This window comes from Telmatherina bonti (assembly GCF_933228915.1).
Source record: "Telmatherina bonti genome assembly, chromosome: 3".
Lineage (NCBI taxonomy): Eukaryota > Metazoa > Chordata > Actinopteri > Atheriniformes > Telmatherinidae > Telmatherina > Telmatherina bonti.
In genome coordinates this window covers 19,848,453-19,992,631 of record NC_136621.1, presented here as the reverse complement: position 1 = coordinate 19,992,631, position 144,179 = coordinate 19,848,453, and the positions used below count along the sequence as shown (strand labels likewise).

Genomic DNA, 144,179 nt, shown 5'->3' with positions numbered 1-144,179 from the left:
AGTGAGATGGATCTCACTGCACCATCATTCAGAGTATTGGAAATAAAACAACTCTGACAAAAAAGTGTGTACTTTTATAATCAAATGTCTGCATTAAACTGGTTGGAAACAAAGTTTTTTCTCTGCCTTCAAATAAAAACAACACATCTTGCTTCTGTCTGATAATTAGGCAGCATTCTCAGCCTGAGAATGTGTGAGATCTTTCTTCTTCTAAAGTAAACCTTTGAAAACAGATAAGACAGCAAGAGAAAAATCAGAAAGAGAGAAAAGTAAGCAATATGAACTAATTAGGTGGAAATTGGCAGAAGGAAAGAAAGTATAGAGAAGATTTCAGTTAGGCAGATTTATTTTTCTGTTCTGACACACGTGTTTGGACATGGCTGTCTAACTTTTGAATCCTTTACAAACTCAGGCGAGCAATTCATTCCCAAGCTGAGTAATCACTGGCCCATGTTCAGTCATCATGACTGCAGTGCCTTCAACCGTAAACAAGTTGTTTGATTCCCATCTCCAACTATGCCAAAACCAGTTTAATGGAGAGCAGATATGAAGAGTAAAGGACTGTAGGACACCAAAAAGTATTACTTTAATAAAAAAAAAATATATATATATATTTTTTTTCTACTGACAGTTCAAAGAAGAGATGCAAAGATAAAACATTTATCCATCACATGTAGATGTAAGAATGTATGCACACTTTATGTGTTCATGCATAATGTATGGATGTATGCACGCACACACACCTCACTGTGTGGGAAATAAACAGGTCATGAATAATTCTTCTTCTAGATTAAGTTATTTTTAAAGCTATGGTTATAATTTCTCATACTGACCTTGTGTAGAGTTTTTGTTTGGTCTGCAAATAAAGAAATATTTCATTTTTTATTTCCCAATGAGGGTAAAGATTCACCAGTCAATGAAGAAAAATGATTGCAGCTTTAAATATATAAAATATGGATGAAATATTTTGCAATCTCCTCATGTACTGCTGATCTGTTGCATAGTTATTTTCATATTATGACACACGGCATATTCAAACTAACAATCATAATGTTGAAACTCACTAGGTAAAATTCTGACTGCATGTGTGGGAAGAAAGTCTCTGTCTACAAAGATTCTACCCTGAAACCTACAGGGCTCAGAAGCTCTATTGCTAACATCCTGGCAGACACTACAGAACACCCTCACATGTGTTTAGTTGCCTTTTTCCCTCACAGCAGGACATCACAAACACTGGCTACACTACAGGGCCAATAACACTGCTCAAGACTGCCTTAACCAATGCATCCCACTCCTGTCCTGTGGGAGGTGCTGTAGGTTAATGACAATTTAAAACACCAGACCCAGACCCACCAGATCCCAAAGGTCTTCCATAATCTGTGTCAGCACATATCCTCCTGACTACCAGGGGAAAAAAATGTGTAACTACAAATGTCCACTACGGAGGACATTGCTTAAACTTTTAAATATTGTGGTAAAATATAGTTATATTTATCTAAGAAACGATTTAATGTGTCTATAAGATATTCAATGAAAATATAACTACAAAATTTCAAGTAAAAATCAGCACAAAGAAAAGTATTATGCACTTTTGCTCTTCCCATAAAACATGCTTGTTGCAATGGAGGCCATTTTTCTTGAAGAGAGAAAGAAAGTTCACAAAGCCCCACCCCCACAAATGAGGTACCATTTAAAAGCACTAAATGTCCTCTTTAAAGACAAAAAGGTGTTAGTTCAGTAGCATTCAGGGAGATGAAAATATTTAGGTTTACAAAGGTCCTCCACAGAGGACAAATTGAACTACTTGTAGTCAGGAGGTTAAAATGACACTCTCCAGCTGCTGGAGAGTTTTCAGGAGTGTGATTCAATCAGAAAAGGGTTTTGTAATTATTATCATGAACCCAAATGCAGTAATGTCTACAAAAATGTTTTAATTGCATTTCAATTCAAAAGAGTAGAAAAAGAAATTAAAGAAAAATATCTCTGGCAAAAAGTCAAACTGAAACTGAACAGACCTAAAGTTGAAAAGCCATTTTAAGTATTTTAAAGAACAGTTCTGGGTGTAAATAAGAGTCTAAATTAAATGAAAATGAAATTAAATGAATGAAAGTAAAATGAAAAATGCTTTATTAATCCCCAAAGGCAAATTCAGTATTGTAGTAGATAATTAATTTGAGGAGGTCTTGTTCCGGAGGCTGATGGCTGCTGGCAGGAATGATCTTCTGTATCTTTCAGTCTTACATCGGACCTGAAGAAGCCTCTCACTGAAAACACTTTGTTGTTTCATCACTGTGTTGTGGAGAGGGTGTGAAGAATCCTCCATCATCTTCACTAGCTTGTGCAGCATTCTTCTTTGGAAAACCAGCTCCAGCGGCTCCAGAGTTACTCCAAGCACAGAACCAGCTTTCTTGATTAGTTTGTTGATTCTCTTCAAGTTTCTGGTTCTGATGCTACTACCCCAGAAGTTGCTGCAAAGCTGACTGCACTCTCCACAACAGACTTATAGAAGATATGCAAACATTAAACAATAGCAGCCTCCTTAAGAAGCACAGTCTGCTCTGACCTTTACAGATGTAATCAGTGTTGCATTTCCAGTCCAGTTTGTTGTCCAGCTGAACTCCAAGATACTTGTATTCCTCCACCACCTCCACCTCCTCTCCCAGGATGGAAACAGTGCTTTGTTTATTCTTGTTCTTCCTGAAATCAACAATAATCTCTTTTGTTTTGCTGATATTTAATGAGATCATTGTTACTGCACCATTTTACAGACTGACTGCCCAGTTCTCTGTACTCTGCTTCTTGTCCATCACTGATACACCCCATAACTGCAGAGTCATCAGAGTATTTCTGCAGATGACAGGACTCAGAGTTGTACTGGAAGCCTTAGGTGTACAGAGTGAAGAGGAATGGCCAGAGTACAGTTCCTTGTGGTGCACCAGTGCTGCTGACCTCCATCTCAGACACACAACCTTTCAGTCTCACAAACTGGAGTCTGTTTGTGAGGTAGTCATAGATCCAGGTGGTTGTGGATGAATCCACCGGGAATTTATGGAGCTTCTCACATAACAAAGCAGGATGAATGGTATTAAAAGCACTTGAGAAATCAAATAACATGACTCTCAGAGTGCTGCCTGAATGGTCCAGATGAGAGTGTGCTCTCTGGAGCAGGTATGTGATGGTGTCTTCAACCCCAAGTCCATTACAATATGCAAACTGTAATGGGTCCTGAAATGTGTTTACTTGCTTGTTGAGGTGAACCAGTAAGAGTCTTTCCAGGACTTTCATTATGTGAGATGTCAGGGCAACGGGTCTGTAGTAACTTGGTTCAGTTGGTTGTGCATTTTAGGCACTGGAACAGGACAGGAGGTTTTCCACAGCACTGGGACTCTGTTTTGCCTCAGACTGGTGTTGAAAAGGTGCTGGAGAATCGGGCATAGTTGTTTTGAGCAGGTCTTGAGAACTCTGGGACTGACACCATCTGGACCTGCAGCCTTGTTCTGGTTCAGTTTCTCAAGTTGCTTCATAACCTGATTGCAGGACACAAACAAGGTGGAGGTCTCAGGATATCCTGATGTGGAGGGAGATGAAGCTGTATTCTGGTCCATGACTGAGCTGCAGGGTGACAGATTGGAGGCGTGACAGGAAAGCAGTGGGTTTGTGGAGGGTGTGTGGTCTGTTGGGCTGGAGGTAGGGGGTGAACTGAACCTGTTGAAGAATATGTTCAGCTCATTCGCTCTGTCCAGACCTCCATCAGGCTGATCCCCCTTTAACTTGAAGCGAGGAATTTTCTTCATTCCAGACCACACATCTCTCATGTTATTCTGCTGGAGCTGACTTTCTAACTTCTTCCTGTAGTCCTCCTTGCACTTCTTAGTTTGTGTTTTAAGTTGTTTTTGTGTTACCCTCAATAACTCCCTGTCTCCATCCCTGAAGGCTTTCTTTTTTATGTTCAGCAGCGTTTTCAGGTCACTGATGATCCAGGGTTTGTTACTGGGGAAGCACCTCACTGTTCTTGTTGGGACGATGCTGTCCACACAGAAGTTTATGTAATCTGTCACACACTCAGTCATGGCGTCATCTCCATGAGGTTCACAGAGGATGTTCCAGTCTGTAGCCTCAAAGCCTCCTCTAAGAGCATCTTCAGCTTCAGCAGACCAGATTTGGATAGTCTTTGTGATGACTGGTTTCTGCTAAACGATGGGCTTGTAGGTGGAGGTGAGAAGAACCAGATTATGGTCAGATCTTCCTAAAGGAGGCAGGGCAGAACAACTGTATCCATTATTCATATTTGCATAAAATAAGTCCAACATCTTATTTTCTCTGGTTGAGCAGCTGACAAACTGACATCACAGGCTGTGTCTGGTGCGGTACCAGGTATTATATAAACCGCTACCAGAATAAAATTCTCTGGGTAAATAATATGGACAGAAGCTCACAGCTAACAGTTTAATGTCCCTTGTACATATTTTTTCCTTGACAGTAACATGTCAAGGATGACACCAACGCTGGTTAACCAGCACTGCAATTCCACCACCCTTTAGCTTTCCAGTGTGTTGCGTACTGCGGTCTGCACGGACCGGTTTAAAGTCCGATACAGACACATCACAGTTGGGGATGTGGTCATACAGCCATGTCTTGGTGAAGCACATAATACTGCACTATCTGTATTCTTTCTGAGACCATGCTAGTATCTCGAGCTCATTCGCTTTGTTAGCTAGCAATCTCAAGTTACCCAACACAACAGTTTGAAGAAATGGTTTAAATCTCCATCGCTTTCTCCTCTGCCTCACTCCCGCTCTGCATTCTCTTCTCTTTCTTTTCAACTCCATTGGGATTCAATGTGTTGTTTCACTGATAATTTTGATTTGGGAGAGTTTAATTAGTTGATCCCAATGGTAAACAAGTGTTTTGTTGCCATGGAGACTCATTATAACAACGAGAAAGAGAGAGACAAAAATATGCAGAAAAACCTCCCTTGCAGCACACCCTCTGAACCGGCCTGAAATCCTCAGAAAAAAAAGACCTAATTTGAGCTAATTTCCATTTGAGAAGAGTTTGTACATTAAAAAAAAAATCAAGACAGCAAGTCAGAGCTACTACAATTTGCTGCCATCAGATGGCACAGTTTAGAATGGAATTTAAAACATTTAATTTAAAATGACAAATCTAAAACATGTTACAATAACTTGAACATTATATGTTTTGGTCCAAAACTTCCATCAATAGGCATGAATATCTGACAGTAAGCCAGGGTTGGATCAGCCACTGGAAACTTTGTTCATTTCCAGTTTGGTCATGAAGCTCTGCATGCATGCAGCTTGGCCCTGGGTGCTGGTGCTCGGACTGAGGCTGTACTGAGCACTTCTGGATGGGGGAGGGGCCTTTGCAGCACCCACAACTTATTGAGAAAAGTAAACAATATTTGCGTTTACATTTACATTACATTACATTTTCATTTAATGACTGCAATAAAAATTGTTTTTGCACTATTATTGAACATAAACAATAATTGTGTTTGTGAAGCAGCTCCTGCCTGTTACAGATTAGTTTTCGAAAGCCCTAATTAGGCCAACTGTATACTGTAGAGATGAGGTCTGTTTACAGATCATCAAGTCTGGAACATTGCATTCCTTCACAGCCTTCTGCAATGAGCAGCAGTAATGATTTAGCCACACTTTAAGGACACAATAACAGTGTCAGTATTGCTCAAACAAATTCCTCCATCCAGCAGTGATGTGAGTTTAGACTGCTGACTGCAATGTCCAAAGCTGTATGTCTCTGCAACACGCTTTCTTGATTTACATACAGTCCTTTATGAGATGTAAAGGATTTGCTTAGCAGAGTTGGCCCTCAGTATAGATCTTTGCTTTTTTATCTGTGTCACAGACATTAATTATCAATGACTGTTTTATTGCTGAATAATTTTTGCAAGGGCGAACTGTTAACTCAGTGCTGTTATTTAGATATACACACCAAAACAAATACTTCATTCTCACTATGATAAAGCTTTATCTGTAAATCTGAGCCCACTTCAGCCACTTCCCTTTTATTTCCTCCTCTTAAATGGAGCCAAATGATGTCTTGCATTGTCGCCATTAAGGGAAATAAACTGAGGTACTGACTTTCAAATGTGCCACAGTAAAATTACCTCTAAACCAACATCACTGAAGGCGGCTGGAGAGAAATGGGTTCCTGAGCCTTTTTAACACACGTCAATCTCACATCTGTCCTTTAACAAGCTTCAAAGTCATTTCAACGATATGTTCGTCCTACAAGTCACCTGAGTCAGATTATTGAACTTCCTCATCAGGTCCTTTGCACTCTGTTAACAAGCCATTTATTTCAGTCAGGTGTGTTAAGGTAGGGTTGCCTCTAAAACATACAGGACCGGGGGTCCGGAGGACTGGAATTGAGAAATACGGGGTAAGTCACATAAAAAGAGTGAAAAGGACTAAATTACATTGATTGTATCATATCATTTTGTTGGTTACCGTGGTTACAACTAATCACGTTATGTTTAGGTTTCGGCATTAGCATCACTCATGTAGTGTTCAAGGTCAAAACTACTTGGATGGGGTTAAAAAATGTTGAAGTTAATGCGTGAGATCCATGTCGGTACACGATAGAGAGGGTTTACATTTATTTTGACATGAACCTGCACAATATACACTGCGATGAATAGTGGTTCTTATAAGAGCATATTTTAAGGAAATGATAAGTTCCAAATGATGCTGTGGATTCATGCCGTGTCAATGATGAATCAAGGAATTCGTACTGTCCAGGATGTCTGCTCTAAATAGTAGCTAAGAGCTGCTATAACCGAGCACAGGGAGTGAGCGTTGTGTTGGTGGAAAGTAAGGAGAGGAACGACAAAAATGTGGATGTAGAAGAACTAAAGATGAAAAACAGCATGTCCACTTTTCAGAACTGTTTTGGTTGTAAGAAAGATAATAGGCCACAAACACAGGGACTTTGCAAGACATGACAAAAAATTGTGCAAACTCCCAAAGGAAACATAGCAATCTTCTGCTGTCTACAAGACTAAGTATACTACATGTAAGAGGGGCTATTGACCAATCCAGCAGCCATTTTGTGCATTGTGGCATCTTGCAGTGCCACTATTATTGTGAGGGCAAGTCCTAATTGTATCTGTTACGACCTTACACTTGGACAGCAGCATGGATGACTAGAATAAAGATTTTAGACAGTGACTCGTAAGAATTGAAAAGTGTACATCTGACTTTTCCAAAGTTATTCTGATTTTCATCTGAGTTAGAGAATAGTGCATTCATGCAAGCATATCTCCAGATTTACTTAATTGTAAAAAAAAAAAAAAAATTGTACAATAATCTGCTCTGACTAGGACATGCAACCCTGAACTTGTCAACAGGAAGCATTAGATATGCTACTGATTCTAAATGACTATTCTACAGTCACTTGGTAGACATATTTATCCAAAATGACTTACATGTGTTGGACTCGCGACCTGTCCGGGGTATACCCTGCCTCTCGTCCAATGATTGTTGGGATACGCTTCAGCTTCCTGCGACCCTGAAATAGAAGAAAATGGATGAGTGATTGGACTTATATGTGAATAGTGATCAATTACCAATAGGAATTAACTTACAAATGTCTTGTGAGTGGGAGAAAGCTTGGTTACCCTGAGAGAACACATGCACACAAGGGAAGAACATGCAAACTCCACATAGAAAGGCCACTTTTCAAACCTCCCCTCAGCTGAGGCTCGGACTCGAGACATTCTTGTTGTCAGGTCACAATGCAAACCACTAAACAACAACCATAAAGTTTATCAAATGTCCGCACAGGAGATAGTTTCAATTTCAGTTCAGCATGACAACACATCAAAGCTGAGTCAATTTGAATTTATCACAATTTTAAACACCGTTATCTGCACTAAAGTGAATATTTTATGTGTCACTGTGGATGTTTCGGTTGTCACAGGCCATTTTTGAGACACTACTCCCACCCCTTTAACAGCTTTGACTTTCCAGTTTGTGTCATAAAGGTGAAAACATCCTACATCCTGTCCACTGATGTACCTAAAATCAACTGAGAATAGATGTTCTGTACCTGTGTAATTAATTCATTAGACACAAAAAGGTTGAGGTGGATTTACCGGCCTCTGTCATCCCCCTCTGGATTTGTGAAACACCTTCTAATCAGGCGATAAGAGCCTCTGCTGAGAGGGTAAGGTAATGCATATAACTATGATAGCTGTGGCACTCGTGTAATAATTTATTTTGTCTGGTATTCTTTGTCACAGCTGCAGCAAGAAACCTGATAGTCGGAACATTTTGACTCCCAGGCTAATCAGTCAGTCAGAATTTAATTAATTTTGGTTTCAGAATGTTAACTAAAATGATTTAGCTCTAAAAGATATAAAGCTGTTGAAAAGGTGACCCAAAAAAAAGGAGAAATTTAAGTAGATCTATCATAAACAGCAGAAAAACATTAAATCTTGAAGTTTCATTGAAAAAAACAGGCTGAAAAGCACTTTTGCACTTTAGTTTTGAAAAATTCAAATGGAAATAAGATTCTGAAATGCTGTTTTGGAGTAATGGGGACATAATTTGCACTGGGCAGTTTATGTCCTTTCTGACTAGAAAGCATAAAAAAAATTCTGTCTTTTGGTCAACATTAGAAAGGGACTTTTTGATCATCTATATTCCACTAAAGTAAAACATGTTTATCGGTAAAAATGTGCAGTGACTGAATTAAAGCTATGTGTTTCTTATTTCTTTAAAAACTAAAACAATAGGGAAAAAAACAATTCATTAATGGTAAAAAGCCTGTTGCCTGTATTTGTGAGGACTTCAACAGATTGTAAAAACCCATGCCTGTAAAATTCAAGCGATATGAAAAAGAAAAAGATTTTTCTCGTGTTTTGTAAAAACCTTCAAGTAAACAATATCAGTTACACACGATGAACAATCCAGCTTTTTACAAAGTTCTCTTAAGCTGCAGTATTCTTTAAAGAGGTTATGCTGACCTATTTAGTGAGTCCAAATATGTAAAGTCAGAGCTTTCTATGGATCTATACTTATTGTCTTATTATTTACAATTTTGATGTATAATTTTTGTATATTAGCTTTTCTTGTGGATGTGTCCTTTTAGCCTGTCTTTTCTGTGCATTTAGTTTTTCATTTCTATCCTAAATATGCACAGCTGAGACATGCAAGTCCACAAGTTGAATATGTCTTCGGACAACTTTCAGTAAATTGCAAGCCCCTAAAGAGAGGAGGGGGGAAATGCACCTAAGGGGAACATGTCAGCATGAATGTTATGCAACTTCTTTTGACTGTACTCAGAATGACACTTCAAGACCAACACATGACATCTACTTTTCAGTTTTGAGTTACATTCAGTAATGCTTCAATAAAAGGGTTTTGTCACTTCCTGGTTGGTTGGAAACCCTATAAATGTCATCTTGCCCATTAAATTTCTCAAATTTCACACCTATTTGGGGGATAGTTTCAAACCAGGAGAAATGATACAGGCTTTAAGCATAGAATATACAGGGGTTGGTTAGTGTGGGAGACATACAATTATTTCCTTTCCATATTTGACTGAAAAATATAATATTCAGAAGATTTTTTTTTTCAAAATATGCAAATTAGCCATTTGTATGAGAGAGGTTAGTTCTCTGATCTTTATAATATTTGTTTAGCAGGTTTAAAAGAAAATTCCGGTAATAATCTGACTGTAGATATCACATAAAAAAAATTACTGCTACATCCATTTCACAGTAAACACTAATCTTGTATCAGGGATTGGGAAGAATGAAAGTTGGAAGGTGGATGAGAGAAAGGGTGGATGATTATACCTGGTTTCTTTATTTAATATGTTTTTGATTACATAAAGTATTTATAGTTACAATTTTACAAATTCTATTCTTATTTCTTTATCTGCCTTCTGAAGAATTCCTACCTATTATTAAACTAAACCCTGGATGTACACTGCAAATAACATACATAACTGTGTATATAAATTTGTATTGTTTGTCTTTTCTCTTTTCATATATTTGTTTTTTTGTATGGTTGCATAAATAAGTATAAATATATAATTGTTTGTAAGACTATATTGTTCATTTTTAAAGTAATTTTGAAATAATTTTCTGACCTGCTAAGATTTCAGTGTGTTATGGAGCAGAGGGGTTCTTGAAATGTTTAGGCTTATAGGTAGCAACAATCAAGAAGCAAATTGTTGAAAATGTCACTTTGCTGATGGACAAACAGCATATTTTATGTTTGATCACTTCCTGGTTGGGTTGAACATAAAATCTTTATTTTGCGAAGCAATAAATTGGCAAACTTGTGAGGCAAGGCAAAGTAAGTTTATGAGAATAGCACCTTTGTGTACAAGACAATTCAAAGTGCTTTACATGAAACAATAAAAGCATGACAGATGGTGTATGAAAAAAAAGCATAACAGACAGCACAAATAGCAAAAACACAATAAAATCATAAATTATATTAAAATATTTAATTGCGAAAGATTTCATGGATAGGCACATGATAAAAGAAATGTTTTCAACCTGGATTTAAAAGTGTCTACATTTGGTGAGAGTTTAATCTCTACTGGCAGTTTGTTCCACTTGTTCACAGCTAACAGCTAAAGCTGTTTCTCCATGTACCCTAAATCTTACCTGGGATATCAAAAGGATTGCATCTTTCCCTAAAAACTCTTTCTGTCTTCAGCACTCCTCCCCAGTCCATGCACCAACATTGCTGGGATGTTCTAAAAAAGGGAAGTGAAATAATTGATCAGGGGGTGATGCTTTTATACTGGATTTCTTACCTAGAACACATTAGCTCCTACCTGCTACAAAATAAGTTAACTATTCAGTTCAAGTCACCATGGTGATTTACTCTGGCAAGAAGTGAACTAGCATGATAGGATGGAAAACCCAGAAAGTTACCTTCATAAAAGAAATACAGCTATGTAGTGCAGACCTCTGGAAGACTTTAGGTAGTTTGTGTGTGCTTACAAATAATGATGCTTAAAATAAACTACAATTAATAAGCATGGAAGAACAATGACTTTCCTTTATGAAATCAGCCTTTTTTTTCTTGGACCAACTAACTCTAAAGTTGTTTTATTCTGACTGCTGTTGACTTCTCAAATAAAACCTACAAGGTTCTCTGCCTTTCTACCTCTAATGCCTGTAAAAGGCCATTGATTAACTCAGAGTTGCATTTTTGATGGCTTTTTTTTATAATGCTTTGTGTGCAACAAATTACTCCATGAGGATAAAGTATTGATGGCATGGTGTGAATTAACACATCTAAGTCACTGCCAGCAAAACATCAAAGGCTTCATTGGTACAGGAAATGTGCTGTGTTTATTGGTTTTGTTGCATTGCATTAAAACCATGATTGCATGGGGTGTATTCACCTTTCTGTATCAGAAGCTTGCAATGTATAATTATTGTATTAATATCCATCAATATGGGGAAGAAAATCTAATTTTACATAAATTGAAACAATCAGCATCACTCCCTCTATCCAGCAGAAGCTTTTTATTTATTTCAGTTCTGCTTTCTTCTTAGCCAGTTGTAATCATCCAGAAGGCGGAGAGATCTGAATATAATGATGCTTATTATAAACTCTTACATTTGAGCAAACAATAATAAGGTGTTAATAACTCATGCTAGAGGTAGTTATAAACATGCTCAGTTGTACTTTTACTATGATTAGATGATCTGCTCAGCACTGTTCAAATAAACTTGAGAGTTCCAATGTCCAGTCCACTTCTCCAAAGTTTAGGATGTTTTTTGTGTGAATTATATGCAGGAATGACAGTCAGAGTTTGCCCAGTAGATGGTGCTGGAGACCAGCGCTGAAACAACTGCTGATGTTGCAGCACTCAGACCTGTGGAAGGAGAAGAGGATGAGTCATTCCAAAGATACAGACCTTCACGGAGACTTAAGAATATTGAGGTTATGTAATAGGCTCTGTCATGGGCGCAATAACAAATTAAAGTCTCCAGGAACTTAGATTAGTTAGTTTAAATAGATCAACACATAATACAACAAATACACTGTTATATACACACTGAACGGTGAGACTGTCCCTCATAGCGATTCCCCCTCTGAGACTGAAATTGCACGAACACACCAGATAAAGACAAGATGGCCTTCATACAAAAACAGCTCTGCTGGGAAATGTTGCCTGAGTCACATTTAATGTGAGTAAGCCGAATTTAGAATGAGCACTTCTGAGAGGTGACGTACTGGAGGAGAAAGACAAAATGTTCCCTTTTTCTGAATTAAATCATTCATATTTGCTTGGACAGTGTTGTGTCGGATGTTAAGGTTTGTTGTTTCTAAAAGGAACGTCAATGTCAAAGTAAGGCAGATAAAGTCTGCATCTTATCTTCAATGTTGAGCTAAAAAATAAAAGATGAAGATAGATTTAGAAAACTGCTCACAAGGCACTCAAAGAAAAATTATTTTAAAAAGGATGAACTTAACCTGATGGACATCAGTGGATGTTTGTTTCAATACGTTTATTTTTTTACTTTGGAAAATTAACATGCTTGCTGTAAACGTGTGTGAAAAACACATTTTAGGAAGCTGTCAAAATCTTCCAAAGCCACATGATATGCTGACTGCCAGGAAGCCTGCAAAGAAAACTGGCCTCGCAAAACAGGACTTAATAACCTTACTTGATATGTACCATGTCCTTCAAGTAAACTCCTTCCCACACCATGAAACACGACTTCATGATTCCTGAGGTTGTGAGTCACAGAGCAAAACTGCTACTTACTGCAAAACTTTTCTTCCCTGGATGAAAATGTCTGTGTGTGTGTGTGTGTGTGTGTGTGTGTGTGTGTGTGTGTGTGTGTGTGTGTGTGTGTGTGTGTGTGTGTGTGTGTGTGTGTGTGTGTGTGTGAAAATTTTAAAGAAATCATTAAATCATCAAATCACTTTGAATCCAGCACATAATATGAGTTAATGTATCTGCAAAAATGTATTTAATTGTTTTCTGAAGATAAACAGAAAATTCAAACATATGCACATGTGTCTTCGGCGGAAACCAGATAATCTGAATAAATGTTTGTTATATTAACAGTTCTTCTGGTTTTTAAAAGGCTAGATTAGTAAATCATGATGAAATTTTGAAGTTAAATTCTCCATTTCCCAAAGTCATGGCAGTGCAGATTTATGTCCAGATTTAAAAGATCCCCAAACCAGCCTTTGAAGTTCTCATTGAAATCTTCTGCCAAGGACAAGTGTTTGAGTGTATATTTCTGTAAGCATGTGCATGTGTGTCTGTAGCCCTTTTTTAATTTCATGACAAAATATTGACCGACTCAAGCACAGTTTACTTTATGTGTATGCTAAGTCCATTACACAATATACAACATATAAGAAAATAAAGGAAAAGCTCTATGTTTAATCAGATTTTCCAGTTTTCTGTTATCCCTTATTAATGTCTGGTTAAATGTATTATTGTCCTCGTGCATGTAAATCTTCAATTAGTCCATGTTTCAAACTAGAAGTTCAGCAAATCTTCAACTTAGCATACAGTAATACATTTTTGGGATGAAGCAGGCTTGCCATGCAGCTGTGTTCAGTCGTCCCCCGCCCAGCTCCTCTGCCTCCTCCCTCTATCCCCTCCATCCCTTCCTCTCACGTGGATGCAGCAGGAGCAGCATGAGGGGGATCGTAAAAAAAAAAAAAAAGGCTCATCACTTCTTTACTGGGGCAGATGTGCCTGTTTATACCCTGTTTCTGCTCTATCTGCACATCCCTTCTTTCATCTCACATATTGATGTTAAATCCCTGTGACAGCATTTCCTGAAGTATGTCAATTTGCTTTTTAGATTTGTTTTGTTTTTATTTTTGTTTCTCTTGTTGGTTCAGTCAGGGTCTTCACCTCCTTTCCCCTACATAGTTTTTTTTTTCATCTTCTTCAGACCTGCCATCACACAGAAGACTCAAACACTTTTGCCTTTCTGCGAGTGAATGCCTACCTAAGCATAGACTGTCAGAGCTTTCCTTCATCCCTGAGGTAAATTGTGTCTCATCCATATTTCCTTTTGTCTAGTGGAGCATACATTTAGACAAAACTGAAGATTTATTCATATTATTGAATCGGTAGTTGCCCCAAAACACTGTTTTACATGAGCAATTTTGTGGTTTAAAGGGCTGGACATGGTCTCTTAAACCAATTTGAATCTATTCCCGAATGGGACAAATTCTGCAGACTATAGCTATCTCAAAGGAATCCTTTATTGTATTTCCACATGGATTCCCATTTTTAAATACTCTTTTGTTCCGTGAATTTGTGTGATTTTTAAACACATAAAATAAAGTACTGTATATTTGTTTGCACTAAGAAAAATTTTTTTTTTTGGTGAAAAACAATACATAATTCCCAACACATAAAAGTACTATCTCAATTGATATGTCATCCCAATGAATATAACAGCAACAGCTCTGGATCCCTTCAGTCTGGAGAGGATTGCTGGTGTTATTCAATCCCATTCCTCTCGCTTCCCTTTCTCACTCAGTATTAAGTCCTGCACACTGCCCAAAATAGCCATGGGCTCTCCTTTGGGACCTACAACAGAGCTTTTCTGTAATAATCTGTGTGTGAGAGAGATGGAGATTGTGTGAATGCCCTTGCAAAACTCTCAGCAGAGTGAGTCCCTGGCTATCGATAGGTAAAGCTATTTGATTCATGTTTTAAACGCTTTAATGAAACATTAAATCATGGATATTCATCAGATTTGGTTTCTTTCAAGGGCCTTGGATTTCATTTCATTATCCAAAAATATTTTTAACTATTTGGCATATCTTTAAGGTAATAAAAACGAAAAACATCAACTGTCATCCGCTTTTTAGCAGCTGCTTGAGAAACATTAGACCTGCAGCTGTAACCTGTTGGGGAAACAATTCACTTTTTTCTATTTACATTGAAATGCTCTGGGGGATTTAGGGACACTATGGGTATATTAATGAGGCCCCCAGTGCTGCTGTTTTGTGTGCATGAATTAGTTGCATGACATAAAATGTTACCATATCAGCAGAGGCAGACAGAGGCCCTGACAGGAGAAAACAACAATGACAGCGGAAAAGAGAAGAAGAAAAATGTTGGACAACAATACCAGATGGTGGAGTGGAGGCCAAAAAGTAAGAAAACCATACAGTCACATATCACATATACATACATATAAACAGCATATAAATATATATATATATATATACATATATATATATATATATATATATATATATATATATATATATATATATATATATATATATATATATATATATATATATATATATATATATATATATATATATATATATATATTACATCATAGGGAATATGTAAGAACACTTTTGCACTTTGAATTTGTGTGGTTTTTAAACACATAAAATAAAGTACTGCATATGTGTGTTTTCATAATTATGGCAAAGTCAGTACTAGAGATGGCCTGTGAAGAACTGGTGACTTGTCCAGGGTGTTCCCTGTATCTCACTCAATGATTGCTGGGTTAGGCTCCATTTTCCCTGTGACCTTGAACTGGATTAAGCAATATTAAAAAAAAAAGAATGAATGAATGAATGAATGAATGAAAAGTAAATATATCAGAACTTTTAAGATTATGTGTGAACTGCCTTTAAGCATAAAAGTGCTGTATGTAAAATGTTTCCTCAAGTCCACTTTGTCTGCAGTTTGGCTAATGAAACTTTTCACATTGGAATCTGCACAAAAGTGATGACTTTGACTTCAGCAATATGGCAGGGTTTCCCCAGGCATGGGGCAACAGGACAGTCAGAGTGAGAAACGAACTGCAGACAGAAAGACAGTTAGATAGAGAATGGATAGAGGTCAGTGTGGCCACCAGCTGGTGGGGATGAATAGACTATTATACTGAACAGAGAGCAGCAGATGGTTGGTCAGCACACTGATGTATTTGCACACAGACAAAATTTAGACATGCACATGACCACAACAGAAAATAATCTGCTGGCTGAGACAAAATATTTACTAAATACAGCACTGTTTACAAAGAAATTGGAACAATAAGAGAAACTACAACTGAAGTAGAATCAGAACCATTTTAACAATAATTTACTTATCAAAATTATGCAATTGCAAAATATGAAGTGTTTTTATTTATTTATTTATTTATTTATTTATTTATTTATTTAAAGCTATTTCCAGTTTGGTGCCAGTCAAAGAACAGAGGAGAACAACACAATCTAAATAAACAAAGAATAAATAAATAATGGAAATAATTATTTATATTTAATTGAGTGAAAAGAAGAGCCACTACTTCTGTGTGGTGGTCTTAAAAACAGTGCATCACATTGAGGGGCATTAAATACTGAGATCAGGTCAGCATTTAATAAACAAATCTGTGAGTTGTTTAGCATTTGAACGTTATGTTGTAAAGAGTTTGGTGATGTAATTAGTGCAGTACCACACATAAACCTCAGACAAACCACATCTTTATGGACAAGGCCCAAAAACAATAGATTGAAGCTGTAATGTCAGTGCAGTCATTCAATAAGAGTAGATGTGATTCTGGAGTTGATATATATATATATATATATATATATATATATATATATATATATATATATATATATATATATATATACATATAATGTATAATGTATATTTATAATGTATATTGCATATTACATTCTATCTTAATAAGAAACATAGTTCATGAAAAATTTGTCTCATCTTTTAACTTGTTTGTAGAGATATTCCCAGAATGAAATTAAGCAAAGAACATTTTAGGTTCCACTTAACCATCAATGCACTTCAAGTGTTTGCCTTTGTTGATGTAGCAAACCTGTAAATTAATTTACTTAGAATTAACAGTTAGAAATACAAAATATAATACATTCAATATTCCAAAACATCACCCAACAAAACAAGATACACCCTTTGCCCTCTTTCACAAACACGTACACACACGAACACGCAGTGACCCATTTGGTAAGAAGCTTACAATGGCCACCCACTGACAGCATGGTATCCACACATTATGCAACGATGCAATATTCAATACATAACATTCACCTACACTAAGTTTCTGTTGTATGGAACTCTTCTCTGTGAGCCCTTCATATTGATTGAGTTTGCCTTTTGGGTTTCATACACAAAAACATTTAAATGTTTTTTGTCATATTATATTATATTATATTATATTATATTATATTATATTATATTATATTATATTATATTATATTATATTATATTATATTATATTATATTATATTATATTATATTATATTATATTATATTATATTATATTATATCCTATTCTATTCTATATCTCTACAAGCAAGAAATCAAACAATAGGGGACATCATGGATAAGTTTAACTGTTGCGAGTCCAGTTGGATGCAGGTGTTGCCATGCAGTGCTGAAGCAAAGCTATTTTTTCAGCAATCTCATGTTGATCTATATAAGCCAACTCTCAGGTTTCTCTCAGGTTTTTATGCAGTTATAGTTCCTTTTAATCTTTTGAATAAGGGAAAAGGTTTTACTGACCATGTTATGTCCCTTTAGCGAGCAACTTTTTTCTAACACTGACTGTTCTGTCAACTGTGGTCAGCATTTCTCTGTAGCGGAAATTAACTACATGCATCTAATCAAGTTCATTGCTTAAATACAATTTACATATGATATGTCATCATTTCAGTGTTGTCCTTTCAGAATTGTCCTTTTTTACTCCATTTAGTGATTTGTTACTTAAAATATTACAGATTTTAAACAATCAATTATGCATATAATAAGCTTTTATTTAAAGGACAGAGTAAAAAAAAAAAAAAAAAAAAAGCAAGTGATGAAGTAAAAGACAGCCCCAAGAATTATGAGGTCACAGTGCACAATTTCCTGCATAAACTAGAAAAGCACTCAGAGCACAAACCTCCACCAAGGCCTTTAAAAAGTTCCCGGATCCAAACTGTGACCTGGATTACCACCAAAATCAAATCAGTTCTTCCTTTTTACATTTCCAACAACTCCATAAAATCATGAAAATCCATCCACAACTATTTGAGTTATCTTGAACACAAACAGAAAAACAGATAAACGAACAGATTAATGTCTGTAAAAAAAAAGTAAAAAAAAGTTCTTCATTTTTTATTCCCAGAGTGAAATTGATATTTGTAATATCAGCAAGCTTATGTGTGGAGTTAAAAAAAATCAACAAGGACTGAATATCTTCCTTTTAGAACATTTTAATATGTTTCAATAATCCTTTTGTTTTGTTTTTGTTTGTTTGTTTGTATGTTTTGTTTTTGTTTTGTTTTGTTTTAGTTTGTTTTGTTTTTTTTTGTTTTTTTACAAACTCCACATTTGAGCTTTGTAATATAAGGTTATCAAAACTTGAACATTACCTAATTCAGAAGGAACAATAGAAAGTGTTGGTAGCTTGTGTTACCTTTGCCACATTTTCTAAGGAGAGATGTAACCACATCATGTGGTCATCATTCTCTAAAACTTAAGATGAGCACAAAATGTGCTGACACAAACTCATAAACAGCATCCGTGCATGAGTCATGTCTGTTGCTAGATGAAAGGTGAAAAAAAAAAAATTGATTCACTATGGCCTCACAGCAAGATGGTTGTTGGTTCAATCCTTGGATGGGGCAAGGTGTGGTCAGTGGCCTTTCTGTGTGGAGTTTGCATGTTCTCCCTGTGTACACATGGGTTTGCTCCAGGTACTCTGGCTTCCTCCCACATGTTAGGTTGATCAGGTACTCTAAATTTCTCCACAGGAGTGAGTGTGAGCATGAGTCATTGTTCATCTCTGTGTAGCCCTGTGATGGACTAGTGAGTTGTCCAGGGTGTACCCTGCCTTTCATCCTAAGACTGCTGGGATAGGTTTCAGCTTCCCTGTGACCCTGAATTGGATTAAGCTTTTAGGAAAATAAATTAGTGTTTCAGATTTAATTTAATATCAAGATATACTGTATATATATATATATATATATATATATATATATATCTTGCTTAACAGTTAACATGTGGTAAATATTGCTGCGACTTTTAGTCACATTCAACTGTGTTCTGGTTTATATTTTGCTGATTTGAACTGTGAAATGCTGAAATTAGTTCAGAGAACAATGTGATCCATAAAGATGGTGTCACTGACAGCAAGATTGGACCTGCTCCAATTATAAAGAAACCGACAACAGAATTCTATTAAAAATTTTAGCTAATTTTTTTTTTTTGAATAGTTTTCTGAAACCTAAAATAAAACTAAGTGTCTTACACATTTTTAAATTGTTTTTGCATTTGTCATATTGACTACAAGCTTGATACTTCCACAAACAAATGCCGAAGTCAGAGGGTGATAAATACATTTGTCCTTGCCAGGAAGATCTGATGTTGACTCCTATGTGAGACCCTTATTGTTAATCTTGAACTCTCACTCTGTTTGAGACAAACTGATTACAGGCACTTCTTGGTGGCATTTATTTCTTAGAAATCAGCTGCCTGTAATTGACTGGTGTCATGGAATCAGATGGTATAAATACTTTTCCTTGATGAGATATATTCTTAAAGGATAAAAGGTCATAAAAACTGGCCACTGCAGCAGAAATGCTTTATGTTATATATTTACTGTGTAAATGACCTCTATAAAGCACATATAGACACCATGGCGCTTACAATGAAAAGCAGAAATAATATCAAACACCTTTTTTTATTCCAGACTTTGTTCTTCTGACCAAATCTGTATGTAATTTTTTATTAATGAGTCTTGCAGTTGAGTCAAAGATTGTCGTTTGCAAGTAAGGAACTTCCACCATAAAGCAAGATAATATAAATGCAGAAAAATGGATATTTATTAGTTTGTTTGTCTTCTATTACAAATATTTTCACAAAACCATAAAAAGTTATTCAACAAACACCACACTGAGTAAAATTTGTGGTTACCCTTAAGTCTAACTACACAGAAAGCATACTTGATATCACTCAGTAATACACTACCAGGAATCAATGAACAGCCTTTCAAGCAGGGATCGTTCATCCTGGTCCCAGAGGCCCGGTGTCCTGTGGGTTTTAGAACTTTCCACTCCACAACACATCTGACTCAATTCAGTGGGTCATTAGCAATCTTGTGCAGAGCTCAAAATCTAATTCTGCCCAGGTCTGAGTCTGAACCAGGTGTGTTGTAGCAAGAAAACTTCTATTACCTGCACGACACCTGTCCTCGGGAACCAGATTGAGGATCTCTGGTCTAAAGCCTTCCTCAAGGCAACAAAAGCAAATGTTTTCCCCAGAGAGGGGAGTCCATTAAAAGCTCTGGAAATACTTGACATAAGTTAATGCTGTATATGTTTGTTTCTAGGGTCAAAAGACTGCTCTTAAAAGAAAATACCATGACCCCTCATGAAGATCAGGAAAAAGCACATCTGAAGCCAATACAATCAGTTTAATAAAATCAAGATTATATAGAACATAGAAAATAGTTATATATGAATAGTTCTTGAAAGAAATGTCTGAAACCCAGTACTGCAACAACAATGGCCTCATTCAACTACTTTGACTAAGTAGGTCACTTCTGGACGGAAGAGGGGGTCATTATCACTCCATGATAAATTATTATTCACTGTGAGCTATTGCTCATACAAATGATGTTAGCAACACTCTTTACAGAACAACATGTATGTGTGGAGCGTGTAGGGCAAACTACACCCATCCATCCAATTCATTTCTCACCTCTTCCTGTTCAGGGTTGCAAGAGTGCTGGAGCCGGTTCCAGCAGATTCAGGCATGAATTGAGGTGTACCATGGACAGGTCCTCAGTCCTTAATAAGACAGCCAGATACAAATAAGACTACCGTCATTTCTGGTTAGAAGCACTGTTTACAATTCCATTCATGTTTTTGGCCTTCAGGAGGTCAGAGCACCTGGAAAAAAAACCTTGCAAGGACAAGAGGAATGTGTGAACACACAGAGAGGACAAAACAATCTCATTTCAAACAGTCATACTGCCCAAATGAAAAACCCTGACACGAGTCTTTGTTTTTTCCTAAACTAGACAAAACATTTTAAAGGTAAAATCATTTTAACTACTTTGATAAGTGTGGTACCTCTAGGACCAGATGCAACAACCAAACAACATAACACAAGCTCCATCATGTTTTCCATGCAGAAGAAGAAAATCTCCAATAGATGAATACATCTTATCCCCAGGTTGCTCTAACCAGCATTCCATGTCATGGAAAAATGGCCATAGAACATCTCTGAGGGGCTGTGGCTCATCTCTGAGCATTTTTAAAGAACAGAAATCTTCTGTCATTGTGTCATTGTTTGTTGTTCTCCTCAGCTTTTATGTTTACTGTGGTCTCCTGTCAACCGGGTGTGTTTTTTCTATTTTCTTGTTCTTTTTCTTTCTTTCTTTCTTTTATTGTGTTTTGCTCCAACCAGCATATATATATATATATATATATATATATATATATATATATATATATATATATATATATATATATATATATATATATATATATATATATATATGAGGTTCAAATTGTGTAAGTATATATTAAATCAATATGTCACTGAGAGAAAATGGGGTGGATATTACCATATGGGTGGAAATGAGCTGTGCTCTCACAGTGCTTTTCTAGTTTCTTATTAGGTAACTCCAGCTTTAGATTTTTATTCTTTATATTCATTCATTTTAAATTGTCAAGTCGAAAATCCACAGATTTGGTCAAATACGTGGATCATAGTTACAAATTATTTAAAAATGTACATCAGCATTTCAAGCACCGTGTGCAACCTTTCTGTCACTGTTCAGACATGAAACATCCTATCTACTTCCCTTTCTGCCCAGTAACCATTTCCAGTCGGAGCAGCGTGTCCTCAGCCAGGCAGTGACATCATTCCCCTTTCACCCAGTTCTCTGAAGGCTGCAGCGCGAGGTAACTCGCGGTCAAACCGTGATGCCTTCAAGTTCTCATCCAAACTTCCTACAATCAAAGTACCAATGCAAGAGCTCCATCCAATAGAAACTTATAGTAAGTGATGTAAACGTAAATCTGTTTTTAATTTTTATTTTTGCGTGGGGTTTGTTTTACATGAATCAAATCAGTCCATCCGTATCCATCCGTATGGTATTTAATCCACTTATAATTTGATTGGATGATGAAGTTAATACTTTTTGATTAGTTAAACATCATTTTGATCATATAAAAAGGCGATGCACTACAGTTTGGCTTTGTAGCCTAATGTGTACCACACATTTGTATTTTTACTACACATTTGTATTTTTACTACCTTGCTCAGTTGAAATGTTATCAGTCATCATAAAAAGCTAAGACAGTCTGCAAGAGTGGCTGAGGCCTCAAAACAACCGCATCATAACCTACAACCCCAAAATGTATTCGAGTTTAGCACAATTATTTTAACTTTATTTTTTCTTCACATAGACATATTTCTCTAATGTGTTGGTTATGCATCGTGTCCACATTTCCGGCAACACGCGAATGACCCACAAGTCGCGACGTTGCAAGAAAGAGGCTGATGATGTATTTACCACTCATCAAGCTGTCTTCTGCCAGATTTTAGAAGAAAAGCTTTGATGATTGATTAAATTCCTGTTGCATTAACCGTTTTATAAGAATAAATAAAGAAAATGCAATAATACGCGCGAGTTTTGCTTCAGTTCATATCGCTTTTTCAAAAGGAGGGCATCAAAACAGTTGAAGTGAGATACACACTAACAGCTTTTTTCCTTTTTTTTTTTTTTTAGGTTCTCGTTTTGTTTACCGAACAGATGTGGCACATTTTTGCAGCAGAGTTAAATATAGGTAATGTGTCCACCATCCCCCTCCATCAGCGCTGGGGTTACTATCGGACAAATCTCTCCTCCTCCTTCATTTTCGATGGCGAGGTTACTATCGGTCAAAATCTTCCATTCTCCCCCTCTTCCTTTCATTATTCCTGCTTGTCTACCATATCTTATGGCAGGAGGATGGTTTTCTGGACTGCAGGCTACAGTAAGAATGTGAAACATGCTGCTTAATTCCTGTTGTATTGCTTCCCACTGGGTTACACTCGGTCAAAGGGAAAACGAGGAGGCTCACACAGCTTTCACCCTATATGAAGGAAACAGGCAGATATTTTTTTGCATTGTGAGTAAAGTCCCCTTTTCAGAATTGTTGTCAGTCAAACAAGTACCTTTCCAGGATAAACTGTGAAGTCTTATTTCTCTAAAGAGATTACAGATTCTCATCAGATTACAGGTCCTTATTGTTTATCCTTTTACGAGTCAAATCTCAGATTTTCTTACTGTAAAAAGACAGGTCTACAGAAAAAGCTATTAGTCACTTATTTGGTGGGATCGCCTGCCTCGACATTGGCTACTGAATTCATACAGACTGCATGGCTGGGTTTGTGGGTTTTATAAGGAATTCCTATTCGCTGCATAAGTGGCCTACTTTAACTTGTAGGCCACTTATGACTGTCAAACTTGTCAGTTTAACAATCAGAAATTTAATTTGTCATATAAGAGATGGTCTCCATGAGATTAAATGAGAAACCAGAAATGGAACACAGATTAAGCACCTCCATCTTGCAGCTGCAGAGTTGCCTGTAATTTAGTGGAGCAACTGCAATGTGTTTGTGCAACCAGGATTTATGGCATCTAGTTTTGTTTGGAAGCCGGTCTGAGACCAGCAGCAGTGTGCTGAAGGAACCTGGAGTTCACATTTCACAAAACACTGAAAGCATAACAGTTCAGGAGAAGATTCATTCATTCATTCATTTTCCGAACCGCTTATTCCAATTCAGGGTTGCAGGGAAGCTGGAGCCTATCCCAGCTGGCTTTGGGCGACAGGCAGGGTACACCCTGGACAGCTCGCCAGTCCATCGCAGGGCCACACAGAGAGACGAACAACCACACTCATGCTCACACTCACACTCACTCCTAGGGGCAATTTAGAGTAACCAATTAACCTATCATGCATGTCTTTGGATGGTGGGAGGAAGCCGGAGTACCCGGAGAGAACCCACGCATACACGGGGAGAACATGCAAACTCCACACAGAAAGGCCACTGACCAAACCAGCCAAGGATCAAACCAGTGACCTTCTTGCTATGAGGCCACAGTGCTAACCACTGCGCCACCGTGCAGCCCCGTCAGGAGAAGATATTAAAGATAAAACTTTCTTTCTTTCTTTCTTTCTTTCTTTCTTTCTTTCACACACAGATCTTCTTTATTCAAGATAACTTCACTCAACTTCATTTTTAAAGCCCTTTAAAACAGCCACTATTGGAACAAAGAGCTGTACATAGTGGACAAAGCAACACAACGTGGGAATCAATAGTGGAAAAAAAAAAACAACACAGTCAAAAACAAAATTACCTATCTTTTTGTTTTTAAATTATTTGTTGGACATAAACTCCATTAGAAAGTCATATTCTTAATCTGGAGGAGGCATTGTTTTGTTTTTTTTTGTCAGCATTGTGGTTAGGGGTAGTCATAGCTGACATGGTTTTCCACAAGTTGCTGACATTTGTTTGTTGAAATGTATACTGGTCTTTAGTACAGAATTCCTTCACTTAGTTACAAGATACTTGAGGATTATCCTTGCATGCTTTCAGTCACTGATGGAGTGGGTAATGACAGTCATGTAAAAACATCTTTAACTTCCTAAAAAACCTATCTTTTAAACCTCTCTGTATTTATATACTGTAGCTTTGTTTCAGCTGTTACATGCTCCTAAGTTATTGAAGTTAAATTTTCAATCTAATTATGATACCAAAAGATTATAGCAGATACTTTATTGACATCTTTAGCTTCTTATAGGCTTCTTTTCCCTTGTGGCTGGATTCAGGGTCAGACCTGGCCAGTTTGTGGCCAGGAGACCACCTGGGAATACCAGGTGCTCTGAGCTTCGGGGAGCACGGTGGCATACTAGATAGCACTGTAGCCTCCCAGCCAAAAGGTCTATGGTTTGGGCCTTGGCTGGGGGAGGCTTGAACAGTGGTCTTTCTGTGCTGAATGTGCATGTTCTTCCTGTGAGTGCAATGATTTTCACTGGGTTCTCTGGCTTCCTCTCTCCATGGAAAGACATACATGTTTGGTCACTTGATCACTCTAAATTCTCTCCAGGAATGAATGTGAGTGTGAGTGGTTTTTTGTCCATTTGATGGCTCTGCATTGGACTAGCGACCTGTCTCTCCCTGCCTCTTGCCTCCATACTTCTGAATGCTACAGACACCCCATCCAAAACCCACTAGTGGCATCAAAAATAAATGGATACTGATGATAATAATAAACCCTCTGACCAAAGGTTTTAAGCAGGTTTCTCCTGTCATATCTGAGAAAGATTTCAAATCTGGCTCCATAGTTCTTGGTAACTCTGAGTGATTATTTTTGTTCTTCTTTATACATAAATGACAAAAGTATCAGAGTACATACAATTTTGGGCAGTGCTATGTCAGAAGCAATGGTAACAAACTGTAAGAAAGAATTGTAGCAAAGAATAGACTGGCCATTCTTACCTCCACGACGCATATCTAATTATTTCTATATTTTACCCCAGTTTGTGCCTATAAATCCTTGTCATTTAGAAGGTACAAATCTGTTTTCTCACTTGTGCAAATTATTGATAGATGTCTAGGAGAGTTACAGATCTTTACAGTATGCTGGCGAGTTGACGGTACTGGCAAACTAGTTTGTAGCTGTGACTGGCAGCTCAGTGAACAGACATAATTCATACAATTAAGACAGAGAAATTAAACAGAGAGATCAACACAGCTATTGGGCACCGTTTGAAATTTTTAACCTCAATTTTTTGTTGGTTTCATTTAACAACGGAAAATGGTATTTTCAACTTTGTATTAACATGTCAAAGCAAAGAAAAAGTACTTTGAAAAGTACTAATAACTCTTTCCACATGGATATAGAAGTGTCATTTCTCTCAACAGCTTCGTCCAATTAAGGGTTGGAGCTGAAGACTATCCCAGCAATCATTGGACAAGGGGCCGAGTTTACCCCAGACAGGTCACAAGTCCATCACAGGGGTAACACAAAGAGACAAACAACCATCCACACTCACTTCTAGGGAAGATTTAGAGTAACCAATTAACCTAACATGCATGTCTTTGGATGGTGGGAGGAAGCCGGAGAACCTAGAGAGAACCCACGCATACACATGGAGAACATGCAAACTCCACACAGGAATGGCCACAGTTCGAGCCTCCACCCAGCTGATGCCTGAACCAGCAACCTTCTTGCTGTGAGGCCACAGTGGCAACCTTTACGCTACCTTGCAGGAGGTGTTTATAATTTTTCTTCAATGCAAAAGTAAAACAAAAAATTTCCATTTTGTCTAAAATGGTTATATGAATATTTGCAACATGTTGTTACTTAACAGCATCTTTATTACTGTCATTGACGCTGCTTCTGGCCTCTGAGGCTGGTTCTCCTTGCGAGTTTTTTACTGTAAAAAGGATGTTTTTCCTCCAGTTTTACTGACTGCTCCCTGAATGTTCAGCACAGACACTGTATTCAAGAGATGAGACAAAGCAATCTATTATTTTCTTGCACTGTTTCACTTTTTACAAATAGACTTTTTAAACATCCAACAAATAGAAAATCTAACCTTTATTTGATCTTTGTTCAAATATACTACTTTCAGCCAGAAGTGTTTCATCTAGCTGTGTGTGCAAAAAAAAAAGTGGTGGAAGTGTAAGTGATGTTTGAGCAAAGCTCCAAATTGTACCAGTGCAAATGCCAATTTCTGGAGTATCCAAAGCAAACCTTGGTCTTTATGTTGTCGCATTATTGCTTCCGCAATTCCAAGAGAATCAAAAGAGCTTTAAGATCTTGAGAGGCTTTTTATTTAATGATCCCAACAGCCTCGAGTGCGTAAGCCAGCTCATGCTGTGCCAGCCATAACAAACCATTGTTCTTCAGCCAGTGGGAATAATGGATCCTGACACTCCACACATAACCACAATGAATGAGTCCTGTAGAACCCTTTACTGGAACAAGACATTTTTGTCAGTTTTCATACAGCTGACTGTTAAACTATATATTTTTTTTCCATTTCAGTGTATTTAAAAGTTGCACATTTTAGGGGTCTAGATTGATTTTTATTTTTCCATAATCAAATGTCCAGGATCAAGACATTTATGGCCTCTAGACAACCCACAAAAGATTATGCTTTTTGCTTTTCTTGTAAACGTTCTTACAAATGCTGTTGTTTATGTAGTTTGTGTATCCTTTTCACTCAGAAAACATGCGGATGAAATATAATATGCTCTCCTTACTCAGCAGTGTGAAACATTTTAACAGTAGAGTACGAGAACTACTCGCTATATCCATAAAGTTACATGTATGAATGCAACTCAGTCACTATGTCATGATTAAATGAGAAGTCACTCGCTACAGTGTGTTGCTGGTAACAGTACCGATGTTACAGCTACTAAACTTTGGCCCACTTCTTCATGAGAAAACTAACAAAAGAAAGAAAAAAGTTGTAGAATACTTTCAGTGTGGGTGATTATCATCCATTTTTATTGATGTTGGCAGTTATGGGGATTCTTTGATGGATTAAGTAACTAATCTCTCTGAATGAGGATCTTGTTTTAGTTTAAGCCCATGCTGTGAGACCTTACTGTACCCCATCCACACAGGGGGGAGAGCACTTACAATTGACCCACTCTGATTATCCTTTCATATATCTTGTTTGAGCTGTCAGTACCTAGATCTTAAAATGCTGTAGAAATAAAAAAGAGGAAGAAATTAAAATGAAAATGCCATGTTTTTGTTTTAATTTTTGTTTTGTTTATTTTTTCTAAAGTCAAGTCATTTGAAATCGACAGGATTGTGATGGGCGTGGACAGATTCTGAGGTTTAGTCAGTCAAGACTAATTAGAGTACACAAGGCCATACACTTTGTGTAAAAGTCGGACTTTGTTTAATTGAAGTAGTGTTTTTTGATTACACACAATAATAATGATAATAATATTTATATTTGCTCTTCCAGTTACAATGCCTGGCATTTTACTGCATAAAAAAGAGAAGGAACCCTGTGGAATCTTATCCAACAGTACATGCAGTCTGAAATGAACAATAATCAAACCGTTAAGCCATCCAACATCCACTGTTTTAAATTCAAACTAATTACAGTCTTCACCAAAGACAGCAGAATGAAAGACAGTAGAGACAGACACCTCTAAATATAAGTGCTGAATGGCCCTTGTGTATTTTGAATATAAAAGCAAGTGACCTGGATCAAGCATCAGTTCTTTTTCTCAAACATTAATAAAGACTGATCATTAAACAAATATGGAGGTGAAACGCCAGCAGGTGAGGCTCAAACAGGCTCATGTTGTGAAGCAGTGTTTGTGATGTGATTCCCAGCTCCTGTCGCCCACATGCCTAAATGTGCAATGGCTCTGACACCGAGGCGAGTGAATGAACAGCTCAGATGTTGTGTGTGTGTATGGTAGAAAATAAGCCAAAAATGTTGAATCACATTAATTGCAACTTGCATTTCTCAGTTCTACGTTTCTACTTGCAAAATAAGCATAACATGCAGCCAGCAAGCAGCACAACCAGCATTGTTCCATTAAATGCATATGTGACCTGTTTTGAATGGCCAGACACTGTTAAAGTATAACACTAGGAGCACTTCTTTGACTTTGTACTCTTTTTCACTCCCTTAACCTTGTTTTTATTGGAACTGAAAACATCCCTTAAAATTTTGCTGACATGCTCCATTTTTATACGATTTAACATTTAGCTCTACTGTGGTTTAATTTACAAGCAGCCTAACACAGAACCCAAACATTAGCTTCAAACAAAAAAATGAAGTCGTCAGAGTTGCTCCTGGCAAGTGAATTGTTGAACCGTAACATGTTCTAGTTACCCAGTAAAAGCAGTTGGTCTTTATTTAATCATAATCAGTGAGCTGAAGTAGGAAATACGTCTCAGCTGAGTGCAACTTGGACTTACATCGGCTAACAGGCAGGCTTTTTCTACCATAGCAAATATTGATTTTTGTGTTATGATTATTTATTGATATTCATGCGTTTTAATTAGAGCGCTAAAGTACTCCAACGTAATAAATAGTTGTCAAATACCCCAGTTGTTAATTCACTTTGTATTGTCCTCAAATTGGTTCTATTTGATTATACGAGGATATACTATACTAGGAGTGGACTGACCTTTCCAGAATGTAGAGATGGACAAAAATGGGGAAAAAAATGGTGATGGATTACAGGAAATGGATGGATGGATGGATCCATCAATCATTACAGGGACATAAGCAAGCTATAATAAAAGACAACATATTATCAGATTTATATGCCATAACGACATGAAAATTTTGCCTTTTGTATATATATATATATATATATACAAAAGGCTAAACAACATTTTCATGTCGTTATGGCATATAAATCTGATAATATGTTGTCTTTTATTATAGCTAGCTTGTCCTCAGCCATATATATACACACATATGTGTGTGTGTATATATATATATATATATATATATATATATATATATATATATATATATATATATATATATATATACACACACGCACTCAAAAGGTATGTATCAATTCCATAATAACACTAGCGGATTATTAAGATTAAGATTATCAAATAAAATCATTCTTTGTAATAAAGGGCATAATGGCCATACTTCAATGTATGCAAACACACATTCTCATTTCAATCAATTACTTTACAGACCCCCACAGCTTGACTCCTCCACTTGCCAAATGCTTGTCAGTTAGGAAAATAATATTTCCAGCTGCACATAGAGAAAATGTGGGGTTGCTTAATTGACATACAGACAAAAATAGGGAAATGTCTTTTATTTATTTATGTTTTGTATGTAAAATATCAAATTGGAGCTCTTAAATAAGAAAACGAAATGAAAATTATTGGTCATATATCAGTGGCATGAAGGAAACAACAGTTCTTGTTAAGAACAAAGATGGCTACCTTTTAATGTTTGGGAATAAAAATATTTTTAAATTTATGTTGTAAAATAAATGAATAATTCTAAATAAATAAATGTTTTAAATAATGTCTCCGATTGAAATGTCCAATCACTTGAAGTAATTCATTATTTCCCTGTAAGATGCGGGGAACTATTATGTTAGTATTAATGAAGCTACGCCAGCTAACTATTTAAACTTTCACATTCCTAGAACTACAGGCAGAGAAGGAGGTGTTGCAGCTATTTTTAAGTCAGAATTTTTAATTAATCCTAAGCACAAAACTAACTATAAATCCTTTGAATTCCTGACATTAAATTTATCTCATCCAAAATGGAATTCAGAGAAACCGCTCCTTTTGGCATTAGTGTATCGCCCACCTGGACCTTACTCCGAGTTTCTGACCGAATTCTCTGATCTCTTGTCTGAGTTAGTGCTGACTACTGATAAGGTCATTGTACTAGGTGATTTTAATATTCATGTTGACGTTGAAAATGATAGTTTAAACATTTCCTTTAGCTCTATTCTAAACTCAATTGGGTTTTCACAAAATGTCAATGGAGCTACTCACTCTCATGGTCACACTCTTGATCTTGTTCTAACATATGGTATTGAGACTGATAAGCTCAAAGTATTTCCTCAAAACCCTGTCTTGTCCGATCACTTCTTGTTAACCTTTGAATTCACTTTATTTGATTACTCACTGACCAAAAATAAATTCTACTATAGTAGATGTTTATCAGACAATAATATTACAAAATTTAAACAATCAATTGAATAAATTTTTTCACATCTACCATGTGTTAGCATGACTGAGAGTCCCCCTTTAAGCCTTACTCCTGCTCAGATTGATCAACATGCTGATACTATAACAGCTTCAATGCGTACAACCTTGGATAATGTTGCTCCCCTAAAGAAGAAGAAATTAGGTAAGATTATGAAGGCTCCCTGGTTTAATTCCCAGCTTCGAGCTCTAAAACAGGCATCAAGGCGTTTGGAAAAAAGATGGCGTTCATCAGGACTAGAGGAGTCTCACTTAACCTGGAAAGAAAGTTTAAGCGTATACAAAAAAGCCTTACGTACGGCAAGAACAGCTTATTATTCATCATTGATAGAGGAAAACAAAAACAACCCTCGGTTTCTTTTCAGCACTGTAGCTAGGCTTACTAGGAGCCGGAGCGCTGTGGAGCCATGTATTCCTTTCTCACTTAGCTGTGATGATTTCATGTATTTTTTCAGGAATAAAATTGACACTATTAGAGATCAAATTCACAATACTCTTCCTTCTACCTATAATGTTGAGCCTGTTGTGGCCTCCGAAGCATCCTTAGAACCAGGATCTGACTTGTGTCTAAATAGTTTCTGTCCTGTCCAACCCTCTGAATTAACTAAAATAATAGCTTCATCTAAACCATCCACCTGTATCTTAGACCCTCTCCCAACGAGCCTCTTTAAGGACATTTTCCCTTTAATTAATACATCACTACTAAATCTTATCAATATGTCTTTAGTGACAGGATATGTACCACAATCATTTAAAACTGCTGTAATCAAGCCTTTACTTAAAAAGCAGTCTCTGGATCCAGAGGTGATAGCAAATTATAGACCTATATCTAACCTCCCGTTTATGTCCAAAATTCTGGAGAAAATAGTTTCAGCTCAGCTACATGCCCACCTGAGCAGAAATAATGTATGCGAGGAGTTTCAGTCAGGATTTAGAGCTCATCATAGTACTGAGACAGCATTGGTGAAAGTTACTAATGACCTTCTTATGGCCTCAGACAAAGGACTTGTGTCCGTACTTATCTTGCTTGATCTTAGTGCTGCATTTGATACAGTCGATCATAACATTCTGTTACAAAGACTAGAACAGGTGATTGGAATTACAGGTACAGCGTTAAGCTGGTTTAAATCATATTTATCTGATAGACTTCAGTTTGTTCATGTAAATGACAAGTCCTCCTCCCAAACTACAGTAAGTCATGGAGTTCCTCAAGGTTCTGTACTTGGACCAATACTCTTCACGCTATATATGCTCCCTTTAGGCAAAATTATTAGACAGCATGGAATAAACTTTCATTGTTATGCAGATGATACTCAACTATACTTATCCTTTAAACCAGATGAAACAAATCAGCCCAATAGGCTACAAAATTGTCTCATAGACATAAAGACTTGGATGTCTAGAAATTTTCTCCTCTTAAACTCAGATAAGACTGAAGTAATTCTCGTTGGATCTGAAAAACTCAGAGCAAATTTTTCCGGTTTTGTAATGAACCTGGATGGCATTACTTTAGCTTCCAGTGCTACAGTGAGAAACCTTGGAGTAATATTTGACCCTGACCTGTCCTTTGGCCCACATATTAAGCAGGTTACTAAAACAGCCTTCTTTCATTTACGTAATATAGCCAAAATTAGGGACATTCTGTCTCGGAGTGATGCAGAAAAACTGGTTCACGCTTTTGTTACTTCGAGACTAGATTACTGTAACTCTCTATTACTGGGCTGTCCTAAATATGCCCTGAAAAGCCTTCAGCTGATCCAGAATTCTGCAGCCAGAGTCCTGACCAGAACCAGCATGAGAGATCATATTTCTCCAGTTTTAGCCTCTCTTCATTGGCTGTCTGTTGAATCTAGAATAGAATTTAAAATCCTTCTCCTTACATATAAAGCCCTCCACAACCAGGCACCACTATATATCAAAGACCTCATTGTTCCTTATATACCAAGTAGAGTACTTCGTTCGCAGACTGCAGGCTTACTTGTGGTTCCTAGAGTCTCAAAGAGCCGAGCAGGAGGCAGAGCCTTTGGTTATCAGGCCCCTCTCTTATGGAATAAGCTCCCAGTTAGTGTTAGGGAAGCAGACACCCTCCCCACCTTTAAGACTAGGCTGAAGACTTATCTTTTTGATAAGTCCTATAGCTAGGGATGGTTAGCATCCCTTAGTTATGCTGCTATAGGTTTAGACTGCTGAGGGACATTTCCTGATACACTGAGCTTCTTTCTTTTTCTCTTTATCTCTTTCTTTTACCCCCCCCCCCCCCCCCCCCCCCCCCCCCCCCCCATAACAGTGTTGCATCATTAACATGTATGTCTCCTGTCTCAGCAGGTCTCCCTGGCCGGGAGTAGCAGTTCCTGTTGTCTGTTGTCTTTCTGTCCTCTTCCCCCCACACAGCAGAGGCAGATGGCTGCCTGTCCTGAGCCGGGTTCTGCCGGAGGTTTCCTTCCTGTTAAAAGGGAGTTTTTTCCTTCCCACTGTTGCCAGTGTGCTTGCTCAGGATGGGAGATTGAGTTGGACTCAACTCAATCTGTTGGTTTCCTTATATAGGCTGTTATGAATTGGCCTTCATTATGTTTTCCCTTCTGTCTGTAAAGCGTCTTGAGATGGCATTGCCGTGATTTGACGCTATATAAATAAAGTTGAATTGAATTGAATTATTAAATTGCAGGCTTCAACATTCTTGAACCTTCCAATAATTGCTAACCAGCACAGCGCTCTAATGGGGCGCTGAGGTGTAGCTGGCCCTTTAAGAAATGTTTTGCCTCCGCACGTGCTTGCCTTATATGGGAGCAGCAACAACCAGTGACCGCTAGTTACCTCTGGTGCTGCTCATCTCTGCTCCGCATTGAGCTGCTCTATAAAAGCCTGGTGGAGGAGAAAAAACAGTTTTGTCAGATACTGAGACAGAGAATCGCAGAGGAGCGCCACGTTAGAGGAGCGCAGTTTATTCACCACTTATAGTTTATTTAGGACAAGTGGATTCAATTTATGAGAAGAAGAGTGGATATACACAGCAGGATCAAGGTTGGTGACATATAAGTTCTCTTTTGACTTTTTGGGGGGATTTGTGAGTTTCTTTCTTGGACAAAGAGATGCCATTATTTTACTTTTTATTACAATAATGTCTTTATTACCCATCATCTGTAGCTGTTTTGTAGTTTAGTGTTATTTTGCTGTGGGAAAACTATTTAACCATTTTGTGTTGTAAGTGTACCGTTTTTTGTGTAATGTTATTGCTCGTTTTTCTTTGTTTCAACGTTGTAAACTTTTTCCAAAAATGCAATGCACCGAATTCATGTAATGTTTTTAAGCCTGTAGCTGTTTCAGTAGAATGACAAGTGACTTTAATGGATTTTTTTATTTTTATTTTGGCGTGTATGTTAATTTATACAGTCTGGATCGAACTAGTCTGAGAAACAGCGACAAGCTCAATATTTTAAGACGTAGCACTTCCGGTGACAAATTCAAATAATAAAAGCCCACTTGTTGCAGTATCTCTATTAATCTAAAATACAAACAGCGCGTGAACTACAAGGGTATCGTATGTTTTTCGCTGTATATTATATTTCCCCATTACCATTAGAGATAAAACCATTTGTAAGGTTTTTCATGCGATTTTGTTTTTTGCGGGTGGCGGAGGAAAGGCCTTTTTAAAGCGCACATAAGCTTATTTTGAAGAATCCTGCGTTAGACAAGTGGTGTTATTTTATCAAATTGACGCTTCCCTTGTTTAGCATCGCTTACTTGAACGACCGACAGTAACCCCAGTTCAAGAGAACAATGAAACATTAGGACAAAAAGTCACGCAATTAATTTTGACAGTCGATCACTGAACATTATTCTCAGTGCAAAACATATTCCTAATATATTTTTGAACGCACCCTTTTTTCATTTTATTTCACTGTTTAGTATTTTGCCCCATTCCTCGAGTAGTCTGCGACGAAAATTATTTTGTTTTTTTCACGTTTGTTTTTGTATGCTTGTTTTTTTTTCTTTTTCTTCTACTTGCTTTCACAGATGCTGCAACGTCAAAACAATGCTCACATTTTGTTTTTAGAAACAGATTAACGGGAAAAACCCATTAATGCAATAAACCAAAACCAAACAAAAAACCAAAACAAAACACATTTTATTGCATGCACGTTTTTTCATATTGGCAAAATTGATCTGCTTCCAATTTAGACCCGTTTTGCATTATTAATTGTCTTTCAAGTGCATGTTTTCCGAAAACAATTAAGACAATGAGGTCGCACGGGGGAAAAAAATCCTGTGTGATATAACACGTGAGCCAGGATTGATGGTAAACAAGTATAAATGAGATTTTTTTTTCTGAATGCGTTTCCCACTAGAGGCGCACTCGCTCTGCACCATTTGTACAGCTCGTCATCAGACCAGCAACCAGCTTTTCTCTGCTTGCGATCCATTTTACAAACGACGTTTGTTTCTTTTTCTTTTTCGTTTATATAATTTTACCAAACCTATCAAATTGATAAATCCCGGAGAGAAAGTCAAGGTATCAGATAGTATACCAGTATAAAGCATATATAGAATGACGATTGTTAAATTCATTGTAAATTAGCCTTTTTAAACACAAAGATCAAAGTAACAAGTTAATTTGGAAAGGAAGATCATAACGTTTTTGGTGGCTTAATGTTTTAAAATAATAATTAGGTGAGAAGAAAAGCAAGATCGTTTAAATGCATGGTAAATATGAAGGTGTGAGTTGCATACTGTAAACACTGCAGTGAGACATGGCAATATATCAGTCCTGTGGTCATTTCTGGCGTTTTGCACCTCCTGAGGTACAGGTATATTCTGTAGCTAGTTTTTAGAGAGAGAAATATGAAAACATGTTGACCACATTGTTACATCTTTTACTGTTGTTGCTAATTTTTTCGCCACTGGAAGACTGTTACAAAATAATCTCCCCGTAGGGAATAATAAAGTGTTTCTGAATCCGAAACATAATGTCCTTGCTGAATAATAAGATCTTCTTTGTAGAATAACTAAAAGGAGCAACTGCATTGTTTTAATGAGGGTCCTGCAACAAGTGCACAGCTGTTTTTCCTTGTCTTATAAAAAGCAGTTCAATGTCTACAGCTGTGCATGTTGCCATTAAATCTTGTGACTCATGGAGAAATGAGCCATACACATATACCGATGATATGCTTCGGTCACTGTCTAAATGTCTGTTGATCTCCTTTTTTTTTTTTTTTTTTTTTTTTTTTTTTTTAAATTATTATATTTGAGTGGATTTAGTTACATGTGGCCATGGAGGATTTGTGTGGTAAATCAAATTTTAAGGCAAATGTTGACAGACAAGGTGGATCAATCTTTGCAGGCCAAATATCAAAATTTTCAAGACAAAAAAAGTCCTTTCTGTGTAGCAGATCTGGATCTGCAGAGACAGGCATATCCATTAGCAAAAAAAAAGCAAAAAAAAAAAAAAAAGCAAGAATGATCAACAGAATTACAGATTTAAAAGAAGACTAAAAGACCAGTGATTCTACATATGAACATTAATCCAACAAAATTCTTCACACTCAATAGCATCAAAATATTTGAAAGTTGTGTTTAATCATAAAAAATCTGGATTAACGGCTTAATTTGGCCAGGATTTTTATGCCAGGTCAAATGATCAGGAGGTACGCTTAAACATTAGTCTGTCCTTGATGCTGCTGCTCTCATTGTGCAATCACTGTTTTTTTCTCTGAAAATTACATTCAGCATAATAAAGAGCGTGGCCTTAATTCTTCCACCGATGAAAACTAAGTTTTCCCTCTAAGCTAATCATCAAACTTGTCATCTTTTTTCTTATTTATTTGTTTTTTTTTATATTCACATGAGCATTCATGTTAGTTTTTTTTTTTTATTCATGTAAGAAGTTTATAATGAAAACATTCAAAGATGAATATTGTGCACAATATCACATCTGTACAGAGAACAGCATGCCTCATGCCAACATTCAGTCTCATTCTTGATTAGTTTAGCCTCATAACTGCTTCATGAATAAGTCTTTACTGTGTTTTTGAATGACCCGATGTCTGCAGTAGGATTACAAATTTAGCTGCTTTTCTCTTGATAACTCATGTTTGATCTGTGGGGTTTCCAGGTTTTGTACTTTTCAGATAACGGATGCCTTGCTGGTCTGATCGGGGCATGTTACATAATGGGACTTTTGAATCCGCAAATAGAATAAACAAATAAGTAGGAAAACCTCCGCAAGTCACTCATTAAGTAAAAGTCATAAAGTTGCTGACTAATCAGTGGGCTGTTTTGTCCCGATTAAACAAAGGCAAAACAAGGTACTACAGTTGGTTTTTTTTTCTTTTTACCATTTACATGAAAATGCCGTTTTGTGTGCTATTCTAAGGCAGCAACTGCGTTAAATTTGCAATGCAAACAGAATCAACAACAACGTTCACCACTTGACAGTTGCCCCCCAAGAGTAGCTTGACCTTTGGACAGATGAGTCAACGAGATGCGGACGTGAATATGTAGGCGTTAGCAGCCTTCTTCAGTCAGCATTTGGTGTCATTTGCTGAGTGTTGCTGTGACTTTAGCTGGTCTGCATTTGAGACACTTTTGTTGAACAGGTGAACTATGATAGTTTGTAATCAGTGGAAATTCTTTATTTCTTGTGATATTCATTGAACTTAGCCACTAATGATTTATTTCAGCATAACTTAGGCAGTCAGGTAATGATTGCTAGGTGTTTTTGTTGGTTTTTTCTTTTTCATGTTTTAGTTTACTTGAAGTTCTGAATCCTAAAAAAGAAGTCCTCTGACTCTACTTTGTGTTTTTTCATTTCCTACTGGGATAAGATCAGGTGATGCTATTGCCAAATTTGGTCCAGTTGCATGTCAGTGGTGGTTGGATGTGGCTTGATGCAGCCACTACCTGTTCTGCTTTCAAATCAACTCTGTTGATGAGAACTGCTATTTCGTCAGCTACAGGTTATTGTGGGTTTTTTTTCCCAGCTAGATGGTAGAGAGTTGGCTTGGTCAGTCTTCAGTTCATTTTTTTATACTAAAGCATATTGTAGACCAAAGCCTTATTTGGTGACTATGTCTCATGTATATGCATGGTGGTTGCTGTCACTGACCTGCTCTTTTTGGGTTTTCAGTGAGGAACGGGGGCTGGGAAGACGGGAACATGGCAGTCTCCACTCAGCTGGGTTTACTGCTGTGGAAGAACTTCACTTACCGAAGGAGACAGACTGTAAGTGAGAGTGCTTATTAAATATTTTTCATACTAAATCCTTATAAATGGTATATTTTATCAATGACATTGTTTTGCAGTATTTTGTGTTGGGTTTTTTTTATTTGTTTTTGTTTTGTTTATTTTTTTAATAAAATGCTGTCCTCAAACCATTCACTCTTTCCTTTTCATATGTAGCATTGATAACAATGCAATGTCCAATGAGCATCTTGAATTTAAAAGTTTTACAATTCATTTACTATGAGTCTATCAAAGATGTGATGTTGACTCATTTATATGTCAGATCTGCATCTTAGTCACTATCTTGTGTTGGTTGATGCCCACATACTCAAACATATGCAAATGAAATTCAGTCTGGAACTATGGGATAGTACTTCTTTATAAGTGGGGACACACTGCATACAATAAAGCCATTTGTCCATCAAGAAGCCACAGCTCTTCAGTGTGGCGGCTGTGGCTGCTTCACTCAGTCCATTTACTTCCAACAAAGGGATACAGTGCATTTTCTAAGGCATGAGCTTTGTTCTTTATCCCCCACACTGCTTGTCTGCCATGCTGTTTCAAGCTGAGACAGAGGCAGCCGAAGCTCAGAGGCCATATGGAGCAGATGGAAAAACCCATAGTCCTTTAAACCACCAGACCTCTTTCTCTCTGTCTCTCCGTATTAACCCATATACCTTACGGAGACTTTGTACAGGCTCATGGTGAAATTACGTTTTACTAAGGAAAACAACCACCAGCCCCGTTTATGCCTACGTCCATGCAAAACGACATTCCTCTTCTAATACACCACAGTTAGTCTGGAGTGAACTTTTTACATTAAAAAGTGAATGGTTAATAAATATATGACTTCTTTAGGATGAATAAGTTAAAGATTGTGTGTGCTCTTTGTCCTAAAAATGCTGGAGTACCTTCAGTAACAATGCCATCTGTTTTAGATCCAGCTGCTGATTGAGATCATCTGGCCCCTGTTCATCTTTTTCATCCTGATATCAGTCCGTATACATTATCCACCTTATGAACAACATGAATGTAAGTTGCTTTTTCTTTGTTACTTTTGACTGCAAATAGATTATTTGCTGTTATTTTTGGTAATTGTGTTGGTTTTCTGACTTTTACTGATGATCCTTAGATACAGAGATTGCTGGTTATTCTTTTGTCCTTATATCTAGTCTTGTTTTAGGTCAAGCATTTGATGTTTAGTTCTTAGAAAGTTCAACATATTAGTCATCCAAGGTTTGTGTTGTTGACACAGGGGGGTCTATTGGATTGGTCAATATTTGTTGGAACTATGTCAATTTGCAAAAGGACCTTCAGTTTCTAGAAATGGGCGTTACAGTGTCGTTCAACATTGCAGCTGGTTGCACAACGTTTGCCACATCACAACCCACTTAAATTGGCACTTGGAAATTCAAAGGGCACCAATCTTAACCAGATTTAAAATATTTAACCACCTGTGTTTTTTTTCTGATTTAGATGTCTTCTGATTTTGTAAGAGTAGAAAAATTATTAGTTTTATGCTCTTGAATGTACAACTTCTTTCTTGGAACAAATGAAATGTCATGAAATTATCTCAAGCTTGAATTGAGTGGATTTGATGAACACCAACACACTTTTCCAATCTCAAACAGAACCTAGTAAACTTAAAGAAGTGTGTTATCTCCCTGACACTCCATTTATCTTATCTTTTTAGTATAATTGCTGGTCATTCTCAGTAAACGGCAGCAGCAGTAATAAAATTCACTCATAACTGTTCAGCCAGTTGTAAAAATAACGTCAGTATTTTTAATGCGTTTGCTGTATTTTCCTGCTAATAATGTGATAAAAATGTCATTATAAACATAAATTTTCTGTTTTTCTGATCTCTACGCTCATCATGACCATTCTATGCTCATTTTTCAAGGTCACTTCCCCAACAAGGCCATGCCCTCAGCTGGTACACTGCCTTGGGTGCAAGGCATCATCTGTAATGCCAACAACCCCTGCTTCCGTAATCCTACCCCTGGAGAAAGCCCTGGTGTGGTGGGAAATTTTAATGATTCCATGTGAGTAAGATTTTCCTCTTATGGATTCATTTATTATTGAAAAGAAGATTCTTTACCAAAAATAAATAAATAAGGTTCGAGCAAAACAAAGTAATGAAAAAAGCGTCTTACTCTGTTTTTCTTATGTCGGCCAACATCATCAGAATTTCACGTTTGTTCAATGATGCTAAGAAGATCCTGCTGTACAGTCAGAACGATAGGAGCTACGAAGGCTACAAAGGACTGCTGAGGGCCCTCAGGAAGCTTCAGAAGAACACTGCTCGTAAGGACACACCTTAAGTTATCTCGCTCTATATTATTTTAAGGGTTCGACTTGACCTACATCCCGGCATACAGTAAATTTTGCATTTCTCCATCATTACGTGCAGCTAGCGGCGGATGGAACGGGTGGAAAACTGTACTCCACCCTGACAATTGTTGTAGACGTAGATTTGGTAATTTGTCTTCCAGGAATGTTGCTGTTTCCTATCCTGTTTAGACAATATAGCTGATAACATACATGCTTGTTAACGTCACCATGAACTTCACAAGCATATTTAAACTTACTTCAAATATTGTTAATATTTATGACCACTTTTTAATTGAAGACAAACAATTGAGAGACTCACTGTCATGACTGCAGATGCTGGGTAGTAGACATATACATTCTTCTATATCAACAACTTGTTGATGGGCTCTACTGTGTGCCGACAGAGAAGATGAGATGGGAGTAATCCTCCTTTTTGACATGACCAAATACGCAAGGACAAATAAGCCAAGAAGAAACAAATACATGTAATGATACTATGCAAACAGTTTGGTATATAAAAAAAATAGGTCAGTCATACAGAGGAAGGCATTTCAGGACAAAGTGCAGGACCATTAAACAGCAGTGATGTAATGATGGACTTTTGTTAATTGCTGTGGTGAAATGAGCGCATCTAAATAAACTGGTTGTTTTGTTTGCTCCATTAGCATCACGTTGTAACAACGTTTCTCAGCTCAGTTACACACTGACAGAAGGACAATGTTTCATTGCAGTTGCTGCAAAAAGTGAAGTAGCATGCTCGTGTCGAGCTGGTACTTCAAAATTAAAATGAAAATAGCGGCGAGACTTGTACTTATATTCTTTTACAAGTTACAACTGAAAAGACGAGAAGCAGGGAGTGAACTTTGTTTATTTCTGGTATATCTCATACATCACATGCACCCTCTGTCCAATCAGAACCCTTCCCAACCCGCCGCTCTAAAGAGGAATTAAGTGAGGACGTGTTTCATGTAAACCTCCTTTCGGAATTAATACTTTCATGTAGGAGAATATGTTAATTCCAAATTATTTAATTCCGAATCCATTTAATTTCATCTTGTAACCGTAGACATTATCAGCTTGATTTCACATATGAGTAGATCGTAACTGTATGCTGAACATCTTGAGTCTGCTGTCACAAATTATGCAACAATGCAGGACAATAAAAGACCTTGTTTTAGCTACCGTCTGCTCTGTTAGCCCAAAGGTACAAGTCATCATGCAATGAGTTCTTCAAAGCCAAGCAAGGTTTGAGAGTAAAGTGAGGGCACACATCAGAGACACTTTGGAAAAAGTCTTATTTTCATGGATCAGTTCTGTAGTGGGATGTGTTATGTCCACTTTGAGCTTGAGTCTTTCCTCATTATCACTAGATCCCAAACAAATTATCCTCCTCTTAACTGAACTGAGCACATCGTTTCTACATCTATTTTGCTTAGTTTCTTTACTTGTATTAACGCTGTTGATGTTAATCTCTGTTGATTTCTCTACGTAGGATGGTTTGATGTTGCTCACACTTCTATTCCTTTTTGTATTTGCCTTTAATCTACAAGAGATAGTTAATCTAAGCAAACAGAGCTGCTGCCACAGCAGGGCGAAGCTTTACAGATAACAGCTTGGATCAAAGAATTGAGGATGAAGCAGCTCACGTGTTGGTTAATAATTCAGTGATTGATGGATCAGTGAATGAGATTTAAAGCGATGAGAAAAGGAAGCTGTGAAGTGTTGGTGGGGAATTTGAGCATTTTGTCATTAGATAACTTAGTAAACTGCTGTTTTTTCATGAGCAGGTGTAATGGACATCTGACTTGTTCTGGCAGAACAAGGCAGGAACCTCACAATGCAGACTGATTAAAGGAAAAAAGAGAAATTTTAGTGTTTGGGAAACTGAGAACTATCTTTAAATTTTTTACAGTATCTTAGGACAGAAGTGCTTCATAAAAGAAAAAAATATAAGGTCCTTTTGCCATTTACTTTCCCCCATTTATCTGTTTGTCTCCATGAAGACTATCATCAGACTGTCAGAGTCTGACCTTTTTAACAAATGTTTGCACCAGTTTGCACAGACTCTGACAAACAGACAAAGATAACAAACATCCGTGACTATGATGATTTCTTATCATTTAAACTCAGCTGTCAGCTTTAAACTGCCTACTTCATCCCTCCGGGTGTAATGAGGAACAAGTGGAATTAATAAAACAGTCTCAAACAAATAGCTCACACACAGTTACACACGCTCAGATTCAAACGCCATTAATCAAAATAGCCTTGAAGTCTCATCATGGAGCGATTGAGTTGTTTTAACTGTGAGAAATCGGTGAAATTTTGTCATCTTTTGTGAAATTGCTTTTTATATTCAGGTATTCATGTTGTTGTCAGACAAGCTGCTGTAGATTTTGGAATTTGTTTTTTTCACAGAAAAGTTTGATCAGGAATCACTGGTTTATGTGACACTGCTACAGGCAGTGCCAGAGCATGTTCAGACTTGCAACTATTAATGAAAGGCTAAACTGGCTCTAACTTAAAAAACAAACAAACAAAAAAAAGCAAAGATAAAAAATTTCTTATATTTTCTTACTTAAAAATGTTTTTATCTTTAATTCACTGGCTGCAGCTGTTGTTATTTCACATCTTCAGCAGCCAGTGAGTTTATAACTCAAGGGAATTAGACCAAGTGTGCGGCTAAAAAGGAAGCACTTATTTAAAAGATAAAAACAGGAAATAAAATGCAAATGGTTCACATGAGCAAGAGGATATTTGGTGTCTAAACAAAAGTCTGCTATTCTTTTGATTTCTGCAAAGTTACACCATCCAGTTTGGTGTGTCCTCAAGGGGCAATGCTGGAGCAACGCTGGGACTTCCAACTGGGACACCGATTAGACATAATTAGTGCTCCCTGGTTGTCAACCATTGAGAATTGAGGTCATATACATCCACACAATGGTTGGCAGAAGCACACAGGTACATATGTGGAGGAGTGTTTGTAATAGTGTGTATCATGCACATTCACACCAGAAAATCTACCAACAGAGCGACATTCTTGTTCAGAGCCATGAAGACGTTAAATCACCGAACGGGGTTAAAAACACGTGTCTTCTGAGCTGACAGAAACACACTGTTCTTTTTCACTTCCTCCCAAGGGGTGTTCAGTTGTACCAGAAGTGTTTCCTGTGTGTGTGTGTGTGTGTGTGTGTGTGTGTGTGTGTGTGTGAGAAAGTTTGAAAGAAAGAGGGTACGTAAAGATTTACTGATGATGAAGTGTACAGCTGAACAACAGATGTGTGATTGTGATAGAGGATATTTCACAAGAAAAACCCAATATTTTGCTGAAGTTATAAGGAGATTAGATTAATATGGAGCAGAATATGACGGAAGGAACCAATTAGAGAACTTCTGTCTTTGCAAAACAGATTCATGTTCATCATAAAGAACAGTAAAAAGATGCATAAATCAGTCCCTTTGAAGGAAAGTTCCATCAGATATCTTCACGCGCTAAAATAAAGAATACATTTACACAAATGCTATGTGCTGCATGAGCTGTTTGATGAATCTCATAGTTTACCAAAGTTTAAGGGCAGGTTTCACAACCAGCCGTCAATGGACAATTTGAAAACTATATATAAATTAATTTAAGTTTGATGACAAATGAAGTGAAGCAGAAGTAGGAGGTAGTATTTGGAGCAAAGTTTAACAACCTGTAGTAAACTCCTTCTGACCATAAAACTCAGCTGATGAGAAGCAGGAACTGTGTGTGCCTGCGTGCGTATGTGTGTTAGTGTCTATAACCACACAGCTGACTGCAGCCAGTTTCAGAAATGCTTTGACTTCTTTGGAATGCTGCAACGTACAAAGAGCTTTCAGAGTGCATGGAAAGCTTTTTTGTGTACGTCCACTTATCAAATATTCAAGCAGCAGATGTGACTTTGGGTCACTTGTTCAGTTGAAGGACTCATGTCATTTGTTGTCGATGTTTCCGAATGAGTTTGACTGAACATTCGGAGTCATCAAGTTTGCTGACCCCCAAGTGTAGCGTTGGTGTTTCTGATTGAGAACGAGGCATAGAAAGCTGGTAACATTTGTTATATTCTCTATTCTGTCTTGGTGAATTTATTCCCCAAAGAGTCCCAAAATAAAAAAAATAAAAAAATCATTGTATATCATCCTGGGATGGAACTGTATTTCTTTTTTAATTTTTTGTCTTATTTGTTATCGTATGTTTTTCTTTTCCAGGTTTCAAGCTAAAAGACTTTTTGCGAGACAACGAGACGCTTTCCCACTTTCTGCACCATAATGCATCTCTTCCTCACCATGCGCTGAAGCACATTGTTGAGGCTGATGTCAATTTAGAGAAGGTAAGGTGCAGCATTACAGCCGTGCGACTTTTTATTACTATGCATTGCAGCAGTAGGGACAATAATAGCAGTATAAAATTACATGCAGCCTCTTTGTTTTGTACTTTTCACACATCCGATAGTCATTTTCACCCCCTGGCCACGTCCGCAGCACTTGTGCATAAATCTAATGACCTTGGCTTCAGAGTCTGTGTTGGACCACAGGATTCTGCTGTAGCACAGCTAAGCTTTTAATACCCAAGAGAAAAAAACACAGCGGATGAGGGGGTGGATGGGTTTAGAGACTACTGGTCAGTGGTCCTATTCCCATCTGTCTTTTTTATGATATATATTAGGTGGATGGGAATAATGTTGCTATTTTTCCTCTCTATTCAGTAGCAGTTTGTCTTTTCTTTCAATATATTTTCCTTTATCACTCATTTTGAATTCCATACATCAATTTCACAGCATTTGTCTTCTTTTATTTGACAAGATGACCTCTTTCCCAACAACCCTCAGCACATGCTAAGTCCCAAACATGCTATTTAACATGTGGAACTTGACCTCCTCTGTTCAAATTCACCATATTTGTATAACCTCATATTGCATGTGGTGGTTTGTTCGGCCAGGTCGACATCAACAACAGCACAGCCCCTCACGTCATCCCTGCTTTGCAGCTCTTAGGCTGGAGTCACATGACTGCTCTTCTCCCTTCCCCCACATTTCTCCTCACGTGCAGACACAGAGGCTCTAAGTCAAAAACACGTTACATCATGTGATTCGGCACAGCTTCCTCCCCCCCCTCCCGTTCTCCCAGACATCAATTGATCACAGAGGCGGGCACCTTGTAGACCATGAACATCATATAAAACATTATCACAGCAGAGGAGTGAAATCTATGGCAGTCTTAAGATCGCTGAGACCTTCAGTTGTATACACAGTGAAAAGTAATGCGGGATTATTTTACAGCCATGAGAAGCTAAAAAACAGCAAACACTTAAGGATGCCTAATTGTCTGACTGATGATAAGAGGTTCCTTAAGCTCCAAACTGACCTTTATAAGCCCTAATGGGTTTTCTGGCGAAAATTGTCAGTTGTTACTCTGTGTGTGTCAGTTTATATGTATGTGTGAGCGTTTGTGTATATATAGAGTGTACAGTTTAATAGAAATTATGTCATAACAAACAACGATCCAGGACATTTAGAGACACACAAGGGAGCTCCCCTGTCTGTCAAACACACACATAAATCTAGACCGTCACAGAATAAAAGCCTCAGTGCAGCCTGCAAATGCTCTCGTGACCCTGAAAAGGACACTTTGTTACAGCTGCTTTTTTTTCTTCCAAACAATGTGTTGCCCTTTTTTTTCATAAAAAATGGAGAATGTTTTAGATAATTGATAATAACCCTAAAAAAACTCAAAAAGCAATAAGCATTTGATTCACATTTGATTCAGGCCAAAAAGTCTCTTCTGAAGATGTGCTGTTGTTTCCTAACTCATTGTTGCTCAATGATGTCTTTCTGACATCATCATCTTCTTGTTTTTTTGGTCAAATGTTAGGAATTCGTCTTGTTTTGGACAGTACAATTCAAACCCAAGTCGAGATCGACCCCCAAGGGAGCGCTGTGTTGAAACATGTTTTGTATTACTCATCACATTTTAATCGCGTTTAGAAAAAAATATCACTTTTATTTTTTTCTTTTCTTTTCTTTTCTTTACTTCTGACTATCTTTTTGTTCTAATTTGTGCTTAGTATTGTTCATATTGCCATACTAACATTTCAACTAAACTTTTTAAAAAGGAGTCTTTTTCTCCTCTCTTTGCTCGTGTCTTTCATAATAATCAGAGTCCTACTTTTTTGCTTTATTTAGGTGCTCACTAAAGGTTTTGGATTCCATCTCAGAGACCTTTGCAACACCACACCACTGGAGGAGTTCGTCCACATCGCTGATCAAAATGTGTCCCATTTGACTCAAGAAATAATCTGCAAATCATCCAACGAATGGCTGGACAAGGCTCAAAGCCACTTCCTCTCCAACCTGGACTTTCTGAAACCCATTCGAGTGAGTCTGATGAGCGAAGTCTTATGATTGTTTGTATTCTTATTTTGAACCCAGTAGAAAACATAAATAAATGAAAAATAACAATCATTCTATCATTAACTGAGATATTTTATTTTGGCAGTCAGTGGATGAGTTGATAGGTAATTGTGATAAAACAATTAAAAAAAAGTCTTTGCTGTCTCAGCAGGGAATCACAGTCAAATCCTAAACTTCACACGTGTTTTTCCTCTCCCCTCTTTTCCGTGTTCAGGGTTGCGTGTCCTGTGCATGTACGTTGCCAAACATTCCTGCCCCTTCCTGTAAAACCTATGATCTAAATATGAGTCAGGTTGTGGAAGGATGGCAAAGGTGAAAAAAACAGCATCAGAGCAGTAAACAAAAGAAGAGATATAAAAACTCCACTCTTTAAATTATAGGAAATTTGAGAGCTATTCTTTTTTTTTTTTTTTTTTTGCTATTAGAGACCACAAATGGTGATGTCTTGTCCCTGAGATTATGATAAGTGGTCTACTGAGGACTTGATTCACCCAAAAGTATACATTGTCCTTAAAAAGAGACCAAATTTGGCAAGAAATTGATGCAATAATGGAAGTTTAGGGGTTTTCTTTTTCCAGTCGTAACTAAGTAGAATATATTGTGCTAATAAGACTTCTTGCATAATTCAGTTTTTTCCGATCTTTGCCCTGCGTGTGTGCATGTTTAACCGGGACAGAGATCATCAGGAACTAAAAAAAACCAAGAGAAAACCAATCAAACTAGGAGAGAAACAGAACTTTTTCTCATTTACTAGAAGGCTGTTTTCTCTTCAGCGACACCTGCGCTTTATCAAATGTCAGACATTCCAGCAGCTGACAACTTAGTGTGACAGATGAGAACACTTGAGTGCACACAGACACACACACACACACACACACACACACACACACACACACACTGCAGCAGTCAGACAGGCAGAAACATAGGTCAAAGGCACGCGGTCAGGACTTCAGGAACATGTTACTCTTTCGTGGCAACTTGTCTCCATCTTTGACCCCAAATTGTTTTCTTCCTTTTCAGCTTCAACTTTTTATTATTATCAGCATATTATCAGCTGATATCTACATGATAATTCATTATCAGAAAATATCTTTTTTACTTTTTCAATGACAAATTTTACACAACATGCACATATTACATGTCAAACTCTTCAGCTCAGTCTCCTCTAACTCAAAATGACAAAATATAGGAAATATCATTTATATTGTTCTAGATATTTTTGTTTGTCTGGCACAACTCGCTCTAAAAATATCTGTGTCGGTTGATATCGGTATCGGAAAGTAAGAGCTGGACAAAATTAATGTATCAGATATTAGCAATACAGCCAAAGTTGAACATTCCTAGTACTAAAACATTCCTAATACTAAAATTAATAGCAGAAAGTTTTTTTTTCTCTGTATTTCTATATCTGTGGTCTTCTAAATCCATCCATAAATTGAAAAGTCTGAAACTTTGATTTGACAGAAGGACGTGAGGTTGGATCCCAAAGTTGTCCAGGAGGTCTCAGCTGCAACTGATAATCTTTTGGAAAGACTGGGATCACTGGGTGTGGAGGTAGGTTAACCACACACACACACACACACACACACACACAAAAGGAAAACCACTTCAACACAATTTAGCAGGTAAAAACAGGATTGCTTAAGTATTTAACATCAAAGTTCAGTGGTCATGTTTGTGAATAAAATCGATCCTTACCAGGAATTAGAACTCAATGATATCACTGTATCTTTTGCACGCACGGGTCGAAGTTCAAACGTGGGCTCTGAAAGTTAGGGATCATATGCCGACAACATGAGCACATCTGTTAAGACACGAATTCTTAAGTTTTTTTTCAACATTCAAATTATGTATCGTTCCTTTGGTAAAAACTGGTTGTTCTAACAATGACAGGGTGTGCTGTAATTCTGTGCTGCTGTGTGTTCATTTATTTTGTCATATTTCTACATGTATCACATTAGTTCAGCAATACACACACACATACATACATACATATATATATATATATATATATATATGTAACGTGTATATATATATATATATATATATATATATATATAGGGCTAAGATAAGCAGATTGCTAAGGCTTTGTAGTTGGATGCATAATGGCTCAAACAACAACCAGGTGCACAGTCCTTAGTGTTTTGCAAACAAGCAAAAGTATAGAATCAAAACTGTGTGTATTCACACAAATGCCTGAGCTAAGCTAATGTAACTCAGTCTGAGAGGCTGGAATGCAGTGAGAAAGGAGAGAGGCAATAGTTGGTTGTGTGTGCTTGTTCAAAAACAACACAGCTCCCGTTCTCTCAGGCTCAAACTCTGCTGAGGTGGCAAAACATAAAGACCCAGCTGTGTGTGTGTGTGTGTGTGTGTGTGTGTGTGTGTGTGTGTGTGTGTGTGTGTGTGTGTGTGTGTGTGTGTGTGTGTGTGTGTGTGTGTTGAGTTTCCTGTCAAAGCAGCTGTTACTGTTCTGATGAAATGTTTTTCTCCCACTCAGAGAGGGGGTTGGGGTGGGGGGTCAGCTCAGAGGCTTATTACATTAATATCAAACCCATTTTTGCTGCATATAAATATTATATTAAATCAAAAGACACACACAAAGTCTGAATAAAAAAATCACTAACTAGCGTTGAATTGCTTATAGATTGTTTTTATTTATTTTTCAAAGTAAAGATCTGAAAACTTTTACTATTTCACCTGAACTTACTTTTTTCTTTCTTTATAAGTAGATTAATTGGTTTAGCTCCACAGGCTGGCAGTGCACAGATTTGGGCTTTAATAATGTGGGATCCTTTTCATTCTCAGCCTGTTAGCATTTATACCAAATCCTTCTCAACCTGAAAAGGAGGTCATGAGTTTCAATCCCTGACAAACCTGGCAAATAAACATTATTGGGAATAATACCATTTAAAAAAAATATTAATTATTAAGCTTACGTTTTTCCTTTTTTCTTTTTATTATTTTTTTACCTTGAGTTGATGATGAGTGTGTATTATTGCAGAGAAATTCTGATAGCAGAATGAAACTTTTATCCAAGATTTTGACATGAACTTATCAGAGATTTTAGTTCATGAACTCTGAAATGTAATATTAGAACCTCATTTACATGTCTATCATTCAAAGCTCAGGTTAATAAACATATAGCAAATACTGACACAGATGCTCATCAAAATAAAGTATGTTTGACAAAATTCTGTTTATACTTCATGATTATATTCTTGAGTCTGTTTCCTGCACTTCAACTGTTTAGGGCATTGTTTTATTGGTTTTACTTATTATAACAAACAAGCACAAACACTTGTAACCCTTGTTATTAAATCGTATTGAAATATTAAGGTCAGTCTGATAAACTCATGTTGAAAATCAATTTGATGTTGGCCTCTGAGCTGCTTTAGACTAAATACCTTCGAGTTTAAAAGGAAACTTGAACTATAGTAACCTCACACCAGCTCAGCAGTGAGGTTACTTTGGGGCAATCCTCTTCTCCTGCCTGTCTGTAAGTGTGTCACTGTGTGTGTGTGTGTGTGTGTGTGTGTGTGTGTGTGTGTAAAACTGCACAGACCTGCATATGTGCATGTGTGTGTATAACTCACCTAGTTACTCCAGTTAATATGGGTTTACTCAGTCTCACAAGCAAATAGTCACTAAGAGAGATCTACAAACAAAATTTTGGCTGGAAGTCACACACACACACACACACACACACACAAACACAGAACAGTCCAAAAATGTGGTAATAAAATGTATTTGAGAATTTGACACCAGTGAAATGTCAAGAGAAAGTTTTTTGCAGTCAGGAAATAAAGACACATTTGCACTCGATACATTAAGCACACGCTCACAGCCTCACATGCGAACCATCTTTTATAGTTTTATAGCAGACTTTTATAGTTCTACGCACAGAGAAGTTATCTTAGCCAGATCTTTGCACATGAAAGAGCAGGAGGGCATGTGACAGCTGATGTGGCTCAGCTGTAAGGTAACCAAAGAATACGGTGATCTCAGATGCAGTTGTGCTTTCAGTCTCACTTTCTCTTTGTTAACACTCATGTGGAATATTTGCATCGTACGCAAAGGGGAGAATAAGAATTGCTTTCTGTAAACTGGACAACAGTAGATGTTTATAAAAATGTTTTTTAAAAAAACAAACAAAGCACAGATGACTGAGAAAACAGTGTCCTTTGTTATGAAACAAGCAGGATCTGCTGGGTGTTTGTGAATCATCCTGTGTGTGTCCGTGTGTTTTTATGTCAACACTTTAATTGCACGGCTTCGCAAGATTTGCCCGATAGTAACCTTCCTTTGTTCTCGTTTCTTCTTCTGCTGTCAGAGCTCATTTCAGCTTCCTGCTTCACTTGCAACCTTTCACGCAGTTTTCTACTTTCTTTCCCTCTCTGGCCTCCTTACATTCCCACCTTAGTTTTAATAAGTATCCATTTGGTCTTTCTGACCTCCGCCCTTCTCCCACGTAATTAAAAGGTTATTTTAAGTCCAGATACCCTCCTCTTCTTCACCGTAAGAAAAGAATAGTCACCTCTTTTCTTTGCTTTGTTTGCAAGAATCATAATTATACCAGCCCAGTTACAAGTCCAGAAAATAACTCTGTTTATTCCACCAGTTTGGAAACATTAATGGGGAACTTGTGCAGACTTGTCCCTTGAACTAAAGTAACCTTAGAATAAATCAAAATGAATTTCCTACTGTGTGATGTAAGAAAGCATATGACTGCTCACAAAATATCGCAATACCTCCAGCTTTGCTGGAGGAAAGAGGAGCACAACAAGAACCAATATTGTTCTGTAATAGTGATGAACACAACTATGGACTTGTGCCAGCCTCAAACAAAGAAAACAATTCAAATTTAAGGTCTTGGTGGGCGTTAATAAGAAATCCTCAAACAAAGAGGGGAGTTGTTTGCAGTTTGGTTCTAACTGGCAGAATTATTCTTCCCTTTGAGAAAGCATTATTTTGCATGACATACAACCACAGTCCTCCATAGAAAATTGAATGTTTTGTTTAGTTAATAGCATAAAGGAAGAATTAATTTACAAATAGGCCTGTTTTTCTGACAAGTTGGAGATAACTAAACTCCTAAAGTCCTCCTAAGGATTCCTATTAGTAATTGAATAGTTCCAAGTTCCACATTGTGAAGTAAAACCGTAAACACATAACATTGTTGTTACATTTTATATAAAACACTGCACCTACGTGCATATGTAACATGTTGCATGTTATCTCCCCTCCGCCCTCAGACGCACGCACTTAGAGAGGGAAACGATAGGACTGTGCACAGCAGTTAAATTTATCTTTTTCTGGCAGACAGTTAAGTGCTAAGTGCCTCCACCCCAGAAAGCAGTGCTTTACTTCCATGTATAGAATACCACCCATTGTGTTGATGTTATATCTTCATACACGTGGCGTCACACGCTTGTGTGAGGCTATAACTTTTGTTGTAGCAGACATATAACTTTTTTCCCATGACATAATGTGATATTAAAGATTCTATAATAGTAGTTTTTGGTGCCTATGGTGAGTCTTGGATCAGATAAGATGGACTCCCCTGTAAGCATGGTATTAAATAGTACAGAGTATCCTCTTTCTGAGTCTGGTCGCTGATGACATTTTGTGTTTCTATCACAAAGTTCTCCTCTTCCTTTGGTTCCTAAAAACCACCTCAAAGTATCAAATGATTTAGAAACATATGGGCTGTTTAACTACCTGAATATTTTATTGTTTAATCGTAAAAACAGTATTTAATATCCAAAATGTTCTTCTTATAACACATAAAAATCCACTTCTTTAAAATAAAAAACAGTGATGTATTTTTTGTGTGCCTGAGTCCCAATCAAAGAATTCTGCCCTCGCTGTCTGTTTCCTTCACCGTGATAAAGATTTTATGTGTCTCTCAACAGCTTGCCAGCATGAAGAGTTGGACGGATATGCGAAAGGAGATCCTGTACCTAACTGCAAATGCCTCAGGGTCTCCAAATCAGATGTACCAGGCTGTGTCACGTATCGTCTGTGGGCACCCAGAGGGAGGTGGACTCAAAATTAAGTCTCTCAACTGGTATGAAGATAACAACTATAAAGCCTTATTTGGAAACCATGGCAATGACAGTGAGAGTGAACCTATCTCCACCTACGACAACTCTTCCAGTGAGTGTTCAGGTTTTGTTAATGTTACCCTTTTAAAGGAATCGAAATATGTTTCTCTTGACTCTCATTCACTCAAAATGGCTTTGTGTTTATTTTCTAGCTCCATATTGTAATAACATGATAAGGAAACTGGAGTCCAGCCCCATTTCCAGGATGATCTGGAGGGCTCTGAAACCTCTTCTCATGGGGAAGATCTTGTACACCCCAGACACTCCAGCAACTCAGAGGATCATCCACGAGGTACAAAAGGCCCCTCACAACACAAAACCATCATTAAAATGATGTTCAAAGCAAATGTGAGAACATGCGTTCTTGTATCTTCCAGGTCAATAAAACCTTCCAGGAACTGGGTGTCCTGAGGGACCTTGGGGGAATGTGGGAGGAGATAAGGCCCAAATTATGGAATTTCATGGAGAATAGCGAGGAGATGGACCTGGTTAGGGTGAGTAGGTGAACTGCGGTTATTTCACAAGACATGACAGAGCTGTGCTCCAAGTATTCTTCCTGTTTACATGGGGAGGTTTACATGAAAGCCGTAATTATGTATATATCTGATCTGACCCTGATGTGTTTCCACAAGCTGATGAAAGTACTTGGAACTGATGAAAAAGACTACAAGGGCTAATAAAAGTTGCATTTGTGCTATCTCAGCTAAACAGAGCAGAGATGAAGCAGAAAGATAATTAAGCTCGGTTGAAAGCAACCGTGGACATAATTATTCGTGTGTATTTTATGCAGTGGGGATTCTGCAGCTAACTAAAAACATGCAGCAAAACTAAGGCCTGCAATCGTTTTAGAAATAGTAGACATGCAGCAGGGTGCATAGAAAAAAATGGCTTTGCAGCACAAGATTAGAACTGATGACTGTTTTTGAAGACATGTAGCTCATGACATGGCTGTTGTTGACATGTGTTCCCAGTTTTAACCACAACTTCTCTTTTGCTTTTGCAACCTAAACAAATCACCATCTCCACCTAGTGGTGAAAGATGATGTTGTAAAATGACTTCACATTAAAGAAATACGGACCTTTTGGGCAAATGTTTCTGTTTTTCTGTTGTAAAAAGCATGGATCATCTTGGAATTAATGAAATGTCAAATATGCAGTAAAAGTTACATTAAATTTGAGAAGTCTTAAAAAAAGAATCTCAGATAAATGAAACTAGGTCAAAAGTTACATAAAGGGGTACACAGAGAAAATCACACTTAAGTTCACAACTCAAACAAGCCTAATAATTATTGTGTGATTATTCCAGACTTCTAGAGACTGATGAGTATTTTCATCATCTTAAGCCTCTTTCATGTGGAATAGTCATTTTTCTGTAATAAAAAAACTGAAAGGCCTCTGTTTTCCATTATAATTGTAGACGCTGCTCCAAAATAACGCCAGCGCTGCATTCCTGAATGCCCAGCTTAGTGAAACTGAGTGGCGTGTGGCAGACGTGGCGAACTTCCTGTCAAAGGCCTCTGAGGACCAGCGACCCGCAGGGTCAGCAACCACCTGGAGAGACATCTTCAATGAAACCGACCAGGCCATACAGACTATTTCACACTTCATGGAGGTTAGTGAGTTTCTTTGCTTGGCAGAACAAGGCAAAAATAAAGGCAACACAAAGTGATAGAGATCAAGTGAAGTGCCTGTAATTCTTTATTTCTAGAAAGAGAAAATAAAAAGAGATGTAGGGCATGTAAACATCTTCTCACATGCCCGACTGTCTGCAAACACAGGAGCATGAAATCACTGTAATGTGGAGCATGTTTTCAGGGACATGCCAATAACGTTGTAATCACGTGGATTTCCATTTGCTTATAAAATATAGTCTAATGGGGAAATAGGTTAAACGCTGATTGCCTATTGAGGTCACTATCTTATACAATCTTTACAAATTTTCCAGCAATTAAATGCAATTTGAGCTGCTTCAGATATCTGCATGGCTAATAAAACCTTAAAATTAAATGTTCAATATATTTTCATGCAATTAAAAAAATCGTTACCATGTCAACGTTGTGACAGATTCTTTTCTTTGATTCTAATGTTTTCCATCTAATGTGATAAAGTCCAACTTCAGCTACAAACTGCTTATATCTGCAACAAAGAATTTGGACATAACTCTTTTTCAGTCTTTTCAGTCAATTAAAAGGAATTTGAAGTCACTTATTGATCTATTTTGCGTAAACATTGAACTGAGTTAAACTTTTTTACTGATGTTTTACACTCCGGACAGCTGACCCACTGACTCTTTCACCCTTCCAGTCAAGTTAATCATATAATGTACTTTAACCCTTTACGGGGCAAATGACTATTTATGATAACTTCTTTTTCTTTAATATTCAGCATGAAACTATTTTTTTTTGTTAATGTAACAACATGGAGGTGTTGGTACATACCAGAAGGACAGTTTTAGGTTAAAATGTCTCATTTCAAGGTATTTCATTGACTGCCCTATCAAGTGTTAACCTGGTATTTCTTGCACTAAAAATGTGTCGAGGCTCGAGGACAAGCTAAGTGTCAATGCTACAAAGTTCCAGCATTAGAAGTGTATGGTATATTTTTGCAACGTAATCTATACTTTCTGAGCTCTGTTACTTATGATTCATAACAAGAGGATGTGGTAAAAGTCAGCTTTTACTGGCGAAACATGTGACAGCCTAATCTGTAGGAGGTCTCAACAAATTAGATAAACAATTCCAGAGTGGTTACTCAGTGTCCTTCCAAGACTGAGTTTGTTCAACAGGGTGAGAGTTCTTGGTCATTCTGTGTCTGAATAATATTTAAGAGAAACAGTGTTATTGTTTGAGCTGGATTTTTAAGTCTCTTTTGCAACAGTTAATACATTTTTGCTTAATAGTCAACTTTTAAGGATCCCTCCTTTAAAATTTAGGCCTTGCATTCGATAAAAGCTTTAAAAGAGTTACAAATACACTGAAGTAACTACTTGAGCACTGTTGGTATATCAAAAAGTCTTACTTTCAACTCCTGCAGTATTTATTGTATTCTGTTCCACTTTACATGTACATTTTCAATTTTCTCTTCAACTTGGAGACATCTGAAAACTGTTCATCTGAAAGCATATTTTCTTCCTGTTAGATTTAGATCAAAACTTGACCTTAACCCACTCCCTCTTCTTCAGTGTGTGAATCTAGACAAGCTGGAGCCAGTTGCTAATGAAGAACGTTTGGTTAACAAGTCCATGAGTCTCCTGGATCACCAGAAGTTCTGGGCCGGTATAGTGTTTCCTGACATTGCTCACACCAACAGCACCGACCTGCCGCCTAATGTCAACTATAAAATCCGCATGGATATCGATAATGTGGAAAGGACCAACAAAATTAAAGACGGGTAAGTAGCTGAGACAGCCAGGGTTTATTTTATTTACTTGGACATGCTAAGTTGACTTCTTTGATTTTAATTTTTCAATTGTCATGGTGGTTTGTTTGCTGGTTTACAGATATTGGGATCCTGGTCCCAGGGCAGACCCCTTTGAGGATCTTCGGTATGTCTGGGGCGGATTTTCTTACCTGCAGGATGTCATCGAGCAGGGAATCATCAGAGCTGTCACTGGCACCAAGGAAAAAACAGGCATTTACATTCAGCAGATGCCCTACCCCTGCTACGTAGATGATATGTAAGCGAATACCGTGCAACAACATCTAGATTTCTCCAGGCGATGTAGTGGACTGACAAACTCTCAATGCCTTTCTTTCACAGTTTCCTGAGAGTGATGAGTCGGTCAATGCCTCTGTTCATGACTTTGGCGTGGATGTACTCCGTTGCTATCATCATCAAGGGCGTGGTGTACGAGAAGGAGGCACGCCTGAAGGAGACCATGAGAATCATGGGACTGAACAACGGCATCCTGTGGCTGAGCTGGTTCATCAGCAGTTTAATCCCACTGCTGATCAGCGCTGGCTTGTTGGTGATGTTATTGAAGGTTGGTGTGATCAGAGACATGTGGGGGTCCATGTGTTTACCAAGTCTGTCATCATGTAGGAATGTCATCACGTTGTAGAGAACAATAAAACATGCAGACTCCAGTCATTGCTGATAGTTATATTCATCATTTAACCTAATCGGAAGTTTGTTTCGTCCATCGTGTCTAGAAATTGAATTTAACTGTGTAAAATTTCTTTGCTTGACTCCTTTTCAGATGGGCAACTTGCTGCCTTACAGTGACCCAGGTGTTGTGTTCCTTTTCCTGGGATCCTTTGGCGTTGTGACCATCATGCAGTGTTTTCTCATCAGCACCCTGTTTTCTCGTGCCAACCTGGCTGCAGCATGCGGTGGCATCATATACTTCACCCTCTACCTGCCCTACGTTCTGTGTGTTGCTTGGCAAGACTACATCGGCTTTGGAACAAAAATTGTCGTGGTATGTTGAAAAATTTGATAGCATACATATAAATGCACACATCAATACCTTTGAAATGAAAGTATTACAAAAATGATCCTAAATTATTGATCCAGTAGTCAAAAGCAACATTACTGCACGATCGCGAGCTCTTTGTACTAAAACGTGGCTCTCTGGTTGTTCTGTCAGAGTCTGCTGAGTCCAGTGGCTTTTGGCTTTGGATGTGAGTACTTTGCTCTGTTTGAAGAGCAAGGTGTGGGAATCCAGTGGTCAAACTTGCTGGCGAGCCCTCTGGAGGAGGACAGCTACAACCTGACCACCTCGATCAGCCTCATGTTGTTCGACGCTGTGTTGTACGGAATCATGACCTGGTATATTGAAGCAGTTTTTCCTGGTAAGTTTTACTAAAAGCCAATGATGGGAAAATGTTTGCTTACATTTGTGATTTCATGTTGTAGATAAATAGTGCATTAGCATGGAGAGTTATTTTACAAGCAACTAATTCTATTACAGGTCAGTATGGCATCCCCAGGCCTTGGTATTTCCCCTTCACTAAGACATATTGGTGTGGAGAGAAAGAAAATAAAAACCTCTCGACACCTCTCTCAAAGAAGGGCAATGCTGACGGTAAAAATCTCTTTCATTAATAATACCGCATCAATCGTTTTTGCTGTAATAAATTCAGATGATGTGTGTCATTACCTATTCATAAAAGGCCTTTGCTGTTTGTATGTTCAGCTGTGTGCATCGAGGAGGAGCCCAGCCACATTGACCCTGGTGTTTACATTGAAAACCTGGTGAAGGTCTACAGCCACGGAAACAAGGTGGCGGTGGACGGACTGTCCCTGAGATTCTACGAAGGACAGATCACCTCTTTCCTTGGCCACAACGGAGCTGGCAAGACCACAACTATGTACGATAATATGCTCATTTTCCACAGTTTTTATACAGACAACAAGCCAAACAGAAATGTAACAATCACCACGTTGTGTCGTCCTGCCCAGGTCAATCCTGACGGGGTTGTTTCCACCCACCTCTGGCACTGCCTACATCCTTGGCAAGGACATTTGCTCTGAACTCAGCACCATTCGACAGAATCTGGGCGTCTGTCCGCAACACAACGTGCTTTTCAGCATGTATGTATGGAACAAAGGCACCAAGAAGTGTCTGCATACTTTTACTTTGTTGTGATTCATGTTTGTGTAATTTGTCGGTTTCTCTTACGACAGGTTGACAGTGGAGGAGCACATCTGGTTCTACGCTCGCCTGAAGGGGCTTCCAGAGGAGAAGGTGAAAGCAGAAATGGAACAGATTGTGAATGATGTCGGGCTGCCACACAAACGTCAGTCCCACACAAGCACCCTGTCAGGTCAGCTTCGTGTTTTCACTTCCAGTAATCTAACAAATTACTTTGAGCATAAAAGATTTTACACATATGGTCGCTCTGCATTTGAAGTGGATAGATTTTTATTTAGTAATTGTTTTCTTAAAGGTGGGATGCAGAGGAAGCTGTCAGTGGCTCTGGCTTTTGTTGGAGGGTCAAAGGTTGTGATTCTCGATGAACCCACTGCTGGGGTTGATCCTTATGCACGAAGAGGCATCTGGGACCTCCTGCTTAAATACCGACAAGGTAAATAAAACTCATATTTACCTCTCGGGTATACTTTAGTATTTCATTTTTGTCATCATTTGACACACCAGTAGTTTGAAGTCAGATATAGGAAAGTAGGCCAAATGATTCTGCAGTGAATAAGGAGATAATGTGGCAAATTGAGTGTAATTGTTTCCCTCCTCTATCAGGCCGCACCATCATTCTGTCCACTCATCATATGGATGAAGCGGACATCCTTGGTGATCGAATTGCCATCATTTCCCATGGGAAGCTGTGCTGCGTGGGCTCCTCACTCTTCCTGAAGACCCACCTGGGCACAGGCTATTACCTGACTCTGGTCAAACGAGACTATGACTTGACTTTACAGTCCTGCAGGAATTCTGCAAGCACAGTTTCCTACAGCAAGAAAACAGAGAAGGTATGTAAACAGAAGCTATAAGAATGGTCTCATATTTTTTTCTGTACAGTTTTATTGAATTTTTTTTCTTTTATTCAGGAGGATAGCGTATCAGTAAGCAGTTCTGATGCCGGCCTGGGCAGTGAACCAGAAAGTGAAACCACTACGATCGGTAAGAACTGGCATATCACACAACCGTTCTCCAGACTTTTCTTCAATACAAAGACACATCAGTCAGGTAAAAATATCCAACATCTTTAACATTTTCTACTCATCCTTTCCTACAGATGTCTCGCTCATCTCCAATGTGATTTTCAAGCACGTCCCAGAAGCCCGCCTTGTGGAGGATCTCGGCCACGAACTCACTTATGTCTTGCCCTACCAGTCTGCCAAAGACGGAGCCTTTGTGGAGCTCTTCCATGAGCTTGATGACCGACTCACAGACTTGGGAATATCAAGTTATGGAATATCTGATACCACCCTGGAAGAGGTGAACATGATCATAAACAGAATGACTTGGATATTCACTGTTTTGCTTTTATCCTGCTGATCTGAAGCAACTAAGCATCTAGTCTAATAGAAGTCATTATTTTAATCTTGTCTGTTTTTTTATAATTCAGATTTTCCTGAAAGTAGCTGAAGACAGTGGAGTGGATTCTGTTGAACTTTCAGGTGAGAGTTTTGACACTTTGTATGCAGTAATGACTCACAAAGGGTCATAAAATATTTTCAATACTGTTACTTCATTTGTTGGTATGTAAAATAATAATACATGATGAAAAAATAAATAAATTCCACCTAAAAGTAACATGCTGACTGTCTTGTGGCGGCAGATGGAGTCGTACCAACCAGAACTCGACGACATCATGCATTTGGAGACCACCAGAGCTGCCTAAAGCCCTTCACTGAGGATGACTTTGACTTCAACGACTCTGAAGGTGATCCAGGTAGAACTGCACTACCCAGCTTGCAGTCCAATGATAGCAACGGTCCTGTTGCTGTCATTCTTAGTAGCTTCAAGTTTCTATGTGTTTACTATTAGAAAATTATCTGAAACATCAAATTTAAAGCTAGTAAACCCAAAGCTTAATTTGTAACTAATTCAGAAACTGCTGTTAATGGCTTCCTGTTGATTATAGCTTTTTGCATTTTAAGACACTAGCTCATCACGTTGAAAATCGGCTAATTTCATATTGTCACATCCAGAATCTCGTGAGACTGACTGGCTCAGCGGAACGGATGGCAAAGGCTCATACCAGGTCAAAGGCTGGAGTCTGAAGAGGCAGCAGTTTGTTGCACTGCTCTGGAAACGTTTCTTGTATGCGCGGCGCTCCAGAAAAGGCTTCTTTGCTCAGGTGTGCTGAAGCTTATTCTATATGTATGACCTGTATATGAAGTTCTTTTCACTGCAGGAGGGTTTCTAACTTATTATTTCTGTTGTGATGTTTTTCAGATTGTTCTTCCGGCTGTGTTTGTGTGCATTGCCCTCGTGTTCAGCCTGATTGTTCCTCCATTTGGAAAGTACCCTAGTCTGGCTCTGCATCCCAGCATGTACGGAGAACAATTTAGCTTCATCAGGTAATATTTTCTTTTATTTTGCCAAGAAAATTAGCACTTTTGTATACATCTTCCTCATTCCTGTACAAAAAGAGGCCTTTTCTAGCCTCCTAATGCCGCTTTAGGTAACTCGCTGTCAAAGCTGTTCTTAACCTCAAGCTAACCTGATGTAGACTCTTCCCTTCTCCTGCCTGGGGGAAAAAAGTGAACAAGCATATATTTTTAATAAAAGCGTGGGGTTTTGTTTATAAAGTTCACAGTGCATTAAAAATGTAAAGGATTACATAACTGTGGCAAGGTTTGCATGTTGCCTGAGTGTTTTAAATTTTGCTCTGCAGTGAGAAAAAATGTGATGTAATGTGCACAGCTGTTATTTTATCCGCTGTGAAGAAACAGAAGGCTCCAAAGAGTGCTCCGACTTAAATGAATGAACAGGCTTTCAGAAAGATCAATACTGAAGTAATTATAGATAGCAATTTGTTTGAATTGAATTTCCCATCCAGACAGTGCATTAAACTAAAGGCAATGTACTTTCTGCGTCTTTGTAGTAATGACATACCTGAAGACCCTCACACTAACAAACTACTGGGAGCTCTGATAGAAAAACCGGGCTTTGGCACGCGCTGCATGAAAGGAGAGCCTATACCGTAAGTGTTTAGAGGAAACGTTAACATCCCAAAAGGTAGATCAGGTAGCTATATATCTATAATTGAATTTGGAAATGTAAATGCTTTTCTTTGTGCGCTCCAGGGACACTCCCTGTACGGCTGTTGAGGGGGAGTGGTCAGTCCCGGAAGTCTCTCAGAGTGTGAGGGACATGTTTGTCAAAGGAAACTGGACCATGGAGAATCCTTCTCCCCTGTGTGAGTGCAGCTGCAAAGGACGCAAGAGAATGCTGCCAGAGTGTCCCGCCGGGGCGGGTGGACTTCCACCACCACAGGTTTGTGACTCCAAGATTAATTTTAACCTAAATGCATTGACAACATCGATTTATCAAGCATACGTTCAGCTGAACAAGCGTTGACTGTTTTGGCTGTTTTTGTATCCAGATGAAGATCAGTGACAAAGATACGCTGCAGAATCTGACCGGCAGAAACGTGTCTGACTATCTGGTGAAAACTTACGCTCAGATCATTGGCAAGAGGTAACAATCATATGACATAATATTTTTGGTGTGACTTCTTTTCATTCACTGCAGAATTAAGAATTAAAATTTCATATTTTCCTCTCTTTACAGTCTGAAGAACAAGATTTGGGTCAATGAGTTTAGGTAAATTTTAGATATGCAGATTGATTTTTTTTATTTCCTCAAAAATATACATTTGAGTACTCTGATTTGGCTTTCACTAATATTAAAACAACATTACTCTGTTACAGATATGGTGGATTCTCATTGGGAGCCAGGGGTTCTCAAGTTCTGACCCAGAAAGATGACATTGATGAGGCAATTGCTCAACTGAGGAGACGCTTCCATCTTGAAAGAGTAAGAAACTTTGTTATGATTTTTTACCACTCTATAATTTGCTCTTTTGCAAAAGGAAGCTGACGATGTTTGTTTGAATCATTCAGCTTAGAAACACACACACACACACTTTGCATGTCTATGGTGTGTGATTACAGCTACAGTAAATGTAGACTTCTGAGGAGAGTTAGCTTACCCCTGTACTAAAGAGGACTTTCTTCCACTCTCATCCTCCAGGGGACTGCAGCTGATCGTTTCTTCCACAGTCTCTCCAGTTTTATCCAGGGATTGGACACCAAGAATAACGTCAAGGTTAGCATGCACTTACACAGACATGGTCAACAGGACTTGTCTCTACCCAGCCAGCCATAGTCTAAATCCACTTATTCCAATAGAGATTTCTTTTTCACTAATTAAATGTACAGATCATGTGCAACAAGCAGTATAAATGCTGAAACTGCATTAAATTCTAAAAGTCTGAGTGCTTTTCAACTAAAATAACTTCTCAGCTCAACTTCGGCCACAGGGTTAGGTCTATCTTGCCCTGCTTGTCCTCCAATGTTACATCAAGCAAAACCTCACGTCTGCTTCTCTTGCCTCCAGATCTGGTTTAACAACAAGGGCTGGCACAGCATCGGTTCGTTTCTTAATGTGATGAACAATGGCATCCTGCGTGCAAGTCTACCTGCTGGAAAAGACCCTGCAAAGTTTGGTATCACTGCCTACAATCACCCTCTGAACCTCACCAAGGAGCAGCTGTCACAGGTTGCCCTGTAAGTACTGCGGTGACCGTGGAAGGTTATTCAGAATTTAAAGTATCATGGTTTTCGTGTCTCACTGTGGTTGTTTTCTTTTCAATGTCCACTTATTTCCAGGATGACAACATCTGTGGATGTGTTGGTGTCTATTTGCGTGATCTTCGCCATGTCCTTCGTCCCTGCCAGCTTTGTGGTTTTCCTCATCCAGGAGAGGGTGAACAAGGCCAAGCACATGCAGTTCATCAGTGGAGTGCAACCTTTCCTCTACTGGCTCGCAAACTTTGTCTGGGATATGGTAAGATAACATATAACACATAACTTTTTCTTAAACAAAAAGAAAATCCTTGTAATATTCTTGTTGACAAAAGTGAATGAATAAAACTTGCTAACAATTCTTTCTCCTTTCCTCCCTGTTTTGTAGTGCAACTACATCGTTCCAGCAACATTGGTGATCATAATATTTGTGTGTTTCCAACAAGACGCCTACGTGTCCTCCACCAATCTGCCTGTGCTGGCCTTGTTGCTGCTTCTCTATGGGTAATTTAGAAAAAAAAGTTAATGTTTTTTGTTCTTCTTGTGTTTATTTATGATCTCTACAGAAAATCTATGAATCTAAAATCATGTCTGGACTTTTTCCAGATGGTCAATCACACCTCTGATGTATCCAGCTTCCTTCTTCTTCAAGATCCCCAGCACTGCCTATGTGGTGCTAACCAGCGTCAACATACTAATTGGAATAAATGGCAGCGTATCCACCTTCGTTCTGGAGTTGTTTGGAAGCAATGTAAGCCATTATTAGAAGCAGTAGATATTGCTTCTGGTTAACTTGTTTTGGTAAGTTAGGAAATCTTTGATATAAGCTCCTTTAATGTTGGATTTATTGTTCTTTCAGGAGATTGGTGGTATTAATGACATTCTGAAGAATGTGTTCCTCATCTTCCCTCACTTCTGCTTGGGTAGAGGATTAATTGATATGGTTAAGAATCAGGCCATGGCTGATGCTCTGGAGAGGTTTGGTAAGTGGAGGAAGCATTTATTATCACCTGTTAAAAGATTTGGGCTGAATAGTTTTTTTGTCTTTTTCAAATTAAAAAAAAAAACAAAACTTAAAATTGCTGCAAATGTTGTGTTTTTAGGTGAAAACCGGTTCCGCTCTCCCCTGGCCTGGGATATGGTGGGAAAGAATCTGTTTGCAATGGCTGTGGAGGGTGTTGTCTTCTTCTGCATTACTGTCCTCATCCAGTATCGCTTCTGCATCAAGGCCAGGTTGGTGAAACGTGATTTTCTTTTCTTTTTTTTCAGCTATTAATTTATCTCATTATCACGTCACAGCCGTTTTAAGCGCTCATATTTCAGTTTCCATTTGTGAAACTTCCTGTAAATCCTGAAATTTGACTTCTTCCGACTCTCACCCTCCAGATCATCCACCAGCCATCTGAAACCTATTGGTGAGGAAGATGAGGATGTGGCCAGAGAGCGGCAGAGGATCATGAGCGGTGGGGGGCAGACAGACATCCTGGAGCTCAGACAGCTCACAAAAATTTACAAACGGAAACAGAAACCGGCAGTAGACAGGCTATGTGTTGGCATCCCTCCTGGAGAGGTACCTTTTCTAATGATCACACCTGCCAACTTTACAAAACACAATAACATAAACATGGAGATACGAACAAGGATGAGCAAGATTTAATTACATGTATTCTCTTGTTATCCTGTAGTGCTTTGGTTTACTGGGGGTGAATGGAGCAGGGAAGACCAGCACCTTCAAAATGCTAACCGGAGACTCTGTTGTCACCAGCGGCGAGGCCTACTTGGCTGGCAAGAGGTGAGAAACAAAAGAACAAGTCACTAACTGAATCACTAAAGATTCAAATTGACCACATTACGCAGAAGGCTCTGTTTTGTTAACCATTAATTCTGTAAAACTGTTAAACTAATGTTTATGTGCTGTTTCTCTATTCTAGCGTGACCACAGAGATAGATGAGGTGCATCAGAACATGGGCTACTGTCCTCAGTTTGATGCCATCAACGACCTGTTGACAGGCAGAGAACATCTCGAGTTCTACGCCATCCTGAGAGGCGTCCCTGAGAAGGAAGTTTGTGAGGTCAGTGGGTACATTTATACTGGTCTTTTACATATGAATTGGTCTCTTGGTATCCAGCAGAACCAAAGAAAACATAAATACAAAAATTTTGTTTTAAAGATTAAGAAAAAGAAGAAAATCACATTACATGCCAAAGAAATGTCTCTTCTGTGAACACGTTTCTGAAGGAAAAAGTCTGACACCTGTGAAACTCTTCCTCCACTAGGTGGCAGAATGGGGTATACGCAAACTGGGTTTAGTCAAATATGTGGACAAAGCTGCAGGGAGTTACAGCGGTGGAAACATGAGGAAACTGTCAACTGCCATCGCTCTCATTGGAGGACCGCCAGTTGTTTTCCTGGTGAGTGAGAATTTTTTTTTTTATGAGTTTCATTAAGCATGACAGAAGAGGAACTGGCTGGTCTGTTGAACTGGGTTTTCTAGCAGCTGCTGATTGTCCATCATTACTGTTAACAGGATGAACCAACAACAGGCATGGACCCAAAGGCTCGCCGTGCCCTCTGGAATGCCATATTAAGCATCATCAAGGAGGGAAGATCTGTAGTCCTGACCTCCCACAGGTTAGACAGGACAGTATTAATATATCCCTGTAGAATCATATGATTTGTTTTTTTTTAACAGCAAACTTAAACATCTAATATTATTGTTTGTAATTTCTTCTTTTACATCACTATGAATAATTTTCTCTTCATGTGCTTTTGCAGCATGGAGGAGTGTGAAGCACTGTGCACCAGAATGGCCATCATGGTCAACGGCAGGTTCCGCTGTCTGGGCAGTGTGCAGCACCTCAAAAACAGGTGGGAACACACTAAACAAACATGTCACAACTCACAAACTTGGACCTCTATCTCTGTCTTGTTAAATGTTCTGTGGTAAATTCATAAAGTATTGTGTTAAACTCTGATGGTCTAACTAATACGGAGTGTTCATATTTGTACTCAAATAAATTCATGCACCGCAAGTATACAGCATTAAACAATCTTAAGTGTAATTTGAAAACTATACATGTGAATGATTTTTGTGTGTGTGTGTGTGTTTCCTTATCAGGTTTGGTAATGGCTACACCATTATCCTGCGAGTGGCAGGGCCAGATCCAGACCTTCGACCGGTGATGGAGTTCATCGAACGTGAGCTGCCGGGCAGCACTCTGAAGGAGAAGCATCGCAACATGCTGCAGTACCAGCTTCCCTCATCCCTCACCTCCCTCGCCCGCATCTTCTCCCTCCTCTCTAAGAACAAGGAGGCACTCAGCATAGAAGACTATTCTGTGTCTCAGACCACTTTAGACCAAGTAAGTAAGCCCACCGAATGCTCTGATAGTAACTATACTGGGACACTAATTAAAGCAAAACTTACCTGTTTTTTTCCCTTTTCTTTTCCTTCCAAACAGGTATTTGTAAATTTTGCCAAAGACCAAAGTGATGAGGACCATTTGAAAGACGTCCATCTGAGCAAGCGGGACGCTGTTGTGGTGGACCTTTCCCAATTAAACACTTTCCTCATGGACAACAAATCCAGGGAGAGCTGTGTCTAATTCTGCAACACTCATCCGTGGGAAATGTTTTGCTTCTCCCCAATTTCCCTCCCACCACTTAGAAATATGGACCACAAACCTGTGGGAAGAAATGAACAAAGTTTAATGTTTGTTTTTTTCTCCAAATTTTAGTCTTTTTTTAATTGTTTTCATTTCTCAGTGATCCTGCACCTCAGCGCACAGCCTCTTTCAAAGGCAAAGACTGCAGGTATCATAACACACACGGAAATGAAACAAACTCAATGCAAATCAATGCAAGAAACATATATATATATATATATATATATAAATATATTTAAGACAAGACAATATTTCTGTGAGGTTTGGAGCCCGGAGCTTCTCCTTCACGAGGCGGACTGGAAGAAGGAAGACACTTGAAGTGAGGACATCATTTTATTTCTGTGTTTGACTGGAAAGTCTGGCAACACACTTGCAACACGTAAGGAGATGATCAAAGGAGATATCATGAACGAAGCATCCCCATTCCTCAAAGTAGTAAGCAGTAGTCCGTGCGACTGTATATACTACTCTGTAGAGTTCATGATGTGAAAAGTTTTTGTGAAAAGTTTTTTGGATCATTCACTGCCAGCTGTTGAAAGATTGACAGACTGCTTTTTTTTATTCAGGGTTAAACGTTTCTCGATTTTTCTTTGTTACCAAGCTCAGTTTTTTTATATATATAAATATATTACAAAGATGTTGGTTAAAAAAATGTAATCCAGTTTCAGTCACAAATGTGCAATCTTCAACTTCTTCATTTTTACTAATTTCATGCTAGATAAGTCTAACTTGTATAGTTCTGTCCTTGTTTTTGGTGTAACAGTTCAGACTGCTAACAAAGCTTTCTTCTTTCTTTTTTTTTTTAAAACTTGTTGTACTTGATGTCCTTAACATTGACCAGCACAGTGCCTATACTGTTGGAGAGACAAATTTGAACACTCCATTTGAAACAACAATGTTTGTAGGCTGCCAAGGAATGTATTAGACTGGTACCAATTATGCATCAAAGCACACAGCGTTTTTTTTTCTTCTTCTTCTCGTGTGTCATGGAAAAAAAAAGACTTGTTTTATATTTTGTACTTCACAGTCAAAGTAAAAAAAAAAAAAAGAAGTGGATCTTTGATGTCTGTTTGAGATGTGCAGTCTGCTGTATTGGCCTATTTTCACTTATTCTGCCCTCTTTTAATGGAACTGATGAGATCCACAGAAGCAGATTTAAGATTCATCAAGATTTAAGGCTTGTTTTTGAAAGTAACTTGGAAATATACTGTATACAGCATGCTTTCTATTGGGCCGCACACTCTGGACTATCAGCACTTGTGTGCAACCCGATGCATGCAAATAGATACAGCTGAAAGTGTGCATAGAACTGAACACTGCCTCGCTGCTCATGGAGTTGTAAAGAAAAAAAAAGAGATCAATCATAACATGGTTTTGCCCATAAGTCAGTCTGAGTGCACGATGGGAGCACTTCAGGCCTGAACCAGTACCAGTGTGGATATTATGTACAGTACCAACATTGTGATGTCAGCTGTTGAGTGAACTAACAGTATCTGTGCCAAATGGAGCTGAACGTGTATCTTACATCAACCAGCATAACCTTGAGGCAGATTTTCATGTAAAAATTGTACTTTGAGTCATCCATCAACTAAGTTCTAAATGCTCTTGTCATTTTTCAGCTGCTCATGATGAAAAACCACAAACTTTGAACAGATGTGTTGTTTCATAGTCCCAAATTGTCTTCTTGAGATGTTGCCAAACAGTAATCTTTTCCTTCTACATAGGTGAACTGCCAGACTGAAGACAGCTGTTAAGACTGACAAATTTCCATTTTCTAACAGCTACTGAATATTAGGACCACCTTAAATGCAATAGTGCTTGTAATGCTTTATAATCCAACAGAGAAATTCACATCCAGGGTTTAAATTGGCAACCAATCATCTTTACAGGTGCTCTGTCTTGAACAAATCTTGGAAAGGGGGTTTCCATTTCTCTGAGATCTACTAACTTCTACCAACTAAGGATCTGATCCTTGTCCCTTAAAACATTCTCTTTTTTTCTCGTTTTTTAAAAAAAAAATTAAAAAAATTACAAATGAAAGATTTTGAGCACTTTATGGGCTTAGCAGCCTTTTGTTTCCAATGTGTTAAAGATGTGCAAATGAACATGAAAACAAATCTCTGCACTGGAACCGAGACACCATTGAGATAAAACAGAACAGTATACAATTTGTTTCGAACTTGAAATGGAGCGCAGAGGCTTCATGTGAAGTGATGAAAAGCAGAGACAGTAGAAATGCAAGACAATTCTGAGGTGGTCATTTTTCTCTCCTCTTGCTCAATATTATTTGTTTATATTTTTAAGTATTATAGCTGTTTGTGTCTGTTACTCACTGTGCATAGTGACTCTTTACATTAATAAAATTCATACATTTTGGGAAAAAAAAAGACTCGGTTGGATTATTTTAGAAGTGTGTAATAGATTACAATGTTGGCTTGTCACATGGAAATTATCAGCAGCTGATAAAATAAAAGGCATGCTCACTGTATGTTCAGGTAGTTTGTGCTGATAACTGCGTTTCTAGAAGAGGCGTGTCAGTTTCCATCTGCTCAGTTCTCACACATACACTCCCACATGTAAACAATTAAATTACCTGGGAAAACAACAGGCATACTATCTGTCATTGTGAGTTGTTCATTCACCAACATCATGACTGGGAGAGTTGTTTTTCTCGGACTCCTGCTCATCTGCGTCGTTACTGGTAAAAAGAAAACAGTGTACTGATTGAAATATCTTTGAGGTGTGATGGTCTGAGTTTGTTTTGGATAAAATGTCAATTTGACTAATTATTTTTAGAATGAAACTTACCTTTATCTACCTTTGTTGACAGTGATTACCACAACATTTGATTGGCTGTCAAAACTTTTTATTCTTATTCTTACGATAATTGAAGTTCAAATAATATTTTATCTAATTATTATAAAACATCAGTTTTACTTTTATCATCATTGTCATGAATACAAAGTTATAACTATGGTTGTTTGCTATTCTGGTACTTTTTTATTGTACCTTGTTGTTTCTGTCTGCATTTTATGCCTTTATAATTACATACAAACTATGTAAACAAGCTATACACACAATGTTACTTGTTCATATCCACGCATCACTCTGCTACATTGTTCATGTTGGTTTGACCTCGTTTGTCCATGTACAATCTTATCTTGGTTTCCTACTTGTATAATGTTTTTGCATTACATAAACAGCATATAAACATCTAAAGATAGGATGCCTATCATGGATATTCTGCAATTTAACATGTGTTAATGCGCTACTTTAATCAGTTATGGTTGGTATTCTTATCTCAGCCTGTTTTAATATAATTTACTGAGCATAGTTTGGAAAAACTGCAATAATTAGTGAGCATGAACACGTTGCTAATCTTGAATGTAAGCTGAAATTTACATTTCTTAAGAGGCATCTGCTTGTTTTCAAGATGGAGCAGACATGTCGGAACTCTTCAGACAGGTGACATTTTTTTAATATATTTGATTAGTGTGTGCGTGTGTGTGTTATGGTGTGTGCATGTGAAGGGTAGCAAAGAGTTTCTCTTGTTGATGAAACTTGAAACTGTTGACGAAGTGTGGCATCACATTATAGCAGAATTACATTTGGCAAATTATAAGTTGCACATTCCTTGCAGCCCTCTTGTCCTGACGGTGAGGAAATTGTGGCATGCCCTCTGAATTATGATCCTGTCTGTGGCAGTGATGGAAACACCTATGCCAACATGTGTACCCTTTGTGTTGAGAGACAGTAAGTACACACAGCTGCTCAACATGGGTGGCGTTCACACTTTAGTTTATTTTAGGTTTTTGCAGTGAATAAAGTGCTCAAATTTCCCCCAGTGCTGCAGTTGTTTTAAGACTAACTTGGTTCAAATGACTTTTTTCAGTAAAACCACGCGCTTAAAAAATTAATGCTCACAAAGACTAGGTAAAATGATCCCTTTCCTTGCTCTCTGGAATCTTTAATACAAATGACATCCATTGCTTTTATTGCTCTATCTCCAGCCTTCTTTACACTCCTTACAGGAGATATTCTGGGAAAGTGAGCAAATAGGACTGATTTATCAGAAAAATGTCTTTCCTCCTTGTTTGCCTGATTAACATAAAGCTGCACAAAAACCCAGCTGACAGTGACTCACATCCATGTTATGTCATCATTCTCTCCTCAGATCAACCAAAATGGACATTTTGATTTTTAAGAAAGGAAGTTGCAACCAGCACATCTGAAGATGTCATTACCAACACGATCAAGCCAAAAAGTATTCTATAAGAATGATTTAAACTTTCAAAGTTTTTGTCATTTTGTCTATGAATAATAAATTCTAATCATCACTGTGTTTGTGGTATTTTTTTTTCTTTAGTTGTAGATTCATGGGTTGCGTGAGCAGAGATTACTTACGCAGTGGGACTTACGGTTAAAGTGACTTCACATTAACAATATTCGTTAAATTTCAACAATTTATGTTTTAATTTTCAACATGTCACTGGAGGTGAAAGTTTTAACCAAGAAGATTTCTACAGACATGCCCAATGAGGGAATAAGAATTGAGCAAGGAGCTAAAATCTGAACCTTTACTAATGCATATAAAATAACTGAAATTGAATTACTCAAGAATAAATTCCTTTATAAATTCCTCAAAAGAAATCATTCTATTTCAAATGTTAAATCTAAGTGAGAGAGGGAGGCAAAGATAACACTAACAGATCAAGTCTGGATGAATATGTAAAACATAACCAGTTTAGGCCAGTGATGATCACTTTCATGGAAAAACACCATGACAGAAATAATTCTGAAAGAAGACCAGAGTCTGGACACTGATGTAATTTTGTAAATGCTCATCACTTCCATATATTTGTTTTATAATTTGACCTCATGTCGAGAACCACTTCATAGCTTTGGAGTGATCTTTTTGTAATTTACCAACTGGCTTAAATAGACATGTTCATTTATTTAAACATATGTTTGGCAAACAATAAAGACTATTAGACACTGCTCAACAAACAGTTACAGACAGAAGGAAACCAAGTAACTGTTTTAAGTGCTTTGTATGGGATCTACTTCATAAGAGTCTGTTTCAATACATTTTTATTACTACACAATAGAATATGGGTATTGTATTGTCACAGTTCATGATTAGTCATATTTGATATGTGATTAACGTAACAAACTATAAATAATTCAGACGAGACATTGAGCGAAGCCTGTTAGTATGAAGTGTTTCCATGTCTTCCCAGGGACTGCTGATCTGATGTTGTCACCCTTAACATGAAACTTTTGTAAGTTGTCTGCAGTACCTGTAGAACCTATATTGCTGTTTGTAAAGTAAGATATGCATTTACAAAAAGCAGTGTGGATTATGTTTATGTGGTAGAGTGGTAAGGCCTTAACAAATATAACTGGACAACAAAAGGTAAAATGAGAAAGTTAACTTTTATTTAATACTAATGCCAGACAACACCACCTGGGGCACAGGGCTCCAGGAAATAAATGCAGGGTCGCTCCTGTTGAAATAAGAGACGTGGGAGGGAGTTTAAACGATTTAATACAAAAATTTAAAAGCTAAAATTAACAGCGTATAAAACCCACTGTTAAGACCTATTTAAAAGCAAATAACTATATAAACCAAAGCAACCAGGCCAGCTGGGACCACCAGTGGAGGGCAGCCTACAGGGAAGGAGTGTCCCGGTGTGTTGCCACCTCTTACCTTATAAATACAATCACACTTCACTGCAAACTAACTGTGGAGCCCTCCTATGCCCAGTGCATCAAACAAACCAAACCAAACGTGAGGGTCCCCAACCACGGGTGCCTAGCCCCATCCACCAAATGGTTCTCAGCTGCCTAAAGGAAACAAACAAAAGAAAAATCAACTTACAAAACTAAAGCAAAAGAAACAAACAGAACTCATTAAAAGAGACTACAATAAAATTATGCCAAATCAAAACAGCAGCAGGTGGATCTATAAAAACAGAAAACACAATTAGTAAAACTACAAAATTAGTTTTTTTTTCCCCATTTCAAGTTCCTGTTTCTACTCACCACCCTGAGTAAAACCAAGCCAGGAGGAAGAGCACAGAGGGCAGCCAGTCACCACCACCAACACAGAATCAGCCAGCAGAGAAGAAAATCAGCAGGTGTCTTATAGGTACCTGCTGATTAGCAGGGAGGGGCCAACCTGAGCCACATGACACCCATGTGTGCTCACCACCACAATCTACCCCACCGATTTGAATCGGCACCCCGACGATTACTGCCATGGTCTAAAAATCAAAGAAACAGACCCTGATACCTGGGAATCAGCAGCCCCTATTGCCCTACTCCTTGCTGTCTGAGGCAGGTTATGAGGATTTGTATGTCTCCCGGCCGTTGAACGAGTGGACCTTCTCAGGGGGGGCTGTCCATCTGATGAGGGAATGGCTGTATCTGCAAGTTCTACAGAATAGGCTGCCCTTGCTTGTGATGAGGGGAGCTGAGGCGGTGAACTGCGTTGAACCTCTGCAGTTGGACCAGGGATCACACCAAACCATTCACCATCCACCGTAGATTCTCCCAAAGAATCAGGTTCTTCTGACTGCAATTCTTCACTCACATGACAATCAGCAGAAGTCAGTTTACACTTTAGCAGTGAGCGGTGAATGTGTTTTACCTTAGTAGGGTTGTCAAGAGGTGCAATGGTGTACACTGATCCTTCTGTTGCTGGGGCTCGCAACACCTTATATTCCACAGGGCTCCAGACATCTCTGATTTTATGGCGACCTCTGAACTGGACATCCTTCATGTAGACCAGCTGACCTTCCTGCAATGGAGAACTTCGTACCTTTTTATCATAGTGCTCCTTGCGCAGCTGGGCCTTAGCTTCCAGATGTTGTGTGACCCCCCTCAAAGGCGTGGTATAGTCTTGTCTGATGTTCCACTATCCACTCGTGTACAGTGCCAGCACTTGGTTCTGTTACTTGACCCAGAAGAAAATCCACTGGCAGCTGGGGGTCTGCACCAAACATCAGGAAGAATGGAGACTCTCCTGTAGACTGATGTGCAGTGGTGTTGTATGAGAAGGTAAGTGATGAGAGATAGCATGACCAATCCCTCTACTTGGTAACAGGCAGTGTGCGGAGAAGATTATGCAGTGTCCTATTAAACCGCTCACACTGGCCATTACCAGCAGGATGATATGGGGTAGTCCGACTTTTCTCTATCCCATAGATCTGGCAAAGCTGTTGAATGAGGCGGCTCTCAAAATTTCGCCCCTGATCAGAATGGATACGACTTGGCACCCCAAACTTACAAAACCAGTCATTTACCAGCACCTTGGCAACAGTCACTGCTGTCTGGTCATGAGTTGGGATGGCTTGGGTAAACTTAGAAAAGACATCCGTCATAATCAACACATTTTCCATCCCATTCCTTGCAGGCTCCAATATGGTAAAGTCAATGGCAAGGATTTGATTTGGGCGGGATGCAAGCAAATGACCCATATATGCATGTGCAACTGGTTGAGTGTCTTTAGCCACCTGGCAGCGTTCACATTTCTGGCACCACTGCTTGATGTCTTGATGCATTCCCGGCCAGTAGCAACGCCGCCGGACCAAGTCAGTGGTTCGCTCTACACCCTGATGTCCATGTTCATCATGTAACTGATGCAGTACCTGGCTCTGTAGTGATGTAGGCAGTACCAGCTGTAGGCGCTCTTGTCCCTCCGGGTCACACACTCGACGATAAAGCACGCCATCTTGCACCACAATTCGATCCCACTGTCGAATAAGGACTAAAACATTCTTGGTGACCTGCCGACGTTCTGCTGCATCAGGACCTCGCTTCCTTGACCAGAACTCCAGGAATGTATTGATAGTGGGGTCAGCCTCCTGTAATGCACACAAATCTGACTGGGTATGACAAGGAAAGGCAGAGATGACAGCTTGAGTGGCCCCACAGTTCTGATTAAAATTAGCTGTCCGTTTTACAGTGTCTGGGACCTGAATACCAGAGGTTACAATCTCCGATGTACTTGCAGGTGCAGGGTGTTGCCTGGAGAGAGCGTCAGCATTCTTGTTGTTTCGACCAGGCTTATACTTTATGATGAAATCGAATGTTGCCAGCTGCGCAGTCCACCGCTGTTCAGTTGCACCTAGCTTTGCAGTGGAGAGGTGACTGAAGGGATTGTTATCTGTGTAAACCACACATTTTTGACCCATCAAATAATCCCGGAACTTCTCAGTCATAGCCCACTTAAGGGCCAGAAATTCCAACTTCATGGAACTGTAGTTATTCATATTGCGTTCTGTGGGCCTCAGGCCACGACTAGCGTAGGCTACTGGTCTGATTTTGCCATCCTGTTCTTGGGAGAGAACAGCACCAAGTCCATTATAGCTGGCATCCACCTCTAGAATAAAGGGCAAGGAAAAGTCTGCATAAGCCAGGACAGGAGCGGACACTAACCTCCTTTTAAGGTCTTCAAAGCTGCGCTCATGTTCCTCTGTCCATGCTGCAGATAGGGGACTTCCTGCAGGCTTTCGAGACTTTGTTCCAGTTTGCCCAGCTACTAGACGATGCAAGGGGGCTGCCAACTTGGCAAATCCTTCAATGAAACGTCTGTAGTAGCTGGCGAATCCTAAGAAGGAACGCAGCTCGGACACAGTGTTAGGTCTTTTCCATTTAGACACTGCTTCTATCTTACCAGGGTCTGTTGAAACACCATGCTGAGAAATAACATGACCCAAGTAGCTCACCTCCGTTTTGAAAAAGGCACATTTTTCTAGCCTTGCCTTGAGACCCTCTTTCTGCAGGCGACCCAGTACAGCATCCAAACGGCTCACATGTTCCTCTACAGTGGAAGAGAAAACAACAACATCATCCAGGTACAGCAATAAGGACTGACAGTGCTGGTCTCCAAAGATCCTCTCCATTAATCTTTGAAATGTACTTGGGGCATTGCATAGCCCAAAAGGCATCCTGTTCCATTCAAAGAGGCCAAATGGTGTACAGAAGGCAGTCTTTGCTTTGTCCGTTTCAGTGACTGGTACTTGATTATACCCTGCAGCCAAATCCAGAGTAGAAAACCACCGAGCTCCTGACAACACATCAAGTGACTCCTCAATGCGTGGTAAGGGAAACGCATCCTTTTGTGTTTTGCTGTTCAGGAGACGATAGTCCACACATAGCCGAAGGCTGCCATCTTTCTTTTTGACCAGCACAATCGGAGAGGCATAGGGGCTGCTACTTTCCCTGATAACCTGTGCTTCAAGAAGCTGACGAATGTGGGCCTTTGCCGCTTCATAATCTGAAGGGGGGATGCGTCGGAAACGCTGACGCACTGGTACCTCATCCAATAAAGGAATATCGTGGGAGATCAGGTTAGTACAGCGTATATCGCCATCATGAGCTGAAAACACACTATGGTATTTTTTTTAACAGGGACCTCACCTGATGTCGTTCTTGTTGCTCAAGGGCCGTTAGAATTGACACAGTTGATCTGTCTTCAACTGAGCCGTTTACGGAATGAGAAGCCACTGTAGCAGTAACCTCACCCTCCTGAAGACCAACTGGGGAGCTGACAAGATGAGCAGTACTTATTGTACCAAGGACAGTTCGAGGATACAGCACAACATCTTGGGTCCCTACATTGACAATGGGGATATAGACTGTTCCTCTGTTAACCCGTAACAGTGCTGGGGATGTCAAGAGCCCTGAAGGTATACCAGTGACAAGTGGTTCAAACAGGACATCATCCACTGCATTGCATTTATGACAAGAGGCCACAACAATTTTCAAAGTGCCTCCAGGTATTCTACACACACGTCCCCCTTTGACCTTCACTTGTCCAGAGTAATCTGGGTAGATATTAACCTTTACTTGATGACAATGCTGAAGAGCATGCTGAATGGAGACAGGGGCCTGCAGTACATTTTGTGACTCAAAAAGAGCTTGGCCATGTTCAACAAAGAGTTCATGGTAACATTCCTTAATTATGTTCATTCCTAGTACTGCTGGAACTGCAGCTGAATCATTTGAGTCCTTAACCACCAGCACCCCTCGCTTGGCTACCTCTTTACCACAGAGCTGCACATCTAGCTCAAGGTAACCAATGTAAGGAATTGCCAGCCCATTAGCTGCACTCAGCCGCAACCAATTGCAGGAGCGGAGCTTATCTGGTCCCCAGGGTTCAAAGTTCCTCATGAAGAAACCCTCAGTTATGGTGGACACCATTGACCCAGTGTCCACCAGACATGGAACCTCAACCCCACCCATGAGTACAGTTAAACAGGGACAAGCAGAGACCAAATTCTCAGAAGCGGGGATGGGTTCTGAGCCTGCAGAGGCCCCACCTGAACTTTGGCTCAACAGTCCAGGGGGTAAGAGTTTCCCTGCTCCTGTGCATCACCCAGGTTATCAGCAACTACAGTTCTAGACATTGACTGTTGTGGAACCACCTGCTGGCTACTACATTCTCTTGCAAAATGACCAGGTTGCTTACATCGTCTACAAATAAATGTTTTATTAGGATGCCTTGGCCGATGACTAGGGGCAAGATTAATTGCTGCAATAGTCTGACTTAACTGGTTCAGCTGCTCTTGTTGCTTTCTGAGCATTTCCTTTAACTCATTTAGCTCAGACTTACTAGACAGGTTACCTGGTGGTTGGTTGTGGTAACCATGACTGGGCTGACACCTCTGAACAGTTTGCTGAAAACCAATAGCAGAAGGGACCGAATAACTTCTACCTCTCCCACCGCCTGGCATACCTTCTTGCTCCCACCTGATTGCCTCAGTGCGAACATCTATCAGGGTGGCGTCACAGTGTGTACGGACATACTGCTCCAACTCTCTGCGAAGAGAACAATCAGACACATGCTCCACAAACTGATCTCTAAGTAGCACATCTTTGTTTAAAACACCATTGGGGGTCTTTCGAGCTACTCTTTCCATTAAACACATCAGTGCATGTGAATATTCTTGCAGAGTTTCATCATCTTGTTGTTTCCTAGAAAAGAAGTCCTCCTGCAAAGACACGTAGGACCTCGCACACCCATACAACTCCTGCAAAATGGCAAGAATAGTTTCTGGATCCTCTCGCTCCACCCGGGAGCGATACTTAATCTCGTTTCTGGCCTCTCCTTCTAAATGGTCGTAAAGGAAAAATGCTTTTTCAATGGATGAAAAGTTCCTGGAACGAAAACAAGACTCCACCTCTTCAACCCACTCAGCCAATCCAAGTCCAGTTCTGCCCCTGAATACTGGGCACTTCCTATCTCTGGGAAGATAGATCAGTCTTTCCATAGCTGGAACAGGGGCCTCAGACTGGACAGGTCCTAAAGACCTTGCTGAAGAGTCACTTGTCCCTGCTTGAGTTGCATCTTGGTCTTGACGAAGCTGTCGGTTCTCAGCTTGCAGTTGCTGAACCAGCTCCTTCAGATGTGCAATCTCCTCTGCCATTTAGTTGTGCCAGTAGGCCAAGCTCCAGAATCTGCAAGACCTGCTGCTGTTTTGGCAAAAACTAAACTAAAAACAACTTACTAAAACCTTAAAGACAAAAACCCCCACACGTCTCTTTTTAGGAGATCCTGCCGACAACGCCAGAATGTGGTAGAGTGGTAAGGCCTTAACAAATATAACTGGACAACAAAAGGTAAAATGAGAAAGTTAACTTTTATTTAATACTAATGCCAGACAACACCACCTGGGGCACAGGGCTCCAGGAAATAAATGCAGGGTCGCTCCTGTTGAAATAAGAGACGTGGGAGGGAGTTTAAACGATTTAATACAAAAATTTAAAAGCTAAAATTAACAGCGTATAAAACCCACTGTTAAGACCTATTTAAAAGCAAATAACTATATAAACCAAAGCAACCAGGCCAGCTGGGACCACCAGTGGAGGGCAGCCTACAGGGAAGGAGTGTCCCGGTGTGTTGCCACCTCTTACCTTATAAATACAATCACACTTCACTGCAAACTAACTGTGGAGCCCTCCTATGCCCAGTGCAGCAAACAAACCAAACCAAACGTGAGGGTCCCCAACCACGGGTGCCTAGCCCCATCCACCAAATGGTTCTCAGCTGCCTAAAGGAAACAAAAGAAAAATCAACTTACAAAACTAAAGCAAAAGAAACAAACAGAACTCATTAAAAGAGACTACAATAAAATTATGCCAAATCAAAACAGCAGCAGGTGGATCTATAAAAACAGAAAACACAATTAGTAAAACTACAAAATTAGTTTTTTTTCCCCCCATTTCAAGTTCCTGTTTCTACTCACCACCCTGAGTAAAACCAAGCCAGGAGGAAGAGCACAGAGGGCAGCCAGTCACCACCACCAACACAGAATCAGCCAGCAGAGAAGAAAATCAGCAGGTGTCTTATAGGTACCTGCTGATTAGCAGGGAGGGGCCAACCTGAGCCACATGACACCCATGTGTGCTCACCACCACATTTATCAAGAGCGCAACTAGAAAAATAAAACCTGTTAATACAAATTCTCACTGAAAGTCATATCAGAGGGAAATGAAAAATAAAGACGAGCTGCTTGTACGGTTCAGACAAGGCTGTCTTCTGTAGCATTCCTGCGGGAAGTGAAAGCAGCGGGTGAATGATTAGCTGGTGATATCAGTGTGTGAGGTCACTGTTTAGACTGCCATTGCTCAGTAACACAGCGGTCAACTTCATTTGTGTGTGAAGAGAGAGATATGTGGACAGGCAGAGAATATCAACATAAAAAGGCTGACAAAAGCAAAAACAAACAGCAGATGGAAAACAAATATGAAAACTGTTGAATCCTGAGGGCAAAGGTCAAATTTGTCACATGCTTAAAACCAGGAAACTGGGAAGTGATTACAATCCACTGTCACTTCCTTTCTTCTTACAGTAGCACAGACATACCATTTTGTGACTTCCATGATATTTATCAATGATGATAAAAAGCTCAGACGAACATGTGTAAGTACACACTTTAAATATTTTCAGTTCACAGAGTTAAGAGAATTGCAAAAATGTCTGTCACTGCAGAAGCTTCTGGTCTTTTTTAGTTCACTTGTTGAAAATGTAAACAAAGTTGAGTTTGACATGTTATTATCTTTTCATAATACATTCAAGAAATTTAACACATTGCTTTAATTTCTTTTAGGCTTTTATGCGTCATTATCAGCCAGTTAAGTGTAGTTTGTTTCAGCTTGTTTCCTCCTTATCTGAGTTAGCGCTGTTATCTGTGCTGCTCTGGTTGGGCTACTATTGTCCACCACGGTTCAGCTGCATGTCATTTGACTTTGTATCAGTTAAACTTCAGCGTGTTACTTCTTCTTCACACTGTTGCAGACGATCAACAATCTCTACAGTGGAGGATTGTCAAAATAACATCTCAGTGGACCTTTTCCTGCACCTCTCCCTCATACCAGCTGTGAGTTGTCCATTTGTGTGACTTACAGTTTGAATGTCTAACACAACAGGGGGGGCTTAGAAAATCTGTATTTTCTCACATTTCATAAAAGTGTCTTTGTCAGTCATGCCACAAAAATGTAACATGTTTATTTCAGACACGAGCTACATCTGTAGTTAAATGGCTATTATTCCACTCTGTCACATTAGGGGACTGAGGAGGTTGTGGTTTTCTGTAAAAGTGAAGAGTCTGGTATCAAACCACTGGCTAGAGAATGACAAAAAGTGTTGCAGAGCTCTTCTATGAAAATTGATATAGACTAACCCTTTTGAGTATACATGCTCTTTAAATTTTAATATAATACAGCTTCTAGGGTTGCACATTCTCACTGAGTTCATTCTTGCTAATTACTAAGTTTTCAGCATTTCAGAATTAAGCTGTTTTTCTGATCCAAACCAATCTAATCAAACACCAATCTGATGTGTTTAGTACACATTAAATAAACAGAATAAAATGTCTCAAATTTAAGTGCATATTTACAAAGCAATTACAGTAAATATAGACCAGCTTCCTTTATGCAATTTCACCTGCCGTGTAGGCTTTGCTGGCTTATATGGTCTGAAAATATTTCAGATAACCCAAAACAGCAAAGAATAATAATAAGAATAATGTTGCTGAAAACACCAGTATTTTGATGAACTGATTTCTATTCTTTTCTTTCTTCTCAATAGCTGGTTAATTTAATCACATTTCACAAGTACATGGGAATAATTTCTCCCCAGCTCTGACGATCAGTTCTTCCTCTTCCTCATTTGCCGCTTTCTTTTTTTTTTTTCACTAAACATAAAACAATAATATTATAAAGGAGCTGTCTCTGGACAGGTAAATGTGTGATGTAACACATTCCACAATAATAGGAATGAAATGTTAAACCTGAAGAATAGCATAGATAAAGTCATGGCAGAATGCGTCTTTTACATGAACTAAAGCAGTAGCTCAGATATGTAGGACGAATTCATGTGAATCAAATAGACATTTTTTTTCACAAAAGGTCCCCTGAAGTTTTAAAAATGTCTTGTCACCCATCACTTTTACCAGAAGCAAGGATGTTTTTAAATAATTAAATGTGTTTCCTACCTAGTGTATTATGTGAAGATATCTTGTCTGCCAGGTGCTGATTGCAGGGGTGCTGTCTTTCATCCAGAGACGAGCCCAGAGACTGGCTATTGACCAGAGATTGCCCTTCCTTGAAGGAAGATTTGCTATTGTGGTGTAAGTCAAAATTTAGGCAAAGAAACTCCACACGCATTGTGACTTTATTTGTCCTATTACATTTTGTCATCCTTGTTTCTTAGGCCTTTGGATACTGTAGGAAGTCTCAGTAACCGCTGGTCTTATGGCTTTGCATTTGGTGCCGTATCAAGCAGTGTTCTGCTGCTGTTCTCCGAAAACTATGTCCCCTTCACTGTCCCATCATGGGCCAGAGGTACTAGCTTATTCTTTAACATCGTTATCATATCATGTATATACAACTAAATTACCTTATGACATGTCCAACTGTTAACCTCAGCTATAGTGTACCTGGTTGGAGCTTTAGAAGTGGGCCTGGTGTATTTTCCTTTTTTTGCCTGCTTGTCCACACCATTCAGAATGGCTGGAGCAGTATTAGGAATACTCTACTCAGCATCCTGGTAAACTTTCACTCATTTCAAGTGTTTTCGTAATTTTCAAAATATAAATAAAAAAAAAACACCAAGCTTATAAATGGCCATTTTTATATATGGTATTTTAAGTGACTGTCGTTTTTTTAGGATAATTGTCACGGTGTGGGATACATTCACCTGTCCCAGTGGAAAGGTAAGTTAGGCAGACACTAAACCCAGTGTCATGTGTTTGCTGAGGTGTTCAAGCAATGCTTTGGGTTACTGCCTAAATACATTACATCCTGCTATTAACATAATTTTATAATAATTTCTGTGTTTCTGCTTTTAAAGATTCTGGGTAAATATCAGAAGATAATTTCCCAATGGCCTTGCATCCTCTCACTTGTATTCCTCTTGGGAAGATATATTTACATGTTGGTTAAACTTGTTCGCATACGTCTGCAAATGGAAACGGAGGTCAGTATGACAGCTGAAAAAACTCAATGATTCTTGTCATATATTTCTCACTTTAGGAAAAACTGAATGAAATCAACATTTGTCTTGTTTCATTGTGAACAACTCCTCAATGACATGTCAAATTTCCTACCAGGACCCTGAAGATATCGTCGGGCAACACCAGGCGCAGCATGTAAAACGTTTGCTGAGAAAAACACCTCAGAGCAGGTTTATATACACACTCATCCACACATGCGCCAATGCTGCTGAAGTTTACATTCCCAATTGACTTCATGTAAGGTCCAGATCTCTAGCAGGAGTTGCTTATGATTTATTTTTAATAAGTGGAAAATAGTTTGATTGTACAAATTGATCCATCAAAATCAATAAAAGGGAAATTTATATTTTTTTAGATCACCACCACTGAACTCCAGCGTTGTGTAGTAATAACTCAGATAACAGACATTTTTGGGTCTAATCTGGCTACTTTCTCAGTTATGGTCCTGGCAAGTGTTGTTTGGTCCAGATGTTGGTTTCTGGTCTGAACATAGATTACAGATATTTTCTTACTTTGTTGGCCACATGTGGTAGTCATGTGGATAAGTTATGGCCAAACTCAAACTGATTTGAGTTAGTCAGGGCCAAATATGGGCCAAACTACATGTAGCCCATATTTGGGCCCAACATTGCCTGTACTATCTGGGAATTTTCAGGTCAGACTAACTTGAAGACCCTTCTCTTGCTTTAGCATGCAGCTGTTGAGATAGTTTCAAATGGACTGTCCAGTGTACATTCACAGCTGTATTTAGTTCTGTCTGTCTGAGAGCTGACTGGCAAAACATGCATGCTGGCAACTTGTCTGAACAAACCTTCTCCACAGTGTTTAAAGGGGATTTTAAAAAGCAGTCACAAATGCTCTCGCGTGCACATACATGGTGTGTTTGACCTTATTTTTTCATGATGCAGCGAACCACTTAGCTGGTTTCAGAGAAGAGTGTACGAGTGGGACCCCTACTTCAAGTTTCCCAGCAGGATTATTGGCACTGTCATTATATCCCTTATAGGCTTGTATACGGTGAGGAAAACTCTATTTTCACTAATCAAAATGACAAGTGTAATCCATCCACTTTGTTTTTCCAAGTGCTGTTCAGATCACTCAGGAACTGACATTTGTGTTTCATATGTGTTTCTGCCATTTCTCCAGATGACACTGGCAGACTACAGTCTCAGTGATGTTGCCTTTGACAAACTAGAAAATTGGAAGAATACTCTAAAGCAGCTGGTTACCTCGTGCAATCAGACTGAAGCTCTGGGATACATGATCCCACAGCTGGAAGAATTCATCGATATAGCCAGGAGTGAGTGATTCCACCACGCTGGTGGGAGGGGCCATATATGATCAGAGGGATTAATACATATGTCTACAATGGACCTCAGACATATTTTGGAAATGTTATCTACAAATTATGCCTTCTAGATTCTTAACAATGACAATTTTGTATATATATATTTTTTTATTTAAGAAACTTGGCTTGCCACCACCATCTTTGCCAGCCTCAACTCTGTAGCTTACACCTTCCACATCTTGGCATGTTACAGGTAAGAAAAAAGTTAAGCAAATGTTAAGATTCGAATGACATGTTTTAGTTCATGAAATATAAATTTAGAGAAAATATTCTTTTTTTTTTTTTTTTTACTGGTAGTTTACATTGTGTACTATTGTCCTAGGAAACATTTGAAAAGACTGTGGAAGGGACAAAAGAGTTTTCTTCCTGAGAAGTTTCATAACCCCCGTTCTGCCATCAGTGTTGTAAGTAAAACACATAGACAGACAGCGGGTGTGGGGCAGTTTTGGGATGTTTTAAAAATTTCGTTCAACAACAGGGGCCAACAGCTATTCAAAGAAGGCAGGCTGTAAATACAAAAAAACAACCCCAAGTAACCATCAAAAATCAGGACACATCTTCCCAATTTATTTTAAACAAAGAAGCAGAACCATTGCTTATGGCAATAGGTCCGTTGTTGGCTGTGGTTCACTGACAAAGCTTGTTTGTGACGCATCTTTAAGGTTCCCTTTACAACTTCTCAGTATAGTCTATATGATTGTCTGTGAGCATCTTAGTTTGTAATACTTATGGAAAAGTGCTTATGCGCCAATGAAATATTTAGAACTGAACAGCTGTTTTGGATGGAAAGGATATTGTTTTTAGTCATGCACTGGGGAGATAATTGTAAATCAGAAACCAGTGCTTCCCAATGCTTCTTCAGACATTCCCATGATGTCACACAATTTTAGGTCACTTGGTACACAGAAAAACAATAATAATGTGACTTTGGATCCACATCATGATGCATGTATCTATTGTACACACATTAGGTAGCTGGTTGTATCACTGTGGCAGTTTTTTTTTTTTACAATAATACTGCTTTGAGCATGAGTTTGCATTTTAATATCTAATTCATAGCATGTTAATGTACCTTTGTGAATGCATTTGTGTGCCTTTTTTTTTTTTAGCATAATCTCTTTAGTTAGTTCCACCTACATTAAATGTCCAAACGAGTTTTCTTGTTGAATTTCACAGGCTTCCATTGCAAGATACTCCGGATGGCAAATAGCTTTTACACTGTGGGGTAAGCCTTTCATTGTCTTAAACTTAAAATTCTGAATGATTTAGACGTTTCCTGGATATTATATCTTAATCGTTTTATATTATATGACAGGGCTGAACATGAAATACAGAATGAAATGAAAGAAATGCAGATCACAAAATAGTTTCTTTAACAGTGCTTTTGACACGCCCTTATGAAGGATGGCAAAAAGTATTTTTGATCTAAAGCATCAAATGGATGAAAAACACAGGCTACTGGTTTATTTGATGACTTTTTATTACATTAACTGACAAACTGACCTCACTGCAACTTTGAGTTTTCAATCAATGGGTCAGATGTATTTTCTCTGTCCTTACATTTAGGCTACCTGATTGTCCACTTTGTCCACTTCTTGTTTGCTCTGCTGCTGGTCTACGTGGTGGTTCTTCCAATACAGCATGGGAAAGCACTGAGCATGCTCTCAAACCTTGGACTCATAATGTAAAGTAGCTTTCTGTGTGACTGTTGAAGGGTACTTTAATGAATGAATGCACTTACTGAGTTATACTTTTCTCATGAATCTTCCAGTCTAACCATTGGGCTGGTGATCAGCTTGGTTATTCTCCAGATAGTACTAGTTCAGGTCTTCTTCCTTCAGGACAAAATGTCTCCCACGAATAAAGACAAACCTCTGGCTCTCAACAACAGGTCAGACCAGTAATGTAAAATATGAATAATTTATTTGTCAACAAAAGCTAACTTTTTCAATGGGAAGTGTTTGTTGACCAACCAAAGATAGGAATCATTTACAAACTACAGGATTATCATGTCATAACTCTTTAAGCACTCTTCATACTTTAACTTTTGCACTGTTTACTTTACAGGAAAGCGTTCCACTGCTTCAACTACTTCTTCTTTTACTACAACGTGGTGATGGGAATCAGCACATGCATAGTCAGGCTGTTGCTTAGCGTTGTGGTTGGAACATGGCTGGTGTCCCGCATAGACCGGACGATAATGCAGAGGGGATATGAACACATGGATGCTGGTAGGTTTAGATTTTACAGTAAAACTGTGATTAACTTCTAAAGTAAAGAAAGAAAGAAAGAAAGAAAGAAAGAAAGAAAGAAAGAAAGAAAGAAAGAAAGAAAGAAACATTATCTTTTTTTTTATTATTGTTGCTTAATGTTGATTGAGTTGTGAGTAATTGATATGATCTGCATGGATCGCTGTAATCCAGGAGATGGTAGCATTTCACAAAGAATAAACGGTCTATAACTTTATCTGTCATAGACCTGCAAAATATATCATGTAAGCCAGCAGGTATATTCAACTGTGCTATTTCTTTAATTTCTTAGTTCTTCGTCTTTCTAAAGAGCATGTATTAATGTTGTGCGGTTCACTATGTATGAGTCTGACTGTATTTCTTGCACATTCCAGGCTACAGTACATGGATTGGGATGATTTTTGCTGACCATTACCATAACAACCCGGTCATGGTGTGTTTTTGCCAGCTTTTGTTCTCCACAACTGTAGAGAGGCACAGTGCAATGACATACGCCTCATTTGACACAATTCTATCAGGTTAGAAGAGTGTGCATGAATGTATGGATACACAGTTATTTCCATCTGTTTGTTGTCTAGTTTACTTTATATTTACTTATATTTTGCCAGCATCCCCTGTGAATAGCCGGGCCAGGAGGCGCTGGGCATTGTTTTATACCTTACTGAAGAACCCTCGCCTGATCCTGCTCAGAAAACATCACCTCTCTTCATCATCAATAATGTCATCTCATCCTTCAGACACAGTAGTGAGAGCTTGGGTCATGGCATCTCAAACGCAGAGCTGCCAGTCAGTGGCGCAATCATCACCAGAGATCACTACTGCCACAGAGGAAGATTGTTAAAAAAAATAAATAAATAAATAAAAACTCTCCAGTTCTTATGAATGTATTCACTTTTGGTGAAAGTAAGGCTTTGTTCATTAAAATTTTGACTTTACTATAATTCTGTTTTTCTGGGTTTGTCTGATACTGTCCATCTGGTTTACGCTTTGGCAGAAGAAAGACTGGATTGTAGTTTGTTGATATTAAGCAGCATATTAAGCCTATACTTTTACCAACATTTGTGCTAATGCGTGCAAAAGATAAGTGATTATATCTTTTATTTATTTATTTTTTGTTCTATAATGTCTTGACCAGCATTTAAGCAGGCAGAATATTGGTCTGGATGCTGTGTTCTGCGGAGTAAATTTACTTTGCCAAGGGGAGCTTTACAGATATCATGATCCCCTTGATATCTTTGATTTTCATTTTATTTTTCTATTTATTTTGCATAATTGTTTATATTACAGAGTTTGTACTGCTGGACCAGACCGCGGAGTATAGAAAAATGACAGAGACAACCAAAAAAAAAGAAAAAAAAAACAAAACAAATAAAACACTCTTAGAGAGAGAAAGAGAGAGACAAACATAAATACATGTGCATATACACACTCACACACCCGCCTATATATACACATACACACCCACTGTCTAAGCCCCAGAAATAGGGGGGTGAGAGGACCACGTCGCCAAGGACAGCTGCACCAATAGCCAGAACCCTCAGTGACTCGAACCAGGGTTGGAAGACAAGGAAGTGGATGGGCGGCAGAAGGAGACCCCAGACTAAAGGTCCACCGTCCCCACACCCACAAAAGATGCTCCCCACCCGAGGACAGGCTGCAGTCCCTCCTCGCCTACACCCCTATACATACACTCACTATCATACTAATATACACCCATCTACACACACACTTGCACACACATACATCCACAAACAGACCCACACACACATTTAGTCCTCCCTCCAGACCCCAAAAACACCCCTACCCCCCAAAACCCACTCCCTGCCCCCCCTCCAGATCCATTCTTCCTCCCCCAAGACACCCCACCACAACCCCTCGCCTCTCACCTCTGCCTTACCCCTTCCTAACCACTACCCCTCTATACACACCCCATACCCCCATACACATGCACTACCACACTTCCCCCCACACACACACCTCTACCCCTCACATTCCCCAATACACACACCCCTACCCCCACCCCCACGCCCCCTCACACACCCCAAACAATCCTCACCCACCCCGCACTCAACCACACACACATACACATCCACATGGTCAAACCCATTCACCCGTATTAGATTATATCTAAAATGTTGTATTTTCGGCAAACGTTTGGACGTTGAAAATTCCTGTAACACATGAATGCATTTAGTTGAAGTTATACAGCCTCCGTTTGCTATGTTACGATAATTACAAGCTTTTGGTCAAAGTATTTATACTAAATAATTAAAATATAATTACATAAATCATTAAAGAAAAAAAAACACAAAATTAAATACAACTTCACATTAAAAACGTCACGGAAGTGACCCGGGCAGCCATTTTGAACTTGTTAGCTTGAACATCGTGATTTTTCATCGGAGTGGAGAGAGAAGACCGTTGGGACGTTTGGCTACCTGAATATACACGGGTATGGTTAACATTTAAACCGTCCCATCTGTAATTTAACTTAAGCAGGCTTTAGGATATTGTGACAAAGGTGTAAGTATTTTCAATCTATTTATTGCAACCCGTCACGTTGAAATTACGGAGCTCATCTCTAGCTTCAAACGAAAGTCCTCGAGCTAGCAGTTAGCCGCTAGCTAGGTTCAGAGTATTTATGTTGTTGGCAAATAAACTACCAACGTACCAGCACGCTGTTTTCTCTAAATTAATATTGGTCCAAAAGTGGATTTACAAGGTGGCTGACACTGATGTTTGAAAGGTATGTTTTATTAAAACACGCACACCTGCTTGTCATCGTCAAAGGGCTGAAAATCGTAAACAGGCAATTAAAGAGAAAGTTTTTTTTGTTTGTTTGTTTTTTCTTTTTTTCCCCCAGATTTAGGTTGTTGGTTGTCTTCCGCTACCTATTGTTTTGTCATATATGAAAACTTATCATTAATGTGCTGCCTTCTTTGCATGATTAAAACGTAAAATCATATGGAAATAAGTAACTAACGTGTTGAAATAAGAAATTATGTGTTGAATTTGCAGCTTTGATTACGGTATCTTTGAGAAGTTTTCTTTAGAACTACTCGCTGTCTATTTTATTTGGTGCAACCTTTACAAATAATGTGCACTTCGGCTTGACACAGACAGACACGCTTCTGATTCACGCTGTTAGAGTGGAAAAGAAAAGCTGGTTGCACTGAGCATATTAAATGTCATAGTTTCTCTTCTTTAGGTGTTTGTGTGGGGAGGTTTGCAAGGATTTGTAGGATTTTTTTGTGCTGAATCTTTACTGATTAAGACCTATAATTGTAGTTGCATCATCAAACTACTGTGTAACCACTAAGGTACTTTCCAGGTACATTCATATGTACGGTCAGATCAATACAAAGCCCTCTTTTTTGTTTTGCATTCAGACAATTATATTTAATATATATATATATATATATATATATATATATATATATATATATATATATATATATATATATATATCTGCCTGCTTGAATGCAGTGAATATATGCAATGCATGCTGAACACAGAAAGTAAATAAGTCTCATTGCTCAGACTTTTCAAGGCCATCAACAGCTGGTAAAAGTAATTGTATTCTGACTAAATAAGACTACCATTCCTTGATCTATTTCAATATGTTTTATAAACTTGATTTAATTCTCAAAACATTGTTTTGCTGACAAGTGCGTTTGTTCCTCACATTACCCTACATCAGTAATGTTTCCATAGTTTCACCCCAAAGTCAATGCAAGAGACCTACAGGTCATTTATGTTGCATTAATGCAGAATCTTCTATCATTACGATGCAGTTTATATGCAATTGGAAATTTATACACATCTGCTTGACTGAATTTGTTAAAATCTTGTTTCTGTATCAGTCTGTGCCTAAAAAGATGTCGGATAGTGAGTCCATAAAGAAAATGTTAAGGGCCGTCCTCCAGTCGAGCAAGTATGGCGTGTCTATTAACACCCTACAGTCAGAGTACCGCTCACTGTGTGGAGAGGGCATCCCCCTGGATAAACTGGGCTTCTCTAAACTGGAGGACTATCTCAGAAGTATTCCATCTGTGGTGCGGTTGCAGTACCACATGGGAGAGGTGAGCATGCATTTCTCTGTAGCCTTGGCTTAAGGCTGTCTTCAACTCAAGTTACTTCAGTTAGACTATCAATATCAAAATACTAAGAAGCTGATAGCTTGTGATTTGGAAGATCTTGCTAAATCCTTTACATTACATTTATGTGTTTTTAAGAGTAGAAATGAATCTCTTTCATAGTTGAAATGCTTTGCTGCTGTATGTAAAGAGACAGCTCACATTGCTGAGCTGGTTGCCAAGCAGAGGAGCTCCAAGAAGTCTGGTCGTTCCCAGGTTGTCAACTGCAAGATGCGATTCAGACCGTCCAGTCCTTACATGTTTAATGGTATGAAAAACCTATTTTTCAACAGCTTTTTCTTATAATTTTGACTGATACTCTACATAAAAGGCCAATATGTGTAAATGTTGGTGCTTATGGTGCAGTCTTAACTGCAAGTTGTGTTTCCAAAGATCAGAAAGGAAATTAAAAAAGATTGAAAGGAAAAATGATGAATTGCATTTAAACACATGCATCATTGCAAGATGTTGAAAGATGCTTATGGTTGTGATAACTAGGATATTCAGTTAATAATAATCAAAAGTTACACATTCTACCAGGGTATATAAACATATGAACACAACTTATTTAGATTTCGGTACCCATCTTCTTTTGCTATGGACTTTAAAAGTGCCAGACCCCCCCCTTCTCTTTCTCTCTCTGTATCTATTTAGACATATTTTAGCCAAAGTACACCTTGTCTGCCAGAAAAGTTGTAGTTTTAGTCTTCCCCTTTTACTCTTCAAACTTTTATTTTAATTTAATCTTTTTCACCCTATTCTGAGTGTGATCTGACCTGTATTCTTTTAGTGACACCAAGGTGGTCTCTGCGCCAACCATCAGCTGGAAGTCTGTCTAACTGGACAGCTAACCGTTTCAGATCCCATGGTGGCTGTAGAAGCGGCAGTGCCTCAGGAGACTACAGGTACACTATATTGGCATTTTCTTCCATTTTTGGACTTGGAGGAATTTCAAAGTTTTAGTCACACATTGTTTTATTTGTCATCAGACGGCTGGATCAGAGCCTGAGCTCCAAAGTCCCTGTTGAACACAGACAGCCAGCTGTGAAACAGAATGTTATGCTTGACAGGTAAACAATGTGGGCATTAGATATAGCTAAACTTAGTTTTGGTCTGTATGCATTTTGAGTTTATAAATAATAGAACAAGTGTTTGAATTTGTGTCATATGCATACACCACTTGTATTGGTACAAAAGCAAAAACATTGCTAACAGAGTTAGTGTTATGTCTAGATGTAGCTTCCCAGTCATCTGGGTCATGGTTATCTTAAGAGCTTGCATAGTATTCAATCAACTTCTGTTTCTTGGTCCTTTAAAAATATTTAATTTAAATGGGAAACATCTACTTCTACCATGTAAGGGAACAACACAATGATGCATCAAATCTCAGTCGTCTTGGCTTGCCTGTGTTTTTTTCATATAATTTACTTTCTTCTTTTACGCCACTTCTGACTGGATATGCCTATCATACATCACACAATTATGTTTTGGTTGTGTTTCTCCCCCCCCCCCCCCCCAATGCCCTATGCTGAACCCACAATGCCCTTTGCTAGTTAAGCTTTGATTAATTTTTTTTTTAACTATTTAATGTTTTCAAGAGCTATGAAAAGTAGTCCAGTTGTTTTTTTTAAGCTCTTTGAATTCTTATATGGATTCTTATTATGTCAAATATTGTCATCTTTCCTTCAAAGATGAAGTAGTCTTTGAGTCTCATAACTGTTATATTAAGATGGGATTCGATTGTGTCACTGTTTATCTGAAGACATGTTATAATTAAAACTATTTTGTCAACAGGGGAGAGACAAGCTTTGCAAATGCCATAAATAAGAACTCTAAAGGTAAGTGAAAATGTGATAGTTTATGTCCTCATTTTGAGTTTTGCTCTGGTTCAGTTATGACAATTAGTGTTTCTGCTTATTGATTTTGTTGTGGGCTCTGAAATGGGTCCAGGGTGTTGCCACCTATCCTCTGCTTTATGTATCGAGCATCGTGGTTTTCCATCACTGAGCGTACAGAGTCCATGGCAGAGAATATGCTCACATCTGCCCAACAACTAATTACATTTCAGTTCCTTAATGAATAAAAATAATTTATATTTGAAGTGGATGCCATTTCTATATAGATTATCTTTCCAATACTGATGCCACAAACTGGTGGACAATAAAAAAAAAAAGTAAAGACAGGAGTTTGAGGAACAATGTGGATAAACATTTATGAAGTTTATTGTACCTAGCAGTCAAATTAATCAACTCCAGAGGTAGCGCCGTTTCAGAGATTAACTATTTCTCTCTCTGCACCATTTTTCAGAACCTTTTCCAGAGCCAGTGACGAGACCCAGAAATTCCCAGGTACAGAACTTTCTCTTTTTATGTTCTTGGTTTATATTGTATTCCCATTTATATGTGAGTTTAATAAGGTGTAGATGCTCAAAATATAACACAGGGAATACATTCACACGGATTCCACATTTGCATTGTATCGCCTCTATCAGAAGACATGTCTCCATCAAGAGTTTTCTTTCAGTTGTTGAAGTAATGTTTCCACATGTTTTTCACACACTTCCACTCACACATTTCAGCACAACTTATAATTAACGTTTCATTTCTCCTTGCAGACTGACTTGTATAATGTGACACAAGTGCAACGCCAAATAACACAGGTATTGGAGAAGTACCCTAATGGACTGTGGGTGTCCAAACTGTCAAGTGTTTTCAGTCAGATGTTCAGTCAGACACTCCACCCTCAGGTGCTCATAGATCTGGAAAACTGGCCAGCTGTGTGTATGGTAAGACCATTTATATTATAAAATAAACTTGTAATACAACAACAGCAATGTTTTCAAAGTTGTCATCTGGCTCCTATAGGTGGAAAAACCTTCTATTACCAACCGAGCTGACAGGCTTATCTACCCTCCGCTGCCTCCTAAACCCTCTACAGTCCCATTAAATAGCACCAATATCTCTACAGTGTCACTCCTTGATTCAAGTACTGTCAACATGCCTACTTCTCATCGCACCTCAACACCTGGGCAATCTTCTACAAATTTCCATCCATCTTCTGTTGGTAAACCTATAGTTACCAAAAAGAATGTCTTGGCTAAACCCACCTTTATTTTTCCTTCACAAGCTGACAGTGCTGCTTCAGATACTCCATCATCAGTGACATTACGAAGTCCTGCTTACAAACAAGATCATGCCATCAAAATCAGCAATGGTTGCAAAGATAATTGCAACTTGGCTACAGCTACCCACAACCAAAACACTCCCCTTTTAGCCCCTACCTGGACTTATCTTCCATCAGCCAAAAGTTCTGCTGCACCTCCCTCCCTCCAACCTGACCATGACATTTTACCCCTTCTGAAAGTCACACTCTCCTCATCCTCCAATGCCGCTGCTTGTTGTCCCTCGGATTCTTCTGCTGTTGTCTTACCAGTTGAGGTTCGTCAGAGAATAAAGGAGCTTCTTTCCAAGTACACTCATGGGCTGTGGACCCATGCTTTGCCTAAACTTTTTTTGGACACGTATAAGATGCCATTCCCTGAATATATTCTGGACAACTTGGCTATTTTGCATGATATTTGCACAATTGAGTATCCCTTTCCACATAACAAGAAGAAGGTGAGACAATAAGATTGTGTAATGTTTAATAGTATTTTTTTTTTTTTTTTTTTTTAAAGTCACAAATGACAAGTATAATACCTTTGCATTGACATATTTCCTGTTATTAAAAAGTGAACTTTGTCTCCTAAGAAGTGATGTTAGAACAGTAATTTATATGGAATAAAAAAAAAAAAGTGAACTTTTTCCCTTTTTGATAACTGCATCTGTGGTCTTGTTTAAGTAGCCTAAAGGACCTTCTTACGCTTCTATTTTTCATGCAAGCTTGTGCTGACTGATGTACTTTTTTTTTTTTTTATGGTCAGGCCATCTTATACGACTCCAAACAAGTAGACATGAAGCTCAGAGCCAGCAATGAAAACCAGTCAAGCAGATTGACTCCCCTTCCTTCTGGTCTGGAAGTCCTGGGTCCCAGGGTTCCTCCACGTCTGACTCTTCCATCGGAGCAGTACTCCTCAGTGCTGGTTACTGAGGCCAAAAGCAGTAATGCTGTAACTATAAGGTGTGCCATTCAGAGTTTATAACAAAAACATTTTTCCTTCAGGAAAGATCATGCATGGAATTTATCAAACACCTGTTCATTTAGCACAAAACTTAAGAGAAATGATAAAATAATGTATTAAAGACCTGCAGTTCATCTGCAAACTGTCCTCTTTTCAACTGGTTATTGTTTTACACAGTAATTATAGCAATGATTTAAAATTGTTGTGACCATCTAGAAACAGAAACTACAAAGACACTTTTGAATGTCTTGTGTAGGGTTTATACTGTGGATATCACTATTGTGCTTAATGAAAATTATTTCAAGTGGTTTCATTTTTGTGCATACTTGAGTTCATGTCATTTTTATCTGCTAAGTGCCATTATCCACATTTGTTTTGTTTTTGTTTTTTTTGTTTTTTTTTAAACTTACCGTGCAAAATTCACACGTCTGTTTAGGTATGTAGGTGACAACTACTCTGCAGCTCAGGAAGCCATGGAAGATGCCATGCATTCCTACTACAGCCAACATTCCACACGACATCTTCTGTCTAACCCAGTTGTTGGTCAGCTGGTAGCAGTCAGAGGGGAGGATGGAGATGAGGTGACGAGAGCGCAGGTCTTAGGCGTCATCAACCCCAGCAAGTTCAAAGTAATAATCTTACTTGTCAGGTTTCCTTTGAATTTAATTTTAATTCCCTGTAACTAAATTGTGTACAATGAAGAGGGATATTTTGTGACCCTTGCCATTAGGATTTGATGTGAATGAACAGACTGCTTAATATGTACAATCACATGCAAACAAAAACATTTTGTGTGCCTGGCAGCTATACTATGTGGACCATGGTGTCTGTTTGGAGACTGGTGGGAGTAATCTGCTGGAGCTGCACCAGGACTTCCTCTCACTGCCCTTCCAAGCTACCAGTGTCAGGCTTGCAGGTACATGGAATATTAAGAAGTGGGAATGTCGCAGTTATTTATTCTACAATTAATCCTAAAGATCCCTCAAAATCATCAGTTTCTATAAAGGATTATGTATGAGCCATGAAGCAGATCATCACAACTGCAGCACTAAATGGAAACAAGGTTACCGCACTTGTGTTGCTTTGTTTTTGTTCTCTCTGAGTTACAGAAGAGGCTGTTGTATATGTAATATTAAAAAAACAAAGATCCAAGGCGACGTTATGGAGGATCGCTCATCAGCCTTTAAAACAGGACATAAAAGGTTGCAGAAAAATGCACAGAAATGTTTCATCACCTGCACGATAACCAGTAGGTTTTTATGCTAAAGGTATAAGGTGTTCTTCCGGGCACGTCCCTGTGGGAGGAGACCCCGGGGAAGACGTAGGACGATGGAGGGGTTGTATCTTTTGGTTTGCCTGGGATAAGTGGCAGCAAATGGATGGATGGCAAATGTTGTGTAGTCTCGTTATATGATGCTAATGTTTATCTTATGTAACCTTCAAATTAAATATTATCATCATATGCAACTCAGGTTGGTCTGACAGTGACTTGACGCGTTCACTGAACGTAACACTATACAAGTGAGAAAAGAAACTTTTATGGTGTATAGTTTAGTTGTTAAAACATAATTTACCTGCCATGAGGTTTTGGATTCCTGACATGGCTTTTAGTCATGAGACGCTTCTCTCAAAGATGCCTCACACAAAGACGAGGTCAAAACAGGGCAAAAATTGCAACGAGTACATAAAAGAACATAGTGAGATTAAATACACAATATAAAGATGTTAAAAAAAAATTTGAGGGAAAACAAACCAATATTTTTGCACCAGTCATATGTACTACATGCACATGGCCATTATGCATGTGGTATGTGTGAAGCAGCACGTGCATGTCAAAAGAAGGCAATATTTTTACTGTCATGACAATCTACACTGTTTAGCTCCAGTCTAAGACAACTACTTAAAAGTCCCATCCAGTGCAGATCACGTAGTGACCTGCTGCACAGCGTTGCCTCATGTGCTGCAGGTGTCAGAGTCTTTCCATCCGTTTTCTCTAAGAGCAATTCAGAGTTAATATGTAGGATTTATTTATTCTTTACAGATTATCTGGGATTTTGCTAAATAAATCTTCTTGGTCTTTGCTTTGTTCATTCACTATTTTGTTTTGGTATGAAATCATTTAAATGAATAAAATTTTAAAAGGCCTCTAAGGAGTGTTTAGGTGGTTTTACACATTTTATCGTATTGGAAAATTAACCCAAAATAATTGTGATCATTGTAAAAATCATGATTATTTCTTTGACAATGGTACCCAGAAAATCTATAATTGTGACATTTTTATTGAGAAATTATTCAATATGTGACAACTTAAGTGACAGAAATAAGCAAAATAATGAACAAAAAATCCACTATAGGTTAGAAGTGACAGATATTACTAATAATTTGTGTCTCCCCCCCCCTTCCAGGGCTAGAGGAATTCAGCTCCCATCCATCTGTGCTGTCATGCTTGGACCAGTTGGCAGTTTCAAGGATTCTTCTGATGGAAACATTAGAGCCACGTCAACTGAATGAAATACCTATGGCTGTACTTTATGATACATCACAAGATGATGACATAAACATAAACTCCTGTTGTCTGAAGTCTTTGCAGGACAAGTCCATGAACAACCCCCTCTCTGTAAGCTATCATGATGGTGCACGGTGATAGTTATGCGCTTAGGAAAAATTAAATGAGTTTTTTTTTTTTTTTTTAATGGCTTATTGCTCACTAGATGGTGTTATTGTTCCCTTTTCATATGAATGTGTCTGAGTAGTCACGTGTATTCAGTTAATTCTGCAGCTGTAGCTCAGTTTGAGTCTAAGCAGTGGCCTGCCAGCTGTCAGTGCTGTATAGTTGTCTAATGTTAACCTTTTTTTTCTTGTAGGGAAATGTTATCTATTGGGATGTGTGTGTCTCAGATGTGAGTGCAGATGGCACCATGTACTGTCAGCTGCCATCCAGAGGAACTGCAAGACTGGCAAAGTTTCTGGAAGAAACTGAGGCCTATTTCATCTCTCAGGTATGTATTGTACTTTGTACTTGTTTTTGTTTTTTACGGGCCACTATAAAGTGTGAAAGTAGAGGAGAAAAAAAAAGGTGAGAATGGGTTAGGATGGACTTATGGCCATTTGTGTGATGATGCTCATGCCTTATTTAAGAAAGTCTTGCTCTATTAAAGGTCCCATTTGAGAAGTTCTTGTTTGTGTGCAGAATCTCAGATGTTAGGAGGGTTTAGTCAAAGCCTGTGTGTCTGTAGCTTCTGTAAACGGTATTAAGGCTGTAAGTAGTTATTTAGCAATCGAGCAAATTTTATGTAAATGCACTTTTGAAAACTTGGGTGAAAAATTAATTTTAAAAAAATCTAAACTTTTGGAAAAAGAAATAACTGCTTGAAATGTACATTGTGTTATTAGTTTTGATTTGTTTTCTTTGTTGTTTGGTTGCTTTTAATTGCAATAGGCTGTGTTGGTCGTTTGTTACCAGCAAAACTAAGTTATTTTAATTATATTTTCAGGAAATGTCAGAAATAGAATAAAGACCAAATACTTATACTTGGGGGCGACCCAGGATTTTGTTAAAGTTGTCTTTACTCTGAACAAATGGAGATAATCTTGTTATTGGAGCCTCTCACTCAAAAATAATCCCGACAGTCATTGGCCGAAAAAACTACAATTGCTTGGCTGAGATCTGCACTCTGAGTGCTCTGAAAGCATTGATGTATTTATTCCCACCAGACAACATCAGAGTTCCTGGTCTCCAGACCTTTCTATGGCAAGTTCTGTCTAGCTCGCTACAAAGGAAAATGGGCCAGAGCAGAGGTAAAGACAGAACTGCAACAAATGTTGTGATCTAAAGTACTTGATATAAATACATACAGTTGTGCTCATATTTATTCATACCCTTTCATTAAAGAAGGAAAAAACAGATTCCTGCCAAATAAGCTGAAATTGACTAAAGTAATAATAAATTAAAAACTTTTGAAAATCATTACATTTTCTAATTTTGGTTCAATAGAAATATTTTTTTTTTTAAAAAGCAAACAAATAAGATAATTTATTACATATTACATCACTCATAAACTATTTTTTTGTTGAACAATCCTTTAATGTTTCTGCTACAGTCAGATGTTTTCTGTTCCTCTCAGTCAGACTTCTGCACCTGTTGACAAGTATTTTGTCCCACTGTTCAACAGAAAAGTGCTCTAATTTGTCCAGGATCAATTTGTTTGTTTGTTTTTCTTTCTTTAACTCAAGGAAAAACAGTGTCTTATATTACTAAATTACATTTTTGCAATTTTTTTTATTGTTCCTTTTTTAAGTCTCCAGTTATTTGAGTGACTGTTGTAAATTCAGCCTTTTCTTTAATGAAAGGGTATGAAGACATATGAGCACAACTGTACATACATACATATAGATAAAGATACATATAAATAGAGGCTGTCTGATTTTGATGTCTTGTTGTTTTCAGATTACCAGCATGTGTGGCAACAGAGTAATAGAGATTCTCTTCATTGACTTGGGCATCTCAGCAACTGTAGAAGTCACTGATCTTCGAGAGATACCTCCACTTTTTCTGAAGGATTTTACCATCATTCCTCCACAGGTCAGGTTTTATGTCAACTTTAAATTTAAAGCAGAATGGTGGTCTGGCTGTGTTGTGCTGCACAAATTAGTTTTGCCAAGAGAAGCTTAATGGGTATAAGGTTCCTCCCAGTGAGTATTATTCTTTATTTTTAAAATTTGTCCATTGCTGTATTTACATATTAATGGTGGACCTGACAAGAAAGGAGACGGTAAACGTAAAACAAAAGAAGACAAAGAAACCGATAAACCTGTCAAAAAATACAAAACTACCTGCATTATCTTAAAGAAAAGTAAAACTAAAATCATAAGGAGAATCTATATAATGACAGACAAGCTGGAAAATAACCATGAAAATCAACAAAAACATCACCTCCACAAAGAATAAAACATGGACGTAACTGTTATTAGTGATTAAACCCACAGGACAACACAGTGACTTATGAGCACGCAGGTTAGTAAATATGGGAACAAAATATCAGAAATGAATAGTGATCCGTGAGTGTAGAAATGTGTTAAAGCCCTGAAAAGATCAGAGGCCGACCCAGGTGACAATCTGCCATGCCAGAGCATGTATCCCATCCAGCCTGCAACAGGGAGGCTGTAAATTGGATTTTCTTGAGCTGTAAAACTTTAAAAATTGTTAATTGAACTGTTCTGTATGGTGTAGCTGTAATTTGTTATGAAACTGTTAATAATGTAAAAAAATGCAAGTAAAAGCTAATGAGTGTGTTCTTCACAGGCCATTAAATGTCGCCTGGCTGATATCAGTGTTCCAGATAGGGAATGGAGCAATGAGGCCATTTTGTGGCTGAAAGAACTCGTCCTTGGAGCTGAAGACTGTAAAATGAAGGTAGTGTGTGTAACAGTTCTTTTGGAAAAATAAAGTTGGTATTAATTGCTAGATAATTTTTAGAACAGTTTTATTTGTGATTAGCAATGAATTAAGTATATAAGGAGGATGTTTCTGCACATTATCCTTTTGAAGTTTATGAATGTTTATATGTATTGGATGATAACTGTTTGGTAAAAGGTGCCAAACATGATTAGTCAGTGATGATGCAGTTGGTATCTCATCAGATTGTGTTTTTGTTTTTGGGAAGTATTGAACTACCAGAAAAATCACTTCTCATAACTATGATATTAAATGCAGCATGTTTAAAAGGTTACAATGACTCTATGACATATTCTTGGGTGTAGTAGTGGGTCAGAGAATTTTAGAAACTCAGGATGGTAAATTGCTGCTGGTCAGTTGTAGTGCTTCCAGAGAGTCACATAGGAGTAAATATAAACAGATGACAAAATGTTGAGTGTGCTAGAGTAAGCTGGATCACATGATATCGGCTAAGAGTTCAACAGGTCTGAAAGGGCCTTTTCGTGATACACAAAAGACCCACAGCAGATACACACTGGCTCATCAGTACCCCTGCTTGTATCTGTCATTTTTATTTTGCCTCATTTTTAGATATTGAAATCAGAAGAGTACAAAGGGGAGAAGGTGGTCCTCATATACTTATTTGTTGGAGGTGACAGTGAAGATCTGCATAAGAGCATCAACCACCAGCTGGCACAGTCAGAGGTGTGGCAGAAACTCATGGCACAGAACAAGAACACAATCACTGGGACTGGCAGCAGCTTCAAGGATACAGGTATTTATCCACATCTCATACAAAGTCCATGTTTGGTCTGACACTGCCCCCAGTGTCAGCAAACATTTATCCTTTCTATTTCCCAAGATTAATTTAGAGAAGTTATAGAAAAAGTTTGGATTTCTCTTTTTTTTTTGGTTTTCTCTAATCTGTAATTAGGTTTATATAATTAAATTAAAAAGTTATTGCAGAGCTACATAAAATACTGATTCAGTTTTTGAGCATCTGTTTTCCAAATCTGTAGGTCGAAGCAGCCCAATCCCAAACCTCATTATCAGGACTCTAAATCAGCCATCTCCCACAGCAGAGATAGATGTGACTAAACGTGGACATCCATTGCCTCCTCCACTGACACTTCCCCAGGTACGTCTTCTGTAAAGTTTTCATTTGAAGAAAGTGAATCATTTAGTTTAATAGTTTCTTTATCAAATGTATGCCAAGTTTTTTTTTGTCCACATGTTAAAAACCAGTCACAATAAGGTTTTGTTTAACCCTTAAGTATATATAATAGTGCTTGGAACAAATTTGTCTGATTTGCATTTACAGCCAAATATATAGTCATATAAATATGTACAACTTAAAGTCTTCTTTCTTTCCCTCCAGCCTGGTCAGAATATGGATGTGTTTGTGCCAGTGGCATGCCACCCAGGTTACTTTGTGTTGCAGCCATGGCAGGACCTCAATAAGCTGGCAGTGTTGATGGGAGAAATGGTCTTTTACTATAACCAGGCAGGAAACACAACGAACACAAGGTTACACATCCAGAAGGGAGATGTCTATGCTGCCAAAATAGAGAAGAAGTAAGTAATAAACATGCACATCAATACCTTCCCAAAGTTATAAATCCAGGCTCATAACAATTGCATTTGACTTGTTATGCAATTTAGTTACTGAATACGCTGTGATTGAAATGCGCTTTACACACTTGTCAAGTAAAATCATGAACAAAATGTCTCACAAGTTGCTATCTTTAAGTTTGGAAGCTAAATAGTAGATTTCTGTTTGCAGTTGGCATCGTGTGCAAGTAAAGGGGATTCTGACCAATGGGTTTGTTTCTGTCTACGAGTTGGACTACGGTAAACATGAGCTAGTTCGCAACACATTCCTGCAGCCACTGTTAGAGGAATTCAGACAGCTTCCCTTCCAGGCTATTGCTGCACAGCTTGCAGGTGAGGTGTAATTTCTGCAGCTTTACTGCTTGGAATGCATTATTAAATCATTATTGTTACAGGTTATGTTATTCTTTGATGATTTTTTTTTCTTAAATTAAAATATTTTTCTTTTGGGAAGAATTCCACACCATTATGACCATTTTGTAATTACCTGCTTATTTCTCAGAAGCACATGAAAGCTGCAACTTTTTAATCCCCTCTTAACTCATCACTTCTCTGCCTTAATAGCAACATGGACACTCTTGTGTCAATCATTTTAGATTCAGAAACTTTTCTTTGTGTGCCTGAACACTTGTTTCTTGTCCTGTTCATACAGGTGTAACACAACAGCAGTGGTCAGAGGAGGCCGCATTACTGTTCAGGAATCATGTGGAAAAACGAGCACTTGTTGCGCAGGTGGATAGTTTGCAGGACGTGTCAGAGGTCAACAGTGAGCTGTGGAAGCGCAGGTTGACAGTGTATCTGGTGGACACTTCCGTGGATAACAAGGACCTTTGGATTCACAGCATTATGGGTGACATTGGGGATGAGCTATCTTCAGGTGTTTAAGACGTGTCCTCAAGCACAGCGGTGGACTAACCAGACTCTTGTCACTTATTTGAATCTAGTAACAGTGTCTGAACTCGCAACCAATTTTTTAGCGGTTCTTTTCAGTGTCAAAAAGCAGGAAAGTTCTGTCACTTCCTCTGTCTTTTGTTCATTTTAACTCTGGATTTTCCTACTTTTTTGAAGGAAAAGGTTTGAAGAATCTTACCATGCTGGAAACAATAATTTTGAATCGTACCCTCTTGGCTTAAATTTACCAGCAATTTGTTGTTTCAAATTAAGTTGAATCTCATTTCTGTTTTGTTTGCTGTGCCTTATAAACGTTACCCTTTGTCATTTAGATTTGTTCGAACATAAAAATCAGAAGAAAACTAAACATTTTCATGCGCCTTTTGTTCTATTTGGGGTGTTGAGGGGTTGAGTTCAACACTTGTTTCTTGAAGCTCCTTGCAGCACACCACTATTTTCTAAATATCTTGAATATCTCCTTTGTTCCCCACAACCTTTCTTATAACTTTTTCCACTTCCTACTACTCTCACACCACTCATCACCACTGCAAAACTGGAAATTGATCATGTTAAGCAAGAGGGCACACGGGGCAGTAAGGGGAGCAAGCATCTTGCAAGACAACTTTGGCTTTGTTGTCAAACAGAACAAGGATAACGAGCCTCCACTTATTTGGCAAATGTTGAACTCCTGCAGAAATGCAACCTGAGAATAAAAAAAAAACAAAAAAAAAAAAAACTGAGCCAAACTAAAGGGATGGTTCAGGTGAATTTGATCTCAGCAGCCTATAACCCCAAATGGCTTCATAACAATACCTTGTCACACCTGGCCTCAAGTTAAACTGAATCATTGTCACAACTCCATGATGTATTTGGCCTCCACAAAAGCACAGCCCACTGGAGCATATCTTCAAGATGAGAATTAAAACCTCTTCCAAAAACCAAACTTATTTTAACCTGACCCATCCTACACAGCATACCATCATCTGGATGGGGTTTCTTTCCATGCAGTGTCTCTTTTTTGCAAGGTACCCAGTTCCTCCCCTTGTCTTTGATTTGCCAGGTGACTGCAGTCAAGATGGAGAGCTTACCAATATTTTTGTACTTATTACAAAACTTGAATTTAAAAAAAAAAAAAGTTGAATCCTTACTGTTGTTAGTGTAAGACTACAAATCTCAAGAATGATATAATTCACCTACAGAAACCCTATACAGCTCTTTGGCATGATCTGCCAACTTTTCAGGGCTGAGTCACTAACTCCAGTGCTCTCAGTGTGGACATGCTGAGATGGAGGTAATTCCCTCATGATTACGGTTTGATGGTTACATTCCAAATTTCCAGCATAACATTTAGGGTAAAACTTAGAACTGGTTGCAAATTGCTGTATAACTTGTTACTTTAGAGAAGATATCTAAGTTTAAGTCTTTTAATGTATAACACTTTTCTGTGGTTAAAAATGTACATTTTCAGATGTTTCAATGTATGTCGGTTAATGGGTTATATGTTTTTCTGATATACCAGTCAAACGTTTGGTGAGCCAGTTTGGTCATGAAGAACCCCAGTTGTGCAAGTGTTGGGAGTTTCCCTGCTGCAACACACCAGACTCAAATCAGTGTGTAATTAGCAGAGGTTGACCTCAAGCTTTGTACAAGTCTGCTAATTGAGTCTGATGTGTGTCAGGTGGGTCGCAGCAAGGAAATTCCCAAACAGCTGCAGGACTATGGCTGTCCAGGAGCAGAGTTGGTCTCCTGTTGCAGAGGCTTTTGGCCCAACAGTGACCTGAGCATCTTTAGATGCTCTCTACAGACTTAGAGTTGGTGATGGCTCAATGAATGCTGGTGAATGTATCGAGTCTTTCTGACCCACTTGCTTTGCCGAAAGTTTCATAACATGAAGCCAGGTTTAATAGCTCATTTGGGAGCACTGCCATCTGGTGGTGGTTTTATGTAACAGCAATCCTGTGGTATTTTACATGTGGGCTGCATATTGGTGTTTTTGTAAACACAATTATGCATATGTCATGTCAGAATCCTATAGCAGGTATTGTGAAGTCAGATTAAACGAATCTATGCAGAGTGGGTTATCAATAAAGTATCAACATATCAATTACGGTAAATGTATTATCTAAATCAACTCATAGTTTTGCTCGAAGCGTATGTATTAATTTTTGTGGGATACTAATAGTATCATACTATATCAATATAGTATGATACTATTATTTATATATATATATATATATATATATATATATATATATATATATATATATATATTGGTATGATATAGTATCATACTATATCAAAATGCTCCCAAACTGTTCAAGTTTTTTGCTTTTTGGTGGCTCCCCTTACGAGGCAGTGCTGTCAGTCAACGAGGCATTTGCGTGATTTCAGAGGAACAGGGCCACTATTCTGCAGGTTTTTGTGTCCCTGCTCCAACATACCTGATTGACATTAAGCGGTAATTGTAAAAAAGACAAAAGTTTTTAAAGTTTATAATAAGCTATTAGATCTATTTGATTTGATATGTGTGACTTTTAGGTTTGACTTTCATACCGAACTAGATTGTCTGCACAAAAAACTCACTTCCTTGGTTTGAGACTATCTGGGGCCCCTCTAAGCACATCAACATCATCACACTGGCACCCTGTTCTGGACCACCGAAGCCCCTACTGGAGAGGGGTCTGGGACCGACAGCTATTTACATTTTTAAAATAACTTTAACCACAATATTATTTCTCGGTTCTTGCCCAACTTAAAACCAACCAGTCAGATTTCAGTGGTGAACTGTGTTATAAATATTGTGTTCCAATAATAAAAGTTTTGCGGGCCTCTTTGTCCAAAGAAGGAGTGGCAGCAGACTGGATATTGTGTACCCAGTTTTACAGATTATACCTTTACAAATCTAAAACTTTCTATAAAAACGGGGCAATGTGACGTTGTGTGTTTGCAGCGTAAATAAAACCTGCAGAATGAACATAAAGTTTAGCTTCCCATAAGGCAAAGCTGTGTGTCCGATAGTGGAAGCAGACCCGCTTCATGTCGTCACTGGAGTGACGGAGCAGCCGCGTCCTGTGGGAGGAAGAGATGGGAGGAGGAGGAGGAGGATCTCCCCCAATAAGTTTACTTTGCCCTTTGCGGGAGATGAGATTCAGCCTCTGTGAACCCAAGGAGTGACGACCAGGGTCGGGAGAGGAAGTTGTGTTCAGACTGAAATCTGCAGGATTCGGGACCATCCGGAGGTCATGGCGGATTTAGACTAGCAGACTTCTGTCGGATTCTGGGTTCGTGCATTTGCGGCGGAGCGGACCGGACCTCGCACTGCGACTCCAGCGACTCTGAGGGAAACCATATCTGGTCAAAGTATTCGTTGCTGTCATCCAGCAGGGCCGACTGCCTATAAATAGCGCTGGAGGAGGTACGTAAATGAATGCAAAAATGACAGTGTGCGGACAGTACCGCAGTCAAATGACAGAAGGATGACTTTCCTGTTGATTGGTAGGAATTTACATAGCTGGAATAAGTTGCATTGAGACTGAACAGCGTTTTGGGTTTGAAAGCTGCTTTTCAATGTTGTCTAAATGTTCACAGACAAAATAAGCTATTTGGAGTTTTTTTTTTGTTGTTTTTTTTTTTTTTTGTCAAAGAAGCTACTCTAACAGCAAAGACTTTAGAGATACACTATGAATATTACTTTGGAACTTACTTTGTAAATCAATGGCATATGCAGACTGTTACACCATTTAAAGAAGAAAACAACATTGTATTGCATGAGTAGGCTATAATTTGACTTTTTCTTCAGTTCTCTTAGTTGTTGCCGTACTGCTGTATCCACACTGTGTACATTCACCTCTTGGTTTATGGACATATTATACTAGCAGGTGGAAAAACAGTGATCAGTTGTCTAACATGATGACATTTTGACCTCTGCAAAGAACACAAATGGTCTGACTTCAGCTTCAACACGGCAAATTAGCTGGAATAATATTTCAGTATACAGATAATGATAACCCTTTACTGGTATCAGAAGTGAAGAAGGGGGAAAAACGCAGACACAGATGGGTTCAGTGTCCTCAGTGATATGAAGAACAGCTTAATTTAGGAATTCAGGAAAGTTGCTGGTGGGTTTCCACACTATCATATATCATTTCACTGATAAGCTTAAATCTATTAAATGAAATGGAAGTGTTTTTGCAGTCACAAACAACATTTGCGTGTCTGTACATCTACTATGACATGGTTGGGAGAAGCCAGTTGTCGCTCAGCTGTTCTCTGCTCAGCCATATTAGAAACCTGTGCAATTCCTCTGCAATACAACTGTAGTCTTGACACTAAGTGGTACAAAAAAGTGTGATAAGTTAACATTTAAAAAAAAAAAAATCTGGTCCTTCCAAGGACTTGAAATTAAGTTATCACACCCTCAGGTTAAGAACAACCTGTGGCTCTAATTTAAATAATGACCCAAAACAGCCTCCACCTAAATAAAGAGCAGAAGTAGCAGTTAGGTGCAGCTAAATAAAAGCACTTGATTGATCATCACTAAATATAGTCACATCCATAAAAAAGCCAAACTTTTGACTTGTCTGTAACATTCGGGTTTGTGACAATGTAATGCCAAGGTGGAAGATTCCCAGAGAAACTGCAAAACCCCCAAAAGCAGCAGATCTGAATCTGCAGACGTCAGATAGTATGTTAGATGTGGAAATTAAAGCAGAAAAGATTAAACAAATTGCTTTGTTTTGAAAGGATTGCCATTACAAAGTCTGTTCTTTCTATAAAGAACATTGCAGCGCAGCTTAAGTTTGGAAAGTTGCATCTGAACAAACCATTAGACTACTGGAACAAACGCTGTTGTACACACAACACTAATGTGATGTTTAGCCATAACACACTACCCCACACTTGGTGAAAACCAAACACAGCACATCACTGCTAGCCACTCATACCAACTATGAAGCACAGTGGTGGAGGAAGTGATGGTTTGGGCTTGTTTTGCAGCAGAAGACTTTTGCACTTTGTGATTGAGCCACTGTGAACTCCTCTGTATACACAAGTATTGTTTATAGAGTTAGATGTGAGGCAGTCCATCATGACACAACTGGGTCATGCAACAGGATAATGATGCCAAACGCTGCAGCAAATCAACAACAGAATGGCTGACAAAGGCAAGAAGCAAGACGTTGCAGTGATCTGGTTAAAACCCGGACCTGAACCCAACAGAAAGGTTTTGGGAGGACCCGGAGTTAACATGCAGAAACAAACTTCAAAGAACTGACACAAAGTAGTAAAGAATAGTCAGCAAAAATTTCTTCTTAATGGTGTGAGAAAGTTATTGGTGCAGCAGTGTGGTTGTACAAACTATTGCACCACTAAGGGAGCATATTCTTTCACACAGTGCTTCTTTAAAATTGTCATCTTTTTTGCAAAATAATAAGTTGAATTTTTTTGCATGTTGTCTTCATTTTTTAGGCCCATTTATTTGCTATTTATTATGTCCTGATATGTAAGACCCTCAAATTGAAGCAAAGTGCGCTTAAAAAGAAAAAAAAAATCATGGATGTAATATGAAATAAGTACTGTCGTCCTGTAACACAGATTTGTGTTCCACATTTCAGGTGATATGAACTGACCAGAGCTTGTTACAGTGCCTGTTTTGTTAGATGTGACACCTGGATATCTTTGCCTCATGAACGTCAGGTGAACGTCCCCGCTATTTGATGACATTTAGTAAGAAGTTGTGTCATCTCGCTTCCTGCTCGGTTTTTCATGCTGATTTATTGATTCAAAGAGGTTTCAGCCTCTCAGTGACTTTTTTTTTTTTAGACAAAAAGAACCTCATAAATTCAGCAAGGTTTATGTCAAACCTGAACAGTTAAAAACCTTAAAGTGTAATTGTGATATAGGCTGTGCTTTTACCAGCTTTTACTGCCATGTCACTTTCCTATTTCAGTGAAGCTATTCTTAGTGTTTTCAGGACTGAATGGATGCTGCTTTAGAGGGCAAGACTGCTTCAAATATCTTTGACTTCCAGGGGAACTTCAGGCTTGGGTCATCTCTAGTTTTCTGCACTGTCAATGTATTTTAACCAAGCAGAAGCTTGCAGAAACTATAAAATTCTGCTGTGGGTCTGTTTGATATCATCCTTGAGTACAGTTGTAATATTTTTGGAGCTCAGCCCAGTTCTTGTTCCAGGTTTTGGAGACTTGTTTGGAAGCTAGTGTGGCGTGTTGTGATCCACATATGATCCACTATAGTTTAGCCTTCATAACCCATTAGGTTCCCCAGCCAAGATCAAATTTAAGACAAAAACTTGTCCTTACTGCTATCTATGAAAGAATTAACATATTCTAGATGTGATTTTATTTATAAAATCAAACTCTTTTACACATTGTGCATAATGACTTTCACATTGTTTAGCAAATTACAAACTCCTAGTAGTATGACCTGTTGCTGTGAGGTGTTGTAACTTTAACAGTAATAAAGCCAAAATATCGAAGCAGTTGTGAAAAGCTTCATAAACTCTACCGCAACAGTCGCAGCTAGGTGCTGGTTAAGCATACATGGTTAACCTTTTTTCCTTTGCCACGGAAGAAAGGGATCATAAATGATGTAGAGAGGCAACTGTTTCAGCTTTATGGGAAAAGTCAAAAGGAAATTTCCAGTTTTCATTATTCTACCTTGAGAGAGATTATTCAGGAGTAAGTTGTTGATTTTTCCAGCCATCCCAGCAAGTTCACCCTAAAGTCAGACTCAGAGAAACTGCTGCAAACCAAAGAGCTATGATTCATGACTGTACAAGCTGAAACAGGAGAAACAATGGCAGCGTTGCTTCGATGTGAACTACAGATGTTCACATCGGTCAGATGAAACTAAAGAGGAAATGCTTTGCTATAATATACAATATCACGTGTTGTTTGGTGAACAGCATATCTAAACAATGGCATTGGTCAAACTGTTAAACATTGTGGAGGACATTTAATGATTCCTGCTTGCATTGCAGCCACAGGACCTGAACACCACGTAGTTATTGTATCAGTAAATCTGTTGCTGTCTAATCCTGAGAACTATTCATCACTTTTAAATCACACCTTTCTGTCTTTCAGGCGTGTTGACTTTGCTGTTATCTTACCCCTGAGGTGGGGATCACTGGGGTGAGTAAGGTCATAGTAACACCAAGCGATGTTAATGTTTTGTACATGCAGTTTTTTTCATATACATGTTAAATTATTGTTGTGCTTTTCTCTGAACATTCAATCAGGCTGTTATTGTATCATTAAGTTTCATCACTGTTGTCTTGGTTGCATCTATCAACAGATGTTTTTAATTTTGTTTCAAATTTACAGACTCCTGATCATCTTCATCTGGTCTTTGTCATTTGAAAGGGTCATTGAGGTGAGGCAGCAGTTTGAATCTCCCTCGCTCATTCATATATCATGACAACTTGAGAAAGAGCAGACCAAAAAAAAAAAAAACTGTGTTCTGGTTAGGGTTATTATTTTTGTTGTACTTCCAGTAATCTTTACCTGTCATCCACTCAGTAGAGCTTTTATATAATGTAATGAACTCCTCTTTAAATTAAATTGTCACTAGATCCGTTTTCATTGGACCATTTTCTCCAGGCGTGCTCTGCATAATGTCGGTGATGAAGAAGGAGATGGAGAAGTACAGGGACATAGACGAGGACGAGCTCCTGAAGAAACTCTCAGAAGAAGAGCTGCAGCGGTTAGAGGATGAATTAGAGGAGCTTGATCCTGATGTAAGTTTATAACACAGAAATGCATAAGCAGGAGGTACTGTCAGTCTGTTGGTTCAACTGGAAAGTTATGAGGTCATGCAGGCCTGCGGGAACCCCTAATGTTCTGCACTGCAGACTATCAAACTCACTGCAGCTTGTCATGTTTTCATGTCACTGCTTTTAGCTGGTAATAGTTGTTTTTAACTGATACATTGGTGCAATAAATGTAAAATGCATAGAAACATTATGGAATTCAACTTGAACATGGATTTAACTTGAATTCTGTGTTTCTTTTTTTGTTTTTTGTTTTTTTTACAGTAACAGTGCAGCAGGACATGCTTTGAATATTGTGTGTGTGAACATTTTGTGATCTTGTGGTTTACTTGAGTAGATAACATACTCTGGTGTTCATGACCCCTGTGCAGCGACTGAGGGGTTAATTGTATGATGTGTCAAAGGGTTCATACTGCAGCCATCCTCTTCATGTAAGGCTTGAAAACTGTGGTTAGGGTGGTTTTTAGTGAATTTTGTTCACGACTGTAACAAAGCAAAATCAGCTTGTCTTGCCCAGATAATGCTGAATTCTAATGCTACACTTTTAGTATTTCATGCGTAAAAACTATATAATGAGTTAAAAATTAACGTATTAACTTCAGAGATAATACCTTTACATTAATGCAATAATTTTAACAGTTTTTATAAAAATCCCACATTTATTTGATTAAATGTAGTCTACTTTTTTTCACATTAATTTAGTGACCTACTAAAATGACCTTGTGGCACCTGTGGGGGTTGGGACCGCAGTTTAGGAATGGCTGGTTTACATGACAGCGATTACGAATTACATTAACTTACTTTAAGATTGAAGTAATGGAACTGGGGGCTAAGTTTGGATTTACAATACCAAAATTTAAAATACTTTTTAAGAAGGAAACAAACATTTTCAACAAGTATTACTGTGTAATGCACGTCATTACACAAAAAAATAGATAATTATCCTAAGACATTAACATGTAAGTAGCGTTTATATATTATTAGTGACTGAGTAATGACTGATTTCATTGTGAACGTTTTCAGTTTCAGTTTCTATTCTTTTTTTTTTTTTTTTTGTCATTTATAAAACCTGCTCTCAGTCAGACAATACAGCAGCCTGCTGAGCAGATTGGTGCAGCTCTAAAAGAGCTTCTTTCCCACAGCTATTATACTGCTGAACAGTGAAAAAATATAATTATATGGGCTCCCATTTCCGTGCAATGTTTCTGTGAAATGTTTCCCAGTGCCATACATGGAAAATATTGCTTGCTATTTCATGCTTTTCATTTTTCACATTTTTTATGGGTAATTTTTGTTATATTTAATGCTATTTTTAATTAACCTTTTTAAAAGTGCATAATTTGGTTTAACAGCAAAAAAATCAATAAAGTGACAGAGCAAGCAATAAGACAAGAATTATATTGGAGTGGCTTTTACTTGCCGGAGGGAGCTCAGAGAAGTGACAGGATACAAGGTGGATCCTGAATTAGACGTCTTTAATAGCACAAAAATGCCAAAGTCTTCCACAGTTCAACTACGATGCTTTAACCCTTAAGACCCAAGCCACCGCAAGAAAAGTCCAATGCTTTGAATATAGTTTTTATTTGGGCTTTTCAGCAAAATGTTACTAAGAAAATTAACTCATTTTTTGGGGGAATGTTTACCATATATTACCATGTGATATGTCAAAACTATTCTAGTGTAATCTTCTGCTTCTTGCTATCAATATAGGAGAAGTATCAGATTGTGTACAACAGGACTAGGAGCAATATTTTTGCCATGAAGAGATGCAAAAGCTCTCAGAAACTGGATGTATCAAACATGATATGTTGAGCTTTATAAAGGTTAACGTAACCAAGAAGCACAGCTTTAATTTAAATGTAGTGGACTAAAAACCTACTTATTTTCCTCAGTGGGTTATTTGCTGTTATCTGCAGTATTTCTCGTTTAGGGTTGTGATGACTTTTTGTTGATCTCTTAGATGTTTTTATTTCTGTGTTTGCTGAGCAAACACTCAGTGATTCATCATGAGCCAGGGTGCTGACAGCAGCTGTAATAGCTTTCAGATGAATGTCTAACTGCTCATAAAGTGACTGGAGTCCATTTTAGTGCCAAAGGGATGACTGTACGGTTATAATGCCGTGTGTGTGTATATGTGTGTTAGTGAAACTGATGGCAGCAGTGAGCAACTGCAGGGTCTCCATGACGTAAACAGAACAAGGCAGTGTATGTGTGTGTGCTTCTCTTGTTTGTGTCTGTTCATGAGGGTCACCTGTTACACAACACTAAAGTGCCCATTTGCTTCAAAACGTCACGCAAGCGAGGCATCCCACATCAGTTCCAGTAAAACCTCTGAAAATGCCTCGCAGTGGATAGAAAAACACATCTATCCATTGCGGCTGTACTGCCATCTGTATTGTGACTGCTGGAATATGAATTAATCAAGAGTTAAACCGTCATCATGAGAACATTTTGTCTTTGTGCATGTGTTACTTCACGGTTACACACTTCAGCTTGGCCTGGATTGTTGTGTTTACTTCTTCTGAGACATCATGCTTCCCTCCTTGTGGCTGCAGTTTGAACTTTTAGACTTAACTATTGGATTAGCAGTAAGATTTCCCACTTTAGTCTGTATGTTAACAGAAGTCACAAGTGGTGCTGTTTCAGTCATGGAGTTTCAGTCGATTAACATATAAGTAATTGCAAATAATGAATATAAAATGCACAATGGTGCATATGTCATGTGCACAGTAGAGAGAGCTGTGCAATGAGTTTACGTCATTAAAAGAACATGAACTAAAATGGTCATTCAGCTCTATTAAAAGGTGGCGAACAATGAAAATATTCTGCTTTTGGTCATTTTCATCCATCCAGTTATCCATCCCGGTAAATGAAGATGATTATGCAGTTATGCAACTGCGAAGACATTTATCTTAAATATTTTGAATCAGAAATTAATTGTGACAATTCTGGTCATTAGTATCTTAAACTATGACTTACTTTTATACTGGTAGGTTACAGCTGTAGAAATAAAAGAAGTTGCATGATTAAATTACCATCTCGCAAAGGATTTATTAGTTAGTGTGTTAGTTTGTTTGTTTTTTGTCAAAGTGGGCAGCTGGAAGCTGTGATAAACTGAGCCGGTGGCAGATATTTTACTGAAAATCATCCAATGTGCCAAGTGGTTATAAACAGATTTAATTCTCCATCGAAAAAAATGTGTAGTTGCATGTTTTAAATGACAACTTTACTTTATACTTCCATGTCTTCACCTGTCTGCACAGGAAGACGTTGTTAATGCTGTTGTTGTGTCTGACAGATTACAGCTAAATTGCTGAGAAGAAGAGAGACTAAAAACACACCCTGACACCAACTTGTTATCTGCAGCTCATGTAACCGTGTGGCACCAAATAAAAGCACAGCAGAGATGGTGTACTGCTCGTCATTTGGACTTTGAGAGGTCTGATGGGAAATTGTCTGGCAAGTTTTTGAAAATTGTTTGTTGAACTTTTAATAATATGATTTGGAACCTTTGAGTAAAGGGAGACAGAAGGTAGAAGGACAACAGAGAGGCGGACTGGTGGATATAAAGAGGCCTCTGAGCGCTGAAAAGAGTGATAAGACATGGAGCTATAAGTAGTACCTAAGAGATTGGTTTGAAATGTTACTTTAGGCTGAAAATAACCTGGTGGGCAGTAATGGTCTGGGAAATGTCTTGCTCCTGTGTTGAACTGAAGCATAGACCAGTAAATGAGAGTAAATGTTTGCTAGCAGGTATTCCACAACAATAATAGTTATCTTAGTTTGCATGAATACGAACAATATTGTTGCATAACAGAATAAAACATTTCTTCTTCTTCCTCAGTCTAACATTTTTCAGTTCAATTATGGATGAAAACGGGCCGAAAACTAATCTTTGCTTCCTGTCAGTATTTTGACTCTTTATCTGCAGTAACCCACCTCTGTCTTTTATACTGAAGGACTCAGGAGAGTTCCCCTTACAGCAGTATTTCAACTAGGATAAAAAGACAATCCACTACCTACATGTACAACATCTTAAATTAGTCTTAAAATGAGACTCATGAGGTTGATCCAAATTCTGATTTTTAAAAAAATAAGAATAATTTGTTTTCTTTCACAGATTTTATACAACTCCTATTTTACTGCTGAATAATACAGAACACAGCAAGTCTGTGGTCAGTTTACCACTTCAGTGCAAACTTGACCAATGACGAACCTTTTGTTTGTCCTCATATGGGATCTATGTTCTGGCCATTGGGACCAAAAATGAGCTGGATAAAGCCTTAAATAGTTCCCAGAAAGAAGCAGATGCCAGTCACTTCGAGTCATGATGACTCCATGAAGGTCTATGTGCTCAGTTTGTGAATACAAACCAAATATACTCAAATGAAGAGTGAAACTAATGCTATGGTGAAAATTTGACAGTGCTGCTAAGTGACTGTTGGTTCTGATTAGAGATCCCCAAATTGCATGAATTACAAATGCATGATGGAACGATCTTTTCTCAGTAAGGCTCTGTTAAATACTTTGTTTCTGTTGGAGAGAAGTACAGCATGATAGAAAAATAATCACTCTTATCTTGTCGGCAGGCCTAGTGATTCATTTTGCAGACACTACAATTATGTGATTGACGTTCTACTATTCTGTTCCACAGTCATTTAGCAGACGATTTTCCACAGTGACTTACATCTGAGAGCTGCATCTCAGAAGAGACATGACCTGCTGTTACTATAAGACATAGGTGTCAAACTCCTCGAGGGCTGGTGTCCTGCTGGTTTTTGTTTTCTCCGCGGTCCAACACACCTGACTGAAATTAATAAATAGATTGGCAAGAAGTTGTTGGATCCATCTGATTAGAATCAGGTGTGTTGGTAGAGAGAAACCACAAAAACCTGCTGGTTACTGGCCCTCCACAACTGGAGTTTGACACCCCTGGTTTAAGGACTTATCCCTCTTTAGTGGATCCATGTACCAAACGTGAAGTTAATGCATTTATTAGCTGTCAAAATGTCTCCCTGTAAGACATCATTGTCTCCCACCAATAATGAAGGCAGACAGGAAGAGAAAACATTATTCTTCCTTTACTCAACACATAACCAGTATAGCATACATACTGGAAAAACTCCAGGATTTCAGTCTTGTAAATAATGTCCCATCCCATCTTTGCCTAGAACGCATTGTTGCCTGCTGGGCTCCGGCAGAAGGATCAGACCAAGAAAGCCCCAACAGGAACATTTCAGCGAGACAACCTCCTGGCCCATCTGGAGAAACAGGCCAAGGAGCATCCTGACAGAGAAGACCTGGTACCATTCACTGGGGAAAAGAGAGGTAGGAAATGCTTTTTCTTTCTGGATACTGATGCTAACTGGGAGATTAGGTTAGTCTGCTTCTGTTGGATTATTTTTTTTTAACCAGTCAAACTATATTTTATGGGAAAAACACACATCTTTAGATTTGACAAAATTCTATTTTAGTGATATAAAACAAACATTTAAGTATAACAGTCTTGCCTGAGGAAACCAATGTTAGTTTTTTTTTTAGGCTTGGAAAATAATTAATTGGTTGACTCAGTAAATAATTTGCAAATTCACTAAAAACTTGGAAAAAATGCCTTTTTTCAAGTAAAGCCACACATGCTTTACTGTAATGAGACAGCAAATGCTCAAGACTACAGCAGTGAGCAGTAAATTGATTTTAGATTTCTCAGGAACCTCTAAACTCTTTGACATACCTCAGTTGCTTAAATCCTCCCTTTATGAGGACCTTTGAGGTCTATTAACAGAAGACCACCAGTCTAGTGTGGACACAAAAGTGTGTATGTGTTATGGATTGTGAGTAATGCCAGAATTTCCTATGTAAAACCTCCTGCCTTTAATTTCATTATGCTCTTGTTTGCTAGTGTTTCAGGTTTTATTTGACATTCTGCATGTAAAACTAAAGTTGGGAAAGTCGCTCTTAGATTCCTCTCTGTGTGTCACAAGTCCTGTGGTGTGTTTCACAGAGCTGTAACATTAAGCAAAGGCTGTTCACTTGCAGCTTCCGTCCTGTCAGCTGCTGTTTAAGGTCAGAAAGGGTCTGAAACCTGAGGAGCACAAAATCATAGACATGCCTGACCTATACGTGTAAAGACACAAATCTCCTGGTCTTTACAGTCAGTCAGATAAAGTATCAACAGCTTGTAGACAGATGGGACTTGAAGGGACACTCACCTTACTCATCATCGGAAATGAAACAAAAACTCTGTGGTGGAAACATAAACAAACAAAAGGTTTGAACTAAAGCACATGTCACTGATTATAAGGAGAAAATGCTGAGAAATGATGATAAAAATCATCATGAGTGATCATTTAAGCAATGTGCAGGTACACAGAGGTATTGGTGGATGACACTGTGCTTAGTTTATTTTCCTATAAAATCTTTGAGAGTAAAATAAAAAAAAGAGAAAAGCTATTTCTAGGCCTGAAGCTGCATGTCTTTGTCAATGCATTCAAAGAATAACAGTTCATCATCTGGTGACACTGGTGTCACTGCCTGTGTCCTGCAGCTGCGTGAGCAGTTAGAACCTCGGTAGGGTGGTCTGCGTACCACACTGTCATGCAGCACTCATGTTAGGGGGTTCTAGGTTTCCTAATGAAAGACAATAACAGCTTCTTTTCAACGTTGCACTTCATAAGCTAGTGTTTCCATGTCCTCATCCTCAGGATCCACAGTCCTACCTGAAATAGATGATTCATCCACAGTCTTTCAAAGACCTTGGTGTGAAGTCTATTAATGTGGATCCGGTGTGTTGGAGTAGTAGTAAAATATCTAGAACATGCAGGGCGCTAAGTCCTAATCACCAGGATTGAGAAACATGGTCTGAACTGCTCTCATGAAGTGCAGTCGTTGTGGTGCTCTTTTCAAAGTTACACAGGAATTTTGGGATGTGAGGACCCTCAAGAGCTTAAAAAATCATCCTTCTTTCCACATATACCACATTCATACAAGAGGGACCTACAGAACTCCGAACGAACACGTGTGTCAGTCATCTTGACAAATTGAAATAAATGTTCTGATATTACAGGGAAAGCCTGGGTGCCTAAAAAAAGAGTGGACCCAATCATAGAGAGTGTGACTCTGGAGCCAGAGCTGGAGGAAGCCCTGTCCAGTGCTACGGACGCAGAACTCTGTGATATCGCAGGTAATGCATCTTTACACACATCTGCTTATAGTACAGAAAGAATATTTTAAATACTTGCAAAATACCTATTTGTTTTGTTTTACTCATACTTTTATAATAAAGTATGAGTAAAACAATAAATAATCACACATAATTTACATTCCTGTTGCATTTCTCTATAATTTTACTATTGAAAATGGAAAAGCACTCACATTTTATAAATTAAATTCTAATACAAAAACAAAAAAGCATGTTTTATATTTACATTGTAGTCTGCAGTTGTGCTTGTTAATATAATTCCTGAACTATTTTTCCATCTTCATTATACTCACTAATCACTGTAAACACATTATCATGGCTTTACATCAAACTTTCTAGTCTAATATTTTTCTCTCTAACTCTCGTCCATTTCCTTTAGTGCTCCTTCCATTTCCTTTCACCATTTCTTCCTCATCTCCCCATCAGTTTCTCCATTTTGTCCTCTTCCCCTACTGCTGTTGGATGTTTCTGTCCGTTAGCTGAACACCTTCCAGGGTACCTGTTAACGACACACCATATTTGCATGGAACCATTGTGGTTTTCTTTACTCTGTCCTTAGTGATGCTCTTGCATACCCATTACACTCATGTAATAATCATAGCTTTTATTCATTATAAATCCAGCTACTCTAACAAGTATATTATTGCAAACATCTACTGTATGGAAAAAAATTGTGGCGTTTTTCTTGACTTGATAAGTCTTAAAGCTCCAAATAAATGTAATTTGTCTTCAGTAACAAAATAGTGTGATGATTTTTCTAGACAAACAAACAAGCGAGTATTTGGGTAAATTGCTTTGTTTGTATATTTTATCATCCTTAGACTAACTAATTATTAATATATCAAACTAATTGTTCATGCACATCACACATATGTTGTCTGCACATTATATCTTATTGTACTTTAAGATGTAGAAGGTAAAGTGTCTACAGGCAGGTGAATACAAGTAGAAGTTGTGGCTGCAGGAATTGCAGGCTATGTGAACGCTCCACTGTGAAAACAGTTTGGTTTGCTTGTGCTCTTGCAAATGCTTTTGTGACCTTGTGGTTAAATGGCTTGCAGCTTGACAGCAATTGAATTAGACTCTCATTCTGGTGTTCATTTATCTTATTTTCATTCTGTTGACTTCCTGTTTTCCAGCCATTTTGGGCATGCACACCCTGATGAGTAACCAGCAGTACTATGAAGCCCTGGCCAGCAGCACCATAGTCAACAAACAAGGCCTCAACAGTATGTAAAACACACACACACTTGTTTGTTACTGGATAGTTATCTCAGAAAATCTGGTTGTTTTGACACAAGCACAAACACATGTTGAGTTTATTTTTTTCCAGGAACACGTAAAGTACTCAAACAAAGCTCATCATTCAGCAAACATCAAAAAAATATCTCCTCATTTCAGAAAAATGCCGACGCTTGCCATCAAGTGCAATGATGTCATGCTGGCGGAGAAAAGGCCCCCTTTGCTAAAGATATTTGACTCAATTTTTTCTTGCACTTTCTACATGCACAAATATAGTAGCACATATTAAAAATAATCAGGCTCATACACTCTCGCAAAGCTTTTTAAGAAATATATTATCAGGCAAATTAACTGTTTACATTTGATACCATAAACCATCATGGAACGAGCTCTTTTATCTTTCCATCACACAGATAGTCACTTACGTGTTAATGAGACACTGTTTATTTTGTGTGATGACTTGTTCCCTACATTCTACTCCATGTACAGTATGTACAGTCTGCAACTGAGTGTGTGTGACTTTCAAATATAACTCGCACATAAAGATACCCGGTACTGAACCACCTTTTTGTCTATTTTCCAGTTGTAGTTTGTGTGTCTGGAGTTGCTTATCTGGTTTTTTATGATTCATTTTATTAAAAGAATAATAGAATTGAACCCCATCTGTGGGAAAACATTTCCCCCGTTTTATCAATAAATAAACCTGCGCTTTGTTTGGCAAGAACCGCTCGTGTAGACAGATGTGAGAAGACTCCCAAGCAATCAATTATCCAGATAATGTTGTTTACAGTGTTCAGTGAAGTAGATGTAGATCCAGCAGACTCCTGAGTTCTTAAGACATGTGTCAAGAAGTGAAAAGATGGCATGTTTATTTTAGAATGACTGTACTGGTGTTTTTTCCAGGTGTGATCCAGTGCACCCAGTATAAACCTGTCCCTGATGAGGAGCCAAACTCCACCGACGTAGAGGAAACGCTCATGAGAGTAAAGAGGAATGATCCTGACTTGGTCGAGGTCAACCTAAACAACATAAAGGTGAAAAAGTTGCATTGTTTTGAGAGTAAAATGAAAACAAAAGATGTAATGGTAATCTGTTGGGAGACATAAATCAATTTGCCTTGAGTTGCCATTAACACAAGACATTTGCTACACTAGCGGTTTTCAGCCCCGGGTCTTTATGTTTTCTATGTGTCCCTGTTCCAACACACCTGACTCAAATTAATGTTATCATGTAGAACTTATAGGCTGATAGATCCCTTTAATTTGATTCAGGTGAGTCAGAGCAGGGATACACTGAAAACCTGCGGGATTGAGGTGCTCGAGGACCAACTTTTGGCATCCTTGGCCCTGCAGGTACCTCCAAGCAACAAATGAATAGCGACTAAAGAGTACCTTATATTTATAAATGTATGTGATAATAACTTGTTCTAAGCTACGAGAGCGTTTTCATTTGAATGCGATTGTGATTAGACTTCAGTAAAATACGCATGTATAAAAACAATACTTGAGTTTTGCTAATAAAAAGCCAAACTAGTTACACACTGTGCCTTTAAATAAGAGCATCTTTACATCTGTGTATCTTTACTACCACTAGTTAATAAAGTTATGTATAATATAATTGTCACTCAGTCACTACGCATATAAAGCAGTTCAAAAGATGTCTGGGTATTAAGAGTATCTTTCTCCACTCATCAATAATGCATAATCATCTTTTTCAACCATCCCTAACGGACAATAGTTTAAAAAAAATTGATTATGATAAGGGTGTTTGCCTTGTTGAAAACCTGTATATCACTGATAATTAATTTTAAACAATTTTTCAGAAAATTTGGTCTGACCAACAAACATTTCTTGCGATACTTGCAAATTAGAAATTTTACTCATACAACGTTTAGCGAGGGAGCTTCCCAATGCTCCCTCCTCTTTCTCTGTCTAGATTCTTTATTAAGGCTTTACTTGCTGAATAGGAGAAAAAATTCATTTATTTATTCCTGTATCATGGACAGCTGTAAACTTTCTATCTCATATTCGAGAACAGTGGCAAAACAACTTGGGGGCCGAAGTGTCCGATGATGAATGGAACATGGCTCTAAAAATTAGCAAGATTATTTCCAAACATGGACCCAATATGTGGGAGATGCATACAGTTCCCGGCTACATCCTACTATATGTTCTGGCCCTTGTTCCTTTCAGGTCTTCCTTTTTTAGGCCATTTCTAAGACTTTTTCTTGTATTATATCATCTCACCTTCTCTAATGGTCGTTGTATTTGGTTATCTTTCTGACTCAATGGGATTTGTTCCTGCTGCTCATCTACAGAGGGCCATTGCCTTTTCATCCCTATTAGCTCAGCACCTGATCTTACTCATATGGAAGGCTGCTACCCCTCCGTCACACCACCATTGGATTCAGGACATTGTGCAGAATTTTAAGTTGGAAAAGAACAGCTGTACCCTTAACAGAGCCGTTAAAAAAGTACATAAAACCTGGGATTGTCTACTAACTTCTGTGACCAACTTGCCTGGTCTGGAAATGAAACTGAACATGCCATTGGTCAATCTTATAGTAAAATATGTTAGGTGCACTCGTGGTTGCTTTTTTGTGTATGTGAATGTGTGGGGGTTTGTTTGTATGTCCAATGACAGAAAATAAGTCTGTCAGGTGAGTTTCGGTTTGTCTTTCAACTCTTTCTGATGAGACTGTTTTTGTATGTTTATATGGAAAATATGACAATTATCATGGTTTTGTATGATAATTGTAAAATTATAAATAAAGTACTTTAAAAAAAAGTGAACATTATCAAAATGATGTGTTTCATGCTACACAATATTGTAATACCAAACTGCATAAACAAAATTAAATTCCTTGACATTTTTAAAGTTGAGTGGCTGAACAAGACTCTGAAATAAAAGAAAGCTAGACATGTATTATTCTAATCAATGTGTCTTTCTTTTCACAGAATATCCCCATACCAACTCTGAAGGCATATGCTGAGGCTCTGATGAAAAACACTGTTGTTGAGAGGTTCAGCATTGTAGGAACCAGGAGCAATGACCCTGTAGCATTTGTAAGTTCCTTTTTTCTTTTTGTATATAATTAAGCCTTAATGGAAAGATTCTTTAATGAGGATTTGTTGTCACTTTAAAGCAAATGGTTGTAAAGGTATGTTTGAATAGGATGCAGCGTATGCTTTACATTTCCTCAGGCCCTGACGGAGATGCTGAAGGTGAACACGACGCTGAAGACTCTGAACGTTGAGTCCAACTTCATAACAGGGACTGGAATCCTGGCCCTCATCGAATCGCTGCAGAATAACAGCACACTACTTGAGCTCAAAATCGACAATCAGGTGCACGCCAACAACACTACCCACCGTGTGCAGATTCAGTTTACACAGGCCGTCACTTCCACTTCACACTAATGCTTCCAGATTACATTCTGGTGTGTCATCCTGCGTCTATGACTCAGTGCTCACAGAGTTTTTATTACTTATATTGCTATGATGCTTTCTTTTGCCCTGCGGCTGCATTTATCGATGAAAACATGAACTGACAAGTCATTCACAAAACCACTAAAACTGAGAGTAATCAAACCTTGATTTATTTATTTTCTCTCTTGGACTTGCTTTAGACCTGATTTTTTTTCCCCCTCAAACCGCAGAGCCAGCCGCTGGGAAACAAGGTGGAGATGGAGATAGCCAGTATGCTGGAGAAGAACACCACATTGTTGAAGTTTGGATATCATTTTACTCAACAGGGCCCACGTCTCCGGGGCTCCAACGCCATGATGAACAACAACGACTTGGGTGAGTTTCACACTTGTGTGCGTACTCTTGCTCGAAGGATTTAGACATATAGAACATAACAAATGTCTTAAAGCTGTTCTCCAACCCATAAAGCAGATACTGTCTACTGATACAGTTGCCTCATATTGCTTGAGCCCATTATGTACCTTGTAATTTTTCAGCAGTATTATATTTGGCAGTGTTGGCTGACATGAGCGCCAGTGCTGCTGACACCTTATCTTCACTATATCTCCCTGAGTGCTACTTCAATCAAAGCGTAATAAAAGAATTATGGTGATATCATCAGTTAGCAACTTGGGAGGACTGCCAGCGTGCCCAGAGTGCATCTGCCAACGAAAACACTACCTTCCTAGGTTATGACATCAGCACTAAGAAAAGCCACGTGCATGGGAGAGAACATACTGTAACTAACAAAGAAATCTTTCCCACTCTGCACAGGCTGTTTGTCATTTTCTCAATATGATGAGTTATCTTTAACATTTTCTTCTACAGTACTAATAGGCTTTTGCTGATAATCACGTTTACTTTGGTTACAAGCAATTATAAGTGTTTTAATGGTTAATTGACTTTTTATTCTTCATAAGTGTTTAAAGTTCATGATCATTTATTTGATTGTGGTTTATTGTCTGTTATGTCTCTGATGGTTAGATAATCTTATGGTTTTGTGCTCCTAAGCAGTATGTGTGTGTCAAAATATTTTATATTTTTCTTTCAACCTCCTCCACATCTTCAAGCCCGGGTTGTCAGGTCGGAGTCAGACGGCTCTTTTACCCTCACTCTATCTGTTCCTGAGCTGGAGAGAGCCTTCGGAAAAAAGTTCAAGTCCAAGACTAAGTACAAAAGAAAAAACATATAAACAATAAAAACAAAAAACACAGCTATACTTCAAACGCAACACATTTGACTGTGCAGGCTTGTCTTTCTGCTGCCAACATCCAGACTGCCAGAGCCACTGCCACCTCCTGTCATACTGTGTCTTCTCTGCAGCGTCTATATTCACTTTCCTTCCTTTCACTCGTTCTTGTTTTGTCTAGATTTCAAAGGCCACTCTGCAGCCCCATCTGTATTTCCTATTCAGACTCCAAGATCCATTAAACTGCAAGCTGCAATTGGGCAAATAAAATAGCTATTTAAAAAAAAAAAAGAGACAATAAAAATGATGCAAAAAAGATATTACAGAAATTATTACATGGATATTACAATCTCTGATCTTAAAAAAAAAAGGCATAAAAGGACTGCTTCTGTCATGCTGAAACATATGACAGAAGCAGTTTACACTGAGCTAAACAAAGACCCCTCAACTTTCTGGAAAGCACGATCCACAGCACCGCAGGCTTTCTTATATGACACGATGTGGGATATTTTTATATGATATGGGTGTCCAGAATGTGGCTTCCATCTTCTTTTGCTTTACCTGCGGGCTGCAGAGACCGTGTGTTTCCTGCGTCACTTTACCATGAAAATGTTGGCTGTATTGTTAAAACTCTACCTCCTTGGATCATTTTCTTCTCCTGCTTTGTTTCTGTTCTCTTGTTGTCGTGAGGAATTTGCTTCTGTCTGCTCAAACACAGTCTGTCCTCGTTTCTTCTAAACACTGCACTTTACCACTCCAAAGCTGGATCATCGTACATAAACCCTCATGAAACTCTGGGTTTGCTCTGTGGAAAAGAAGTTCTTGGTTGTTTTTTGTAACTGGAATATGCCACAGTATAAACTTGTATAAACTGAAACAGAGAATGTATCAAAGCCACTTCTTTATTATGAACAAATATTGACTTTTGAAAAAAGAGAAATAAGCCCAGAGTAAAAGGAAAAAAAAGCTTCAAGTCCTTTCTGAAGTCCACTTTGAGTTGATCCAGCCCTGTTCTTACCAGTATTTTTTTTAATCATTTGTTCTTTATTCCTTTTTCTTCCTATTTCTGTTTACTTACCTTAAAAAGTATTTTTCTTTCCTTACTTATTGAAGATCTCCTTCTTTCTCTGTGAAATTAGTAGGCTGGCTTTGCTGTGCTTCACATTAAGTCAATTTTTTTTATTTGTCTCACTCTTAAAACACTGATTTGTCTTTCCCTCCATTTGCAGTTAGAAAGAGAAGACTTGAGGGAGGACCCATCTTCCCAAAGTGTCGAACAAATGTGTAACCAGGACTACCTTCAGCTTCCTTCAGCCGTCATCATCCTCACACTCACCAAAAAGTTCAAATGCTTTAACTTCCAAACTGATGTTTGGCAGATGCTAAAGGATCCAGTTGAATCCAGTTGGCGCCGTCCGCCAAAGCTCTGTGTGCATGCAAAGAGCCACATTGAAACTGTTAATGAGATTATAATGTGCTCTTACTTCAGTATTTTCACATTATATTAAGCTCAGAAAACAAACTGAAGCTATTTTTACAAACTAACCGGGCAGCTCATCCGTTGTCATTTTAGATCCTTTATCCTCAAGTGTCCTTAGAAAGGTCTGGTTTTGAAAAAAGGACAATTGGAAAAGTGATGGTCAAGTTTTAGCGTATTTCTGCTGAGATGAATAAACTATTATAATTACTATTGTCTTGTAAGTGAGATGTATTCCCACTACTGCTGTTTCCAGTAGTTCCATCATTGTCATAACGTCGATCTAAAACATTTTTTCTATTTGAGGTAATGTCCCTTTTAGATGCCAAAAACTGCAGTATTAGGTGTTGATGCACTCATGAAAATCTCTCAGAATTACTCACCTGGATTCTAAGTCACAGATTTCTCAGTAAGGGAAATCTGGCTACTCTGAGATTTGTCAATATATGCATAATATATTTATTTACGGCAAACCTGTGTGGGGAGGGAACGAATCAAAGCCATTTAAATAGATGAACTTTGCTTGACAGTGTAAAAATGTTTAGGAAAATATGTTTGTTTTACTTTTCTACTTTAATATTCTATGAATGGTCTAGAAGAAAGGAGGAAGAAATCCTGACTACAAAAATAACCCAAGCAGTCTACCATTACATCAGACTTCTAACCAGGTCTGAGGTTTTTGTTTTTTGTTTGATTTTGTTAATGTTTGCATTTGTTTATTTGTATTTACTGGAGCTGACATGTTTGCTTTAATATCAAACAGTTGTCGCTGTGATTGTTGAGAACAAGTTTCATATTTAATGTATTAAAGAAGAAATCTTTTTTACAGCCCTTGTTTTAAATAAACCCACCTGTTTTAAATTAATTAATATAGACAAATGAAAAAAGATCTTCCAGATCTGAACCACTGAGGAACTTTCATTGTATACAAATGCACCCAATAGAAATGTTACCATTGTGGACAAATTGTCCTTATAAACTCTTACTGCTTAATGTTAATAAATGCTACAGTTTACTTGGCAGTACACAATAAAGTTTCTTCATATTTAACAGCAACAGCACAGTGAGTAAATACCTGTCCAAATGAGAGCGCATGAAGATTAGAGAAAGAAATATGTCTTTGTGATCAAGCTCAAACGGCTAAGGATCCAACATGTCTGCATGAAGTGAATAGCTGTATCTGAGGAGTTTGACAGTGTGTTTTAATGGTTAGATAACCTGCTGAATGTTAGTTCATGTCACTGCTTTGTTGTCAGCACTGAATGCCCCGTTCAACAAAGAATTATGGATGTAAACATTTGTAACTGAGGATTCAACTCCTCATTTCATCCGACTTGTTTTCATTGATATTGTAGTGATGTTTCATTAAGTAGAACACTGTAGAACATTTTTTGTTGTTCCTGAGAGATTTTGTTTATGACTTTAATAAAGATTAAAAGTTGTTTTGATCTCTTATTTTTTGCCACATTTAGTTGGATGTTTACATCGATGTGTAGTGTTCCCAATGTAAAGACCTAAAGACTGACGTGCTCTGACAACACAAAGGAAGTGCAGTCTTATGGGTTTAAGTTTCCATTTCTCTCATCCATATTTCCTCCTTAGTGCAATACTGATTTAGAGCAAAAATGTTTATAATTAGTGGATGCAGTGCCAAAAATATTCCTTTTCTTCATCAAGTTGCAAGTGACTTTATATTTAACTGAAGAAACATCTGCTTTCAATGATTTGAAGAAAATGTATCAAATGGATAAACTTACTGATTTGTCTGACACGTTTTTATGACTGCATCTTTTGACAGAAACACTCATCTAAGAAGTTAGTATGTCTTATTTACCCATGTAATAATGAAAAGAATGACTAAAAAAAAAAACCTTCTGCAAGGTTATTTTATTTCCAAGTTGTTACAAACTTTCTATAACCCTCCCTTTTTGGTTTTGGATCCATTCTTTGCAGTTTTTCCAAGTCTAAAATAGGAAGTTTTTCCTTCCTATTTTACATTATTTATGATGCTTCCTGGTTTGAGGCAGATTTTAAAGTCGAATCAACAACTGCAAACTGTCCCAGTCCTGAAATGAAAAGTCATTTCAGTTGTGAAACATGCTGCTCTTTTTCGCCACTGTTAAATCAAACACATTGTTCTAGGTTTGTGAACAAGGTTTTAACTTTTTATTGAATCTCAGGCAGAAACATACATGTTATCCTTTATTGCTCTTGCCATTCTGCATAATTCTCATCCAAACCAACAATACAGAACTTTTTGCAACACATTTTTTCCAGTGAAACAAAACCAGGCATCAAACTTCAGTAACTTCACAATGTGTGTCAGTGTATTGAGGGAAATATGTCTCTTTGTCACAAAGCTTCACTTGTCACAAAACACAGCTTTTTTTTTTTTTTTTGTAAATACACATCTCATTTAGATTTTATTCAATACTTTGTTCCTTCTCAAAGATCCTGATAATAATAGTATATATACTGTGAGTTCTGGATTTATGGCTAGAAGCTTAAGGTTTTAGCTGTCGGATAAACAGCTAAGCGGTCATTCTTCAAAACAATTAAACAAAAAAAGAAAAGCCCTGCAAATCTAATTCAGTTTCCTGAATACATACATATTTATGTTTTTAAGTACATATTTTATTAACGGTTACATCGACGTGGTTGCAAAAACACAGTCAAACTAAGGAATTATTGCCTTCATTTTTTCTTTTTTGCACAATAAAGAAGAGAATAAATGGGATCAGATACATATTCACACACAGACAAATGGCATGCAAGACATAAGAAAGAGACACACTGAGCAAGGAAGTAGAAACATTTCTAAACACTATATACTACATAAACATGTAATGCATTGTGGGAGTGTTTCTGAAAGATAGACAACAAGTTTTACAAAGAAGGTGTAACACTGTGCAAAAGGTTTCACATAAAATTTCAGACATGGTTGAACACGTAACAGAAGAACTCAAAGAGCACACAACAGTATTCTTCCAATGACATTTTTTTTAAATATGGCTTATCAAGTTAACTTTTTTGTTTGTTTTAGTGACAGACACAAGGAATAACATCATTTAATACCTATGATTGTTTGCCCACCTTGAGGCTTACTATCTATATATTTATGTACAAATTAAGTGAAGGTGGTGGACAGTTATTTTTCAGTGCTGCGAGACAGTGGTGCAGCTATTGCAGAGGAGGAAAAGGAGTTTAAAACTTCTCAGACTAGAAGGGTAAACCATCTAATATGTGTCTTTAGCCCTCCGCTTTGAGTTAGCGTCAAAACACATGGCTAACATTAACATAAGTCAAGCTAACATTCACTTGGCTGTTGAGTCAGCTAGCTAAGAGCAATGGCTGCACTTCATTCTGTCATTTCACCTTGAATAAATTCCCCTACCATAACACTTAAATTTGAGTCAACATCAAAAAGCTCTTTAATTTTTAACTTCATTGACCCTTTCTGGCATGTTGGGGCAGAAAAAAAAGACTCAAGCCAACCTTGTGAATGTAGCCTATAAAGTAATGTTAGCATTAGCTTGCTGGCTAACTTACTTCTTCAGCATGTCTTGCAGAGGGCCTGGCAGGTACTTCATCACTGTGTCCATGATGCTCTCCTCCTCCTCTTCATCTCCACAGCCAGCTGGCACAGCCTTCTTGGGTCGAGTCAAGCTGCCCTCTGCAGGCTGCTCTGCAGCGGCTGCTGCCTCGGCTTCTGCCTCCTCGCGCTTCTTTAAGCCGTACTGGTGTTAAAACATAGGAACAGGTGTGTGGCAGGTGAGAGGACAACATACACATGAAAACACAGATTTTATCATTAGGTGTTGAATTGCTATGGTTTCATTTTTTTCCTGCTGGAGAAGAGGAACAATGTTAGTAAATCCTGAGCTCTGTAATGGAAGACGACTAAGCTGACTGCTGGAAGTTTTCAGTCTAATATTGTCTTTATAGGTTTGATTCAGAATTACAAGGTATGAAAAATCTCAAGAGGCATTTCTAAAGACCACATATTACTGTATTCTCATTTCCACAGATGTCCCAGATGACTGACAGCAGTCTACACTGGGAGCAACATGGCATTCACTGTTTAAGAAAACAATTTCCTGATAAAAATGGGCTTTAAAATGGTGTAATCAGGAAAATATTTTGCTCTAAACCTAACAAGATGCTAAAATACCTACTATTTAAGGTAAGTGGGGTTTGATGTCTTCCCTCTAGTCACACAATTTCACATGATGACATTTGCTATCAGCAGTGACTTCGTACCAGATACATGGAGAGCATGCTTGTAACTAACAGGATGTTGACATTTTTACATTTGTAACTCTCCACGGCTTCAGTAGTGGAAATAATGCACTTAAACGGCAAGGCACCAGAGAGCACTCCTCAGTTGTTTGCATTCAGAAAGTGCACCACTAGAGGGGAGTAATCCTCACACACTGGGGCTTTGACGTCATCTTTTCTAGCATTTGATTAATTTATTCTCAATACCACTTATTCCAATTAAAGGTCGCGGGGAAGCTGGAGCCTATCCTAGCAATCATCAGGCGAGAGGCAGGTTAAACCCGGGAAGGGTCACCATTCCATTGCAGGGACAACATAGATGGACAAACAACCATTCACAATCACGTTCATTCCAAGGAAGAATTGAGAGTACTCAATTAACCTAAGATGTATGTCTTTGAGCCGGTGGGAGGAAGCCAGAGGCTTTTCTAGCATTTATATTTCTAAATCATCCCTCTTACTGAGCCACCTGTTTCTCTCTAAAAATTCTCCCTCTTATTTGATCAGCTTTCTTCATTTCTCTCTGTTTTGTACATATTCCTCACTATCCACTGATCTTTCAAAGTGCCAAGTTAAAAATACGCAAAGTGTAAAAATAGTCTACTTTAAAAACATAGTGGAAAAAAAAAAAGACATTTTGCTGTCATAAACGCCAAATCCTTGAAGCCTTTAGAAGCAGAGAGAAGATCAAAAGATGAGATGGAAAGTAATCTTTAAAACTTTTCATATTGATCTTACAAATGTTTATACCCAAAGAAATCCGGAGGAGCGATCATCTTTTAGATGGAGAAGCTCTTTTACTTCTGCTTGGCTGTTTCATTTTACAGTGCATTTATGGTTTTTTTTTTGTGATAATTGCTGCTGGATATTTATTCTTGGATGTCTATTTTTCTTTTTACCAGACTAACCGCATTCTTTACCTGTAGTTAAGATTAACCTGATTTGCTCAGTCAGTAGATTAGTTAGTGGACATTTTACCTTATCCCGGATGCCTTGCCTCATCATTTCCCTCTCAGCCTCCATCTTAGCGTATTTGGCCTTCCTTTCCTCCTCCTGCTGCCTAAGTGCCTCCTGTCGCTCCTCCTCTTTCTTTGCTGCATCAGGATCTTCCTCCTTCTCCTCCCCACCCAGCATCTTTCCAACATCAGGGGGCCCTCCTGAAAGAGACAAAGAAAAACATAGCAAGCTTCTCAGATCAAGATGCCAAAAGTTTAATGCTGATGAGGAGGAGGGGCAAAAGATCCAAGTCATAGCAGTTGCTTGAAAAGTAGTTAAAGTAATGTATGAGATTGAAAGAATGAAAATGGACTGAGGTAAAGCCTTGGGAGTTATAGAAAACAATTTGAAACTATGCGGTCAGTTTTTACCCTAAAACAAACTCAATTCATCTTTATTTAATGTTTCCAATGTACGAAATGCAACCAAAGAGCTTTTTAAAATAAAATCAGAAATAAAGCAAAACATTAAAAGAGATATAATACTATTTTATTACAGTTGAAGCAGCAAAAATGGTTCATTAAGTGAATAAAAAGATAAGTAATAATTCATCAAGTGATCAATTTTAAGTTGATTTAATTAGAGTATCCATAATAAATGAAAGCAGATCCCTGAATTACCTTTTCCTGAGTTGAATTAACTGGTCAAAACACTAAATGAAACATTTAGCATATTTTTTTCCATTTAGATGGCAATATTTACAAAATTGTTGGTTTATAGAGTTTTTTCATGTAGCTGAGATTTTGACTTAAAAAGGGTTGGACAACCACTGGTGTTTAAAAAAGGACTGCATACCTCTTAGAGCAGCATTTCCCAATACTTCGCCTGGGACCGACAGCCATGACTGTTTTAAATCTCCCTGCATCTCAACACCAGGCCCAAACTAATGGGTCAACATCAGGCTTGATGAAAAGCTGAATCAGGTGTATTGAAGCAGGGAAATTTCCTAAATAAGCAGGGGAGTGGGTCCTGAGGACTGGACAGGGAGACCGTAATTTAGAAGCTGTTTTGTTTCTGTCTGTAACTACTGTCTACTACCAACACACACAGGTAAAGCCAGCGAAATGCAAACCAGCAATAACACACCTGACACCATCCTGCTAACTCAAAATGTCAGCAATAAAGCAAGTGTCAACAAATCTAAGCATTTTTTATATATATATATTTTGCTGGTAGTGCTCAAGTCAACACTAAGCCAGCATGGTTAACACATGTTCTACTCCATTATTCTACTGTAACCTACAAGCCAATTGCATGTTATAGTTTACAGTCAAAATGTATGGATTATTTTCTAATGATTAAAACCACTTCAGTAGCTTTTACATTCACAATTAACTGCAAAACTATTAGTTTTACTGGAATTATGTCACTTCTACGATGTGGATGAGCACAGACAAGTGTAAACATGATGGTTAGTCGGATCAGTCAGATGCACAATCTGAACAAATATTTTTTACATAGAAAGGCTTTTGGCCCTTAGACAAGTCTAATTTCAAACCGCTTACTGTGCTCATAGGCATTGCTCATCATATAAATGCCTTACGAAGCTAAGGCAAAAAGAAATAAAATGCTGAGGTTTGAATAAAACAATGAGGAAAACAAGGGAATCTGTCACTGAGCATCTTCTTTAACACAGTCGACTGAGGGACTATATGCCAGAAGCTCGGGTAGATGAGAGGAGAAGATGGGGAAAGAAAAAAAAAAGAATGAAGAACTGGGGATTAGCTGAGTCAGTGTGCTTCTGAGTCTCATAACACAACAAGACACGTTTGGAAAACAAGAAGAGTATGATGGAGGACAAGAATCTCTTAAAAGCTATTCAGTCCAATTAGCTGAACTGTTCCAGTTATAAATAAATAAACATGTCTCAGGACAACACTGTAGAAGATGCCACATTGGCAATTTATAAAAATTAATCATTAAATTAGATGGAAATTTAATTTATAAAATACTTAATTAAAAACCTGAGTTGTAGGCTTTTGACAGTTGGCAGAAATTACCTGAAGCAACTTGAAGAAGTCTCTAACACACTGCTTACAGTATGTACCATTATGCAGATCTTTTACTTTACCGTCACATGTCCTAATTGAAAAGCATTGCAGAACTTCTTCCTTGTAGTTTTCCACTAACTTTGTTGTCTCATTGTGCTTAGTCTCAAATCAGAGTACACAATGTCTGGGAGATGTTCCTGCATGTCTAAACACATACGGCAGCCTATGTATTCCTGTTTGGTCTTTGTTAGCGCTTCAAGCTTGTCCGTTTTGTTCGCTAATGTCAAATTTCCCATCAGAACAGGAGAAATCAATGTTCCGAATTGCCTCCATTTTTTTCTTTGCATTCCTCGTATCCTGCATCCTCTTTGATTTCCCTTGAACTTGTGTGGGATTTGGTGTGTTACTTTACTCAATAAATAATTAATCCCACTTCTTTTGTTAACTGTGGTATCAGAATAGCTTCATTTAAGTGATAATACATACAGCTGTGACCTCAGCTGGTTACAGTTGTATCATCAAGTACTGAGCTCTTTTCATCAAAATGGTTGCTCCTTGGGAACTGCAGTACAAACCGCTTAAAAATGATACAAATATGTCAGTAGTATTGAGTGTGAACTGAGAAAGACAGATGAAGAAAAAAAAAGTAATGAGAAAACCAATTGGTGGTATTGGTTTATCAGCATTTGATCATCACAGAGATGCTGACAGTGCAACATCTGCTAAACATGGTGTACAGGTTTATTCTTATAAATGTATATTTGTTAGTGAGGATAGAAATGCAGCATAAGTCTATTTGAGTCTTTGTATTTATGAGTACATGCACAGAATTAATTGCTTAATAATATTTTGGTTTCTATGCATATTCATAAATATTGATATATAGGAATGTGATGATATTGAATCTTCAAAATAAATACTTCAATCCAATCCAATCTGGTGTGACTTTTCATCGGAAGTTAAAAACTGCATGGACTAATAAAAGCTTAAATTTTAGTTTTCTTGACTGTTCATTAATACATTAAAACTATCTCTGAAGTAAAAAGATGTTCCATCAAAGTTTAATTCATACGCGAACTGTGAAAGCATTTATAATGGTTGAAACCTGAGCAATATTATCCTCTCTGGGATTTTACACTTATATCTCAGATCCATCCAGATGCTTCTGATCCAGTAGGCTATCTGACATACTGCAAGGAGAATTCAGGATTAGCCTGAATATGTGGGAACAGAATTCATGAAAAAGCTGCATCTGAATCTTGCAAATGCAGCAATAGCTCACAAATCTAAGCTTTGCTGCCAGTCTTCTGTCATGCAGGACACAGAAACGGCCTCCAACTACTTACGTATTTGTAATTGTTCTCAGCCAAATTAAAACAGGTTTGGTCTGGTTCCAGAAATGTTACCGACTCATTATGATATTTTGGGAATGATGCAAGAATGTATACACTTAAGAAAGCTGTGATAGGGAGGTGATAAGTTAACAACATTTAATTACAGTAACCAGGTTATTCAAGATGATCAATAAAAGCGAGTTTATGCTTACAACAAATTCCTCATCCAAATCCCTTTCAAATAAGTTGTTTATCAAATCATTTAAAACTTTCTGTGATAGCAGTTTTATCTTAATTACACCATGATTCCTTTCCCAGACACTTGGAGATTGCTTCACAGCTACATAAAAGGTGTCATTTCTTTAATCCTCTCTTTCTAAAAGTTCTCTGCTAAATCTGTTAAATCCAAAGTCTTCAGGGAAAGTAAAAAAAAACAGACTAAGCTAAGTTAACTCTCCCATGGCCTGAACTTTTGACAGCATCAGATAAACAGTACTGATGCCTCGTTTCCCACTCACAGTTCTCAGGCAAATCCCTCTCTTAATCCAAAGTGTGGTGTAGAATCACATGGGGATACAGTAAAGATGACAGGAACTATTGTCTCAGCAAAGCTTATTTTACAGCAGAAGCATCAAGCAGAGATGATGGTAAAGAAGAGGGCTTTTCTGGGTTTTTTTTTTTTTTATTTAACTATTAGTTCAGTCCTTTGAATTAAATTGACCAGGACGTCAAGTAAAATAGTTCATGAACAGACAGAAAACATATCTTTATTCCATTTCTGTGGTAGTGTTTAATCATTCTAATGTTTGCAAGATGGTTATGTAAGAGATCAATGTCACTGATCAAAATTTAGCATCTGAAATTATGTTAAAGCGCTGCTGCCCTCCAGTTTATTTTCAGATTAACTAAAACACTAAGTGCACTAATATGCAACAATTTCTCTCTGAATTTTAAATTTATGTTACAATGCAGTTGCAGAAACTGAAACACTTCATTTAGTTCTGCACAGACTTAAAACATAAGTACAACTGGAGCTTTCAAAGACATGCAGAACATATATAGTAAGAAAAATAACAGGGAGAAATTGAAGTGTTTAAGTAGAACCACAACCGGCTTACATGTACAGTGTGGGAACTATTTCACTCAGACCTTCCTTGTTTTTTCCTATTTTTGAAGACAACAGTTTGTTCAATATCATCAAAGCAGTCCTGGTTATTTTGTTGCGTAGGAATTGCTGACTGGCTGCTCTGCATTTAGTTACAGTGTATGTCATCTGAGAACTATTCCCTCCTTGGAAAGCCTGGGCTCAGAGCTCCATCCCCAGTCACTTTTAGGATAATGAAGTGAACAAGACAGTTGTAACCATCCGCTCTTGTCATTGCTCTGAGTAGAAGGACACTCCTCCTGTCTAAGTGCCAGCTTTTGAAGGGTGAGTTGTGGGTTTAGCAGAACTAAACAGACCACGCTGCAATTTTACAGCCACGAACTGGCAGGGCTGGAAAACTAATGCCAAAAAGAATTCCTATTTCTTTCCTTCCATTGACAGAAACCTGGACTTAATAAAACAATAATTACAATGCAATAACTCATGAACACAGTGAAAATGCACACAAAATATTTTTCTACATATTATACATTCGATCAGTTTTTCTTTTTTAAATATCCAATTAAAGCTTCACATGCTAATGTTATTGTATTTATGTATGTTTTCATACTAATTTGTATAGGTAAATTATAGTTCTTATGTGTGATTATGCATTTGATTGTGGATTGGTTGATCACCGTAATAGAATATATATGTATATATATATATATATATATATATATATATATATATATATATATATATATATATATATATATATATATATATATATGTATTCTTACATGATTGAATGGCTTGACATTATGAATGTCGAACTGACGTCACAGGCAGATGGATGCATACCCCTATAGGAAGGGATGAAGGTCTCTTTGGAAACATGAATTTGATATGTTGGAGTGATGCACGAGGAGATGGTGGGGAAGAATGTGTGACTCTATATGTGTGTCTTTGTGTGACTTATATTGACTTACACTACATCAGTCAAGGGATGAAGACCTGATACTCCAGCAAATCACACTGATGATGTTTCATATAATCATCCGCACTTTGAGAAGACTGTTTGATAGAAAAACAACTTAATGAGGTTGTGGTTATTGTTTTAACTCAGTTATCATTTCTTGCTGATAATAAACAGTTTTTGTTATACCACACCAAATGAATAACAATTAAATATTAAAATAAAACAATAAAAAAAAACAAAAAAAAAACAAGTTTGCCATTTACTGGGCTCAGAGGTATAATTGAAAAAAAGAACCTAAAAATATATTTCTTTGAACTTCCTCTTGTTATTATTTACTATTGTTGTTGTTGTTGTTTTTGTTTGTTGATTTTTTTTTTTCTTGAAAGGTATATAAATAAAAGCTTACTAATTACTAAAGCTAGCATCATACTCTCACTGATTTTTAACTGTCTGCAGTTTCATGGGGCTGATCAGTTTGTTGAATCAGCCAAGATCATTCATTCGCTAATTTAAATGATCATAGACACATTATCATGGCAAGAAGCTTTACTAACTGTACAACTGCAGGCCATTAATATACTGCAGCTATAAAGGACCCAGTACACCAAGAAAGAACTTTCATCTTTAGCTGATTTAAATAGACATGCCAGTCTAACCACAAGGTATGAAAACCAGCGATAGCCATCATCTCCCAAAGATTTCAACTGAGATTTTTAATCAGTTTTCTGCTAATTTGGACATTTATTGCACATTATAACAACATAAAAGTCATGATTTTTAAGTTAAATGTCTGAATAATTCTGTAATGAACTGTTACATTTGATTTACTGGTTTCACCGCTAACTTCCGTGCTAATAGTTGACTGCTGCTACCCTCACAGTTTTATAGAGCTGCTTCCGACTATGTTAGCAGTTCTCTTACCAGCCTCCCACTCTGTCACACTATTTTCAAGTTTTGTGAGTTTTGAAAGTGCAGCGTCTGCACTGAAGCACTCTGGAGCAGTTTCATTTATTTCAGCCTGGATTTTAGGTTAGGTTAGGAGCCGAAGTTGTCTGTGAGCCTCTTAAGTGGTTCCCAAACAACCAACATCTCCGCTGCACTGATTAAAATGATCAAAGTGCTCCTTAATGGGTTTTTTTTGTTCCCAGGCTGGTCATTTTTAGGGCATAGTGGGTTCATAAACTGCAGTCCAATAGGCATGAGGGTTTCAGAAATGCTTTGTCTTCAGATTGAGTGTTAATTATTGCTTGTGTTATCATAAAAGCTGTTGCAAAGGGAGACACTGTATAGATGCTGTGGGTAAGATGTGCAGATGGAAATCACAAGGAACTTCAGCATTTATTATTAAAAACTCCTGACAGGTGGTACACAGTGTTCCTTATGTTAGTACAAAGTGAAGAAAAATCATACAAGACAGATTCAACAGCATCCAAGTGAGAATATTGAACAATTGACGTGATTCTTCATTTTTGCTTTTAGGATTGAAGCTGTTTTTGGGATAAATTAGCAAGAATGAGGAGAAATGATTGATCTGGGAATCAGGTAACAATTAGATTCTATTGTGACTACTGCAGCAAATCACAACACACCCCAGCACAGTCCAGATTTCAGATTTTAGCGGTGCTGAGTCATCACCAAACAACAACGCTGTTTTCTTCCAGGCATCTGTAACTGGAGACACCTTAGAGGATTACTAAATGCACCAGCAGCATCCTGTCTGTCATGAACACTCTCATCCATACTGATTGCCTAACATACTTAGCAAAATGCTCAGTGCTGGGACAGCAAATCCAAATCCAAACAGCAGAAAGATAATCACACAAGGGAGGGTATGAAGATCTGATTTCTGATTCTTTCAGAGCAAAAATAAGAACATACAAGCAGATTCTCTGTTACTTCCATCTAAACATTGAATATTCACTTCAGATTTAAGGTCTTTACGTCGACCTTTGCATGGAGATCTGCAACTTCTTTGTCCAACTGTTTGTTTTTTTAACCCATCCCATTTAACCCACCCACCCAAATTAATTCATTCATTCACAAGCAAATACACACAGGTTTGAGCTTTCTACTGTTTTGACCAAGAAAAGAATTCATTACTTATTACTTATACTCAATAGCCAAACGTTCTCACTTCTTCAGAAGATCACAGAAACAAGTTCTGTTGTCATGTTTCAGGTAAAACTAGGCTGTCATAGCTACATAGTCTATGTTGCTGAACCTAACCAAGTACTTATGGTGACATAACATTACAAAACATTGAAGTATGGTACCAGCATTGTTCTGAGTCTGCTGTGTTAGGGCTTCATACAGTTTTGCAAACACATGTACAAGTTGTGGCTCTCTGCTGCCACTTGGTGGTAGTTCTTTCTTTCTATTGAGCAACTTCCAGTGCAAACATTGCTATTTTAGTTGGTATTGTTCTGTTAGATTCATCCTGCTTGAGGAAATACATTAGTTATGATTGATAGAGATCTGCTTTGCTGGTGGGTAACAAGAATCAACATTAACAGTCAAGACTTCCAGTGCATCAATTTTCTGATACCATGAATCAAACTCAAGTGACTCTGTTGGTCTTCTCTCTGTAGCACCAGTGTGTAACTTCACTTGACACCAAACAACCACATAATGTGAACCCATGACCTTTAAAGTGCAGAAGTAAAAATAGATAAATAAATAAATTTTTTAAAAAAACAGAGAAGATGTGGCGATTAGCTAATCCAGCCTATTATGCCAGCAAAACTGAAATTAGCCCTTTTTTTTTTGTCTGAAGTGATAAATATATCCATGTCATCTTTTATTCTTTCCCTTTTATTTTTATCCTTATCTTACTATCACAATTTATCCTTTTATCTTGCCACATCTGATCAAGTAAAAAAAAAAAAACACGTTAAGACCCTAAACTTTCCTTCGCAAATTATCATGTAATTATGTTTTGTGGTGAAAAATGTTAATTAAAATGACCACAGAGTAAATATGTCATTGCTGTTTTAAATTACTTCAAAATAGGCAGGAATTATGTGGAAGGCTTTACAGCAGAGTTTAATGAAACAAGTTCAAGACCCATTTACTTTTCTATTTTTTTTTTTTTTTTTTTTTTTTTTTTATTATTATCAAAGTTGGTTTGGTTTCATCATAAAGTTGGCCAAAGTTAAGAATGAAAAAAAAAAACCACTTGATTATCCTTAAATATGAATAAAGGTTTACAAATGAATTAATGAATGACAAGAAGTGTTTTATTTGCTAAATAAAAAGAAGTATCTACTCTGGTTGTAAATAACTCAAATACTTAGATGGCTCTTAAAGTGCTAAATCAATATTTAAAAAAAGACATGAAACTAATTATCACATGAAATGGTTTTCTTTAAGATTTAGCAAATTTGTTGTGACAAATAAATATTTGGCAAATGTAAGCATTTAATAGGGTTAATTAACTAGTTTAGCAGACCTGGGCTCAATTGAACTGATCTGTTTAACTTTAATTTTCAAATCAAATTTTATTGATAAAGGGCATTTCATACAGGAAACACCACAAACATTCCTCGTTACACTAGGTGTGTATTGAATCAGTCTAAGTTTTATGGGGTGAGTGATTTGTGTTCATTCGTTCAGTTTGACTTTAGTACAGACAAAATTCTCATTCAAAGTTTAATTACATGACCATTTTTGTGCAAAACTGTCGGTATCAGCAGTAGGATGGAGATGTAAGGATAATGAGATAATCAAAGGAAAACTGTAGAAGCTATAATCAAATCCAGTCCAATTTTAGAGCCCTTTTATATATAAAAGCAGCACAAAATGCTTTAAAAAGCACAACAAACAATGACAACATTCCTGTTAGTGAGTTCTATTAAACTGGGCGCACTCAGTTGCAAATGCAACTCTGTTTACAGTCTAGATCAGGGATCCTCAGTCCTGGTCCTGTAGGGCTGGTCTCCTGCAGGTTTTCCAAGTGTCCCAGCTGGAACACACCTGACTGAGACTCAGACATACGATGCACATGTCTGCTAAATACACATTGATTTGAACCAGGTGTGTTGCAGTGGGACATACTTGGAAAGCCTGCAGGATTCAGGCCCTCCAGGACCAGGATTGAGGATCCCTGGTCTAGATGTTGGTGGGAGGACCTCATAGTCATGAGAACATTTATGTCACACACACAACTCCAGAGAGTACTGTAAGATTATACAGATGTGTGAGTGCACAAAGCAGGATATAATTATATTCATAATCATCTGTTAAAAACCAAGTTGATATGAAAAAAGTGATAAATTGCATTTAAATATGGCAAGTTCACATTTTGTTTTTTTAATAGGTAACGATATTTTCAGAGAGGGAATGAAAAAATAAGATAAGATGAAGATAAGATGAACAGATGGTGTCAAATCAGAACCTTAAGATAATAAAGTATGGTGACTTCTGCACCAGATGCAGATTAATCTGTTAATAGAGAGTTCATAAATATTTCCTGACAGGCTCTGAGCCGCAAATCAATAATTTAGGTGATTGATAATCTGCCTAATTGTTTTTTTTCCATTATCTGACTGAAGAGCCACAGCACATCTATAGTGCACTGTCAGTATTTTTCCACATTTCTCTAGAAAGAGGTCAGTATGTCTTTAGTCAGAAAAATATGGAATTCCTAAAATTACCATTCAAAAACAGCAAAATAATCAACATGAAAGACATCATAGTAAATTCTTCTTATGATTAAACTTTAGCTCTTGCGTCTTTGCTTTTCTCTCACTGTGTCCTGAAGCACTACGCAGCCTCTATAATTTCTCGCCATTCAGGTCATACACACCAACAGTTTTTTTTCAGTATCCATAAAACATCTCTCCAGCCTAGGCGAGATTTGTACACACAGGCAAACACCCACACAATGAAATCTATTCCTGTAATCTGCAGGCAGAGGACAGCCTGACTGATGCGGAGTAAAACCCAGCATCAAACTCAATGCAGCTGATTTAAGAATTCATAGTGCGGACTCGAGGCACAGCCGCTATGCAGAGCAAGGCAGCACTTATGTCCCCTGAATCCCAATGAGGAGCCAGGGCTGCACCTAAACTCCACAAGCCAACTGTAACTGGATGACTGCTCTGTAACCTGAACAGCAACAGTTCAGAGTCATGCACAACAAACCAAAACGTGTGATTCCCGCATTAAACCAGTGGTGCCACTTTCCTGCAGCCTGCTCTGAAGCTGAAGCTGGCGAGGGGGCTCAGTTACACAGATACTATGAAGACTAATTAGTGGGAAATGATAGCTTAGATTATATTTAAGACCATAATTCCTGGAGGCTTTTAAAGGACAAAAGTCTCATTTGAAAAAAAAATGTTAAGCTTAGCTCTTGGCCAAACAGCTCTTAAGTATCTTTTTTTGTCTCCACAAATGCAATAGGTTGTTTTAAAAAGCAAGGCCAGCTTCATTATCACAATATTAAGGGAATGCCTCCTAACACATTCATTAAAATCAAGCAGGGTCCTCAGAAGATGAAGTTACAAGGTTTCCGCTTGACAAGTGCAGAGCATAATCACTATATGAATAGATATACTGACTACATACTGCTGCTCCTGTCCTGTTCCATCTGCAGTTGTCATAACCTCATTTACAGAGACATGATACACTGGTAGCATCTGCACTATTTCTACAAAAGACAACATGCAGAGCATAAGAAGCATTAGCGATATTCCATCATCCTGCTAACATCAGGTTATAAAGCTCTTTTATTGTCAAGGACTCGGCTGACAGGAGGCCATTTTTTTTTTACAATAAGTTATGCTGCCCTGCAGAAAGAAGAAGGGGGAACGTGTAGCTGAGGTCAGTAGTTTTGTGCAGGATGGATTATTAAATCCAGTGTCCCCCATAACTATCCAGCAAATACTCTTGCAGTGCCGCTATACTGCTGCCGCTGAGCTTCCCTTTAAATCCTTTTGCACTGCAGTGCTGTTAAATCAACCTCACGCCAGGCGAACCACTCACCTCCCAGGGCAGCTTTCATTACAAAATTCATGATGAAGCAGTTCTGTGTTCTCTTCCTTCAGCGGCCACGTTATCAGGGACAGACCTGCAGGCAGGGAAAAAAATGCATAAGCTGTGACTGCATGCACTCCAGGTTTAGTGGGGTTTGATGGGATGGGATGATGAGAGGGAGGAGGCTTGATGGAGGAAGGGTGTAACATCCAGATTAAGATTCCTGTTTGGTAAGAGCAACAAAATCTTCAGAAAAGTCCTTCCGCTTTGGCAGATATTATAACACCCTTATAAAGTTCTTTGTTTTTAATAATAGTGTGAATTTCCCAAAAAAAAAAAAAAAAAAGATAGAAAGAAACTCAAAGAGCAAAAGGAATGACTAAACTGGGTTAGGACATCCTTTACAGTCAAGTACAACGCTGTGCCCTGAGTTTCATCGGGCACCTGCGCCCTCAATTTAGAGCTACGCTCCATCTTGAGTGGATTTATGCTGACATTGCCCGACTACCTGCAATGTGCTCTCATGGAAACAGCCAGGTGAAGATTTGGTTAAACATGAGCAAGTCAAGATAAGATTTACATCTTTGAGCTTCAAACCCCATAAATCCATAAAGGAATTCTGAAGACACTTACATTTATATTATTTTTATTTTTGTTGAGAGACTTAACTATGACTTCAGGGTAATTTCAAGACATTTTTAAAACTATAAAATATTTATATTCCAATATTGTAGCAAGCTTTCTGCTTCCCTTTTTTAATTCCATTAATCTTTTTTTTTTTTTTTTTACAGCAGGCTATAACAGTGCATGCAGTTTTTACTGCATCCTCCAGCATCCCCCTGACATTGCAGCAGCAGCAGCAGCAGCATCCCCATCTTGAACTTGCTGCACTCATTATTAATCTCCGTTTCATCCCGGGTCAATTTCATTCGGTCAAAGTCGATTCTGCAGCAGTCCAGCGTTTTTAATTCAATTCCTGGTTTCCTTCCACTTCAGCATCATCTGCAGCAGCACCATCAGTTTCTCCTCACATGAACCCCTTCTGTAGTAACTCAGTGTTCTTGGTGTAGTGCAGCATTCCAGCAGTTTTTTTTTTTAATACCTTCGTACAATGCTGTACCACACGAGCTTCATCACACGCACATCTGAGGAGCAATAACTTTGCATACACCGAACACGGTGTTTCATAGTGTGTGTGGATACTAAAGCATCTTATACCGATGGGGTCATAAATCTACCACCGTCCTGTCCCGTAACACATCCCCCATCTACGACTGTTCGGACATCGTTTACCTGCTTTGGATCCTCCACCAGATCTTTCAAAAAGAAAAATCCTTGGCGCAGTGATTAAATCACCCGTTTCCTTTTGGAAGAAATAAAACACAAAATGTGCGCTTGGTAGCTGGATTGTGTCTCTCTCTTGCGTCTCAGTTTGCAGGCATGCCGTGTGTCAGAGTCAGGCTGCAGCGGAGGAGGAGGAGGAGGAGAGTCTATTCCTGCAGGACGAGGGGTGAACATGCTCAGTGAAAGAGGAGGGGAGGTGGTGCGAATGCAATATCCGGCCATTTCAGTCCAGTTTGCAAACTTCTACAGCAAGCATTACATAAAACATTAAAATGTAGGTTACTATGAAGATACCAAGATTTACTCAATTTTCCCAGACTACTTTTGAACTTTTTCCCCCCTAAGAGCATGCGACATATTATTTCTTTTTTTTTTTTCTCTCGTTGCAATGCTTCCTGGTAAAAACATTTTCTCTCCAAGACAGATGCTGCACGTCACTCTGGCTTGGATCAGTGTTTCCATTCAAAGCTTTAAGGCTGAAAGAGAAAATGGTCATAGCTGCAATTTAAACCCAGAAGATGTGTTTTGATTTATCAAGGGAGCAAGTCTGAGGAGATCTTCAAGAAATGCTTCTCTTAACTGGGTCAAAAAAAAAAACAAAAAAAAAAGTAGTGTAACCTGAGGGTGGCTGCATATGTCACACTGCTGGTGGTTGTAATTTAGTGGAATATTTAACCCCACCAGAAACAGACCTGGTGGAAGAGGGACATGTAAGGGGAAAAAACAGTAACAGAAGTGGACATCAAAGATGAAAATCAAACAAAAGCATGTAAAAATTAATCATGTTTTAAAAAACATGATCAAAAGTATTTGTGATTTTTATTTTTCCTATTTCTGTTCATCTGTGCTACATATAAATGTAAACAAAGAAACAAAATGGAAATCCAACAAGAAGATATTGATCCAAAATGTTTTTTATTTTTTTCAAAAACTTTTTCCACATTACTCACAAAAAGTCTCCATCCACATATATTTCTGGATGCAAAAATATTCTAGACCAACTTTATTCAGATGCAGAAATCATAATTTAACTTCAACAAGATCTCAGACTGTGAAAGAATCTTAGATTTTCTATGAGACTTGTCTCGTGGCCCAAAGGGAGGACATTATACACTCTTGTCTGGTTCGTAATCATGGCCTCAAATTTCCAGCGGCTGATCTTCATTCTGGCTTTTTCACATTCAATTATAAACTGCTCAAGTGAGTTTTGATGGCATGGTTTGAACAAGTCAGCCTTCACTGTTAGCAAAACGTCCAGATGCAAAAATGAGGCTCCAAAACCAGAAACCCTCCTCACTGTGACTGAGCCTTGAGCTCCATGAAAACCACTAACTGGACTGGTGACAAGAGAGAAACCTGGCACAACAAGGACCAGAAACTGCAATTTATGTCAAGAAATTTCAGTTTTAACCTCTTTTTCAGTACCCTGGAGCAAACTTTACAGGGGAGGATGAGAAGTGTTATCCACCTCAAGCGAGAGGACCATTTCCAGAATGCCTTTTTTATTGTTATTTTAACTAAAATATTTTATCATTTTTGCTTGTGATTGGTGTCACAACTAGCCCAATACAAAAAAAAGCAACATGCCTCAATGACGTCAGATAGACTTTAGGCAATAAATCAGTTCAATTCCATGCTTGTGTACTGAGAGGGAGACTGTTGTTCAATTAAATGGTGAAGCTGTTCTACTATCTCTGTGTTTAATAGAGAAAAATATGTTTAACATCTTTTTATTAGTTTGGAAACTACTTTTACTCCAAAACTAACATGTAACACTAAAGGTA

The 144,179-nt window shown here is 38.1% G+C and overlaps 5 protein-coding genes across 8 annotated transcripts; 4 read left to right on the top strand and 1 right to left on the bottom strand.

The window, feature by feature from the left end:
* Positions 1 to 33,667: 33,667 nt before the first annotated feature.
* On the top strand, positions 33,668 to 69,113 carry LOC306774623 (phospholipid-transporting ATPase ABCA1-like). Of its 2 annotated transcripts, none has more exons than XM_079264751.1 (49): positions 33,668 to 33,793; positions 37,896 to 37,990; positions 38,929 to 39,022; positions 39,894 to 40,035; positions 40,179 to 40,297; positions 44,552 to 44,673; positions 46,525 to 46,716; positions 48,217 to 48,306; positions 52,665 to 52,908; positions 53,009 to 53,148; positions 53,234 to 53,350; positions 54,274 to 54,468; positions 56,038 to 56,246; positions 56,356 to 56,532; positions 56,616 to 56,838; positions 57,055 to 57,276; positions 57,445 to 57,649; positions 57,769 to 57,882; positions 57,994 to 58,168; positions 58,260 to 58,391; positions 58,485 to 58,624; positions 58,748 to 58,885; positions 59,056 to 59,285; positions 59,364 to 59,436; positions 59,552 to 59,754; positions 59,885 to 59,936; positions 60,098 to 60,202; positions 60,471 to 60,619; positions 60,718 to 60,842; positions 61,370 to 61,468; positions 61,572 to 61,761; positions 61,871 to 61,965; positions 62,059 to 62,091; positions 62,199 to 62,304; positions 62,521 to 62,595; positions 62,887 to 63,056; positions 63,159 to 63,336; positions 63,463 to 63,578; positions 63,681 to 63,825; positions 63,934 to 64,057; positions 64,178 to 64,307; positions 64,461 to 64,644; positions 64,760 to 64,866; positions 65,006 to 65,147; positions 65,353 to 65,487; positions 65,604 to 65,707; positions 65,852 to 65,944; positions 66,195 to 66,438; positions 66,538 to 69,113. In XM_079264751.1, the coding sequence occupies exons 2-49, from the start codon at positions 37,925 to 37,927 to the stop codon at positions 66,679 to 66,681; spliced, it is 6,807 nt and encodes a 2,268-aa protein (XP_079120877.1). In that variant the 5' UTR covers positions 33,668 to 33,793; positions 37,896 to 37,924; the 3' UTR covers positions 66,682 to 69,113. The 2 variants fall into 2 exon arrangements, with proteins under 2 accessions (XP_079120877.1, XP_079120876.1); XM_079264750.1 differs by having other exon boundaries at positions 60,098 to 60,211.
* A 10,533-nt stretch (positions 69,114 to 79,646) lies between these two features.
* Positions 79,647 to 86,703, top strand: stra6l (STRA6-like; the record flags this gene model as incomplete). The annotated part of the gene is made up of 18 exons (XM_079262897.1): positions 79,647 to 79,672; positions 80,048 to 80,129; positions 81,280 to 81,380; positions 81,464 to 81,594; positions 81,679 to 81,799; positions 81,920 to 81,965; positions 82,103 to 82,228; positions 82,362 to 82,435; positions 83,174 to 83,282; positions 83,412 to 83,565; positions 83,731 to 83,806; positions 83,936 to 84,017; positions 84,790 to 84,838; positions 85,180 to 85,297; positions 85,385 to 85,504; positions 85,681 to 85,844; positions 86,237 to 86,380; positions 86,471 to 86,703. 18 exons carry the CDS (start codon positions 79,647 to 79,649, stop codon positions 86,701 to 86,703), a joined length of 1,956 nt encoding a protein of 651 aa, XP_079119023.1.
* Positions 86,704 to 89,740: 3,037 nt separating this feature from the next.
* Positions 89,741 to 102,048, top strand: tdrd7a (tudor domain containing 7 a; the record flags this gene model as incomplete). The annotated part of the gene is made up of 21 exons (XM_079262886.1): positions 89,741 to 89,944; positions 90,122 to 90,266; positions 90,789 to 90,903; positions 90,988 to 91,068; positions 91,793 to 91,836; positions 92,306 to 92,346; positions 92,613 to 92,783; positions 92,863 to 93,615; positions 93,921 to 94,117; positions 94,555 to 94,747; positions 94,923 to 95,034; positions 96,524 to 96,735; positions 96,983 to 97,117; positions 97,833 to 97,916; positions 98,566 to 98,700; positions 99,421 to 99,531; positions 100,144 to 100,327; positions 100,572 to 100,690; positions 100,931 to 101,127; positions 101,336 to 101,496; positions 101,816 to 102,048. 21 exons carry the CDS (start codon positions 89,741 to 89,743, stop codon positions 102,046 to 102,048), a joined length of 3,627 nt encoding a protein of 1,208 aa, XP_079119012.1.
* Positions 102,049 to 105,172: 3,124 nt separating this feature from the next.
* On the top strand, positions 105,173 to 125,855 carry tmod1 (tropomodulin 1). Of its 3 annotated transcripts, XM_079264717.1 has the most exons (13): positions 105,173 to 105,469; positions 109,155 to 109,202; positions 109,395 to 109,443; positions 109,671 to 109,807; positions 115,012 to 115,168; positions 116,904 to 117,020; positions 118,178 to 118,267; positions 119,184 to 119,314; positions 121,238 to 121,345; positions 121,484 to 121,627; positions 121,939 to 122,083; positions 122,818 to 122,917; positions 124,166 to 125,855. In XM_079264717.1, exons 4-13 carry the CDS (start codon positions 109,685 to 109,687, stop codon positions 124,167 to 124,169), a joined length of 1,119 nt encoding a protein of 372 aa, XP_079120843.1. In that variant the 5' UTR covers positions 105,173 to 105,469; positions 109,155 to 109,202; positions 109,395 to 109,443; positions 109,671 to 109,684; the 3' UTR covers positions 124,170 to 125,855. The 3 variants fall into 3 exon arrangements, with proteins under 3 accessions (XP_079120843.1, XP_079120844.1, XP_079120845.1); XM_079264718.1 differs by lacking the exon at positions 122,818 to 122,917 and having other exon boundaries at positions 105,175 to 105,469; XM_079264719.1 differs by lacking the exons at positions 122,818 to 122,917; positions 124,166 to 125,855 and having other exon boundaries at positions 105,175 to 105,469; positions 121,909 to 121,971.
* A 2,103-nt stretch (positions 125,856 to 127,958) lies between these two features.
* On the bottom strand, positions 127,959 to 142,476 carry cplx2a (complexin 2a; the record flags this gene model as incomplete). The annotated part of the gene is made up of 4 exons (XM_079238301.1): positions 142,345 to 142,476; positions 141,061 to 141,145; positions 129,670 to 129,848; positions 127,959 to 128,150 (listed from the first exon to the last, which is right to left on the bottom strand). The coding sequence occupies exons 2-4, from the start codon at positions 141,089 to 141,091 to the stop codon at positions 127,959 to 127,961; spliced, it is 402 nt and encodes a 133-aa protein (XP_079094427.1). The 5' UTR covers positions 141,092 to 141,145; positions 142,345 to 142,476.
* Positions 142,477 to 144,179: the final 1,703 nt, after the last annotated feature.

Coding starts and splice junctions, on each gene's coding strand:
- LOC306774623 (XM_079264750.1), top strand. CDS start 37,925: ATGGCAGTCTCCACTCAGCTGGGTTTACTGCTGTGGAAGAACTTCACT. Junction 56,533..56,615: donor CCCTGCTACGTAGATGATAT/GTAAGCGAATAC, acceptor TTTCTTTCACAG/TTTCCTGAGAGTGATGAGTC. Junction 61,469..61,571: donor ATGAAAGGAGAGCCTATACC/GTAAGTGTTTAG, acceptor TGTGCGCTCCAG/GGACACTCCCTGTACGGCTG.
- tmod1 (XM_079264717.1), top strand. CDS start 109,685: ATGTCGGTGATGAAGAAGGAGATGGAGAAGTACAGGGACATAGACGAG. Junction 109,808..115,011: donor TAGAGGAGCTTGATCCTGAT/GTAAGTTTATAA, acceptor ATCTTTGCCTAG/AACGCATTGTTGCCTGCTGG. Junction 121,346..121,483: donor GCAATGACCCTGTAGCATTT/GTAAGTTCCTTT, acceptor ACATTTCCTCAG/GCCCTGACGGAGATGCTGAA.